Here is a 143,799-nt window from a genome sequence, read left to right on the forward strand (position 1 = left end):
CATATCCGAGGTAGAAGCCAAACTCGAACAGCTTAACGGGACTAAATCGGGCGGACCGGATGATCTTCATCTGAGAATATTAAAGGAACTGGCGCGAGAAATTGCAAGCCCGTTAGCGATAATTTTTAATGAATCTGTAAACTCGGGGGTTGTACCGTTGGACTGGAGAATAGCTAATGTGGTTCCTATTTTCAAGAAGGGGGAAAAAAGTGACCCGGGTAACTACAGGCCTGTTAGTTTAACATCTGTAATATGCAGGGTCTTGGAAAAAATTTTGAAGGAGAAAGTAGTTAAGGACCTTGAGGTCAATGGCAATTGGGACAAATTACAACATGGTTTTACGAAAGGCAGATCGTGCCAAACCAACCTGATCTCCTTCTTTGAGAAAGTAACAGATTTTTTAGATAAAGGAAATGCGGTGGATCTAATATACCTCGATTTCAGTAAACCGTTTGATACGGTACCGCATGAGGAATTATTGGTTAAATTGGAAAAGATGGGGATCGATATGAAAATCCAGAAGTGGATAAAGAACTGGTTAAAGGGGAGACTGCAGCGGGTCGTACTGAAAGGTGAACTGTCAGGTTGGAGGGAGGTTACCAGTGGAGTTCCTCAAGGTTCGGTTTTGGGTCCGATTTTATTTAATCTATTTATTACTGACCTCGGAACCGAATGTAGAAGTGGGCTGATAAAGTTTGCGGATGACACAAAGTTGGGAGGTATTGCCAATTCGGAGAAGGATCGGGATATCCTGCAGGGAGACTTGGATGACCTTGTAAACTGGAGTAATAGTAATAGGATGAAATTTAATAGTGAGAACTGTAAGGTGATGCATTTAGTTATAAGCTGGGGATGCATCGGTTGGAAGTAACGGAGGAGGAGAAGGACCTCGGAGTCCTGGTTGATCGCAGGATGACTATGAGTCGGCAATGTGACGTGGCCGTGAAAAAAGCTAATGCGGTCTTGGGATGCATTAGGCGAGGTATTTCTAGTAGGGATAAGGAGGTGCTGCTTCCGTTATACAAGGCACTGGTGAGACCTCATTTGGAGTACTGTGTGCAGTTCTGGTCTCCCATGTTTAAAAAGGATGAACTGGAACAGGTACAGAGAAGGGCCACTAAGATGATCCAAGGAATGGAAAACCTGTTGTATGAAAGGAGACTCGAGGAGCTCGGTTTGTTTACCCTTACCAAAAGAAGGCTGAGGGGGGATATGATTGCTCTCTTTAAATATATCAGAGGGATAAATACCAGGGAGGGAGAGGAATTATTTCAGCTCAGTACTAATGTGGACACGAGAACAAATGGATATAAACTGGCCGTCAGGAAGTTTAGGCTTGAAATTAGACAACGGTTTCTAACCGTCAGAGGGGTGAAATTCTGGAACAGCCTTCCGAGGGAAACAGTGGGGGCGAAAGACCTCTCTGGCTTTAAGATTAAGCTTGATAAGTTTATGGAGGGGATGGTTTGATGGGATAACGTGATTTTAGTCAATAGGTCAATAACGTGCCATCGCAGGTAATTAGTATCAATGGTCAATGCGGGTCTGGCTGGAGAATCTTGCTCGCATGCTCGGGGTTCTGCTGATCGGCATATTTGGGGTCGGGAAGGAATTTTCCTCCAGGGTAGATTGGCAGAGGCCCTGGAGGTTTTTCGTCTTCCTCCGCAGCATGGGGCAGGGGTCGCTTGCTGGAGGATTCTCTGCGACTTGAAGTCTTTAAATCACGATCTGTGGACTTCAACAGATGTGTCAAGGAAAAGAATTATTCCAGGAGTGGGTGGGTCAGCTTTTGTGGCCTGCATCATGCGGGAGGTCAGACTAGATGATCATAATGGTCCCTTCTGACCTTAAAGTCTATGAGTCTATGAGACTAATACAGTAACTCCTCGCTTAACGTTGTGGTTATGTTCCTGAAAAATGCTACTTTAAGCGAAATGATGTTAAGTGAATCCAATTTCCCCATAAGAATTAATGTAAATGGGGGGGTTAGGTTCCAGGGAAATTTTTTTCGCCAGACAAAAGACTATATATATATATATATATATATACACACACACACACATATACACACTGTATAAGTTTTAAACAATTTAATACTGTACAAAGCAATGATGATTGTGAAGCTTGATTGAAGTGATGAAGTCAGAGGGTGGGATATTTCCCAGGGAATGCCTTACTGCTAAATGATGAACTAGCACTTGGCTGAGCCCTCAAGGGTTAGCATATTGTTGTTAATGTAGCCTCATACTTTACAAGTGAGCAAGAATGGAGGGAGGGGAGACAGCATGGCAGAGAGAGACAGAGACACACACCATGTTTGTGAGAGAGACGCGCATTGCCCCTTTAAATATGCTGACCTTACTCTAAGTACACTGCCTTTTTAAGTAGATCAGCAAGTTGAGACAGCAGTTGCTGCCAGCAAACTCCCTCCGTCCTGAGCCCTGTCATGTCCCCATCCTGCTCTGTGAAGATAAGGTACAGGAGTGGTGGGAGGCGGACACCCTGACATTAGCACCCTTCTTCCTCCCCCTTCTGCACAGGAAGCAGGAGGCTCCCAGGAGCAGCTCCAAGGCAGAGGGCAGGAGCAGCACGTGGCAGTGGGGGGAGGGTCAGCTGAACTTCCTGGCAATTAATAGCCTGCTGGGCAGCTGCCGCACAGGGAACTTAGGGGAGCAGGGAGCTGATAGGGGGACTGCCGGTCCACCCTGGTTCTAAGCCCCCACCATCTAGCTCCAATGGGCTGCTCTTTCTGCAAACAGTAGACAAAGCAGGCAGCTGCCAAACAACATTATAAGGGAGCATTGCACAACTTTGAACGAGCATGTTCTCTAATTGATCAGCAAAGTAACAATGAAACAACCCTAACCAGGATGGACTTTAAGTTAAGAGTTACTGTACTTTCTTGATAATATCTGTTTATTGGTAATTTAGAAGTGAATACTAGAACAGCGTTTTTTTGCCTTGTTCATTTTGTTACTCTCTACTGTGAAAGATTCCCTGAGTTAACTTGTGCCCCAGATTGTATATGGTACATCAACAGTTTCTATTGTAGACAATTTTCCTTTCTTCAAATATAATTACATTATTCAGAAATAACAAAAAGGGTAGAGAGCAGTTTACTGTTCACCAGTATCTTTTACTCTGATCCTATAAGAAAGATTGAAAATCAAAGAAAATTGTTATAGCAGCAGGTTTTTTTGCACTTACTGCTATGTTCCTCCTTCAGGTCACAATTGTAATAAACTAACATTGGCAATATAAGGAAAACCTCTCTAGAGGAGCCTTTCTAGAAAATTCTGTTGAAGAATTGGCAGTCATTTTTCTTCAAGTTTGTGGACAATACCAAGCTGGGAGGGATCACAAATGTTTTGGAGGATAGGATTAAAATTCAAAATGATGTGGGCAAACTGGAGAAATGGACTGATGAAAACAGGATGAAATTCAATAAGGACAAATGCAAAGTACTCCACTTAGGAAGGAACAATCAGTTGCACACATATAAAATAGCACACATGACTACCTAGGAAGGAGTCCTGCAGAAAGGGATCTGGGGGTCATAGTGGATCACAAGTTAAATATGAGTCAACATGGAAAAAAAAAAAGCAAACATCATTCTGGGGTTATTAACTGCAGTGTTGTAAGCAAGACACGAGAAGTAATTCTTCCGCTCTACTCCGTGCTGATTAAGCCTCAACTGGAATATTGTGTCCAGTTCTGGGTGCCACATTTCAGGGAAGATGTGGACAAATTGGAGATAGTCCAGAGAAGAACAACAAGGATGATTAAAAGATGACCTGTGAGGGAAGACTGAAAAAACTGGGTTTGTTTAGTCTTGAGAAGAGAAGACTGAAAGGGGATATGATAGCAGTTTTCAAGTACATAAAAGATTGTTACAAGGAGGAAGGAGAAAAATTATTCTCCGTAACCTCTCAGGTTAGAACAAGATGCAGTGGGCTGAAATTGCAGCAAGGGTGGTTTGGTTGAACATTAGGAAAAAATTCCTAACTATCAGGGTGGTTAAGCACTGGAATAAATTGCCCAGAGAGGTTATGGAATCTCCATCATTGGAGATTTTTAAGAGCAGGTTAGACAAACACCTCTCAGGGGTCGTCTACATAATACTTAGTTCTGCCATGAGTGCAGGGGACTGGACTCGATGACCTCTCAAGGTCCCTTCCAGTCCTATGATATGATTCATGTTCCACCTTTTCTGTCTCATTTATATAAGATGTAACATGAGTAGCAGAGGACAGTATCCACTTTACAGAGTTGCTGAACATGAACTGAATCATAAAGTCTTCTGTATACATTTAACCTCTTAGAATCAAATTTCAAGTGAAGGGTGCTTTTTTTCCATTGAAAAACTGAAAAAATCAGGTTAAAAAGTTGTAACAGATAAGCCAAGGGAATGAAATTGCATTTTATAACATGATTTCAGAATAGGATATTTGATCTGAGTAATATAGGACAATTAGAGTCTTCAACATTTTTTGATCTGAGTAATATAGGACAATTAGAATCTTCAACATTTTAAAAAAATTATATAAACAGGCATTATTAAACGCAGGGCTGGCTCTAGGAGCACAACTGCCAAAGCGCCAAAAAAAAAAAAAAAAATTGTGCCGCCTCAAGCACGTGCTTGGTTTGCTGGTGCCTAGAGCCAGCCCTGATTAAATGACATCTAATAATCCTCCAGATATTGTTCAGAATGTGCTGTTCAACAATTATTTTCATGTAATTTTTATTATAGAACATTTAATACTGTTTTCCCCAAAAGCAGGTGGAGTTAACAACCAAAGTAGGCCACAAAGTCACAGCAGTGGAGAATTTAGTCTGCTTCATGAACATGAGGCTTGGTCTAGCAGCAGCAGCAGTCCCATCCAGTATTTGAAAAGTCACACCAAGTCGAGTCTCATGATCAAGGAAAAAATGCCTGAAACAGTGGATAATCAAGGAAAGCAGAAGATCAAAACTGGTTCTCCTGGAAGTGAGGTTGTTACTCTGCAGCAGTTTTTAGAAGAAAGCAACAAGATTACTTCTACAGAGGTTAGTTAAAAAAATTATTTTAATTTTAGGGCTATACAATACCCTATATTTATGCACAGATTTAATAGGGTACTTATAGTGTATGCCATTGCAGGACCCCCTTAAAATTCTTTTAAAGAGACACTGTCAAATAATAGTTTGGCTACACAAACAATTAGTTCATGGCAAGCTGGGTGTGTGACTATATCCTGCACTAGCCTGTGTCTGTCCATGTGAACCCTGCTGACATGCATTAATAGTTTGTTTATACACTTTGATATAGTCTTTTTTTAATCAGGACTATATCGAAGTGCATTAGTGAACTGATGATGAGTGTCAGGAGTGTCGATACAGATATTTAGTCTGTGGCAAGCTAGTGTGGGGGTAGATTTACACCACAGCTTGCTGCAAACTAAATGTTCCTATAGAAAAGCCCTTCATTTTCAGGTCCAAAATTTAGTTTTTGTTAAGGAAAATAGAAAAAGGAGGGTGATGGTTACAGAATGTAATATGAGATGGTATGCTAAGTAGGAGCGAAGTGGCATTCTAGTTCAGTGTGCAGTGGGGAAAAACAGCTGCTGCCCACCTGGGATTAGTAGAGCTGGTCAGATGGCAGGGAGTTAGGGTGACCAGATGTCCCATTTTTAAAGGGACAGTCCCATTTTTTATTACCCCCCACCCCCTGTCTCGTTTTTTCACTGTTATTATCTGGTAACCCTACAGGGAGTGTACTTAACTCTGGCTGTGCTTCCTCAGTAAAAGGAGACCGATCCACTCCGGATATAATTTTAAAAGAAATAAATACAAAGCGTAACAATTTGTAAGTGGTTGCTGCTTCCCTCATGACCACATTAGGAAAGAAAAGTTGAGAGCTCCTGTCCTAAGTGCTGCAGCTGAGCATACTCATCAGTAGTGGCTGAGTGGGCAGTCATTTGCCCCAAAGTGGTTTCCTTTCCTCTTACTGCCTGCTAATTGTCTTCAGTGAGAACTGCTGTCACAGCCCTCCTCATGAAGGTGGAGAAAGTGGTGGGATTGTCTTCAGAGGTTTCCCCCCTCTAACTCATCATCTAAGGAGGCTGTCTTGCCTGTTTCAACATCTCCAATTGATGCTAGGATCTTTCTAGTTTTGGTGGGATGAATGTCTGTAACTCCTGATATTGTTTCCCGGGGTTCTTTCAATCCAAAGTTCTAGGTAACTGTGCGAGGTGGTGTCAGGAAATAAATCAATGGAGATATGGCCGTCCGACCGATAGATGGTTGGTACAAACAGGACAATACAAGAGTGCTTTCACTTAAAGCTATACTTTACTTAGTCTCAAGCACTTACACATGTCCGCAACAGATTAGTAAAACACCCCAAGAAATTCATATTTACCCAGAGTCTTGGGGAAGTCTCAAGTGGATAACTGCAAGCGTCCAGTGGCCGGCTGCAAGGGAACTTGAGAGGTGTCCAAATGTTCAAGTGTCCATTGAGTTCAGATTTCTTCCTGATTTTATATCCAACTTGTTAGTATTACATAGCTTGTTCGTTAACAAAATTGCTGAGCAGAAGTTAAATTAAGGGTGGAGATTTCCAGCCTGTCAGGTGGGCAATTTTCCATCAATCAGGTAGGGGAACTTTCCATCAGTTAACCAGCTGTATAGCAATAGTTAACTATTGCCAGACTTTCCATCTTGCAAAACTGCATGCTGTGTAAATACAACTCATGTCAGGAGGACAGAGGGTCATGTTTTCTCCTTGAAGTCACTCACTGCACCCTCCCCTCCTGGTCTGTTAGCTGTGCTGAGGTGTCAGAAAGGCCTCCTTTTAGCTGCTTTCAGCAATAAGCATAGCAATTGGTACTCCAGCTGCTGGCAGTGGTTTAAACATGTTCTGGGTTATCAAAAATCTGCTCCTACAATATCCTTTTAGTACTTTTGGCCAGGAAGCCACCACTTAAACTTTTGGACTTCCTGGAAGTCGAAGAGAAAGGAAGAATAGCCCTCCCAGTCAATGGAGGTTTGTTGAAGCTAGCTAAAGAGGTGTCGAACCACTCCTGCCTATGGTATTTCTGTCTCAAGGAAACCTGAATCCTTCATACCAAATTCTCAAGGAGGGATTTGATTTATTTTACCAGCGTCCTATAATGTACTCACTTGTGATCTCTGTTGCAAGTGAGAAAACTAGAAATGGGAAGATGTCATTGAGTCCAAATGATTGGTCATATTTGGAATAAAAGTTTATTCTTCATCTTCCCTGACATTATGAATGGTGGCAGTTATAGCCAGATATAATTTTTTTTCTGGTCCAGAGCCACCTTTTGGGATCAGTACATTCCTGAGTTAAGAAACAGGAATCTCCGGAGTTGTTTAAAAAAGGCCAGACTGTTTCCAACAGTTTCTGTGATATCTCAGACAAAACTGGTGGGACTTTGGTTAGGACTCCCTTCCTTAGGAAACCCTACTGGCTCAGGAATTCTGGTCTCTAAGTTGAGGCCCAGGCAAAAGTTGTGGACTTCACTTTTGAAGACACAGATGACTTGAGCTTTGATTTAGCAAGGTATGTAAGCACATGCTTAGGTGCATCCCTGTTCCCCATGATTGTCTCATTTCACATGCTTAATGTTAAACCTTTTCTTAAGTGCTTTGCTGAATATGGATGGATTTATGTGTGTTTAAGTGCTTTTCTGAATATTGGAATTTTGGAAAAAAAGAAAAGCACAAAGTCAATGGCTAGGACTCTAGGTTTGAATTAGCCTGTTTTCCAGAGGAAATCTTCAGTTATATTGCATAACAGACATTTTCAGAAGTCCTCTTCAAGAGCTTGCTACCAGCAAAGATCCACACAACTGGAGAAGTCATTCTGTTCCTGCCACAGAAGACAACACTCTTCCTTCTAGACCTTTGTAGACTGACCTGCTGGTGGGGGCCATATTTAGTCAGTGAATTTGAGGATGCTCCAGAGAACACTGTCCTAGTCTTGGAGTATCCAAATCCTTGTCTTTCTTCCCCCTTTACTCCATCCTTTGAGGACTTTTTGTCCTTTTTGATTTCAAGAATGGCAAGCATTGCTTCAGACCACTGGGTCCTAGAGATCATTGAACTGGTGAATTCCCTGATGCTTAAGAGCTATTACCAAGCCACCTCTTTACTTTTTCATGAGAAAATGAGGTCATGATTTAATTTAAAATTCCTCCTGGTCAAGATTTTGAGTACTACTAGACATGGCCTGTGAATTCCAGCTGGATGGAGCTGGTTGAACAGAAAAGGAAACTTTCTTCCAACTTTGTATATTGGATTTCTTCCAGACGCTTGAACCTGGTTCGAAATCCAGAACTCCACACACTAGTCTTAGGTTCAAAACACTGGTACATATTGTTCAAATTGTTAAAGAAATTATCAATTAGTTAGTGAAAAGGAAGGCAGGAGAGAAGATGTGAGTGTGAAGTTCTAATTAGTTGATTGGTTGAGCTACTTGATATCAGAGGAGAAGTAATATCTCATGAACTCCAGATAGTTGCAGCCTTTCACAGACGTCTAGTTTCCAAGGTAGTAATGTTTCCTTATAGCCAATCTATAAGATAGCTCAAAGTTATATACAATTCAAATTTAAGAGGTAAAATATCACTTGCAGGTTTGCCACTAATGAGTAGTCTTAAGCAATTCAAATAAATGTAGTATTTAAATAAAATAATGTAATTGTTTTTCACTTTCATGCAATAAAGATGACTAAAATATCTTGTAAATTTAAAAATTAAATCAGAACTACACAATAAGCTGTTTGGGTATGTTTTGACAGATAAAGTGTGCAAGCCAAGAGAATCTTTTAGATGAAGTAATGAGAAGTTTGTCTGAGTCTGCTGAGTTGGCAGGAAAAGAAAAGCTAAGGAAACAGTCGTCTGTCAGCAGTGGTATCGTCAGGTCATTAAGTGTGAAAAACACAGTTGACTTCTCAGATGGAAGGTCAGCTAAACCTGAACAGCTTGTAAGGCCCAGCCCTCGTAAAACTGAAGATACCTACTTTACCAGCTCTCCAATAAAATTGATGTCAGGTTCTCAAGGAAAGGTCAAGTCAATCAAAGAAAAAGTACAAACAAATCCATCACAACGACAATCCAAAGATTGCAGCCCTTATGCTACCTTACCGCGTGCAAGCAGTGTGATTTCTACAGCAGAAGGAACTACTCGAAGGACAAGCATTCATGATTTTTTATCTAAGGACAGTAGGCAGCCTGTATCAATTGATCCAGCACCATCTACAGCTGATAGAAGCATTCCATCAGCATCTAGTGAGTACTGTGCACACCAGCAGTCCTCTAATTTTTTTCATTATACATCTTATAATGTAGATTCTGTTCCACAAAATGATTTAGATAATACAGTTAAACCAGATCACTTGGGGTATAAATCTGAGAAGCCTAGGAATTCAAGGATGGGAAAGTCAAACGTTGTTGACAAAACTTGGAGCACTAATGTGTTCAGTGATAAAGTTGGTATATCAACTATTGATAGCACAGGGACATTTACTGTGGCCCATGTGTCACAGCCATTTTTATCCCTTAACACTGAATTAGTTAGTAATATAAGTGGATTGCCTCAAAGGTCTACAGCAAAGGTAACTGATCAGTCTTCTGATGACCATAAGTCTGATAACAGTAACCCACAGTCAGTTCTAAATAGTGAATGTACTGCTTCTTCTGCATGTGTAAATACTAGCAAGATTGAATCCCCTTTACTGGTTTCTGAAGATAACCAAACTGTTTGGTATGAGTATGGTTGTGTATGATGAGAGATGTCATATTAAATACAAATGACAGATGTTCTTCTCAATGTCCACTGATTTAGGGAATGTTCCACTAAAAATAAAAAATAGTTTCTTGGCAGGCTTGTGGGGGTGGGGGTGTTTTCCTCTGAATGGTGATATAAAAATCAGCTGTGTATTACACCATGCATATAAATGTAAAATTGTAATCACACCAAAGCTTGCATGAAACATTAATTGCACTGTATATTTTCTGCATGCCTCTAAAAGCCTTAATAATACAAACTAATGTTCTGTATTTTTATTTGTCACATGTTAGAAATATTTTGTTTTTCTACATTATTGAATGCATGTTAAAGCAGTTGCATGCTGCATTGCCAAAAATGGCACAAAGAACCAGGTAATTTTTTACCAACAGGAAGGTACTTTTCTTACTTGTACTTTTGTTTTCAGATGCATCACCCATACAAAAATACCTATTTTTTCCTCTTGCACGTATACAATACTAGCAAAAACAAAAAACACAACCTGTTAGAGAGATTTCAGTATCTTTTGCTTTTTATTTATGCTATGTTTTGTGTGTCATTTTGCTCAAGGAACAAGTTGTAGCCCAAATAATTCAGTGCCTGTAGTTTGCTGCACAATAAATATGAACTGTAGTTCATATTTATTAAAATATTTGAAATTTAATAAATAAAACAATTGTTAATATTCATAAATGGTAATTTTTTAAAATGTAACAATCAAATTAAGTGTAGCAGTTGCATAGAAAAAATGATCCTCCTCTACCTCTTTTTCCCTTTCCTGTGGTTTGTCTTCCCATGTCTGACATACAGAGGTGGTCCAATGTGCTGTTTTATTTGGAGTCAAGTAACACTATAGTTTTATGAGAATTTTTACAATGTATAATAATAATAATAAAATCTTTACTAATTATGGTGGAAATTCTTTTATTTCCTATGCAGATAGAACATTGCTTAGTTAGAAAATGAGGCATATGAGATTTGACAATAAGACTATATTAAATATGAATGCAGCTGAAATATAATTTAAATATTTGGTTATAAATTGTCAATTTAGCAATGCTTTATGGAATAATTTAGCTAAACAGAAAATGTTGAAAAAAAGCTATTTAAAATTCTAGCATCTCTGCCACTGCTTGAAATCACACTTTAAGTCTGGTAACAATTTAAACTTAAAACGATTTAAACCAAACTTTAAAATTATACCATACTTCAGCTATAAATTGCATGTGCTTGTAGAGCTAGACCCTTAAGTAGACATCAGCATTTTTTTAACAAATTGAAACACAATTAAATATTTACGTTTGAGAAATCAAAAGTAGCTGTGCTATATAAAAACCTGCATGAGAGAAAATATATCTTGTTGAAAATAATGACTTTCATATTCTAACTTTTACAGTTGTGCTTCTTTGGCCAGAAATCGTGTGGCAGTGCACAGCGCTGCCACATGGGGACCCAAATTTGATACCTTTGGTCCCAGGTCAGCAAGGACTAGAAGTGCTGCAAGAATAGTTCACTTAACTCTTCATGAAGGAAGCAGTAATTCCATTGTGTCACACTCTAGAAATATCTTCAGCTGATACAGGAGCATCATTGATGAACTTTGGAGAATCCATTGCCAGGTCTCCTCTGCATGATGAACTGCTTTTGAAGGTGTGAGAAGGAAGCAAGTGGAGAACATAAAGTGTCTTAGAGAGACTCCATGAAGGAACAAATTATGCTTCTTCCAAAACATAAAATAGCCTTCCTTTACCATGTTTGCACACCTACACAGTTTATGGGCTGATAACCAAAGGATAAGTGAGAGATTTATGTCCAGTCTTGTGCTTCTTAGTTATGTCATTGCTGTATCTCCTTTAAAGATAGTTTCTACCCTAAATACAATAAAAAGAAATGCTCTCAACACAATTCTTCTTATTCTCACACACAGAGTACGTCAGTCTTGGGTCATTTCATTCTGCTTCACTTCTTGTTGTTCCATATTTGTTTAACTCATTTTTTAACATATATGGTGCTGCCAGTTGAACAGAAATATGCACAATAATTTTAAAAGTTATCTATGGAATTATATAGGAAATCTATAAAATCTTGAAGTATCCTACAGGAACTCAGAAAGCACTCTACAAGCATTGGTACTTTTTGGGGGGTTGGGTAACTGACAGCAAACCTATTTCTTGGAAAAACTGATGCTTATAATGAGGTACATTGAGTTTATTAAGAATAAACCAACAGCACCATTGCGACCTATGTTGGCGCTCAGCAGTGAGGCCAACGATTGAAGGGAAACAGAATTTCAACCTACCCTTTCAACCCTAGATGTGATCCTTCTAGACTGATATTGAGAAAGTAAAGGAAACTTTTCCAGCCAAAGTGTACTTCCATCTCTGAATCATTTTCACAAACAAATTCTCACACACCAATCTTCTTCTTCCATATGGCTCTGGTGTAGAGCAGCAACTACAATTTCACCTGAAGTTGATCAAGCCAAATGGCTACATCAGGAGTAGCAGTATTTATTGCAGTAATGCCTCCTTCATATTTATAAATTGGGCAGTAGGTAATGATATGTTTGATGGTCTGTCGTGAGGAGCCACACTCGCCAGTTAAATTTGATAACTAATAAAATGATAAATCTGGCAAAAGAAAGGGGCCTTAATGTGGATGCAATTTTTCTTTTATATTCATTTTCACTACCAGCACCTTACACTACCAGAGTGAAATTAAGAGGCTTTGTATAAATGGAAATCAGCCCTTTTAAATTTCATATCTTCACATTGGGGTTCTGGAATGACCTTTTTCAGCTTGGGCCACTATAACTATTTCCTCTTGTTTTTCAAATTTCTGATGTGCTATTGATCGTAGGAATTTTAAAAGTAACCCTGTGTTCCTGGTTTTCTGTTGGGCCTGATCCTGCCCCATCAATTTCAATGGGAGTGGGAGCAGACCCATTATTAGGGAATATTTTAATGGCCTTGAAAAATCAATCATGTTCAACTGCTGCTCAGCAGCTCTAATATTTGGGGAGGGAAACAGATGTGCTCATGCATAGAGAGTTTTTCTCCTCTGGACTGTACTCCCTTACAAATACTCACACATCATGGCTGAATCTTTTCATTCTTGTTTCAGCTGTGGAGGCTTTGTGGGATTCCCTTCAGATCCCATCAGTGTTGCTCCTAGATCAATTAGAGGGCTTCCTACAAAGCAATTCAGTGCACTCATTTCTTGATCCATGTCTCTGCAACTCCTGGTCCCTGCTGGCCTTAGAAATGGAAATCCAAGACTAAAAATCAAATTTAGCGTGATAATTCAGAGTATTTGGACATCAGCCAAAAATAGACATTAGACATTTAATTAATTGTTCTGCCATGAACAGGAATAATTTTTTGCTTGCAACGAAAAGTTTGCCTGAAGCTTTGCTTTTCTAAGTGAACACTTAGTTAAGATACTGTATTGTGCATGTTATATCTGTTGCATGCAAAGGTTATTTTCCACTTAACAGACTTGAATTTAGCCATTTTATTAAATAGTTATATATGTGTTACTGGCAGTTAGGTTTAAACAAACAAAAAAAGTTGAGCCAATTTCTCTGCTGGTGTAAGTGGGCACAGTTCCATTGATTTCAGTGGTGTTTTGCCCTTTCATACTGGCACAGATTTAAGGCCATTAAATTTAAAAGTTGAATTTATCCTCTTATGGATTTGAAAAGTAATATTTGATTATTTTAAAAATGCAAATATGAACTTTTATAACAGGTTTACCTTTAATATATGTCTGTAGATTATTCTAGTGAATTCCTTCCTTCCCTCTCCCTCAACAACCCTGTCCTTCAAAGAAGTATTTTTATACCTTTGAGCAGTTATATCCTACTATTAAGTAACTGCGTATTGTTAAGTGAGGGCTTTTTCTTGTCCTGCTAAACAAATTGAATAACATGAAATGCTTTTCTCCTGCAGATGTGGAAGCTATACCAGAAAGCAGAAATTCAAAAAGCAGGTCTAGGGAGCAACAAAGCTCCTAATGCTATTACCCACTACATGAGATGTGGGCCAAGTGGTGAGTTTCCTGCCCAAAATGTAAATGAGATTAATTTCATTTACAACAAACTAACAGCATTACGTGTAAGAATAAGTGCACATTGCATTAACAGATGTAAATATTGCTTGCTTAACTGGTTTTCTATCTTGCTTATTAGTAAAGCCAGAACAGACGGCTGTAGTTAGGGTTTTTTTGCCTGTCTGGGCAGGGAACGAGAAATCTTAACACTTTTTTCCCTTGTAAAATGACATAATTTTTATATATAAGATTCCTAGGATGTCTTTTAAAAACTTAAAACTTTATAAGAGGAAGCTTCAAGAAAATGAGCTTATGAAACAGTATTGAAGTCACTTATTTAAAAAGGGACAGATAAATTCAAAAGAATAGTTTTATAAAGCAAAAAATGTTAGTTTTATAAACTATTCTATATTGCAGGGAAACTGCCTTTATGTAAAGTTTATCTTTGGCATTCTGTCCCTTTCTTGTTCTCACTAAATCTCTGATGCATGCTGTTAAGTTCTTTTAGTAACTTTACTCTGAATTTTGTATCTCTTCTCCACTTTAAGCTTTTCTTATGTTCTCTTTCTTCTTTTTTCTACCTTTCAACTGAACACAGAGAGAAAAGTGTCCTTCAGTGTCTCAGTAAGAAGCCTTTATTTCTGAAGTAACAAGACAGTCGACTATAGGAATCAATAATAATAATTTAAAAAAACATTAAGGGAACGTTTTACAATTCTTCGTGAATAGAGCAGGCAAGAAATACAAACCTTCCTTCCTTGAATCAAGGAGTTCTACTGGAGTCTACTGATGAAACTTTTTAGACGGTTTTAGGAATTGTTGCACATTGCACTGTTAAGATCTACTGAATAAAGGACAGTTCTCATCTCCTTAAGGACCAACCATTTAAGATCTCAAGAATTACTCCAGGAATAAAATGCTACCTTTCATCTTTTGTTTATGAATTTAGCCACTGATTGCTTACAGCTTCTGCTAATAATTAGCAAAAATCTAGCAGTTTATATTTAGTTCTATAAATCTGAAATAAATGCAATAGTATTTTGTGGAAATTTACTGTATATACAGATACAAAAAACCCATAAGCTTACTGGCACTTCACTGGCTTATTTGATTAGCATCATCTGTGTGATGTTGCTCTTTAAAAGAAAAATACGTGCTGATTATTATTTTGGTGCATACTGCAAAAGAAAATTCTGTTTACGTACATGAAAACATTTGAACAACTCCATAATAAAGATGGAGTGATGGAATATTCATACTATATAGAAATTCTTGTGTTTTCCAGATGCACAAGTTATACTGCACAGATACGTTCAGAAGTTCTTGACAGGAGATTGACAAGAATAATTTTACTAGGACTTTTTTTTCCCTAATGTTTTTCAACAAATGGCATTCCCAGGATAAAACTGTCTTATAGTAAATGTTTGTGTTTTAACAATTTTTTTTTAAATTTGTGTTTTGATGTGTGCTGACTGTGGCTTAGGAGGTTTCCTTATGGCAAAAAACAATGTAAATAATGTCATCTGCATTTTACAATCAATTCACTCATTAAGATTCTCCTTTATTAATAAGACATTCTCTTTTGTTAATTATAATTCTACATTAAAATTGATAAATGTTATTAGTACTTTTAAAATATTTGTATGCCTTTGTTGTCTTGAAGACATTTGCAAGAGCACAGAAAACAGATTTAGTTAATCCAGGGAAACGTACATGGACTTATCACTCGATCCCAATTTATATTAAATATCAACATTTTATTTTCTTGTATATCAATAAGTGCATTAATATTTCTATGAAAAAATCAAATTAACAGTGTAACCTCATAGGGTTTAATCCAGCAAAGGCTTATGCACATGAGTAATTTTATATGATTAGTCCCACTGATATTAATGGAACTATTCCCATGAGTAAAGTTAAGCACGACCATAAGCGTTTGCAGAATCAGGACCATGGACTACATTTACACCAAGTTCACAACATTCCTTAACTTGTTTGGCAGGGCAGCTATATATAGTTTTAAGCAGTAATAATATATTTTTTAGGCTTTCACTACCATCTATATAGACTAGAGCTGGTTGGAAAAACTTTGACAGAAACATTTTCCATCGGACAATGCAGTTCCGTTGAAATTGAAACACTTTGTAAATCATATTGATTTTGCCAAAACTTGGGGGGGTTAGCAGGGGGGTGATTCTGACAATGTGGAAACATCCTGTTTCAATACAATCAGAATGAAACATTTTTATTTTTTTCTTTTCTAAACAACTTCATTTTGAAATATTTGGAGTATCATATACAATATAAAATTTAAAAAAATCTAAATCTAAACAAGTTTTAGTTTTGTCAAAATAAAACATTTTGATCTGAAACTTTTTTAATTTTCTTTTGCAGAGAATTTTGAAATTGTCGGATGTCATTCTAACTGGATTTAAAACAAATTTCTTAATCCTCCACTGAACAGAATTTCCATTCTCCAACAAAAAACATTCTGATAGCTTGTCAGAATGATAGATTATTTTATCACTGACTTAATGCTCTCATATAGAGAGCCCAATCCTGCTACCATTATTTTCAGTGTCAAACTCTCATTGATTTTAATGGAGGCAGGATTGGGCTCATAGGGCTTGAACAACAAAGGAGTTTAGGCACCTAAGACCAAAATCTAGATCCTCAAAATCCCTGTTCAGCTGTCCCATTACCTGTAAATGCCTAAAGTCCATAGGTACCTAAGTTTCCACCAGTAAAGTCCTCTAGGTGCCTACATTTCTGCTGGTGATGAAATGCTCAGCACCTAAACCCTGGGAGATCCTTATGCTAGCTGTTACCCAGTCTACCTCACCTGCGGGGCCTGATCCTGTAGGCATTTTCATAAGCCACCTAAAAGCATGCCTACCAGATCAGGTTCTGACCAAAACACAGTGGAGATGGTCATGGTGCTCTGCAGTAATGAATATTTAAGTAGATTATACAACGTGGAATAACTTTGACATTTGACACTGTGAGAGCCCCAGCCCAAAATACCCTATAGCTCAATAGTTCGAGAACTTCCTCTGAAGACCCAAGTTCAAATCCCCACTCTGCCTGATTCAGAGCAGGGACTTGAACTCAGGTTTCCCACCTCCCAAGTGAGTGCCCTAATGACCAGGCTGTAGGATATTCTGCAGTGGGTCTCTGTCTTTCCCTAGGTGTCCAACTCCAGAAGAGGATTCACAGTTGTGAATCACGACTAGCGGGAGGCACCTCCCTCCAGCCTCAACGTAGTTGTCGAATTTCCTTTGTGTAGTGGGATTTAAGGCACACCTCTCTCCCCAGCATTTCCTACTAGCTAGTTTAGCTACACAGCATGCTGGCTTCTCTGAATCCCATTCTTAGATGCCTAACTCTGGGCTGTGAATTTACTGGGCAGCAGGGTGCCTAGACATTAGGCATTGCAGTGCCTGAGCCTAAGTCCTCATTGTGGATCTAGCCCATAGAGACAAAAGTTCCCCTTACATTGTTTGTCAGTCAGAAAGTACAGTGCTGGTGTGCTAAATACATTCATAAGGACTTGAAGGTACCTACAGTGGGAGACACCGGAAACAAAATATTTTGAAAGCATCTCTTTGTTCAGTTCTGATCACACTTCTGAATTCTTGTTAAGGGTCTGCCCCTAGGAGTTGCTGCATGGCCTCAACGCACTCAGCACCTCATGCCATTAGGTTCTGAATTATTAGCAACATCAGTAATATAAGTAAGCATTCCCATCTTGATTTAACAAGCATACACGCTAATGGCTAAATCCTAGCTATATGCTACAAAGGCTAGGCAGCAATATGTACCTAGGGATACCAGAAAGTGTATCCACCCAGGAAAAATCCTGCCATTGTAGGTCAGGGTGGTATATTGGGATGACCAACATACTTCATAGTGCTTGTTTTATTGCTTTTCTATGAAGCATATTATGCACAGCTATTGTGGCCATCTTGTGCTTCTGATGTATAAGCTGCATATGTGCTTTCCAGGTTTCTGATTGGCCATGTCTTTTTTCTCAGATTTGCATCTTTCTTGGCTTTGCATTTATTTAGCTCTTTTATACACTCATGAGTTTGGCTAATATTACATTTTAGATCCTCCAACACATGCTGTCTTTTGCATCCCATTATGTCTTTCTTTACACCTTTGTGTCTTCTAATGCACTTTTATGGCACCAGGCAGGCTTTAGCCTGAAATGTACATTTATTATATATAATTTAAATTATAAAAATTAATGTGTTAAAGGTGAAATTCACTCTTCCCCTTCCCAATGCCTAGGCAGTCAGTCTTTGTATGGAAAAAATAAGGAGGGAGTTGGGAGCAATTCATCCTTCAAACTGCAGCAGGCCATGGGACTGCGCCACAGCTCCTACTCAGCTGCTGTTCCTGACTTGTGGGTTGAAATGCTAACTACTGCCCTACCCTACCATATCCCTCTAAGCAGATTTGGAGCCACTTGATCTACCTAAGCACAGATCCAAAAGCTGCTCCTTAGTCTGGCCTAGACATGCAGTAGATTATCAGCAGATAGTGCTCAATTCTCAGAGGTGCTGAGAGTCCTCAAGTACCATGGAGTTTACTGGGAGTTGAGAACACTAGTCAACTCATCACAGGCACTTGACAGCTCCCAAGATTGTCCCCTCCTCAGAGGGTCTCAACCTTTTTCTTTCTGAGTTCTTACCCATGCTATAAAAACTCCACAGCCCACCTGTGCCACAACAACTGTTTTTCTGCATATTGAGAAGATTAAAAGCCAGGGCTGGCATTAGGGAGTAGCAAGGAGGGCAATTGTCCAGGATCCCACACCACAGGGGGCCCCATGAAGCTAAGTTGCTTGGGCTTTGGCTTCAGCCCCAAGCAGTGGGGCTCAGGCTTCAGCTTTCTGTGGCACCTGGCATTGGCCACTGTCGGAAGATGGACCTTTGGTCTGACCCAGTATGGACGTTCTTGTATTCTTAATAGCACAGAAAGTGTGCAGAAGTTCCCCTTTGTCACTGCTTTCCCAGTACTTCCCTCTTGCAGATCGCATCTCAGGGCAGAGGGACATGAGCAGATCTTCTATTGCTCCTATGATTTTTACTCTCTGAATAAATAAAAATTATATAACCCCTTTCACTACAAACATCTTTTACAATCTCTATATCCTTTAAACCAGTGGTTCTCAACCAGGGGTATGCATAACCCTGGGGGTACGCAGAGATCTTCCGGGGTACATCAACTCATCTAGATATTCACCTAGTTTTGTAACAGGCTACATAAAAAGCACTAGCGAAGTGAGTACAAACTAAAATTTCATACAATGATTTGTTTATACTGCTCTATATACTATACACTGAAATGTAAGTACAATACTTATATTCCAATTGATTTATTTTATAATTATATGATAAAAATGAGAAAGTAAGCAATTTTTCAGTAATAGTGTGTTATGACACTTTTATATTTCTATGTCTGATTTTGTAAGCAAGTAGTTTTTTAGTGAGGTGAAACTTGGGGTACCCAAGACAAATCAGACTCCTGAAAGGGGTACAGTAGTCTGGAAAGGTTGAGAGCCACTGCTTTAAACAGTCTATGTATATGTAATATGAGAGCTTCTTCACCCCTATTGAAATTCAGGCACCTCTGGAGTGGAACACAACTGCTGTTCAACAGAATGCAACAACACTACATCAGTTTAGAACAGGAAGTGGAAAACTATTGCTCCTAATTTTAAGATTATAGTAGATGATAGAATATCACATGATGTATAATTTCCACTTAATTTTCTTCTGAGTTCTCATCCGCAGAGGCTACTATAACATTCCCTAAATGTATTATTTCTTTGAAGCTTTCTCTGTCTGAGACAGCATGCAATGCCAACAAAAGAACTCATGTATAATTTTTGGTATAGACTATGCTGCTATGTGTGTAATATTACATTGGTAATAATAGAATTGTCTTAAAGGAATGTGTCTGGATGTGACACAGAAGTTAAACACCATTTTACAAAAATGCGTATTTAAAACAGTGTTTTCCTTTACATACCTGTTAAGGACTTTTTTTTTTTAAATGTTTGCCATTGTATACACTTAAGAACATTATTAAAATGCCAAACCAAATAACTTTTATTCACATTGTATATTGTGACAAAGTTCCTCCTCTATCTTGGTGGGTCCTGCACTTATTGGCAGATTTTCTTGCCTCAGAGATTCACCATGTGGGTTGGGGAACAGCCCAGAGACTTCCCCTCTGGAAGAACCCACAGTCCAGGTCAATTGGGAGGTTTGGGGGAACCCAGGCCCGCCCTCTACTCCGGGTTCCAGCCTAGGGCCCTGTGGACTGCAGCTGTCTATAGTGCCTCCTGTAACAGCTGCATGACAGCTACAACTCTCTGGGCCACTTCCCCATGGCCTCCTCCAAACACCTTCCTTATTCTCACCACAGGACTTTCCTCTTGGTGTCTGATAACACTTGTACTCCTCGGTCCTCCAGCAGCTCATGCTCATCCTCATCCTCATCCTCATCCTCTCCCTCTCCCTCTCCCTCTCCCTCTCAGCTCCTTGCACCTCTTGCTCCCAACTCCTCACACTCACACCACAAACTGAAGTGAGCTCCTTTTAAAACCCAGGTGCCCTGATTAGCCTGCCTTAATTGATTCTAGCAGCTTCTTAATTGGCTCCAGGTGTCCTAATTAGCCTGCCTGCCTTAACTGGTTCTAGCAGGTTGCTGATTACTCTAGTGCAGCCCCTTCTCTGGTCACTCAGGGAACAGAAAACTACTCATCCAGTGACCAGTATATTTGCCCTCTACCAGACTCCTGTACCCCACTGGTCTGGGTCTGTCACAATATATACACACCTTTTTTTCTGTCAACTGGTGTTGGAGGGAACTGATGTTAAATAAGAGATGAATCTGTCATCACTTAATTTCAATAACCTCTTAATATGATCAGTGGATCTTTGTTCAGAAAGGGAGTCATACTAATGTAGCAGAGCTCCTCTGATTTGCTTTGTTTTATTATTTCACATTACTGTTTATTTGTGAAGAAATGGCTCTTAACTATATTTTGCTACAGTATTATAAAACACTACTGACACATTTTACTGAAATTCATAAGTAGAAAAATTGTCACAAACTTTCAAAAAGTAGTAGCTATGCAGTATTTGAAATTGATTAATCTTGGCTGTTACTGTTGTTGAGAACAAATGTCAGATGCTGGACTTTTTGAGGAGAAGGTGAAAATATGCTTAACTTGAAAATTTAGGCTGCTTTGTGAACATCAAGAGCTGTAGAATTACCAAATTAGTTTCACAAATGCAGCTCTGCACCTCAGAAACACCTAGATGGTAACTAGACCCTTATTCACAGTGATTTTAAGTAATTTCTGTTTATTAACTTCATTAATTTGTTCATTAGCTTCAAAACACTTAACAGATGTCAAATTAAAACACTGGCCTACATTTTCAAAAGTGATCAGTGATTTTGGGTGCCCAACTGAGAGTACTTTAAAGGGTAGTTTTCAGAGAAGGGTGCTTTCACTTTTGCAAATTTGTTATCCTGTATTTTAACATCTTACTGTATTTATTTGTGACTACAGAGTTCTCTAGGCAGTGCATTGAACCCATCCACCATTACTAAGTGTAAGATGTTGCATTTGGATCTTTTCTTTAACTGAAATGTGTAAACTCATGTATAGTTGGACAACTTCTTATTGACTCGTCCATGTAGTTTTTTGTTAATTCAATCTGGTCAAACTATATCCCTTTTGAGACATCTGCCAGTTTACATGTGGAAAACGAGGTGACTATGCACCTTTATGTGGTGGACAAAAAAACAGGAGTTGCCATATCAGGTCAGGTTACCAGTCCCACCTTGTCCAATATCCTGTCTCTGAAAGTAGCAAGTGCCAGATGCTTCAGTGGTAGGTGCAAAAAAATGTGTAAAGCACAAATATGAAAAACCTATCCCAGGGAAGTTTCGCTTATAGCCTAAAGAATGATGGTTTATATTCCTTATAAAAATATACAATGTTCCTGTGAATGTTTTCATTATCCATACAAATGTCTCCTTTTTGGAATCCTACTAACTTCTTGGCTTCATTGATGTACTGTAATAGTGAGTGCCACAGATTGATTCTGCATTGTGTTTTTAAAGTTTCTTTTTATAACTTTTAAACATTTTGTCTTTCAGTATAATGCAACATTCCATTGTCATATTATGTAAAAATAAATAGGGGTAAATAGAAATTCAAGATTTAGCATTCAATAATTTCTATACTTCTATCAGATCCTCTCTTTTTTGTCTTCTTTCTAAATTAAACAATCTGTCTTTTTGATTTCTATCCAGAAGTCTCTCCATTTCTTTGATCATTTTCAGTATCTTTTTCTGGACCTCTTCTTTCTCTTTTTCTGAGAAAGCATGACCAGAATAGAACACAGTACTCCCTGTGCAGATGTACCATTGATGTATGTAATGGCAGAAAACATTAATTATTATTTCTATTCCATTCTGTGTATATCATTTTTTTGCTTTTATTGTACATGGCTGTACACTGAGTAAAAGTTTCCACTGAGCTGTCTTCAGTGATGCTCAGGTCTTTTTTCTAACTGGTTATAGTTAATTTAAAACCCAGCCATAGGCATGAATAGTTTGGATTATTCTTTTCAGTGTGGATTACTTTGCATTTGTTAATAATTAATTTCATGTGTTTATCATTCTGCCCATTCACCTAACTTTATTTGGTTTCTCTAGCATTCCTCTTAGTTTTCTCTAATCTTGACTATATTGAGATTATCTGGAAATTGTATCACCTCACTATTCAATACTCAACTTCTATTTAGCTTAGGGTTTTATATTGTCTCTCATAGTAGCTGAGCCCCTTCCATGTAAAAGAGATTGGTGGACTTCCTGGAATCTCTGGCTCCTCTCTCTTTGGTGGTGTTGCCTGCCTAAAAAGGCCTCGAGATGGCAAACAGGGGTCCGTCGCCCGGTGTGCTTGGCACCAATAAAGACACCGAGGGGAGAAAGCAAGCCAAGTTTATTTCAGAGCTCTGAAATGGCACTAGGAGACCAGCATGTCTCAAATCCAGTGCAGCACATACAAACAACTTTTACCTTTTATACTCCAAGCTGTTTCTGTGTAAGCCTTTGTCTGTTACTCCCTCTTACCCCTCCCACCTCTCCCTTCTCTAGCAGTTACAATTAGAAAAATTCCCATTCGTCTGCTTATCTTTTGGCCTTGCAAGGCCTGTTTACAGCAGTCTGCCTGCTAGAAAAGCTGACCCTTACATTTCTGCTTCAGCATGTAAGCAGTTAGCATAGAAGTAGGTGAGAGTTCACAAGATGGAGTCTTGTGGCTTAGGTAGGCCCAGAGCAGAAGAGCTTCATCGGCTCTTTGGCCTTCCACTCCCCTGAGTTACCTGGTAGCTATGCCTAGTGACACCAACAGTGGGAACAGAAAATCTGATTGAAATAGGGGTGGGTTTTTTGAAAGGGAGGGAGGGAGGGGGAGCAATGGGTAGAGCAGGGGTTATTCATGTTGTGAATGCGTCATTCTTGTTGGTGGATAATACTAAAATAATAAATACTAAGGCCTAGATCAACTAGGGATGTAAATAGGGTTTAAAAATAGCAACTGTGTAACCTATTAAAATTCTGTTGGTCAAATGGTTAACCATTAAGGGGGAGAACTTGGGGTGCGGGGGTTGCTGCCGCCCGTGCCCGGGATCCCCACTGCTGGCCTGGACCCAGGATCCCCACTGCTGGCCCAGCACCCAGGATCCCGGCTGCCAACCCCGGGCCCGAGGCAGCAGCAGAGTCCTGGGTGGGGCCGGCAGAAGAGTTTAATCATTAACCAAAACTGATAAGGCTGATGCTTATCAGTTAACTGGTTAAACTTTTACATCCCTAAGGTCAACCCCCACCTCTTCCTCCAAGATCCACACATGTAAGGTTTCTCCACATGCAGCTTCCATCTTCTCAGTGGAGAAATGAGAGATTCAGGTGCCTCTGCTTCTGCACTGTTCTCCCCATACCTGCAGTGGGCCCTCCCAGGGTGGCTGGGTGGGAGTAGGGAATATGCACGTTGTCCCCACAGCTTAGTAGAAGTAAAAACAAAAGTTAATACAACCCCAGGCTACATTAGCCTTTCTGACTGGTGCTGCAGATGGGAGTCTCTAGTAGCACTGCTCCACTGGAGCCATGTTGCCAAAGAGTAGGATTCTTCCAGTTGTCAGAGCCTCCTTGCAGATGGGTCTGGCCTCAATGGATCCTTCAGGATCTGCCAAGTTTGGAGTGGTGTTTCTTTAGATGGATGGGACAAATACTGCTTCTCTGATGGGACCATCTGGAGTAATCTTAGCAAGGAATTACTTTCAGGAATTTCCTTGTAAAAAGGCCTCTCTGGCATTTCACAAGGGAGGAGATAATCTGACCCTGAAATTTGAATATAGTTTCTCTCTCTCTCTCTCATATTACCCAATTTATCATCTATCCAAAGAAGTTGTCATAAACATACAGCTAAGGGTAGCATAAAATCCCTCTTTACCCCGTAAAGGGTTAATTCCTCTTTTACCTGTAAAGGGTTAAGAAGCTCAGATAACCTGGGGGCACCCGACCAAAAGGACCAATAAGGGGAGAAGATACTTTCAAATTTGTGGGGGAAGGTTTTTTGTCTGTGTCTCTCGGAGCCAGCCAGGAAAGAGGGCAGGGGAAAATACATCTCCCTAGCTATATCTGAACTAAGCATCTAATCTTGCAGAAGTAATAGCAAAAAAGAAATGCATTAGATTACCTTTTGTTTTAGCTTGTGAATTTTCCCTGTGCTAAAAGGGAGGTTTATCCCTGTTTTTGTAACTTTAAAGTTTTGCCTAGAGGGGAAATCCTCTGTGTTTTTCAGTCTTTTGTTATTCTGTAAAGTACTTACCATCCTGATTTTACAGAGGTGATTCTTTTACCTTTTCTTTAATTAAAATTCTTCTTTTAAAAAAACGATTGATTTTTCATTGTTCTTAAGATCCAAGGGTTTGGGTCTGTGTTCACTTGTACCAATTGGTGAGGATATTATTCTCAAGCCTCCCCAGGAAAATGGGTGTAAGGGCTTGGGGGGGGATATTTGGGGAAGGTAGGGCTCCAAGTGGCCCTCCCTGAATGTGGTTAAATCACTTGGTGGTGGCAGCGATACTAAGGCAAGGAAGGAATTTGTGCCTTGGTGAAGTTTTAACCTAAGCTGGTAAAAATAAGCTTAGGGGGTCTTTCATGCGGGTCCCCACATCTGTACCCCAGAGTTCAGAATGGGAAAGGAACCCTGACAAGTTGTTACAAAAAACCTAGTGGCTTGAATACAGGACTGACGCCCAGCAAGGACCATGTTTCCACTGAGACTGTAAAATGATACTAATTGTGGGGGAGAGAGGAGAGAAAAAATATAGCAAAGATAATAGACAATCAAATATGTTTTCTTTTAATGTAGCCAAGTTGGTTTTCTAGGTAAAAACCACAAAAGTGGAAACAATGTGGTGGGGGGACGAACGGACACGGGGAGATGCACTATAGGAGAAATAGACAATTCTTCTCATGAAGTTAGTTACTCTATTATTTTAAAACACTGTCTCAAATGTACTGCAAATACTAGAACTTGGTTGATTCAGTTTTTCCCAACAGTGACAGTATTTCAAGTCTCAACATTCAAGCACAGTACGAATTATTAGAAATTTCCGTTTTAGCCAATTTTTTAAGAAAAAAGAGGCTGTAAAGTTATTTCAGAGAGAGATTATTCCTCTACACCAGTGATACTGAGACCTCAGTGGTTCAGGAGCCAAATTAGTGATCAGCATTACCCAAAAGAGCTACAGTAGTGTAAATTCATTGTTTCATTTACTATTTTTTATATTTTCTCACAGCAAAATGGCAGACCTTGTATTACCATTTTATCAACTACAATTGGTTAATAACATAGTAAAAACATCCTCATTGGTTAATAACTTAGATTGGTTAATAATTAAATCACACTGTTTTAATATCATGCTGCAAAGAGCAGTAAGAGACACACTAAGTAGCCACTTGCGGCTCGCGAACCCCAGTCTGAGTATCACAGCTCTACGCACTGTGTACATACAGGTAGGCTGCAAAAGAATCTTATCTTTATCATAAGCTGAAATTAATATTTTATTAAGCCTTGGGTAATTTAAAGACAATGTATTTTTCAACAAATAATAAAATACAAATTTAGGTAATGGGAAAAAATAGTTAAGTGTATGCCTGTAACTTCAAAAATTTGTATTTCTAATTAAACTTTCATCAGTTTTTCTTTATAACAAGTGATGCCCAATGTGAAATAATTAAATTTTTGTGAGATTCAACTCCTTAATATTTTCATCAAAATGCATGATAATGAGGGTCATGTCCTGTTGATTTCACGAACTTTAGAAAGTCTTCAGGATTTAAGTCCATGGTTGCTGAGTTTGTCATTGGACAATACAAATTTCACATCTCTGCAGTCACAGAACAGGGCCACTGGTGTTGCAAAGCCTCGGCCTACTTTTAGTTCTTCTTCGAGTAATTGCTCATGTGTATTCCATAGTAGGTGTGTGTGCTCGCCACGTGCACCGGTGCCAGAAGTTTTTCCCTTAGCAGTACCCATAGTGGGGGAGCCCCGCTGCGACCCCTGGAGTGGTGCCTCTATATTGCGCTATAAAGAAGGCTGCGCGCTCCCCCCCACCCTCAGTTCCTTCTTGCTGCCAGTGAAGGTAGTCGGAACTTGTGCTCCAGCATTGCTGCAGCATCTTCCTTAGTAGTACGATCTTCGACCATTACTAGTTTCTACAGTTAGTAGCCTGGCTCGGGGCATGCCCTAAGCCCCAGGCTTCAAGTCGTGTGACTCCTGTTGCAATTCCATGCCCAGAAGCGATCCACACTCCGAGTGTCTTCGCTGTCTGGGCGAGGCTCACATAAGTGAGCGCTGTAAAATCTGTAAGTCCTTCAAGCCCCGGACTAAGCGCGAACGTGAGATCCGACTCCGGGCCCTGCTTATGGAGTCGGCACTGGCACCGATGCGCCGACCCGGCGCCAGGCACCGTGTCCTTGGTGCGGAGTGAAGCCCCATCCACCAGCAGCACCGCTCCCCTGCCAAGAAACAAGGCAAGACCCAGTGGCACCGAGACAAGGACGGGTGAGGCTGGACCTGAGTTGGGCAGCCCACGATCCCCCTCGGGACCCAGACCTCTGACTCGTGTGGAGTGGAGTAGTCTGGCCCCGTCCGCGCACACCTCCCCGACGAGGATTCCGTCGACGTCGGAGGCAGCTCAGGCAGCGCGCGACATCCTCATCAGGCCGGTACCGAGCGGGCCGCCCGAGTTGGGGCCCCGGTCCCGAGGAAAGCTGCCGTTGGGCGCCCACCAGCCCTCACCGGCCAGGTCGGAGGTCGAGGTCCCTGCTCGATCCACGAGGCCTTCCCGTAGCCCGCGACAGACCTCCACTCCGTTGTCGGGGTCGCCTGGGAGCGAGTCGCCGGAGTCTTCCTCAGCCCACAGGGGCCGCAGGCGCCGGGACAGAAAGCGTCGACGCTCCTCATCCAGCCGCAGTGTTAGCAGGTCTAGACGCCATCGGTACCGCCGATCATACCACGGCGCGCGCCATGCTCGGAGTGCATCCCGACAGTCACCGGCACCGAGGCGTCGTAGCCGCGGTCACCGACGGGACTCCAGAGATAGCACCTCCGACGTATATGTCTCATCGTCGTCGAGGTCTAAATCCCGGGGCCAGACCCGACATGGATGGGACTGGTCGAGCCGCTCCTACGGCACTGTACGCTCCTCAGTCACTTCCGTTTCGGCTCCCAGCCGTCCGTCCCCGGGCCGCACCGTCCCCCAGGAACATGTAACCCTGGTAGGACCTCAGACGGCTCAGTGGCAAGGGGCACCATGGCAAGAACAGTGGTGCCAGTGGGCACCGTGGCCCCAGGCGCCCACACTGCCAAGGCCCCGCTCCGTGGCTGGGGCATCCCAAGCACCCTCGGTGTCCCCGCCTCCGCACCGAGAGCAGTCCTCGGGTGCCGAACCACCGCCGGACCCAGACGCGGAGTGCGGCCTACCGGCACCGCCCGATGCCCTAGGGTCCATACCACTCGGCTCGTCAGCACTGGATGAGTCCATAGTGGCACCGCCCCCTCCTTCTCAGGAGGATTTCAAGGCTCATCAGGAGCTCCTCCGGCATGTAGCCACCAACCTCTAGCTTCAGGCGGAGAAGATGGAGGAGCCGTTTAGTTTTTCCAACATGGCATTTTCATCTGCAAGTCTCAGATTTCCATTCCCAACACCCAATTTCTTAGCGAGGTCATTTAAATTAATTTGCCTGTCATACAGAACTGTTACCGGCCGGAACCCTTTCTTCTTTTTGTCTTTTAAAAAAAAGGTTTTTATTGTGACCGCCTTTCATATGTTGGACATGAAGCATCATTTCTTCAACAGTGAACACCTGGGAAATATAATTAATACAGTATGAATCAATATGCCCTGTTATTTTTTGGTTGCTTAGTGGCAGGTATCTTTTATTAGACTGTACTAAACTTTACACTCAGTCTAAAAAATGTTCCTTTTCATAAAGAAATTTTAAGAGGAGAAAAATAAAATCTGTCTATAGTTACATTAGGCTTACAGCCACTTTTGGAATTCTATTTGATGAGTACATCATTTTTTTCCAACAGTGGTGGCACCAATTTTTATTTTTACTGAAGGCTAAACACCAATAATTCTCAATATATGGAGCATTATTACACTTAAGAGGGTGGTCTGCACATTTTTAAGTTGGGTGGGGGGAAGAGGGCTGAGTAGGGGAAGAGTTTGGAAAGGGTCACAACAGTACTGCATCTTCCAGGCTCAGGTCTTGCACTGGGATAACTTGTCATCAGTGGTACTTGGATGTCAACAGTGCCCTCCCATAAAGAACTGTGCCAGTTCCCACGGTATCTCCTTGAAGCAACATGGGAACGGGACAAAGGCTTCCAGGGGAGTATGATGGGACATGCCCCATCCCACTGACAGGCTAACAGGCATTGCTGCATGCAAGCAGTGCCAGGTGTACCTGCAGAATATGCCCCACCTGGAGAAGGGGAGCTTAAAAAGGTGAATCTCATTACTGTGGGAGACATGGGGGTTTGCCTGGGAGGTGAGGCAGCTGGAGACTGCCAGTGAGCTCTAGTAGCAAAGGGAGCCCAGCCTGAGGTAGCAGTTGGGCTTTCCTCCCTTCCCTCCACCTTTGTTTGGGAGTAGACTGACACTGCTGCAAACCTAGTACAGGTAAAGAGCAGAGGCAGGGGGGACCTGAGGAACACTGCAAAGTCATAAAGGTAACTGGACTCAAAGCAGACCCTTGGGAGTGAACTGAACTCCTGCTGGGAACAGTGAGATTATCCAGGGGCAAGAAACTATGGCTGAGGGTTGGCGATCTACAGGGAGGTCAGGTTCTAAGTTATGGTATGTCAGAGGGAGAACCCAATAAACCCAACAGATGTTCTCAAAGCCTTTATACAAAACTTCCTGCTGAGCTTTGACTTCATATCCTGATTTAAAATAGAATGTTTAAAACCAAAATGATTAACCCTCTGAAAAGCACCATACTCAGTCATGTTATATCACAAGATTTGAAACTTCCTAGATTTTCCTTTTATAACATAGCTCCAAATATCAAACCATACATTCACTACCTAACTCCGGCCTGCACTCTCAATTTTACACTGTTCTTGAGGCAGAAGAATTTTGTTTCTATTTTTTTTATATATAAAAGCTAGGGCTGTCAAGAGTTTAAAAAAATTAATTGCGATTAATCGTGTTGTTAAACAATAATGGAATACCATAAATATTTTTGGATGTCTTCTACATTTTCAAATATATTTATTTCAATTACAACACAGAATACAAAGTATATAGTGCTCACTATTTTTTATTACAAATACTTGCACTTTAAAAAACAAAAGAAATAGTATTTTTCAATTCGCCTCATACAAGTACTGTAGTGCAATCTCTTTATCATGAAAGTTGAACTTACAAATGTAGAATTATGTACAAAAAATAACTGCATTGAAAAATAAAACAATGTAAAACTTTAGATCCTACAAGTCCACTCAGTCTTACTTCAGCCAGTCGCTCAGACAAACCAACTTGGTTACAATTTGCAGGCGAATCTGCCTGCTTCTTGTTTACAATGTCACCTGAAAGTGAGAACAGGCGTTTGCATGGCACTGTTGCAGCCAGCATCGCAAGATATTTATGTGCCAGATGCTCTAAAGATTCATATGTCCCTTCATCTTCAACCACCATTCCATAGGACGTGTCCATGCTGATGATGGGTTCTTCTGCTCGATAACGATCCAAAGCAGAGTGGACCGATGCATGTTCATTTTCATCATCTGAGTCAGATGCCATCAGCAGAAGGTTGATTTTCTTTTTTGGTGGTTCAGATTCTGTAGTTTTCGCATTTGAGTGTTGCTCTTTTAAGACTTCTGAAAGACACCTCGTCCCTCTCAGATTTTGGACAGCACTTCAGATTCTTAAACCTTGGGTCGAGTGCTGTAGCTGTTTTTAGAAATCTCACATTGGTATTTTCTTTGCATTTTGTCAAATCTGCTGTGAAAGTGTTCTTAAAACAAACGTGCTGGGTCATCATCCGAGACTGCTATAACATGAAATATATGGCAGAGTGCGGGTAAAACAGAGCCGAAGATATACAGTTCTCCCCCAAGGAGTTCAGTGACAAATTTAATTAACGCATTATTTTTTAACAAGCATCATCAGCATGGAAGCATATCTTCTGGAATGGTGGCTGAAGCATGAAGGGGCATACGAATGTTTAACATATCTGGCACATAATTACCTTGCAATGCCGGCTACAAAAGTGCCATGCAAATGCCTGTTCTCACTTACAGGTGACATAAATAAGAAGCAGGCAGCAGCATCTCCTGTAAATGTAAACAAACTTATTTGTCTGAACAAGAAGTAGGACTGAGTGGACTTGTGGGCTCTAAAGTTTTACATTGTTTCGTTTTGAGTGCAGTCATGTAACAAAAAAAAATCTACATTTGTAAATTGCACTTTTATGATAGAGATTGCACCACAGTACTTGTATGAGGTGAACTGAAAAATACTATTTCTTCTGTTTATCATTTTTACAGTGCAAATATTTGTAATAAAAATAGTAATATAAAGTGAGCACTGTACACTTTGTAAACTTGTGTTGTAATAGAAATCAATATATTTGAAAATGTAGAAAAACATCCAAAAATATTTAATAAATTTAAATTGGTATTCTATTGCTTAACAGTGCGATTAATCGCGATTAATTTTTTTTTAGTTAATTGCGTGAGTTAACTGTGATTAATCGACAGCCCTACTATAAACTCCAGAGTGTGATGGGGAATTTACCAAGAACAATACAGCGCAGATACCAACACTGTTTTCATTTTCAAAATTATGCTCCTACTCAGAAACAACTTCAGGCAGATCAACTAATTAAGCACAAACTATTTGTGTCAAACCCTTCACCCCCAAGAATTTTACAAACTATATACATTAATGGCACCTAATGACATCAGCATGTTTCCTCCATTCCCAACTCTGCTCACCCAGTATGGGGCAGAGCTAATAATAACAGACCTAGACTAAATCCTTGTCTGGACATAGTTGCCCTTACCCCACGCATGCTACAGGAAACAGAAGAGACCCATGAGTGTGGTTAGGATTCCCATAGGTGATGAGGGCAAAACAGATCATGTTATTGAGCAGGTACAATTAAAACAAATCACCAGTTTTACCTCTACAATCTACCGTTTTTGCCCCTGGCTTTTCACCTTACTCTTTTAGTACACTGAGGTAAAGGGATAACCTCAACCTGTACATATTTCTAGTAGTGAATTTTGGAAATGTTTTAGAAGTAAAACCAGTAGGATCATGACCATACCTGCTCAGTAAAAGCCACATAAGGTATGTCTACACTGCTAAACACCCCTCCACCCCCACCCCACCCCACCCCACCCCACACACACAAAGTGCCTTCTTAAATCTGGTTAGCTAATTTGGATTAAAATAGCAATGAAGATATGACAACTCTGCTTTTAACTCACATTAACAGCTCAAGTAAAGCCTATCAAGGGAGGCTGAGATTTAATTGGAGTTATTAACCTGAATTAAAATCTGGAATGTCCAGTTTCCATTGCTACTTTAACCTGAGTTAGTTAACATGGGTTAGCCAACCCAAGTTAAGAACAGAGCTTTTTTTTTTCCAGTGTAGACATAACCATAGTGAATTGGCAACACAAAAAGAAATAAAACCCATGAGTCCTAACTTCCAGGCCCCTCCTCCAATCACAAGATAGCCCAGCTTCCCTTGGTTATTGTATTTCTTGTTCTAAAAACCCATAATGAATCAATGTGCAGTGATATTCAACATGGAGCTGGCTGGGCAGATTATGGAGCAACTGGGATTCTCCTGTCCATATCTTACCTCATCAAAGGAGATGATGGAACAATATTGTGGTATCACCAGCACACAGGAATCTGCTGCCTAGCAACCCCATAAATATTTTGGTTTCAGAGAGCAGAGGCACCAGGTAAGCTGGGAAAAATTGGAGTAAATTCATACAAGCACTGGAAAGAGATCTGCATAGGAAGTGATGGAGTTGTCTCTTGTTCTTTGTTCCTCAGCCCTGGGAGTTACCTTGGAGTGGTAGCTGGTCTTCTCTGCTGTTTTGCAAAACAAGCAGCAATAAAGACTCCCACATGTATCACAATGCCATATGCAATTGACGATGCTTTTCACCTGAGCTGAGAATAAGCACTCCTATATGCTTTTCCACTAATTTGAATAATCTCACAGGTCATTTTCAAGATGAAATTGGACCATGGCATTGCTTCACCATGGCTGAGACAATATTGGTTCTCCAACCTCCTTGCTTTATTGGTTTGGCCTCCCATATCCCTTCCTCTTCATCCCAACCTCCTGACTCAGCAACATGGTCAGGTTTTGAATCCAGTGTTCAGCTGCCTACAGCTCACAAGGTGGATGCTGCGTGGTTAGACAAGGAGGAGGAATGATGTCCAGAAACAGTCCGGTAAGTCTTGTTCAATAATAGGAAGGCCTCCACCAGAGCATCCTATTTGGACAAGTGGAAGTGGTTCTTGTTGTGGTCATTAGTCCGAGGAGGTCAACAAAGCTGCTGGCTTGTTTCCAGTTACTGCTTGGCATGGGTCAGCCCTGAAGGACATATAGAGCTGTTTATTATAGAAGTTTATATTACCTTTTTAAATCTAAGATTGAAACTGATTTGTGTGTGAGTTTCCTGTTTTAAAATTTTAAATAACCTTGTTGCCGGCCCAGAGGGCCATGAGGGGGCAACAGGGTTCGTTGCCCGGTGTGCGTCGCACCAATAGACACACCAGGGTGGAGAAGCAAACCAAATTTATTCAAGAGCTCTGAATAGGCACTAGGAGACCAGCATGTCTCAAATCAAGCGCAGCAAATACAAGCAAGTTTCCTATTTTATATTCCAAGCTGTTTGTGTGCAAGCCTTTGTTCTGTTCCCCCCTGACCCCCCCCCTTCCCGACAGCAGTTACAGCAGGCAGTACATTGTGGCATGTTAGAAAAGTTCTCGTCCGCATGTTTATCTTTTGGCCTTGCAAGCTAAGACGTAGTCTTCTCCCTCCTCCTTTCTCCCTTCTTATCACTACTGCTTCTGCTAGTGTGAGCGAAACTGCAGCTGTCTGCTAAAAAAAAGCTGACCGTTACATATTCTGCTTCAGCATTTAGGCTGTTAGCATGGAGGCTGGTTAAAGTTCACAAGATGGAGTTACTGTGGCTCACTTAGGGTATGTCTACACTACGAGAGTAGTTTGTTTTACTTAAATCGAATATGTGGAATCGATATTACAAAGTCGAACGTGTGTATCCACACTGAGGACAGTAATTCGACTTTGTGAGTCCACACTAACGGGGAAAGCGTCGACATTGGAAGCGGTGCACTGTGGGCAGCTATCCCACTGTTCTCGCAGTCCCTGCTGCCCACTGGAATTCTGGGTCGAGCCCCCAATGCCTTCTGGGGGGAAAAATGTGTCGAGGGTGGTTTTGGGTAACTGTCGTCATCCAACCGTCACTCCCGCCCTCCCTCCCTGAAAGCGCCGGCGGGCAATCAGTTCGCGCACTTTTCTAGTGAGTGACAAGGCAGACGCCACAGCACTGCGAGCATGGAGCCCGCTGCGACCATTGCTGCAGTTATGGCCATTGTCAACACCTCGCACCTTATCATCCACCTTTTCCAGAGGCAGATGCTGAGAAATCAGGCGAGGAGGCTACGGCAGTGCGGTGAGGACATGAAGTCTGAGAGTGGCACAGAACTGTCACAAAGCACGGGACCCCGCGCCGTGGACATCATGGTGGCAATGGGTCATGTTGATGCTGTGGAACAGCGATTCTGGGCCCGGGAAACAAGCACGGACTGGTGGGACCGCATAGTGCTGCAGGTCTGGGATGAATCACAGTGGCTGCGGAACTTTCGCATGCGGAAGGGAACTTTCCTGGAACTTCCTGAAGCGCAAGGACACCCGGATGCGAGCAGCCCTGAGTGTCCAGAAGCGAGTGGCCATAGCCCTCTGGAAGCTTGCAACGCCAGACAGCTACCCGTCAGTCGCGAACCACTTTGGCGTGGGCAAATCTACCGTGGGGGTTGCTGTGATGCAAGTAGCCAACGCAATCGTTGAGGTACTGCTGTCAAAGGTAGTGACCCTGGGAAACGTGGAGGTCATCATAGATGGCTTCGCCGCGATGGGATTCCCAAACTGCGGTGGGGCTATAGATGGAACTCACATCCCTATCCTGGGACCGGACCACCAGGCCAGCCAGTACATTAACCGAAAGGGCTACTTTTCAATGGTGCTGCAAGCACTGGTGGACCATAGGGGACGTTTTACAAACATCAACGTCGGATGGCCGGGCAAGGTTCATGACGCTCGTGTTTTCAGGAACTCTGGTCTGTTTAGACGGCTGCAGGAAGGTATTTACTTCCCGGACCACAAAATAACTGTTGGGGATGTGGAGATGCCTATAGTCATCCTCGGGGACCCAGCCTACCCGCTAATGCCCTGGCTCATGAAGCCCTATACAGGCGCCCTGGACACTGAAAAAGAACTCTTCAACTACCGTCTGAGCAAGTGCAGAATGGTGGTGGAGTGTGCTTTTGGACGTCTCAAGGGGAGATGGAGAAGCTTACTGACTCGCTCTGATCTCAGCGAAACCAATATCCCCATTGTTATTGCAGCTTGCTGTGTGCTCCACAATCTCTGTGAGAGCAAGGGGGAGACCTTTATGGCGGGGTGGGAGGTTGAGGCAAATAGCCTGGCTGCTGATTACGCCCAGCCAGACAGCTGTGCGATTAGAAGAGCCCAGCGGGACGCGCTGTGCATCCGGGAGGCTTTGAAAGCTAGGTTCCACAGTGAGCAGGGTAACCTGTGACTATTAAGTTTGTTTACAGAGAAGCTGAACCTGCCCACATTTCCTTACCCAGTGAATGTTCACTATCCTCTCCAGTCACATACCCCGTTCACCCCCTTCCACACACGTTTAAAAATAAAATCACTGGAAATTTGTTAATGAACACATTTTTCTTTATTACTGTTTTCGTGGTAAAGTGTTGAAACTGGGACGCAGACTGTGGTGGGGAGCAGGTGTAGTGTAGTGATTCAAAGGATGCTTCTAAACTCGAGGAATGACAGGCTCCTGCTCCTAGAGTGGTCTGCACTGGTGGACTGGTTGTTTCAACGGAGCCTGCCACCCCTCCTGTTCGGGACTCTGTGTGTGGGGGCTATGTGACTTTGTGGCGGGGGAGGATGGTTACAGATCCCCTGCTGCGTGGCTCTGTGATCCAGGTTAAGGACCGCTGCATAAGATCTCTAACCGCCCTCCCCCGCCACAAAGTCACATAGCCCCCCCACACACAGAACATGAAAACCACCTCCCAGACTGACCAGGGTGCCTAGTGACTGCAATGTGTGTGTGACCTGCTGCTGAACCTGCCCCCACGTCTGTATCCTGGTAAAGGTGACTGTCCTGTCCAATTACCAACCCCCTTCCCTCCCTTCAAACAGACTCTCCTCTAAAAGAACATGATGGAAACAGTAATTAACAGAAACGTATTTTTTATTAGCAACTACACACTTAGGGGATGAAACTGGGACGGGGGCTTGGGTGAGGCGGGAAGGAAAGGACTTATCAAATTTTGGGGAATGATAGCCTTCTGGTACTTGAGCGGTCTGCAGGGGTGGAGTGAGAGTTTTCACGGACTCTGCCGCCCCTCCTTCTTGGGACTTTGGGTGAGGGGGGTATGGGACTTTGTGGCGGGGGAGGGTGGTTAGAGATAGACTGCAGCGGGGCTCTGTCCTCCTGCCTCCGGTCCTGCAGAACATCCACAAGGCGCCGGAGCGTGCCTGCTGGTCTTCCTGCCGCCACCTCTCCTCCCGTTCAATGTGTGATCGATGGATTTGGGACATGTTCTCCCTCCACTGGGTCTGCTGGGCTGCCTCAGCTCGGGAGCAGCCCATAAGTTCCGAGAACATGTCGTCCCGTGTCCTTTTCTTTCTACGCCTAATCTGCGCTAGCCTCTGGGAGTGTGATGCCAGGGTAGGTCGGGAGACAGTCGCAGCTGTGGGATGGGAAAAAGGGAGTGAATTCCTCGGAAAGATAAATTTTGTTGTGAACAAAGAACATAGTCTTTCTCTGTGAACAAAACCATGCACAGCACCTATCACATGCGCACTCATGACAAGGTCGAATTTTCGGCCTTCGCATTCAGTGCCTGGGGTCTTGCAGTGCAGATCTGACAAGCGGGGCAGGACAGCGGAATTTGGGTAGCAGTCTGACATGGTAAGCCGTAGACTTGTGGCTGCTTAAAACTTTAATAATAGCACTGGCCTCCTTTCACGTTCAAAGCAATGCTCCTAGCGTTGGCCAGTTCCTGCTGCCAGCAATCCGGCAAGCATGAACTCTGCCCCTGTCCCACCCCCTCGCGGCTGTCCCAGGGAAAGATCCCTGTATGCTGCCCCTCTCCCGCCTCCACCGCGTGGCTGTAAACCGCCGGTTACAGTTCTGTAAAGGAACAGGCAAGCAGTCCCAATACTAACATTCCCCTACCTAATTCAAAGCAGGTCACCATGAGCGACATCACTCTGATGAGGATTTCAGAGACCGAGAAAGAACGGATGCTTCGTGAAAGCCTGCAAAGACCAGGGCCGTATGCTGCCATGCTCTGCAAGGCAATGATCCCGGAGTACTTGCTGATAGTCTGGCGCAGAAACGTTTCCTACTACGGAGGACACAAGAAGGCCGCTCTCCCAAGGAACCTCATGCAAAGGCTTTCCAATTACCTCCAGGAGAGCTTCATGGAGATGTCCCATGAGGATTTCAGCTCTATCCCCGGACATATAGACCGAATTTTACTGTAGCTGCACTGGCAAGGACTAAACAGTAGAGCGCCTAGGGCAAACCAATCATGATAAACCGGACATTGTTAGATTTTTTTGCAGTAGTTGCACTGCCAAGGACTGAAACGTTAAGCGCCTAGGGCAAACAAATCATGAAAAACACACTGTTAATATTAATGTTCTGTTCAAAATAAATGTTTACATGTTTAAAACACTTACCGACTGATCCTTCCCCTGATTCTGGGTCCGGGTTAATGCCTGGGGACGGTTGGTAGGGGATCTCTGTGAGGGTGATGAAGAGTTCCTGGCTGTCGGGGAAATCAGCGTTGTAAGCGCTGTCGACTGCCTCGTCCTCATCTCCTTCCTCATCTTCCCCGTCCGCTAACATCTCCGAGGAACCGGTCATCGACAATATCCCATCCTCAGAGTCCACGGTCACTTGTGGGATAGTGGTGGCAGCCGCACCTAGGATGGAATGCAGTGCCTCGTAGAAACGGCATGTCTGGGGCTGGAATCTGGAGCATCCATTTGCCTCTTTGATCTTCTGGTAGCCTTGTCTCAGCTCCTTGATTTTCACGCGGCACTGCGTTGCATCCCGGCTGTATCCTCTCTCTGTCATGGCTTTTGAGATCTTCTCGTAGATCTTTGCATTCCGTCTTTTCGATCGCAGCTCCGAAAGCACGGACTCATTGCCCCACACAGTGATCAGATCCAAGACTTCCCGATCAGTCCATGCTGGGGCCCTCTTTCTATTCTGAGATTGCATGGCCATCTCTGCTGGAGAGCTCTGCATCGTTGCCAGTGCTGCTCAGCTCGCCACGATGTCCAAACAGGAAATGAGATTCAAACTGCCCAGACAGGAAAAGGAATTCAAATTTTCCCGGGGCTTTTCCTGTGTGGCTGGTGAGAGCATCCGAGCTCGGACTGCTGTCCAGAGCGTCAACAGAGTGGTGCACTGTGGGATAGCTCCCGGAGCTATTACTGTCGATTTCCATCCACACCTAGCCTAATTCGACATGGCCATGTCAAATTTAGCGCTACTCCCCTCGTTGGGGAGGAGTACAGAAGTCGAATTTAAGAGACCTCTATGTCGAACTAAATAGCTTTGTTGTGTGGACGGGTGCAGAGTTAATTCGATTTAACGCTGCTAAATTCGACATAACCTCCTAGTGTAGACCAGGCCTTAGACCCAGAGCAGGGGGGTTTCATCGGTACTTACGGCCTTCCACCCCCTCGAGTTACCTGGTAGCTATGCCTAGTGACGCCAACAATTCCCTCCTTTGAGAATACGCAACAAACCTTTGGCAGAGTTTTCTCATACTCTAAAGACAAAATGCGATTAAGCTCCATGCAATTGGGATCATCAATGAGAGCGTATAAAGGAACTTCTGGGGAATGGGAGGTACAAATCTTATGTATGAGCACTTTACAGCAAGCAAGCAAGCAAAAGAAAAAGAACAAAACATATCACAACACCTGTGAGCAAGAGGCGAACAATGCCTCCCCCTTGTCCCCCTAGACCAGGTAACCAACCCCAAAGGGAATCAAAAATAGTGGGTTCTCCTTCCTGGGCCTTCCACTGGTTCAAGGCCTGTTCGGCTGACAAGATGTGCTTGTTAATATCCTGTGAAAACTCTGGGTCATAGGTACAACATTCTTCTCCAATAAGGGCACAGACCCCGCCCCGTGAGGCTAACACATAATCTAGGGCCTGGCGGTTTTGCAGAGCCAGCAGTCGAAGCTGGTACAGCTCAGAGCTTATGCCTTTTTCTATGGCCAGGGTATCATGAGCAAACTGGGTGAGAAATTTAGACAGTCTCCTGTAGAGTTGGGCTAGCCGTCCCACCCCATAAGTAGGGAGGAATATCATCCCAAACCTGTCTCCCTCCCCGATGGGTTCAATGGTAGCTCTCAAGGACCAATAGTACCTAGGGCGACCTGAGGGAGCCTGGGTCAGAACACAGAGGGGAGGAGCGAGATAGCCTTTGTAACAGCTACCATGCCAACCATGAGGAAGCCATTTATAGGCACTATTACCACAGACCCAGAATGCTTCACCATAACTAACCTTTCCATTGTTACCTTGTAGGTCCCGTAGGGTGGCTTATGGGGAAAGGGCAAAGAATGCAGTGCCGGTTTGCCAACCGGTGGCATTCAGTACAGGGATAGTGAGACGTATACCAGGACCAATATAAAATCTACATGTACTACTGCCAGCAAACCAGGTATGATTACTTGTACTGGCTTGCTGAAAACATATGAGACCAGTGGGTGGAGAGCGTAAACGAATGGGCTGGGGCTTAAGAGCGCTACTATAGTGGGAATTCCAAGAGCCATTGTGTAGGCCATAAGGAGCTTCCGCAGTACAGTTGGATCGCAAACTTAAATTGTCAGAGGTGCTGCTGCTGGTAACCATCCACCTTTGACAAAAGTCTGACCAATTTTGGGGAACTACTCTCCAGGGCAATCCAGCCGAATGGTGGGGAGTCTGGGCACATATCCAACAGTGGGAGAGATTGAACTCACGGGCAAAGGCAATTTTCAGGGCCTCATAGGTATTGGTAGCCATATCTGCAGGGATGGCTCCCCATCCTGCATGCAATGTGGGTGAAACAGTAGGTAACAGAAGGATTGCTTCTGTGACAAAAAGGAATGTTGTGAGAGATCCTAAACCTGAACCCATGTTGTAATTACAACAACCCAAATGCCCAGAAGATAAAAATTATTGACACCAAACAAATCAAAAAAATAAAAGGACCAGGACCATAGGTTAGGTCGGCCTTCTGTGAATAGATAGAACCAATGCTCAGGGTTTTCGTGGGGAGTGCGCTGTGGCTGTTCAAAGAGATCACCAGGCATTCCCAGATATCCTTACTGTCTTTTGAATAACAGTTTAAGTCCCAAATCGTCGCTGGCAGTCTTTTCTGCAGGCTGGACAGTCCACTGTTCAGGAGTGGGTACTGCTTTCAGTCGAGAGTGATGAATCCAGTTCTTGTGTCCTTCGACCTTTGCTGCCGTGTGGGAGACCAGCAGGACGGTGTGGGGTCCCTTCCACTTCTCTTGGAGAGGCTCGTCCTTCCAGGTCCGAACGAGAACGGAGTCACCAGGCTGTAAGGAGTGGACAGGGGCATGCAGCAGAAGAGGCTGTGAATCTTTGGTGTATCTGTGAAGAGAAGAAAGAACAGCAGACAGAGAGCACATGTACTGAGACAAGAAACCACACCCCATTTCCCACTCTCCTGTCAGAACCGGTGTACCGTTCAGAGGCCATGCCCTTCCAAACATAATTTCGAAGGGACTAAGCCCTAACCTGCCCTTGGAGAGAGCACGAATGCGGAGTAATACAAGGGGCAAAGCATCAGGCCACCTAAGAAAGGCCTCCTGACAGACCTTTGAGAGGTGTCACTTGAGTGTCTGATTTGTGCGTTCCACTACTCCACTGGCTTGTGGTCGCCATGGTGTGTGGAGCTTCCAGGGGATTTGCAAAGCACTTGATATCTTTTGAACAACTTGAGATGTGAAGTGTGTTCCGTTATCAGATTCCATCCACTGGGGGAGTCCGAAGCGAGGAATGATCTCCTTGACAAACTTAAGAGCCACCGTTTTGGCAGTGTTGTTACGACATGGGAAGGCTTCGAGCCATCCGCTGAATCGATCCACCAAGACGAGGAGGTACCTGTACCCTTGGGTCCGGGGAAACTCAGTAAAGTCTATTTGCCACACCAATCCTGGGCCTGGGGTAGGTTCCAGAGTGGCTGGCAACACTGCTACTCCTGGTCGAGGGTTGTTCTTTTGGCAGATTAAACATTCAGCCTCTACCTGTGATGCTAGGGGTTTAAGTCTAGAGGTTAGAAAATATTTATTCATAAGCTGGGTAAGAGCCTCTCTGCCTGCGTGGGTGGTTTGATGCAGTTTCTGCAACACTGGTCGGATCAGGCCCTTGGGCAGGAGGATTTTTCCCTCTGTGGAATAAAGCCATCCCTCCTTTTCCTGGAGACCGAGCCTGTCAGCCAGGTTTTTGTCATCATGGGAGTACTGAGGAGCTGCAAGCTCACCTACTGATGGGATGAGGGCATGCATTTGGGCATTCTCCTCTGTTGGTGATTTCAGGGTAGCAGCGCGCTTGGCTTCCCTGTCTGCTCTGGCATTGCCCTTGGTTACATCTTGATCTTCCTTTTGATGGGCTCTGCAATGCACCACTGCTATTGCTGAGGGGAGTTGTACTGCTTCTAACAGCTGGAGAATTTGAGACCCATGCTTAACCGGGGAGCCTTGGGCTGTTAGCATCCCTCTTTGCTTCCACAGACCAGCGTGAGCATGCAATACCCCAAAAGCATACTTTGAATCAGTAAAGATATTAACCCGTTCGTCTTTTGCCAGCTCGAGTGCACGAGTCAGGGCCACTAGTTCAGCAAGTTGGGCAGATGTCCCAGCAGGTAAACTCACGGTATCATGAAGGATCACAACAGCATAACCCGCCCTCCTTTGCCCATCTACAACGGCACTACTGCCATCGGTATACCATTCCAAGTCAGCATTTGGGAGTGGTTGATCTTTTAAATCTGGGCGGCTGGAGTATTGGGCATCTATGATTTCCAGACAGTCATGTTCCTGCTTTTCTGTTTCTGGTAGCAGGGTAGCTGGATTAAGGGAGGGACAGGTTTGCAGGGTAACTTCAGGGTTCTCTAACAGTTTTGCCTGGTACCGAGCAACCCGAGCCTGTGTGAGCCAGAGACCACCCTTAGTGTCCAGCAGGGTTTGGACCATATGGGGAATATACACTTGCACAGTTCCTCCCAGTGTCAGTTTTTCAGCTTCCCCAAGCACTAGGGCAGTGGCTGCGACCACCCTCAAGCATGCTGGCGACCCCTTTGCAACTTGATCCAGTTGTTTAGAGAAATATGCCACGGGACGTTTCCAGGTGCCTAATAACTGAGTAAGCACTCCCAGGGCTACCCCTTTTCTTTCATGCACATACAGTTGGAACGGCTTAGAGAGATCCGGCAGGCCCAGGGCTGGGGCTTCCATCAGCTTCCTTTTCAAGATTTTAAATGCCCTGTCCGCTTCTGGGGACCAGTGAAAGGGGTCATGATCCGCTCCCTTAACACATTCATACAGAGGTTTAGCCCACAGTCCAAACTCTGGGATCCATATTCTGCAAAAGTCTGCCATGCCCAAAAATGTCCTGAGCCGTTTATGGTTGCTTGGGATAGGAACTTGGCAGATAGCCTCCTTTCTTTCATTTGAAAGCTGCCTCTCCCCCTGCCTTATGTGAAATCCCAGATACTGTACTTCTGAGAGAGCAATTTGAGCCTTGCTCCGAGCTACCCGGTAACCTCGGAGTCCAACAAAGTTCAGGAGGCTCCCAGTGGCTTTGAGACAAGGGATCAGACCCACAGCAGCAATTAGCAAGTCATCTACATATTGCAGGAGGAGGACTCTGTTCGAATTATTCCACTTCTCCAAGTCTCTGGCCAGAGCCTGGCCGAACAGAGTGGGGGAATTTTTAAATCCCTGGGCCAATACCGTCCAGCAAAGCTGCTTTTTAACCCTTCTGTTGTCCTCCCACTCGAAGGAGAATATCTCCTGAGATTGGGTGTCAACTGGAATCGTGAAAAAAGCATCTTTTAAATCTAGGACCGAGAAATGGGTATACTGCCCCCCTATAGAGGCCAACAGTGTATACGGATTTGGAACCAGGGGGTGCAGAGTCTTAACCCGCTCATTGACTGCCCTGAGGTCCTGTACCAGCCGATACATACCATTGGGCTTTTGTACGGGCAGAATGGGGGTGTTCCAAGCTGACTGGCATTCTCGTAGTACACCGTACTCTAGGAACCGATCTATAGTCTCTTGCAGTCCCTCTCTGGCTTTCCTCTTAATTGGATACTGTTTGATTCGCACTGGGCTTTTTCCTGGGAGGAGCTGAATATGAACAGGGGTTTGATGGGTTGCCTTCCCTGGGATCCCTGATGCCCAGACAAGGGGATACACCTGGTCCTCCCACTGGTTCCACTCTGGGGCTTGCATGGCTGAGGGTTCAACTGCAAGGGTCATTATCCAAGCATTCTCAGAGGGTAAGGTGAGAGTTATATCATCTTGAGTGAAATGCAGGGTGGCACCTAAGCGACAAAGCAGGTCCCGTCCTAGTAGGGGTGTTGGACAATCAGGGAGGTAAACCAGCTTGTGAGATACAGTTTTGTTTCCCAAAGCACATTCCGCTGGGGCATACACTGGGCACTTAGTTCCTTTCCCTGTGGCACCCACCACTGTGAGGGAGTCTGCTACTGGCAGCTGAAGGGGTTGATTTACAGCGGTCCGTGCTGCTCCAGAGTCAACTAAAAAGTCTATTTCTGAATTTCCCACCCTCATTTTTACTCGGGGTTCCAGGGGCAGGATGGTCCGTCTCCCCTGACACCCCTAGTCTTGATCCTCCGCTGCCATCATAGGGGTACCTTCCCTTTCAGGGCACTCATTTTTCCAATGTCCCTCCTTTCGGCATATGGCACACTGGTTGTGACCCAGGCACCTTTCCTGGGAACTGGGGTGCCCACGTCCACGACCTCTCATTCCCTGGCCCCTTTCACCTTTCTGTGATCTTCCTTTGCCGCCGGCCTGCACCGCTGCTACCATCATTTTCACTTGCCTTTTTTCCTTCTCTCCCTCTCTAAGGGTATAAGCCCTATTTGCAGTCTCCAAAATCTGAGCCATAGACATTCCCATTAAATCCTCCTTTTTCTGCAGTTTCCTTTTAATATCAGGGGCCGCATGGCTGGTAAAGATACCCTTTATAATTGCCTCAGTGGCCTGATCGTCTGGGTCTGCGCAAGTACTCTGCCGGATGTTGTCCCGAATGCGCTGTAGGAAAGCCACCAGATTCTCTTTTGATTCCTGGATTAGCTCATAAGGCTTTGCCCAATTGTTATGTTGGACAGCTGAGTGCCGGAGGCCATACATAAGCAGTTCCTTATAGGAGTTAAGCATCCTCAAATCCCCCTCCTCATTCGGATTCCACCGGGGGTCCGCTGTAGGGACAGCGACCTCAGGCAGGGGCTTGCCTTCTCTATCCTCATTATGCCTTCTCTGTGCCTCCTCCTTGGCCTTAGCTATAACCTGATTCCGCTCCACCTCAGACAACAAGGTTCTCATAAGCATATTGCAATCATCCCAGTCAGGCTTATGGCTTGCTAGACAGCCTTCAAAGATTGAAATAAACTTGCTTGGATTTGTGGAGAATTCCCCTGCTTCTGCCTTAAAGGCAGCTAGGTGCACTGGGTTAAAAGGAACATGAGAATACACTGGCACAATCTGGGCTGCACGATCCTGTGTTCCTGGACGGGCTACCACATTCTCAGTAATCAACGGATATAATCCCACCGAGGGGGTACTCTCTGGAGCCTGTGGGGGTGCTGGAGCTGAAGGGGATACCGATTCTGCCATTACAACTGTGGGAGGGTTCTGGGGTTTAACAGCAGTTACTACCGAGCTTGTCGGAGTCAAATGGCACTTGTACAAAATATCAGGCCTATTTCTTAACATCATAAATGTATACGCATAGAGATGTTCATTCCATTTACCTGTTCGCTGACAAAACAAAAGTAACTGGAGGACTGTGTTGTAATTAAGTGATCCTTCTGGTGGCCACCTTTCCTGGCACTCTAGCTGATATTGAGGCCAGTCAACTGTACAGAACCTTTTCAATTTACTTCTAAGCATCGAATCTGACCCAAACACGTCCCAATTTGCTAGAATGCATTCTAAGGGCGTACACTGTGCCCCACTGGCTGTACTCTGTCCCTGCCCCATACTCTAGCAGGCAAAAAGTCCCCACTGGACTGTTCCTACCTTATCCAAGAGTCCGGTTCCTCACCGTCACCCACAACTGCTTCTCCACTATCTGTGCGTTGCACCGTTGTGCCCTCCGGGGTCAATCACACCACGTCTCCGCTGAGGCCCCCGATGAAGTCACCGGTGCGCGCTGGGCATCGGTCGTCGCCGTAATCCGTCGGCCGCCAGGAGAGATCCGGGCAAGGCTAAATTTCAGCCTCGAGCCCCACGTTGGGCGCCAAAACTGTTGCCGGCCCAGAGGGCCCCGAGGGGGCAACAGGGTTCGTTGCCCGGTGTGCATAGCACCAATAGACACACCAGGGTGGAGAAGCAAACCAAATTTATTCAAGAGCTCTGAATAGGCACTAGGAGACCAGCATGTCTCAAATCAAGCGCAGCAAATACAAGCAAGTTTCCTATTTTATATTCCAAGCTGTTTGTGTGCAAGCCTTTGTTCTGTTCCCCCCTTACCCCTCCCTTCCCGACAGCAGTTACAGCAGGCAGTACATTGTGGCGTGTTAGAAAAGTTCTCGTCCACATGTTTATCTTTTGGCCTTGCAAGCTAAGACGTAGTCTTCTCCCTCCTCCTTTCTCCCTTCTTATCACTACTGCTTCTGCTAGTGTGAGCAAAACTGCAGCTGTCTGCTAAAAAAAGCTGACCGTTACATATTCTGCTTCAGCATTTAGGCTGTTAGCATGGAGGCTGGTTAATGTTCACAAGATGGAGTTACTGTGGCTCACTTAGAGCCAGAGCAGGGGGGTTTCATCGGCACTTATGGCCTTCCACCCCCTCGAGTTACCTGGTAGCTATGCCTAGTGACGCCAACAACCTTTTATTTTTCCTAGTTAATAAACCTTTAGTTAGTTTATTACAGGATTGGCTATAAGTGTTGTCTTTGGTTTGAAATCCGAATACAACTCCCCTGAAATAAGTGACTGGTCCTTCAGGACTGGGAGTAACCTGAATACTGTTGTGCGTTTTGGTGTAAGGGACCATCTATCACTAAGTCCAGCTTGCCTGAATGGCAAGATAGACTCAAATGCCCAAGGGGACTGTCTGACACCATGGTGAGACTGTTATAGTGCTTTAAGAGTCCACACTTGTTACTGGGTTGGTGAAGTATGATTATAGATCATACAATCGGTTTGGGGTTTCTGTCCTGCTTTTTGACAGTCTGCCCTGAGGTTGGCACTCTCAATCATGAACCACTCCAGACAGCGTGACGTGGCCACCCAATTAACAAAGTCATATTTGGAAAGAAACGCTTTCTGGTTCACGATGTGCATCTGCAGGGAAGAAATATAAATCTTTTCCCGCATAAAGTCCAACCTCTTGGACGCTTTGTCCTTAGGAGTGGACATATACCTGCCTTGCTGCATTTGCTGCGGTTACCAGCCGAGAGTTAGGGGACAAGTGGGTGCAGAAACCCTCAAAACCCTGAACGAAGTGCCCCTATTCTAAATGCTTTACCATAAGAGACAATGAAGCTGGAGTATTCCAGAGGTCCTTTGCAGGCTCCAAGAGAGGCTCATTTATTGGGAGGGTTCTTCTCCCCAGAGCTGATGATTGGAGAATATCTAGCAGTTTGTGTGTATTCTCCTGCAGGAATTCTGCCTGGATGCTCAAGGTAGTGGCCATACATCTTAGGAAGTCCTGATACTCTTTAAAGTCCTCAGGCATGGAGAAGAAGATTCCAGCACAGTAGAGTCATCCAGAGAGGACCAAGAGGTGGTTTGGTTGGCTGTGCCAACAATAGTCCTGTTCTTGCACCACAGGATCTGCTCAGAATAACCCCAGCAGTCGAGAGGGACCAGACGCAGCAGTCACTACCAGATGGGGTGGTTTGGGAGCAGGAGCCACCATCAGGACTTTCCTCCTGGAGCAGGTCAAAGAGTGTGACCCCGGGGACTGAAGAGTGTCTCAAGGAGGCCACTGGGCACCAGGGTAAAAGACACTGGTGGCCAGCATGCCCTGGCCAAGAGTCCCCATCCCGACTGCAGGACAGACGGTGATCTCGGTACCGATGGTGATCCGAGAAAGATCTCAAGGGCCTATTGGGTGACGATGAAAGGGAGATTACTCTGAACTGGATATTCAGGAGTCCCTGGGGTTCTCTGGTGATAACAGGGGAACCAGCCCCAATGGGGCAAAGAGTCAGAGTTGTCTGAAGCCCAACATGCGGGCACCATTGGTCCCAAAGAGGAATGGGGGATCAGCACAGGCAATAGCAAATGTGATACACTCTTATCCAGTACCAGGAGAGGCACTATTATCAAGGCTAAGGGTACCAAAAGCTATGAAGGGATCTGCCACACCATGCCATCACAAATTAATTTTTCTAGTAAGATTTTGAGACATAATATTGAAAGATTTATTAAAATCCATTGTCCATCTTTTTAAACAAAATTCTCCAGGGGACAGAATGCCGCTTAAAAAACAGTGGCACAATATGTGTCCAAATATATTACATCTACTGCCCTCCTGCCATCCACAATTTTTTTAATTCTATCAAATGTAGGAATTGCCAACAGGAATTCAAAAAGGTACACCCTTCCTGCTCCCTAACATACACGTGGCACCTCCCTCCCTGCTGCACTGACCCAGCATCGTAGGTGGCTGCATAGCTACTACTGACACTCACTTCGGGGTGCTCCATGCTGACCACTGGGATGTTCAAGGCTCGCAGATGCTCCTCCAGTGCCTCCCAAAGCCCACAAGACGACAGTGGCTGTTGCTGCTGGACGGCCATGGCTGACAGCTCAGTCTCAGACTTGTCAGCTGACTAGCCGGTGCTGGGAGGTGCCCTCTGCAGAGGACACACGAGCCGGGGGTTCCGCAGCAGCCGGCATCACACAAATCACAACTGCAAAGACAGGCGGGTTTACAGGAGAGAAGCCAGGCAAAGGAATGCAAAGCAATTTGTGGGTGGGGTGGGTGCTGCAAGACCACACTGTTTTTTAAAATCAAAATATTTTGTAAATAATATTTGCAGCACCCACCCCACCCACAAATTGCTTTGCATTCCTTTGCCTGGCTTTTACCCGAATTAAAAGAAGAAGGAATACTGACATCCTTTTTTTAATATAATCAAGGATCTCTATGTTTTTGACACACTGAGCCTAAATACCATGCTGCAGCTCCTTCATTTCTGGGAATTTAGCCTTTGTCTCCCTTGGGGTGTGATGCAGGGTTATTACCACTAGGCCACTTGAGAGAACTGATTTTACATGTTAAAAAGTCTCAATTTTTATATCTTTTATGATAAGTAACTTGTGCAGGGCTTTTCTTATAAGCAGGTTAGAACCAAATCTGTGTGACATATTTCCCTTTGTGTCTTACCATTTCAGAATGATTTGTCAGTCTGGATTAAGTATTTACAAGCTATTTTGGAATTCTGTGATATGTTCTTTATCAGTATGTAGGCTGTATTTGCTTATATAAAAGGCTTGTGAACAATTTACGAGCAGGAAGCTAGCTGCAAATGGAATAAATTTGCATTAATTCTAATAAAAATGGACACTTCAGACATTAAGTCAATAGTAACCCTGGGTTCATTCTGATTTGGGAGTAGCTGTTTTGAAAAAAAAAAAATTGATTTGAATAAATGTGTTAACATACTGTATGAAATATGTCACATTTTAACTGTAAGGTAAGAGTTGTTGCCATTAATGGACAAAACATTTTATTCCACATAATAAATCTTCCTTTAAGAAGAATTAAAAAGAGACATAACACTAATCCCACTAACCATTAAACATGTCTGTATGTGCATTCATATAGGTGTGGGGGGATGTCTTAATTAGGTTGTAGTTATATAATCTGACACATTACTTCAGAATTTTGCTCTGTAACTAAACTTTAAACAAATACTTAATGAAACTCAGTTTTGGTATTTATTTTTTTTCACAAAAATCAATTTGAGATTATATATGTTAATACAATTCAAACACTAGATTGGCAATTGTGATGATTATGTCTTACGGTAGCACTCAGAGGCCGTAATGAGGATTGGACCACTATTATGCTGGTTTCTGTAAAAACATATAGTAAAAGACAAACCCCTGTTCAAGGAGTTTATAATCTACATAGAGCCAAAGTATAACAGATGGGTGCAGCACACATAGAAAGGACTAGAGAAAAGGCAGAAGATGAGGATAACAGTAATAACAGCACCAATGGAAACTTTTTTCACTTAACTATTTAGGTCAAGATTTTAAAATTTAAGTGCCTAATATTAGGCTCCTAAAACCATATATAGATGTCTAAATAAGTGGCCTGCTATTTAAAAGTGTTGAGTACTGAGAAGTTCCAGCAAAGAAGCCCCTTTGTGAACCTCTAGATATGTGGCTTGCATCATGATGTCCCTTTAACAATAAATTGGAAAGGCTTTAAAATGGCTTGTAGGATATTATGCTAACTGATGCTCCAAACATCTTTAAACTAATAGAATAAAAGAGGCAAATCCCAGAAGTGGTTAACATCAGCATGAACTGTCTTTTCTTATTTAAACACAGAGACAAGCATGAAAAGAAAAACAGTTTTACCTGTTCAGGATGTGCTCGGTAATGCAAACAGTTTTGTTAGTAAAACTGGATGCACAGATGTAATTAGCAGATTTGACCAGAAGAATGTAGGAGATCTGGGTTGGTTTAAATGTTTAGGCCACATCAGAGAAGCCAGGACATCATTTACAAGATACACATGAGGATGGGTGGGTCACTAGGCACTGCTGTAGGTGGGGAAGCTAATAAGGATGGGATTGTGCCACCCACTCAGAGAGAGCAAGATTGGGGGGCAGGAGGGAGATGTTGGAAGCCTATTCCTGCTACCTGTAAAGCAGTTCCCTACTTCACTTGGAGACATCAAAGCTTCCTTGTTTGAGACTTGTAGCACTCCTCCTGCCCACTTTCAAATACCATGGCCCATGCCAGCACTAAGAGCAGCTGGCCCTTACCTGTGCCCCACACCTCCATTACTCATCCACCTCCCTCCTATCCTAATTTAGGTGGTAAAGAACCAAGGAGCTCTCCTTGGGATCTTCCTCTGTAAGACAGACTTTTCCCCCTCTCTACTAGAAGGTGGAGCCTTCTTTGGAAATGAAATAATTTGTTTAAGAAAAAATATATATAGTGTTATTAAGAAAAAGATTTTGCCTCAGTTTCCTGATTACAACACTTAGGCAAAAATAGGGTAATGCAGTACCTTGGCATGTATTAATTTTTTTTAAAGACAGACTACTTTTCTTGAGCAGACACCACATTTGAAAGAACTATGCAGATTCATAATATATAAATAGCTGTTACCAAAAGCATAAAGACTGCTGCGCTCCTTCTATCGCAGCACACAGCTAGTAATTACAGACTACTTTCTAGCTAAAGCAGGGATGTTGTGCAATGTCCTGCAAAATGGACTCACAAATGCAGCAAAGGTAGTGTCATTGTGCACTGTATTCTGCCTAAAATCAGTTCAATGCACAGCCCTTCATGCATTCTTTTTCTCAAATAGCAGGGAGCTTAATGCTTAAGCACCATTGTTTGGTCAGAGAGGACATGTATGTAAAAGCATAAAAATGAGACTACACACATTTTCCCTATGGCCACACCCTTTTACAATTCTTTGCTGTGACAGTTGTGGGAAAACTCTGGAGCAATCTCTCTTGAGTCTTCGTGGAGGATACAGAAATAGGCCAGCCAACTTTTGTTGTATGCAGCTTCCCCTAGGTTTCCTATCACGAATGTGTGAGCAATGCCAGATAGAATTAGACAAAACTCAATGAAAGCTTAATTTAAAAAATATTATTTTACATATATTCTTGATTGAATATGAATTTGTATACAATTAACAAAATCAGATTTTTAAAAAGAAACCTAATTATATGACCAATTACCACAACTGTGTATATACTGTAAATGGATAGTTAGACATTTATATGTCCAACATTTATAGGTGCAGCTACTGTAATTTCACATGCTAATGTGGGCACACAATTGTACACACAGTTCTATTCATGCAAGTGGGCTTCGACACACTAAAAATGTGGTCACTAGCTAATGAAGAATTAAGAGAAATTCAAAGCAAAGAATAATTAGAACAAGTAAAATAGCATGCAATTAGACTGTGTACCTGCCTAATAATAATAAGAAATATATAAATGTATTACTAAAGATGCAACCAATAATAATTAAAACTTTTGATGAAAGAGCAAAACAAAGAATTAACTAGCATGTAATTCAAGGGAAAGTGTTTATAAATGTCAATCCATTATACAGACTTACAACATCTGAAATAATTCACCAGCTTTTCTCACTTTGTTCTAGAATAGGGAAACTATAATAAAGCCTTAATTTGAAACACTATGTATCTGTGGTTACAAGACATGGACAAAATATGATCCAATGCTAATTAGAAGAACATTATGACAGTACATGGAACAGTTTCCAGAAATCATCAAAAGGAAGTTTAGTCAAAAAGCAGATTTGTAGGAAACTCTAGTGACTGATATTTTAATTTTAAAAGTCCTTCAAAAAGAACATTATTCTGGTCAATCCAAAATTCACTGAATTAATTATATCACAGACACCATCTCCACATCCTGTGCATCTAACATGGCAGTCAAGTGATCTGATTTGGTATCCTGCAGTTGTAACATACATTGTAATTGTACATGTCCCTTTCTATTATAGGAACACAACTTGAGTGTCACTTTCATGTATCTTCTTGTAATACTTTGCATTTATAGAGTGCCTTTTTATAAGGTTTTGTCCACAAGTGCTTAAGTGTCACAACAATTATGTGAGATAGGTAAGTATTATTATTTCCCCATTTTACAGATGGAGAAACTAGGGATGTAAAAGTTTAACTGGTTAACCGATAAGCATCAGTCTTATTAGTTTTGGTTAATGATTAAACTCTGCTGCCGCCCCCACCCAGGGTCCCAGCTGCCGGACCGCGCCAAGGGTCCCGGCTACCAGTCCTGCGCCCTGGCTCCTGGCTGCCAGCCCGGGGTCCTGGCTGCTGGCCTGCACCCAGGGATCCACTGCCGGCCCAGGTGCAGGGCAGGCAGCAGAGTCCTGGGTGCGAGGCTAGCAGCCAGGACCCCGGGTGCTGGGCCAGCAGCAGGGATCCCGGTGCTGGCAGCAGCTGGGATGTTGGGCATGGGCGGAAGTGGCAATCCCGGCGTGGGTGGCAGCCGGGATGCTGGGAACAGGTGGCAATGGAGTCCCGTGTAACACGTGAGGGTGCTGCAGCACCCCCCGCAGCCCTAGTTCACTGCCTTAATGGTTAACTGTTTAACCAATAGAATTTTAATAGGTTACATGGTTACTATTTTTAAACCCTATTTACATCCCTAGGAGAAACTGGGGCACAAAGAAGTTAAATACTTGATGCACAGCAGTTCCAGTATTACAAACTATTTTCAACTGGACTAAGAGGGGCAGACTCTCAGATGGCATAAATTGTCATAGCTCTATTGACTTCAATTCAGTGCTTAATTTGTAATAAAAGAGGTGCGGGGGCTCAAGCAATTATTTTACATTCATAACTGATGCAGCAAGCCTAGAGGTGCCAGGGTAAGCCCTGGCATAAATTAAACACTACTTCAATTAAACCATTGACTTCAATGGCGCTATGACAATTTAAGCCATCTGAGGATCTACCTGAGTGTAGAGAATTATGATCTGACTTATTTTAAATTCCCTTTGAGAGTCTTCATAGACACATGTGCCAAAAAGGGTATTATGCATTATAAATGTTCAAAAGGCACCTAGGAAATTCATCAGCAGATGGTGACTGCTAACATGTGAATGTGTTTCTAGTCATTACATAATGCAATGAAGGATGGCTGTACCATGTAATCAAAACAGGCAGTTGCTTAGAGCACAAAGGTATTAGGGACAGCAAAATATGTAGTACAGCTATTTTACTTTCCACATCACACCTACAATTGCAAATTGCAATAACCTGCTGCAGGTCACTGAGTTATTCTCCCAAGAACACCCCAAGGCTAAAGGATGCATTACATTATGTCATTTGGGATTATCTGTGGGTTTTTAGTCAGTATTAATGGAAAGCAAGATTAAGGATTTTTCAAAGGCTATTAAAAGGTGGTAGCTTCCTCCTACAATTTCTTCTAATCTATTATACTGATGTCATGTGTGTGCCAAATTTAGAAAGCATTTGATTTTAAAAAATCTGTCCAACCATTTTAAGGCTTTGGTTTATGGCTTAAGTATTTTGGCTTAAAAATATACTAAAACCAAAAATAGAATAAACTATTTCCTGGTATGCAAGAGAGACCAACATTTAAGTACTTAAATTACAGACATGAAGTTAAGGCTGCTGAGAAATTAAGCAACTTGTACTTTTGACAAATATCCTGATACTTATGCATTTTAAGCAAAAAGCTCTCTACAAGTATATCATATGTAGTTTAGGACTGATTTGGATCTCTTCTTGAAAAAAGGAAGGTGGCTGTGTTGAAATTTCCTATCCCTCTTCAAATGGAAGAGACTGCACTTATGTGGCAGATAACTGAGGAGCGTATTGAAATGATCTTCCCTTTGAGACAACTGATCCATCAGTATTGGCTCAATTTTGGCAGTATGGACATATTATTAGAATGGAAGACCAACAAATTCCCAAGTGTATTTACCAAGAAATGCTGCTACATGGATAGTGATCACCAGGGCCGCCGAGAGCAGGTTCGGGCCCCGGTGAAAAAAAATTTTCGGGCCCCCCAGCAAGGGCGGACTGGCTAAACAGGGCTGACGAGAGGGAGGGGAAGCAGGGCCCCGGCCCCCTTCCGGACCGCCGGGCCCCGGTAATTTGTACCGGCTTTCCCCCCACTCCCCCGGTCGGCCTTGGTGATCACATGGACACCAAAAGCTTCTGTGGCAGGGGGGGATCTTCATTGGAAGCAAGATTTGGTACTTTGTGTATTCCCCAGGGATCAGAATGGTTATACATCCATAGGCGTGCGCACAGGGTGTGCCGGATGTGCCCAGGCACATCCTAATGCCCGCGGGCCGGCCCCCGCCCCTCAGGGCTTTGGATTTGGCTCGCAGGATTTGCCCCCCATGGTACGGCAGGCCCCGTGCCACTCTCAGAAGCGGCTGGCACGGCACCACGTCCCTGGGGCCCTTGCGGGGGGGGGGGGGGGGGGGCAGAGGGCTCTGTGTGTTGCTACAGGCACCGCCCCCCGCAGCTCCCATTGGCCGGGAAGGGGGAACAGTGGCCAATGGGAGCTTCAGGGGAGGTACTTGGAGGTGCAGCAATGGCAGTGCACAGAGCCCTGTGGCCCTCTTCTCCCCCAAGGGCTGCACAGGGACGTGGTAAGCAGCATGGCATGGGGCCAGGGCAGGCAGGGAGCGCACTGCTGCAGGTAAACAGCGCCGGGCCGGAGCCCAAACCCCTCCTGCACCCCGCCCCCCAACTCCCTGCCCTGAGCCCCCTGCCTGCACCTCACGCCCTTCCTGCACCCCAACCCCCTGCCCTGAGCCCCCTGCTGCACCCTGCACTCCAACTCCCTGCCCTGAGCCCCCTGTTGAACCTTGCACTCCTCCTGTACCCCAACCCCCTGCCCTAAGCCCCCTGCCTGCACCCAGTATCCCTCCTGCACCCCAACCCCCTTTCCTGAGCCCCCTGCTACACCCTGCACCCCTCCTGCACCCCAACTCCCTGCCCTGAGCCCCCTCCTGCACTCCACATCCCTCTTGCACCCCAACCCCCTTCCCTGAGCCTCCTGCTGCACCCTAACTCCCTGCCCTGAGCCCCCTGCTGCCCCCTGCACCCCAACTCCCTGCCCTGAGCCCCCTCATACACTCCGCACCCCTCCTCTGCCCCAATCCCTTGCCCCGAGCCCCTTCCTGCACACCGCACTCCCTCCCACACTCCGCACTCCCTCCCACACCCCAACCTTTATGATGTTCGCCTTTAAAAAAATAAATAAATAAAATTCCCTGGGTGCACATCCTAATGAAATGTGCTGTGCATGCCTATGTATACATCACTGCTGATACTTGCAGAGCTGCCAGCCCTAAGTGTTAAAATTAATGAGTCAGATCCCTGACATGAGATTTCCTTAAAAATACTGAGATTTAAAAATAAGTGCAGGGTTCTTTGTATTTGACTTCCGGTTTTATCGCTTCTCTTAGGGTCTCTCTGCGAGCAGGAGTCCAGATATTTACTGATTGTAAAAGCCCAGCGGAGAGTCTCACCAGTCGCTGGGCTCCAGGAACTAAGAACAATACCAAACCCCAGGAGACTCTCAATAAAACAACCAGTGCTAGCACCAGAGCGGTTAGCTCAGGCCCTGCGTGCAGGGCCGGCTCCAGGCACCAGCTTGTCAAGCAGGTGCTTGGGGCGGCCGCTCCTGAGAGGGGCCGCACGTCCAGGTATTCGGCGGCAATTCGGCGGACGGTCCCTCACTCCGCCTGGAAGTGAAGGACCTCCGGCCGAATTGCCATCGCGATCGCCGCGTTTTTGTTTTTGTTTTTTTTTTGTTTTGGCTGCTTCGGGGGGCCAAAACCCTGGAGCCGGCCCTGCCTGCGGGGTGCCCGGCCTGCCGCGGTATTTCCACTGACAGCTCAGCCACGCTAGTCCCCTTTGTTACACATACCAGCCCCGCCTCCCTCCAGCCCCCACTTCCAGTGCTCCGGGCGCGAACCCGACGGCCTGCAGCCTGGGCCCCGCCCTGCACGAGTCCCAGAACCCCGCCCGCTCCGCTGTCAACGCCCTCTTCCCGGTTGCGTCCTCTGCCCCGCCTCTCAATGGGTCACGTGTCCTAGCGCGCTCCGCTGCGTTTCAGGCTCGTTTGCGGTTTGTGGCAGGTAAAGCGGCGCTGACAGGCCGAGTTTACCTGGGGCGCGCGGTGTTTGGGGGGCGCGGAGCCGGCCGTAGGGCTGGGCCCCTCTGGGGGTACGGCCCCCTGGGGCTGACCAGTTCCCCTCTCGCACCCGTCCCTCCCAGACAGCCCCGGCGCCGCTCGTTCTCAGTGACTGCGGCACTAGGGTGTTGAGAAAGGCCTCGGTGTGCGCGCCCCGCCTGATTCCCCCCCCCCAGCTCCCCGGCTGCTGTCCCCCACCCCACCAATCTCCTGTGCCTGCTGCCTGGCACCTCTTCGAGTGTCTGGGCAAGGCGGGGCCGGTGGCACTAAGGTGCCCCCCTGCGGGGCCTGGGGTAGGCCAAGGCTGAGGGCCCCTTGAGGAACACGCCCTGCTCGGGGATTGCTCCCTGTTCAACCGAAAGAGCCTGACTCTGAGCAGCGCCGCTGGCTGAGCGGAGCCGATGTCGCTCGAGGAGACCCCACTTCTCAGCCGGCTCCCTAGCCGTCTCGAGCTCTGGCTGAAAGCCGTCAGCTTGAATGCTAGGTGGGAACTAAGCGGCAGCCAACGTGGCTGGCGGAGCACAGGTCTGACGTGCTGAGGGCAAGAAGCACCACCTCACAAGTGGGCTGCCACATTCAGTACTAGCCTTCGTTTCCCTTCCTGTTTCTGCAATCACTGATAGGCTCGGGGGGAGTGTGCCTTGTGGTGGCCTAGTTTCAGGGTGACACAGATGTGATAAGAATAACAAGACTGGCATTCAGAAAATCAGTTTGTGGTCTGATGATAGGCTCAAGATGAAAAAGTACTCTTGGCTACAGCTGTTATCTGGGCATCTAGAACCAGCCTGTGATATAATAAACTCCCAGATTGAGGACCTGTGTTACAAAAGACAACTGCACTCAGTCATCAATGGTGCCAGTGTAATGTTCACATGCTTTCATCCAGACTGCGTAGATACTACAGTGTTATGGGCCATATAAGTACTTATGGTCTGTGTTAGGCAGGATATCAGATTAGATTACTATAATGGTCCCTGCCAGCTTTAAAATCTATGAACCTAGCTATAGATACCACTGTTTCTGTCATTGAGTTTTAGTGAAGTTAGCCCCTCTTCCAAACCATAGTGTCATGGATGTGAGCGGCTGCTGTAGAAATGGGTATTGTCATCATAACAAAGACACTACGCCCATGTCCCCTCTTACTAACATAATAGGCGGGATGATGATGTAGAACCCCATGTAAGGGCACCTTTGGGGTTGAAAGATAAAGGTGAGCCATTCTAAAAGCTACAAGTTTGTCAACAGTTGCACATGATAAAGAATTACAAAGGCAGACTATGTAAAATTAGAATGGATGTTTAACCCTCATCTATCGGCAGGGGGAGATGATTGACCAATGCAGCCAGTGCAGTTTCTGTCCAAAACTCAGACACGAAACTTAATTGCCAAGGGAAAAGAAAATCACAGGTTTCTTCATATCTATGTGTCATTAGTTTTCAATAGATGTGCCATATATCAACGGGGCTGAGGCACATGACTTATGAGGAGAGGCTGAGGGAACTGGGATTGTTTAGTCTCCAGAAGAGAAGAGTGAGGGGGGATTTGATAGCAGCCTTCAGCTACCTGAAGGGGGGTTCCAAAGAGGATGAAGCTTGGTTGTTCTCAATGGTGGCAGATGACAAAACAAGGAGCAATGGTCTCAAGTTGCAAGTGGGGGCAGTCTAGGTTGGATATTAGGAAACACTATTTCACTAGGAGGGTGGTGAAGTACTGGAATGGGTTACCTAGGGAGATGGTGGAATCTCCATCCTTAGAAGTTTTTAAGGTCAGGCTTGACAAAGCCCTGGCTTGGATGATTTAGTTGGTGTTGGTCCTGCTTTGAGCATGGGGGCGGACTAGATGACCTCCTGAGGTCTCTTCCAACACTAATCTATGATTTTATGATTTGTTCAATAGGAAAAATATTTTGCTGAACAATCACACAGATTAGAATTAAGATTTTTGTTATATTTGGCAGGGTGGATTTGATTTAAATCAGTAGTCAGGAAGGCTTGATTTAATCATGGATTTCTACATAAAAGTACATTCTTGTTGGTTGTAATGACCTTAATACATATTCTTCACAACTCAGAGATAGATATAGGTTTCATTTTTAGAAGGTTCACACTATACATTTTTTAAGTGATTTATTTTGAAAACTTTTCAGATTAGTTTTACAGCTATATCAGAAAATGAATGATTGGTTATTTCATTTACCAAAAGGTAATTGAAGCAGATATTTATGAAGTCATTGGGAGGTGAACTATCTCCAATTCAACAGGTTAATCATTAATATTTGGAGGATTTTCTTGCCATGTTGCATTAGGAGGAGAACATCACCAGACAGACATTTAAATTGTTTTATTTAACTAAAACAGCAACATTATATATTCTGGATTTTTTTTCTTCAACAGCAAACATAATATTTTAACAAAACAAGCATATTATTTTTTGAATTTAGTTAGACATTCAAGTTTTCTAGAACATAAGAACACAAGAATGGCCGTACTGGGTTAGACCAAAGGTCCATGCAGCCCAGTATCCTGTCTACCAACAGTGGCCAATGCCAGGTGCCCCAGAGAGAGTGAACCTAACAGGTAATGATCAAGTGAACTCTCTCCTGCCATCCATCACCGCCGTCTGACAAACAGAGGCTAGGGACACCATTCCTTACCCATCCTGGCTAATAGCCATTAATGGACTTAACCTCCATGAATTTATCCAGTTCTCTTTTAAACCCTGTTATAGTCCTAGCCTTCACAACCTCCTCAGGCAAGGAATTCCACAGGTTGACTGTGCACTATGTGAAGAAGAACCTCCTTTTATTTGTTTCAAACCTGCTGCCTATTAATTTCATTTGGTGGCCCCTCGTTCTTATGGAAACAAGTAAATAACTTTTCCTTATTCACTTTCTCCACATCATTCATGATTTTATATACCTCTATCATATCCCCCCTTAGTCTCCTCTTTTCGAAGCTGAAAAGTCCTAGCCTCTTTAATCTCTCCTCGTATGGGACCCATTCCAAACCCCTAATCATTTTAGTTGCCCTTCTCTGAACCTTTTCTAATGCCAGTATATCTTTTTTGAGATGAGGAGACCACATCTGTACGCAGTATTCTAAAATCAGGTTTGTTTTTGTTAAAATTGTTTTTAACTAAAATAGTTATATGAAATATTTTTTTAAAAAAACAAAAATTAAATTGACTATGTCAGCCAGGTCAACACGAGAAACTTAAAATATTGGGTCCTGTGGCACTTTAAAGACTAACAGATGTATTGAAGCATAAGCTTTCCTGGGTGAATACCCACTTCATCAGACGCATGTAATGGAAATTTCCAGAGGCAGGTATAAATATGCAGGCAAGAATCAGTCTGGAGATAACGAGGTTAGTTCAATCAGGGAGGATGAGGCCCTCTTCTAGCAATTGAGGTGTGAACACCAAGGGAGGAGTTTGGCCGATGTAAAACTGGACAGTCCCTACGTAAAAGGATAAATGGACACAAGTCAGATATTAGGAATGGCAATATACAAAAACCTGTAGGAGAACACTTCAACCTCCCTGGCCACACAATAGCAGATGTAAAAGTAGCCATCTTACAGCAAAAAAACTTCAGGACCAGACTTCAAAGAGAAACTGCTGAGCTTCAGTTTATTTGCAAATTTGACACCATCAGATCAGGATTAAACAAAGACTGTGAATGGCTAGCCAACTACAAAAGCAGTTTCTCCTCCCTTGCTGTTCACACCTCAACTGCTAGAAGAGGGCCTCATCCTCCCTGATTGAACTAACCTCGTTATCTCCAGACTGATTCTTGCCTGCATATTTATTCCTGCCTCTGGAAATTTCCATTACATGCGTCTGACGAAGTGGGTATTCACCCACGAAAGCTTATGCTCCAATACATCTGTTCGTCTTTAAGGCGCCACAGGACTCTTTGTTGCTTTTTACAGATCCAGACTAACATGGCTACCCCTCTGATACTTAAAATATTGGCTTCTGCAGCTAACTCATTCGTCCTCACTTTCATGTTCCTGTTTGTTCATAATCTGGAAAAGAAAAACAAGCTTTCCTGCTTTTTCAGGTCCCAAACATTTCTCAATTTGGAATGAATTAGTCCAAAGGAAGAAAATATTCTATCTACACTGGCAGAAGAAGCTACTGCTGTTAAAAGTGAGATTATCACTTCAACAGTCTCTGAATCCAGGTGCTTAAGTGACTTCCACCAATTCACTGGTGTGACTTTCTTTAAAACATCAGCAAACATATATTTCTTGAACGGTTCACCCTTAGCTTTGAGGTTTATTATAGTTGGCATTATGGAGGGATGATTGCTTGATGTCCATGTCATAGCCAACTCCTCTTCTTCAGCAGTTAAGGTCTGACCCTGGTACCATCCCTCCATAATCAAAGTATTGAGAATATTTGCAAGAAAATGAGCTGGAGATAATGCTTGTCCCATTCGTTTTTTTAATGCTTGTAATTTAACTCTGTCATTGCATGTTTCTCTTTTTAAGATCTCACTCAGATCCTTCCAAATTTCAACAGCGTGTGTTCAACACTTCTCTTAAGCCCAATGTTGAGAACTTTGGCTGTGACAGTGCCATCTATTTTTTCACGATTTTGTTCACAAACTGTCATCAGATTAGGCCAGTTCTTGATATAGTGCTCAAAACAGTCCACTACTGAGTTCCATCACACGTCTTCTGGGAGAGTTAGCTTGGTTCCTCCCACTTTTTTCAGAGCAGCTGCTGCAAAGTGGTTATTATGGAAGTATTTTGCAATTTCTGGAACACTGAAGTCTTTGGCTAGGAGGTGCATCAAATGAGCACTGCAACCGTATGTTATTAGCTTGGGACTCTCTTCTAAATAATTTTTTCTCATCTTGGATACATTTGCAGCATTGTCTGTGACCAAGCTGCGTACTAGACATTTGAATTTTTTCTTCAGTTTCACAGTTTGTTATAGATTTTACTGCTACTTCTTGTAAGTATTCTGCTGTGTGTGCATTTCCTGATGTATCCATTGTTTCTGTAAGGAAGACATTCCCTTCTGTTGTCATATAAGCACATATAACAGGATCACTGTGGACATTGCTCCACCCATCAAAGCTCAGGTTAACAATTTTACCCTCTAGATTTTTTGCACACTGCTCAATTTCTCTTTCATACACTTTATCCAGCAATTTGCCTGCGACATCTGCTCTATTAGGTGGACTGTATCCTGGTTTTAATGACTGAACCATGTTAATGAAGTGTGGGTTCTCAATCATATGGCAAGGAGAGTTTGTTGCATAAACAAACCAGGCAATTTTTTCATCAATTACCTCTTTTTGTAATTTGCTGGTTCTTATCACAAACTTATCTATGATTGTTTCTGGATGATGATTTTTTTTTTTTCTTTTTGCTACAGGTGATGTACTGTGGCTATGTGACATACATGATGTGACTGAAACACTATCATTGGCAGATAACTCTGAAACTATAGAAAATGATGGTGATCTTGAAGGTGGATAGTCTTCAGAATCGTGTATGTTGAGGATGGATTCTCCTAAACAAAATAAGTCAATGCAGTTATTTAATTATTATTACCATACTGCTAATTTAGTATTACTCATTGCATTCACTGACACTCAGTATATTTTAAAGTGAAATTGTAAAAGGACGATCTGCCTTTTTCAGCTATTTATTTTTTATCACAACTGCATCTAAAATGATAGTTACTCTCTGGTACTAACAACTGTATTTTTTGCTCAAACCTGAGAATTCAAGAATAGTCCAGAAGGAAGACAGGCAGTCCTTAAGAACGAAGTATGAAATAAAAAAGTTTACCAACGGTTGGTAAACTTTTTTATTTCATACTTCGTTCTTAAGGACCAACCTGAAGATCCTGCATGTTCAGACATGTTCCTTTCATCTTCAACGCAGCTTCCTCCTGAGAAGGAACACTTCTCATGATGTGGTTTCATTCAGGCAACCAGGGCTTGCATTTCTTTATTGCACTGTTTGCATTTTGCACGCATGCCTGTCTTACCCACAGGTAGAGGAACTTCATTAAAATATTCCCAAACTGGGTCTCTTTTATGGCCTGCTGCCATTATAGGTTTTCCCTTCTAGTGAGAGAATGGTATGGTAGATCTCAAATCAATGAAGGCTACACTCAGAAAGACCTCAAGACCTAGAATCATAGAATATTAGGGTTGGAAGAGACCTCAGGAGGTCATATAGTCCAATATCCGCTCAAAGCAGGACCAACACCAACTTCTGGAATATGCTGCTCAAACAGTTTCACTTTTGTTTCTACTGTCTGTTTCTCCCTTCTCACATTTATCTCCAGACTCCTTCTCCTTGTCCAGATCTATTCCGCCCCCAACAATCTTCTATTCATTTAACTTTTTGAAACTTTGCATTTTTAGAGAGAGGTAAGGGATTGACTCTGTGTAAACAAATTTGCAGAGGGACGATAGGGTTGAGATCTGTTATTTCTCACCTCTCTATATTATTTATTTATTTAAAAACATTTTTGCTGTTAACAAGCATGTTATCTCTGGAGACACAAATCCAAAGTTTGAGAACTGCAAAACTAAGCATCTCTGATGGTATCATCTAGACTGAGCACTGAGTCCCATTGGGTAGATAGAAAGATTAACCTAAATAATCTATACAGAAGCCCCTGGAACCCCATAAAATTGGGTCCCTAATCCATGAACTATTGGAACTAATTTACAAAACTTTTCTTAAACATTACATGAATATATTGTCTCATACTATAGAATTAGAATTTATAATCCCTATTCCATGATGAGATAGTTTTAATTAAGATACATTATAGCTCAAAACTATCTTCAGATACGTTTTTTCCTCAAATGTATTTTATCCAAAAAATCCGATTTAAATAAAAAAAATCAATTTTTTTTTGTTTTGTTTTGTTAAATCATTGATTTTTACCCACCCTGTTATTTGGGGACTTGCTGTAGATTTTTTTTTTTTATCTTCAGTCTATATAACTGACATTTTTCAAACTAGTAAATTCATTGTATAGTTCTCTAGAAGTGTAATTGGATGATAATTGATTCAATTTGGAATGACCTAAGACAAGTATTATGAATTGTCAAAAAGCAGGCTTATTTTCATTTAAATCAGATTTTTTAAATCAATTTGATTTAAATCAAAACCACCCTGATTTCATTGTATCTTTTCTATTCACAGTGAAGAAATGAACCGAGGGATGATGCTGAAATTGGAAAACCTGGTCCAGTTACATTGTGCTTGCAGACAGCTGCATAGTCTTTCTTACAGGAAAATTCACAGAACACAGTGGAAGCCTCTGCGGTCATCCACATACCCTATGTGGCCAGTTCAGCTGCACCCACAGCTCTGGCAAACAGACACATTCACCGGTGTTGCACTCTCACAATATAGGCTTTTAGCTACAAAGGAGGTGATGAACAAGTTCCAACAACTACTTTATCCCATCTGAAAGTACAAAGTGCAAAAAAATCAATTTTTGAGCATTTTCATTATATAAATAGAAACTCTGTTAGTAATGAATTTACTGTGTATAAGATTATTACTCCACTGTATAGAGAATTTACTTTAGATTTACAAGACATATTAATATATTTGTAGATGTATTGGCGCTCTCTCCCAAACATTCATTTGAAGTTTTTTAAATCCAAATGTTGCAGCACCAAAAATCTGAAAGAAAAACTGACTATAAACAAGTGGAAATGATTTTCATTGCTCAAAATGAGAGATATGCAAAAAACAGTAAAAATGCCGCTAAGTGATTTTTAAAATATTCACTATTTTAACATTTTTCAGTAATTTGTTTGTAATGTAGGCAAAGATATTTCTTTACAACTTACAATTTTTGTTTTCATTGGCCCTTTAAATATTGTTTATTAGTCATTCCTTAATTTATGCCACCCATATAGCCTAACGCACGTCTTACTCCTTTGTAGGGGAAAAGACCAGGGAAACAGAAATTACCACCAATAAAACCTAAAATAGAAAGGCAGGAGGTAAAGATACAGCAGAGGATGACAGTTCAAGATCTTGCAAGAGCTATGGATAAAGACATAGGTGAGCCAATTTATTCTTTTGAAAAAAGATCCAGCAGTGTTATATTTAAGACAATAATGGAGTTTTGAAGAATGCTATAGGAAATGTCATGCAAATCAATTATAATTTGATTACCACACCTTTTCTCTTCAGGATCCACAATAAATCCCCTGTCCACTGCCAGACAAACTTCTTATATCAGAGTTCTAACCAAATGAAAAGAAAACGTTAGTAGTCATATAATCCTGATTATGAACATTTATGAACACCACCGTTACATAAGAAATATTTTTGCCTTATTTGAGTGACCTTTTCTTTGTATGTTTGTCTCTGTGAGCCTACATCTTCTGTTTCTGATTTTTTTTCCCTCTATGTTCTTCACTTTTCCTGCCAACAGGTAGAGAATTAGAATAGCACCATCTTCCTATGGTGAAATACTTTACATACTGTATTAGATAAATTGTGAATGAAATTGACTAGGATTATGCAACTGTTTTTATCAAATGTTTCAGTGCAGAAGAATAGCACCACTCTAACGCTACATCTTTAGCACAGCTTTCCAGCAGACATCAGTCAGGAAAGGCTTGGTGCGCTGAGGTCCTCAAGCTGAAAACTGATGGTAAAAGACCAAACAAATCATGGTGGTGTTGCCATATTAGTGCACGTTTTGAGCAGCGTATTTAATACTTGACTTTCCACTAGCAAACAAGCAATTATAATTCCACTCTTTTAACATATTTTGTCAGCTAGAACAACGTGGGCCTTGAGGCTAATTTCCAATGCAGACAATTTCAACAATTGCTATAGCTGTACTAGTGCAAAACCCAAATGTAGGCAGAGAAAGCTGGGATTTACACCAGTAGAGCTTACATCTGTTTGAAACAGGAGTAACCTCCATCCATGCAAATTGTAATTTCCCTTATTTACATTAGAGGTTGCAGTGGTGCAGCTGCAGTGATGGCTGAAATTGGGCTATTTCCCAGTGCAGACAAAGCTTTACTTACTAATATACACTAATAAAGTTTTAGGGTCATAGTGCTATATTTTTACACTTTCAGCAAATATATTATACCATTGATGCCTGAAATCAATTGTTTATCAGAATTAAACTAATTTTCAGTTTTTTTTACCTAATTCTGTACTCACGTACATGCCCATCTTAACAGCCTTTCTCAGCACTGTGCTGAGAATAAAGAAAATCTGCCATGGCTCTTTGGGCAGGTCTACACTTCGGGGGGGGGGAATGTCGATCTAAGATACGCAACTTCAGCTACGAGAATAGCGTAGCTGAAGTCGACGTATCTTAGATCGATTTACCTCGCATCCTCACAGCGCGGGATCGACGGCCGCGGCTCCCCCGTTGACTCCGCTTTCGCCTCTCGCTCTGGTGGAGTTCCGGAGTTGACGGGGAGCGCGTTCGGGGATCGATTTATCGCGTCTAGATGAGATGCGATAAATCGATCCCCGATAGATCGATTAGTACCCGCCGATCCGGCAGGTAGTGAAGACGTACCCTTTGTGTATGTCTGAGATGTCTGCTGACTCATTAAATTTTCCAGTAGTGCTCATGTCACTCATTAGCAACTCTTAATTGTTGCATTGTTTCCTGCATTTCCAGTACTACAAAAGAGGGGGAATGAACAGATTTGTCTGAGATTTTGTCATCTTCTGTGGCACTTCTCTACCATCTAATTCCGATGAGTTGAGTTCCTTTGATCTGGTAAACGTTTGGACTGAAATAAGTAAATAAAACAATTGGACCAACCTAGACATTTAAAAAAAATGTCCCACAGGTGATAGGAGAAAGTGTTCTTTTATTTGTTGATGCTCTAGCACACTCAGTATGAATTTTAATGGGATAGGCTGGGATAATAGAGGAGGTAAGTCTACAAAATAAACCCATTTGCTCACTTTCTCAGAAACCTGATGGGGGAGGGGAGTCTTAACCTTGGTTGTGTGTGTGTTAGAGGGCAGAATTTGGCTGTTAACTTTGGCCGGTTCCTATTTGCAATTGTACGCCCTCCCCCTGCTTTCACTATTGCATAATATACCTCTGGCAACTGCTGCTATAGAACTAAATGGGAAAGTGATAAAGAAAAGTGTTTTCAGCAATCCCTAATGCAGTTTAACACCTGGAAATAAAAGGAACCAGTGCCATGTGACCAGCCTATTCTCATGGACCACGAGTAAATACTTTTTTTTGCATCACCAGATGTACTTGAAACTTCAGTTCTCTTGCTAGTCATTTACTCTGTGCATAGGATGAAAATATATCAAAAACTTGAAAGTTATGCATATTAATAAAATCATTACATCATTTAATTAGATGGTTTTGTTTCAGAACAGCTAATTGAAGATGATTGGTCCATATAAATATACAATATTATAGGAATGTTTTATATTAATCTGGGACAAGTAAAAATACTTTCAAGATGGAGTATTTTGGGAAGATGTACATTAACTACTGTAAAAAGCAACAAAGAGTCCTGTGGCACCTTATAGACTAACAGACGTATTGGAGCATAAGCTTTCGTGGGTGAATACCCACTTCGTCAGACGTGCTTTTTACAGATCCAGACTAATACAGCTACCCCTCTGATAATTAAGTACTGTGTGTATAAATCATTTATTTGCACTACTAATTCACATCCAACATACCGAGAAAAGGAAGGAAAACTGCTACTTTTCCTTCACTGCCCTGCACTTCCTTGAGTGGAGCTGGAATATTGGATGAAAGCATTTATTGTATTAATGGGTATCTCTATCGCAGGTACCTTCTGGAGGATAAAGTGTTGTTAAATGTTTTTACTATTTCTTTAATCAGATCATGTGTATGAAGCCCTACTACTCACAGGTGTTGACCTAGACTCACTAGAACCAGATTCAGTTTTGGAAGAAGTCTGGATTAAGGAAGTTGTTAATAAATCAGGGATGAAATGCAAATGGGCAAAATTAAAACAAGAAAAAGTCAGAGAAAATAAAGATGCTGTGAGAAGGTAAAATTGTGGTGGTTCTTTTGATTGTTTCCTACTACTATTAAAATAGCACATTTGGGATATACAGCTGATAATATTTAAAAAATAAATTTTAACTTCTGGTTTGATTCCTTTGCCCATGTAATTTGCTACATCAGTGTTAAGACGTCTTCTGTTTTAGTTGATGTTGATTTTTGTGAAACTTTCTAAAAAATGTTGCTTCTTGCTTCATCTAATTGGGGTTGCTGTATTAATTGATACTGACATAAATAAGATTGTTTGCTATAAAGAGGGAAAAATACTTTAATTAGTGATTTTTTTATTACATTTTGTTCTTTGTGAAGGCTAGGGGGAGAACTCGACTGTTCTATTAAACACTGAGCTATAATACATGGCTACTAATTATACATAGAGATCATTATTGCCCATAGATATTACACAGAGTGTTTGACAAAACTAATGTTTTGCTATTAATTGTAGGCCTCCTGCTGATCCAGCTTTATTAACCCCAAGGCCTCCAGTTGTTACTATATTGGGCCATGTTGATCATGGGAAAACAACTTTACTTGACAGTCTGCGAAAAACTCAAGTGGCAGCAATGGAAGCAGGAGGCATCACCCAGCATATTGGTGCCTTTCTTGGTATGATTTACCCATATATATATATATATAAACAGTTTGTTATACACTATATATAGTAGTCAGCTTTGCTTACAGTTTACTTGAACAGAATACAATTATATGCAAGGTTTTTTGCTATATAGCAGAAAAAAACATGAACATATTGCTTGGATGGAACTTAAAAGCATTATGCATACTATTTGCAATGTTGAAATAATACTGTCATAAACATACAGCTAAGGGTAGCATGAAATCCCTCTTTTACCTGTAAAGGGTTAAGAAGCTCAAATAACTTGGTTGGCACCTGACCAAAAGGACCAATAAGGGGAGAAGATACTTTCAAATCTGTGGGGGAAGGTTTTTGTTTGTTCTCTTTATGTGTTCTCTCCGGGTCAGCGAGGAACCAGGGCAGGGAAAATACATCTCCTAAAGCCATACCTGAACTAAGCATCTAAGATTACAAATTGTAAGTAATAGGAAGGAAATGTTAGATTATCTTTTGTTTTAGCTTGTGAATTTTCACTAGGCTAAGAGGGAGGTTTATTCCTGTTTTTTTTGTAACTTTAAAGTTTTGCCTAGAGGGGAATCCTCTGTGTTTTGAATCTGATTACACTGTAAAATTAACTTCCATCCTGATTTTACAAATGTGCTTCTTTTACTTTTTTTCTTTATAATAGGGTCTGGTCTGTGCTCACCGTGGTTACCTATTTGGTTGGCATATTATTCTCAAGCCTCCCCAGGAAAGGGGGTGAAGGGGGTTGGGGGAATATTTGGGGGAAACAGGAACTCCAAGTGATCCTTTTCCTGAATCTTTTGTCTAACTCACTTGGTGGTGGCAGCGATACCATCCCAGGGCAAGGAATTTGTGCCTTGGGGAAGTTTTTAACCTAAGCTGGTGGAATATAAGCTTAGGGGTTCTTTCATGCAGGTCCCCACATCTGTACCCCAGAGTTGAGAGTGGGGAGGGAACCCGGACAAATACTATAAGGACTTGATCACTTGGGGACATTAAAGATCCCATGGCACTTTTTGCAAGTGTAAGGATAAAAAAAAACCCCCTGCATCCTGGCCCAATTCCAATTTTCATAATTGTAGTGTGCCTATCTGCCATTCCTCTTGTAGTTACAATTTCATATGTTGTTCTTCCTTCCTGTCCTAGAGAGAGGTAACATGGTCTAGTGCAGAGTACGTTGGATTTGGATTCAGCATCCTTTTGTTTTGTTCACAGCTCTGCCACTGACCTTGCTGTGGGCAAGTCATTTCATATTTGTGCTTCAATTTCCCTGCCTGTAAAATAACCCTTCTTTTATAAAACTCTTAGAAATTCATAGATTAAAAGTGTTATATATAGTTTTATGTATATATTAAACTGTTGGATAGTGTTGCTTTTTAAAACTGAAGACTTGCTGTGCTTCACCTCAAGACTCGTTCTGCATTTCAGTTGTGGGTGAGGTGATATACGTACGTTAGGATGTTTCTGGATAAAAGGCACTATGACAGATTTTCAAAGGGGACTCAGGCAGTCAGGCACCCAACTCCCTTTTGATAGGCATCCAGTTCCGATTGCAGATCTGCCTTAGACCCCCTTGGAAGTCCCAGTCTTTATAAATTAAACTCGTCATTATCCTTTAACCACTGAGTTTGTCTCCAGTGGTATGCTCATTAGTAGCACTGCTTTTTTCACGTTTTTGATATCTGCTATGACAGAAACAGTGTGTTAACTTTCATAGATGATATACAAATTGTTCATGGAGGAAGGTGTATTAGTTCAAAGAAAACTATGGGAAAGATTATGCTTAAAGTATATTGTGTTTTAAATTATGTTTTCACAGTACATTTGCCTTCTGGGGAAAAGATAACTTTTCTTGATACTCCAGGACATGCTGCCTTTTCAGCAATGAGGGCAAGGGGTACACAGGTCACTGATATTGTCATATTGGTTGTAGCAGCAGAAGATGGAGTAATGAAACAAACTATAGAATCCATTCAACATGCTAAAAATGCCAAAGGTACTGTATATTTGACCTTTTAACATTTCATTTTTTTAAATTTGTGGTGTGTTAATACCCAGCACTATATACCAAGACATGCTCTAGTAACAATTCAAAGAATAAACACTGGTACAAAACAAATAGCAGCCTGTCCTCTCCCACAAAAGATAATCCTCCTACCAAATCCAAGTCCATTCAGGTTGGGGATGTTTTTCTCCTTAAAGAATCCTATGAAATAACTGAGTCCATTTTGTAGCAATATAAATGTGTCTAATAGATTCTGAGGCCCAAAGGGACCATTGTGATCATGTAATCTGACCTGTATAGCACAGCCCATAAAACTTCCCCAAAATAATTTCATAGAAAACATCTTGTAGAAAAACATCCAATCTTGATTTTAAAATTGTCAGTGACGGAGAATCCACCACGACGCTTGGTAAGTTGTTCCAGTGGTTGGTTACTCTCAACTTCCGGCCATTGGATAAAGTTATACCTTTCTCTGGTAGACCTGAAGAGCCCATTATTAAATACTTGTTCGCTAGCTAGATTCTTACATTCTGTAATCAAGTCACCCTTAACTTTCTCCTTGTTAAGCTAAATAGACTCAAAGAGCTCAATCTATCACTATAAGGCATGTTTTCTAATCTTTTAATCATTCCCATGGCTCTTCTCTGAACTCTCTCCAATTTATCAACATCCTTCTTGAATTGTGGGCACCAGAACTGGACACAGTATTACAGCAGCAGTTGTACCAGTGCCAAATACTGAGGTAAAATAAACCTCTCTACTCCTACTTGTGATTGCCCTGTTTATGCATCCCAGGATCACATTAGTTTTCTTGGCCACAGCATCTCATTGGGAGCTCTTGTTCCGCTGATTATCAACCACAACCCCCAAATCGTTTTCAAAATCACTGCTTCCCAAAATAGAGCCCCCGATCCTGTAAGTATGGCCTAAAATATACACATTTACATCTGACTGTATTTAAAATGCATATTCTTTGGTTGAGCCCAGTTTACCAACCGATCCAGATCTTTCTGAATCAGTGGTCTGTCCTCTTCGTTGTTTACCACTTCCCCAACTTTTGTGTCATTTGTAAACTTTATCAGTGATGATTTCATGTTTTCTTCCAGATTATTGATAGAAATATTAAGTAGCATATGGCCAAGAACCAACTCCTAAAGGACCCTACTGGGAATTGTACCTGTTCACTGCTTTCCAGATCATGTGTAGTCTTGGAGGAATGTACTACCTACGCCTGATCCCACTGATTGCTTTTAACCCCAATCTACAGAGTGGAGGGATTTTAATAGCATATCTTTCTAGAATCATAAGGCTAGTTCCCTCTACTCATTTTACAGAGAAATCAGAATAATTGAGGTCTAGCAGTTTCATAATTCCATTTTTAAAATGTCTTTGCAATTTCAGAAGTCTTTGGCAGCTTGATATTCAATGGTCTAAATTTGTTTCCAAATCACTTTCAACTTTTCAGGGTTTTATAATCCTTAGTTTTCTCACATAGAACAGTAACATGGCCAGCACTGGAATTTTTCAGTATCTTCAGTATTTTTTGTCTTGATTTCTATAGCCTTAATCTTAAAATTTTTATTGTAGCCTAGATAGTAACACATTAATTATAAATATATTAGCGGGTAATTCTTTAAACAGCTTTCTATAACTCAAGGCAACTGATTTTTCTTGACATGTGAGGAAGATTTTTTTTTTTTCTTTATCATTATCACCATAGTTAAGGTGGAACTAGTCAACGTTTATGCATAGGAAGGTAAATTTCAATGATGATTTTGCAAAGTATTTTAAAAATAGATCTAAGTTGTTTTGTGGGTTAGATCTCTGCCAGTGAATGACAGTAAAGTCTTTGATATTAAAATATGGGTTCCTTGCTAAAGAGACATTTTTGAAATATGCTGCTGGTTCTTTTGCTATCTCAGGGCTTTCTTCCTGAGCATCTTGTAAAGTTTTAGCTCTTCTTCTACCACCAAAAGAAAAGCGGATCAAAGCAATGCTATGAAAAGACATTTACAATCTTGAGCCACTCACATGATTTTAGCAGCCTTAGCGAGGTTGCATTGTGATTAACTCTTTTACATCAAATTGACCCGGGCTTAAATTCCAGATTTTTCACAGTGTATGTGTTAGGCAGCAGTTTGCAGAATCACTTTGAGTGGAGAGGAGATGAAAAGTTCTAGAGTAGTTTTGGCAAATGCACCACCACAAAACCTGTTCTGACTTTTGATGAAATTGAGAACAATATGATGATGCACAGAGAAGAGAAAAAGGTGCTTTTTTCCTCTACAGTTCTCAGAGGGTGGACCCCCAGCTCCCGAAGGGTCTCTGTTATAATAAATTTCTTTGACTGAGGGCGTGGGAGGGCTAGGTGGCAACCCCTTTGACACCATTAATGCTGCATTTAGCTTGGCTATATGGATCACTGCAGAGGGGGGCATGAAGAGTTTCCCTTCCTGCTGCTTCTGCACCCACCAGGCGTGAGAATCCTTCCAGATTTCCAGTTCACATCCTAAAACATATGTTTTAAAGCCCAGAATGGGACATCTAAAAACTTTATTTGTGGTGAACAGAGAGAAGCTAAGTTTGCACTTGGAGAATTCTACCATAGTTACACCTACATAACTACACCTCTAGCTTTTGTAAACAGAATTTATTCCTTACTTCTTTAATTTTGCTAGTGAATACAAATGAACAGTAGTGTTGATTCTCTTTGTTGACTGATGCATATAGATATTGGTAACAGGCATCTTAGAAATAGCTAGGATAGATAGTACTGAGTATTATAGGTTCATAGATTGTAAGTAGGGCCCTACCAAATTCAAGGCCATGAAAAACATGTCACGGACTATGAAATCTGGTCTCCCCCCCCCCCCCCCGAAATCTGGTCTTTTGTGTGCTTTTACCCTATAATATGCAGATTTCATGGAGGAGACCAGCGTTTCTCAAATTGGGGGTCCTCACCCAAAAGGGAGTTGTAGTTTCCAGCTGCCCAGCTCTGAAGGCAAAGCCACCACCAGCAGCAGTGCAGAAGTAGTGACAGCCTGGTATGGTATTGCCACCCTTATTTCTAGGCTGCTGCCTGCAAAGCTGGGCCCTCAGTCAGCACCCGCCTCTCTCTGGCCGCCCAGCTCTGAAGGCAGCAGCACAGAAGTAAGGGTGGCAATACTGCGACCTGCCCCCTCCCTAAAATAACCAGGTGACCCCCCCCCCCTGCAACTCTGTTGAGTCAGGAACCCCAAATTGAGAAACATTAGTCTCCCCTGTGAAATCTGTATAGTGTAGGGTAAAAGCACACAAAAGACCAGATTTCACGGTCTGTGACGCATTTTTCATTGGTGTGAATTTGATAGGACCCTAATTGTAATAATCTACTCTGACCTCCTGCATAACACACATTAGTAACATTCTATTGGGTAAGATACTTTAGCACTACTATCCATTATTTACAAAATGTCACTCTGGAGCTAGTTTTCATGGCTTTATTGCATTGTTACTAGCACCAGTTTTAATAAAAACAATAAAAAATACTTCTTGTGTTTTCCCACAATTTTGCAACCCAAAACAGCAGTGATATTTTATTAATGTCATGTTCAATGTTTGGACAGTTTATGAGCATAGTTTTAAGCCTAGTGCAAACAAATGTGCTTGTTGAATGTGTAAACAGGAGTCACTTGTGTTTCATATAGCAAACAGTAATAACTGAAGAAAAGGCACATTACCTTAATTTAGAGCTTAGGTAAATGTTGTGATACCGGTGTAAGAGAGATATATACTCATTTCTTTCTCAGTTCCTATCATCCTTGCCATAAACAAATGTGACAAACCTGAAGCTGATCCTGAAAGAGTGAAGAAAGAATTGCTGGCTCATGATGTGGTTTGCGAAGAGTATGGGGGTGATGTTCAGGCTGTACATATGTCTGCACTTAAGGTAAAATTTTGGTGGATGAATGGTCATGTTCGGGGAATTCTGCCAGGTGGAATACAGACCATGCTTTGATTTGGCACTTGGAAAATGAAAGATTTGAGTTGGGGCCTACTCCTTGAGTATGCTGAGTGCCCTGAGCTCCCAATGGAGTCAGTTGGAACCAAGAGCTCTCAGTTTCTTGCAGGTTCAGGCCTTTAGTGAGCAAGAGACTAGCAGTAGAATTACAGACTTCCAGTTGCCTCTGATTTTTGTTAGTGGGTATTTGTTCCAGACTTCTGTCACTTACTCATATTAGCACTTTAAGTAAAAGGCATCCAGAGGAGTTAGTGCTGAAGTTAGGCAGAAAGGAATATTTCAAAACCAAGTATAAACCTTCATAATACAAGTTTGGACATTGGGGAACAGTTGGCAGAAGAGAGCAAGTCTCATAAATCTGTTTCCTCTAGACAACTGGTAGTTAATTACTATAATCTGAAATCCTAGTTCTTCGGGTGATTGCTCCTGTGTATTCCACAGTAGGTGTGCGTGCTCGCCACGTGCACCGGTGCCGGCAGTTTTTCCCTTAACAGTACCCGTAGTGGGGAGCACCGCTGCGACCCCTAGAGTGGTGCCACTATAGCGCACTATAAGGGGAGCTGCGCTCTCCCCCCACCCTCAGTTCCTTCTTGCCACCAGTGAAGGTAGTCAGAACTTGTGCTCCAGCTTTGCTGCAGCCTTCTCTTCTCTAGCGGTACCATTCGTCGGATCGTTTTCTCAGCATTGGCTCGGACCCGGGGCATGCCCCGCGCTCCAGGCTTCAAGTCGTGCGACTCCTGTCGCCGCTCTATGCCCAGGAGCGACCCCCATGCTAAGTGTGTTTGCTGCCTGGGTGAGACTCATGTTAGTGACCGTTGCAAAATCTGTAGGTCGTTCAAACCAAGGACTAAAAAGGAGAGGGACTTCAGACTCAGAGCTCTCCTGATGGAGTTGACGTTGGCTCCGACCCCGGTGCGCAGATCGGACTCGGATGCCGGCCACCGTGTCGTCGGTATGCAGCGAGGCCCCTTCAACCAGCAGGCACCGCTGTCCTGCCAAAAAGCAGGGGAAGAGCTCGGCCTCGCAACGATGCCGCGACAAGGATAAGGGGGAGGCTGGTCCTGCGCTGGGCAGCCCTCGGTTCCCCCCGGGCTTAAGACCGCCAACTCGAGTGGAGCAGAGCAGCCCGGTGCAGTCGACCCAGACATCCCCGGTACGGATGCCGTCGACGCCGGAGGCAGTGCAGGCGGCAAAGAACATTATGTCTTTGCCCGTTCCGAGCTCGCAGCTGAGTACGACCCCCAGGTCTCGGGGTAAGCCCCCCTTAGGGGACCGTTCGGCTTCTTCAGTGAGCAGTGGCTCTTGCTCCGAAGACAGCTCGACGCACCGCTCGACGCACAGCGGCCGCTCGTCAAGCGACACCCGGCCGCCGTCGACGCTTCCCAGACCCTCTGTCCCGCCGCCGAGACGGGAACCACGGGCCCCTCCTGCAGGCACCAGGAGAGGTACCGGGAACGCTCCCTGGCCCGACGTGAGTACCGGAGGAGATCTCGACGTGACAGGCGGCGGCGTTCGCGCTCCAGCTCCCGCTCGACCAGACGCCGCAGCAGAGGCTCCCCGCATGGTACCTCGGCGTCGAGGCACCGCGCTTCGTACCGTCGTCACGGCTACCGAAGCAGCTCGTCGAGAGAGTACCATTCCTCGTCTTCAAGGTCCAGATCACGAGGGAGACACCGCCACAGGCACCGCTCCCGCGGCACCGAGCGCTCTTCAGCCACCTCGGCCTCGGTCCCCTTCCCGTCCTCGGGCCGTGTGGCCCCGCCGGGACTCATTGTACCTCCCGGTACCCAGCAAACCCAAGGCTACGGAACCCCGTGGCAGGGGCAATGGTGCCAGTGGGCGCCGTGGCAGCAGGTACCGAACCAGCCCGGGGCCCGTTCTGTCGCCGGAACGTCCCAAGCCCCATCGGCCTCGTCGGGCCGTCGACGGGCCAAGGCTTGGCAGACCCGCCTCTGGACTCCGACCTGGGTCTCGATGCCCTGGCACCGATTGTGGTGCGCGACTCCGCGCGTGCTGCGTCTCCGGAACTGGACGACGCGATTGTGGCACCGCCGCCCTTGGTCCCGCAGGAGGACTTCAAGGCGCACCAGGACTTGCTGAAGCGGGTGGCTTCCAGCCTTCAGCTACAAGCCGAGGAGATGGAAGGACCGTTGGACTCCCTCTTCAACGTGCTATCCCCCTTGGCACTGGGCCGTGTGGCCCTACCATTACACCAAGGTGTCGTCAACATCACCATTGCCATGTGGCAAACTCCCGCCTCCTTGGCACCGATTTCCAAGAAGGCCAAGAGAAAATACTTTGTGCCTGCGAAAGGTCACGAGTACCTTTACTCCCACCCGGCGCCTAACTCACTTGTGGTGGAATCGGTGAACCACAGGGAGCGCCAGGGCCAACCCGTGCCAACCCCTAAGAATAATGACACCAGGAGGCTCGACTCCTTTGGCAGAAAAATTTATTCATCAGCCAGTTTTCAGCTGAGGGTAGCCAACCACCAAGCCTTACTCAGCAGATATGACTTTAACTTGTGGGAGTCCTTGCCTAAGTTCGAGCCCCTTCTCACGGACAAGGATAGGAAGGACTTCAAGGCGCTGGTGGAAGAAGGGTCGGCGGCGGCTAAGGCGGCCCTGCAGGCGGCATCGGATGCGGCTGATATGGCGGCTCACTCCATGGCTTCCGCAATCTCCATGCGCTGGGCGTCATGGCTCCTGTTGTCAGGTCTGTCAACAGAGGCCCAATCTCTGATGCAGGACCTTCCGTTCGATGGCAAGGTGCTCTTTGCGGACCAGACGGACGTCAGGCTGCATGGGATGAAAGACTCCCGCACCACCCTGTAGACCTTGGACCTCTACATCCCCCCGGCGAAGGACAAGGCCAAACCCAGTCCGGCGGCTCTGCCTGCTAGGAGCCCCCATACAAAAGGCCCAGAGACCAGAAACACCGGTCTCAGAGGCAGTCCCGCTCTACCCAGCAGCCTGGTCCCCCTAAGGGCAAGAGGCAGGGAAAGCGGCGGTTTTGACTATCAACAGGGGGGCACCGGGCCTGTTGCCAGGGAGACCCCCTGACCAATAAAGTTTGTGTTCTGCAACCGATTGTCTGCCTTCCTCAGAGCATGGTCCCGCATAACGTTGGACCAATGGGTCCTCAGTACCATTTCCAAGGGATACGTGTTGCAGTTCACTTCTCCCCCTCCACGCCACCTGCCCATCACCTGGGGCTTGGGGGATCCCGAGCACGCCCGTCTCCTGGGCCAGGAGGTGGATTGGCTACTCAGCCTCGGGGCGGTGGAACGTGTCCCGACACAGTTCCAGGGCAAGGGGTTTTACTCCCGTTACTTTCTCATCCCCAAGGCGAAAGGGGGTCTCAGACCCATCCTGGACCTGTGCAACCTGAACAGGTTTCTAACCCGTTCCAAGTTCCTCATGGTGTCCCTGTCTTCCATCATCCCCTCTGTAGACCCGGGGGATTGGTATGCTGCCCTGGACCTCCAGGACGCTTACTTCCACGTCCACATTTTCGAGGGGCACAGACGCTTCCTCAGATTCGTGGTGGGGACGGGACACTACCAGTTTGTGGTCCTCCCCTTTGGCCTGTCCACAGCCCCCAAGGTATTCATGAAGTGCATGGCAGTGGTGGCAGCCTACTTCAGAAAACGGGGTGCAAATCTTTCCTTACCTGGACGACTGGCTCCTCAAGGGCGACTCTTGTCCAGAGGTGGAGTTCCACGTACGGCTACTCCTGGCCACCTGCAAAAGCCTAGGTCTAGTCGTGAATGAGACCAAATCTACCCTAGTACCGGTCCAGCGCATAGAGTTCATTGGGGCTCTCCTAGACTCCTCCAAGGCTACGGCCTCTCTTCCCCTGGTCAGGTTCGAGACCCTGAAGGCTCTCATCACCTCGGTCTCCCAGTTCCCGGTAACCATGGCCAGGGCATGCCTCCGATTCCTGGGTCACATGGCGGCCTGCACGTATGTGGTCTGCCATGCCAGACTCCGGATGAGGCCCCTCCAAATCTGGCTAGCCTCCCAATTCTCACAAGCCCGAGACGGCCTGGACAAGGTCCTCACAATCCCGTCCCCGGTGCTGGCTTCCCCTCAGTGATGGACCCTCCCGAGCAATATACTACAAGGGGTTCCCTTCAGAGAGGCCAGCCCATCAGTAGATCTGATGTCCGATGCTTCGGACCTAGGCTGGGGAGCCCACATAGGAAACGTGCAGACCCAAGGGATGTGGTCGACCCCGGACTTGTTCCTACACATAAATGTCAAGGAACTCAGGGCGATACACCTGGCGTGTACAGCGTTTCTCACGCACTTCCACGGCAGGGTAGTCAGAGTACTCACGGACAACACCGCCGCCATGTACTATATCAACAAGCAGGGCGGGACTCATTCCCTAGCCCTCTGCTGGGAAGCCCTAGCCTTATGGGAGTTTTGTATAGCCCATGATATCTCCCTACGGGCGGCTCACCTTCCAGGCGTCCGCAATATGCAAGCAGACCGCCTCAGCAGGGTCTTCTCCCCCCAGTACGAGTGGTCGCTCCTCTCGGAGGTCACTCATCGGCTCTTCCAAGAGTGGGGAACTCCCCAGATCGACCTATTTGCAACCCGATGGAACCAGCGTTGCCCCCAGTTCTGCTCCAGGGGAGGGGTGGGGAAGGACACGATCTTGGACGCGTTCCTCATGAGCTGGTCGGGCCAGCTCCTATATGCCTTCCCCCCGCTTCCCCTCATCCCCAAGGTCCTGGAAAAGGTGAAAGTGGACAAGGCAAGGGTCATTCTCATAGCCCCAGCGTGGCCCCGCCAGCATTGGTACGGGCCCCTCTTACGCCTCCTGGTGGCCCCCCCCGAGGGCACTACCGCTCCGTCCAGACCTCCTCTCCCAGGAAGGAGGGCGCCTCCTCCATCCCAATCTGGCCGCGCTCCACCTGACAGCATGGCTGCTCCGTGGCTGAATGAGGAGGAGAGCAGGTACTCAGAGCAGGTGAGGCGAGTCCTCCTGGAAAGCAGGAAGCCATCCACGCGTCGAACGTATGTAGCAAAGTGTTCCAGGTTTGCCAAGTGGTCGAGCGAGCGGGGAGTTTCCCCCTCCGCAGCTCCTCTCCAGTTCGTCCTGGATTACCTTTTGTCCCTTAGGACCCAAGATCTGGCACCTCGCAGCCATATCGGCCTTTCACTCGCCGGTGCGGGGGCACTCGGTCTTCTCCCACCCTATGACCTCCCGTTTCCTGAAGGGCCTAGTTCATTCGTTCCCATATGCTAGACCCCCGGTGCCACAATGGGACCTCAACCTGGTCTTGTCACATCTCACGGGGCCCTGCTTTGAGCCGCTAGTCACATGCTCTTGGTCACACCTCTCGTGGAAGGTGGCCTTCCTCGTGGCGATCACGTCTGCCTGACGTGTCTCCGAGCTCAGGGCCCTAACCTCGGAACCCCCCTATACGGTTTTCCATAGGGACAAGGTCCAGCTTCATCCACACCCGGCATTCCTCCCGAAGGTGGTCTCCCCTTTCCATATGGAGCAGAGTATCTTTCTTCCCGTGCTCTGCCCTAAAAGCCCCACTTCTCTAATGAGAAGCGTCGCCTCCACGTGTTAGATGTGCGTAGAGCGTTGGCTTTTTATCTGGATCGGACCAAGCCGTTCCGGAAATCCTCTCAACTCTTTGTTGCCTCGGCCGAGCGGGCAAGAGGGCAACCTATCTCGACCCAGCGGCTTTCCCGCTGGATTACCTCATGCATACGCACGTGCTATGACCTGGCAGGGATTCCCCCGCCACCTATCGTTAAGGCTCACTCGATGAGGGCTCAGGCCTCATCAACTGCCTATGCCGCCCATGTCCCTATTCAAGACATCTGTAGGGCGGCCACGTGGGCCTCTGTTCACATGTTTACTTCGCATTACGCGATCGTCTCCCAGTCTAGGGACGATGCAGGGTTCGGCAGGGCGGTACTTCGTCCCGAACCATCGTGAACTCCTACCCACCTCCAACAGATACTGCTTGGAATCACCTCCTGTGGAATACACAGGAGCAATCACTCGAAGAAGAAAGGACGGTTTCTGGCGTTCTTCGAGATGTGTTGCTCCTGTCTATTCCACATCCCGCCCTCCTTCCCCTCTGTCGGAGTTGTCTGGCAAGAAGGAACCGAGGATGGGGGGGACAGCGCAGCTCCCCTTATAGTGTGCTATAGTGGCGCCACTCTAGCGGTCGCAGCGGTGCTCCCCACTATGGGTACTGCTAAGGGAAAAACTTCCGGCACTGGTGCATGTGGTGAGCACGCACACCTACTGTGGAATAGACAGGAGCAACATATCTCAAAGAACGCCAGTTACAGAACAGGTAATTGTCCTTTTTACTACTTGTACTTGATTCTGTGGTGACCAGTGTTATCTTGTCAGGAATTAAATCTGCAGCATGCTAATGATTTTATTGCTGTCTTTCTGCATTGATCCTATTCTCCCGCCGCCCTCCCCCCATGAATTGCCAGCAAATTCAAGCACTTCTGAAATTATGCACTCAGTCATCCACAATGTGGGTACATAAAAATGGTGTCTTTACTCATTTTTGTGGTAGCCTCATTGTTACATTATTTTTCACTGACCTGTGGTTACTGATAATCTCTTTGTGGCATGTCCATTTGTGACGTTCTGTACCTCATGGGAACACCCTACACCCCCATGTTCATCCTTGTAAAATGATTGTGTGGTATCCAATGCAAAGTTTGTTATGTCCGATGTCTTCGGAAGGCTCATGTTGCACTGAGCATTGTTGTTACAGTAATATTATAGGTTATAATTTCATGTATATAGTTAGGAGGCTGAAAATGTCTTCATGGCTTAAAATAAGCCCACGTAGAAACTCTCCAAGAGCAGAGAGGCAGTTCGTACCTCATCAGGGCATGTATGGGACAAACCCAGCCCAGCCTCACAGGAGCAAAGGATGCTGTCCTAGGCAGGAACAAAAGGATCTGTTGGACTCTCGAGTTGGACTCCCCTTCCTTTGGACAGTTTGGGACAGCGATGAGGTAATGCTCACCTGACTCTGAAGGGGGGGGGCAAAGCCAAGAGGGAAGAAAGAACATGATAAAAGGGAGAGACGTTTGCCATGCTCTTCCTCTCTCTTCCACCTCCATCTACAGACATCACCCCTAAGCGACTGAAGCGCTGATCAAAGGAGAGAGCCTGGCTGAAGGGCAACCAGCCAGCCTGTGGTGAGACGTGTCTAAATTTGTAAGGGCATTGAAAGTGTTAAGATCAGCTTAGAATGCATTTTGCTTTTATTTCATTTGACCAAATCTGACTTGTTGTGCTTTGACTTATAATCACTTAAAATCTATCTTTATAGTTAATAAATCTGTTTGTTTATTCTACCTGAAGAAGTACGTTCGATTTGAAGCATGTCAGAGACTCCCCTTGGGATAACAAGCCTGGTACATATCAATTTCTTTGTTAAATTGACAAACTCATATAAGCTTGCAGCGTCCAGCGGGCATAACTGGACACTGCAGGACAGAGGTTCTTAGGGCTGTGTCTGGGACCGGAGATATTGGCTAGTGTTATTCGGTTGCACAATCCGAGGAGCAGCTTACATGCTAGAGGCTGTGCGTGAACGGCCCAGGAGTGGGGGTTCTCACAGCAGTGCAGAGTAAGGCTGGCTCCCAGAGTCAAGGATTGGAGTGACCTAGCGGATCACCGATCCAGATAACACCAGGGGAATGTCACACCACTCTCTTTCCTATCCTGAAAAGAAAATTGTAGGTCTCTAGAATGATGAAGAGAGAAGAGGAAGGACTGAGATGAACAATTACCACAATGTCTCTTTTCTATCCCTAAACCATTAGTTGATCACTTTCAGTTGCTCTCCTTTTATACCCTACTTGCTGACTTGCTTCTCTGAACTTTATTTGGGAATTACATTGTAAATATCGTGTTAATGTTTCATTTTTGCCTGCCTGTGTATGAACAGATTGATACAAGCTCACTACTGGCATCACAGTCCTAATTCACATTCTGCTTAGACTGCTATGCGACCAGCCCTGAGTGCTGCTAACTGGTTGATCAGGAACAAAAAAAAGGTCCTTTCCATTGTACCTTTACTTCAGCCCTGACAAAGCAGTAGAGTTAATGGGAGCTATGAGGAAGCTGGGGGCAGCTGCTCAGAGTCCGGAGAGAGAGGGGCAAAATTGGTTCTGAAATGGGGAAAGGGTACACCCTAACTACCACACCAGGTTTCTCCTCCTACCCAATTTGCTCCATGTCCCCACATCCACCTCTCTCCACTCCTCAATAAATAAATAAATAAATGTCAAGGGTGGAAAATATTTTTAAAAGAATAGTTTTACTAATATAAAGATTAAACTCCCTTCCTATTTCCAGCACTAACCATGGATGCCAGGCTGCTATTGCTCGTGATATGCAAGGCCCCCTCTCTCCCCTTCATGATTTCTGATCTTTGTTACTTGCATTCAGGACTGCTAACACTGCAGTCTTAGGCCATAATCATGTATTACTTCAGTGACCCTCTGCACGCGTGCAGAGGCCTGGTCTATTGGATCGCATTGTGGAATTGGGAACTATGGATCATGTGTAGATGTTGGTACTGAAAATTCATCATCTGATCCTATTGTAATTATCTGCCTCCTTAATTCTTAACTGTTATTTGGTACAGGGTGAGAACCTGATGGCTTTAGCAGAGGCAACTGTTGCTCTAGCAGAGGTGTTGGAACTGAAGGCAGACTCCACAGGCCTAGTAGAGGGAACCATAATAGAATCTCGCACAGATCAAGGAAGAGGGTAGGTCAGCTAATCATCTGTCTTCCTTTCAACTTTAATTAATGTTTCTGTAAAGTTTATTCCAGTTGACTTGGTTAAAGAGTCACTGTCTAGGTGGTTTCCAAAATGTAGGTTTTAATTGGGGGGGGAGGGGAGAATAAATTATAAAACTCTAATATTTTTAAATGAAAAAAAGATCGTTGTTTGGGTTTAACAGTTCCTCAGCAATGTTTGCAATCCAAATGTTGCAGTATTTATTGCCTTACTGCATGGGAACCAGAAAATGAATAGTTAGAAACTGACTGGGCTGTTTTATTTTTCAGTGGAACAAAGTGTTGTATAAGCAGACACCATAAATGGTAAAATATAAACTAAACTTATTTAAATAAAATATTAAAACACAGATTTTTTTTTAAAAAATCCATGAATATCAATCTGACAATTTTTTAACCTATGTAGTTTACTTACTATAAAATAGAAAACTTTTTATGAACCATCCACTAAAAAGTGTCTCTTTGTTCTTTAAAATGGTGATATTTAAAGGGTACCTGCAAAAGAAAGAAATCAATTTTTTTTATATATATATATAATATAAAGGGAGCCTGGAAGGTTTCTTTTCAACAAATTCTGTTTGATGTTTATTACCTTAGAAATATAAGAAATGTGTCTATTACTTCCTGGATTTTTTGGAGGACTGTTTGGTGTCACGTATTTTGTGAGTTTTCTCAGTGCCTAAAGGAAGAGGAGGAGATTGCTGAATTTTTAACATCTTTAGATGTATAAAGATACTAAAAAGGATACAGCCCATTTTTTCCCCTTTGCAAATCTCCTTTAAAACTTCCTCTGCATGGTGGTGAAATGTTTAACAGATGTGTTCTGAGATCATAGCACATACTGTTCTATATTTGCTTTTTTCATCTTTACCTAAAGGCATGTAACTGTAAATATGATAGCAAACTTAATTTTGTCTGTCTTTCCCTTTCTCCTCCTCCTAGTCCAGTCACTACGGCCATAATCCAGAGAGGAACTCTGAGAAAAGGATGTATTCTGGTTGCAGGTAAAAGCTGGGCAAAAGTGCGCCTGATGTTTGATGAGAATGGCAAAACAGTAGATGAAGCCACTCCCAGCATGCCGGTAGAAATTGTGGGCTGGAAGGAAGTCCCTTCAGCAGGAGCTGAAATCCTTGAAGTAGAATCTGAGGTATAGCAAGAATAACTTAATGCATAGCTAATACGCTTGTATTGCGATATGTAACATAGATAGAATTAAGTACAAAAATGGTAACGTTCATTGAAAATGAGCCATAGTAACTAAGGCTTGAAGACAAAACCTGGGTACTAAATGTGGCCTGGAATAGGTTTTCCACAAAAGGATTGAAGAACCCAATGAAACACATAACCCTTATTCCCTCCCCTCCTCCAGCACTTCCACATTGATCTGCTCCACATTTAGCCAAAGAAAGTGATCTCTCTGTGAGATGGAAGTGTAACCTGTGGTCTCCTATTTCCCTATGCCTCTGCTTGACTGTAGCTGGTGTCTGGGTGGCTTCTCTTTCAGTATTGCCTTGGCTGAGTGTCCAGGAATAATTACTAATTTCTTCCCAAATACCTCTTCAAGGACTTAGGTTGTCTCCTCTTCAGTAGCATATAATAATAATTACTTTAAAACATGACATAAAATAAACCAAAACTTAATAGGCTCATTATTCTTAATCTTAGAATTAATGAGACTCAAAATAAAACAAAGAAATTAGTGTGCATAACTTGTTTTAACTTAAACTCTGCCAAAGCTAATGCAGATAGGTACTGTTTGTGTCATTAGAGGGAACAAGCAGTATCATTTAAGACTCCAGCCTCTCCAAAGCTTCGTGTATTTTCCCCCTGACCCTTTTGTAAGACCAAATGTCAGAAGCCCACCCCTGATATCAGGTTTCTTACGTCAGCATTCTCCTTGTGTCCTTGGAGTCCCTCAGATATACCTTTCCAGTGACTTTGATATCAAATAATCTGCAGAGAGGCTACAACAATCTTTTATGAATTGGCCATTGTATGTTTCCTAAATCCATTTAGGATTCTGTTTGTTGCTTTGGATAAATGGTTCTGGTGTCAGTTTTTTGGTGCCATGGAGTGAGGTGAGAGATTCCTAGGAGCAAAATAATGCAGTTTATTCCCCAGTAGTTTATGGAATGGTTATCATGCCCTTGTATATTGGCTTGAGAACTTGTCTATGTTGGGCACCTCTCCTGTTGTCTTCTGTGACATGAGATGGTTTGTTTAGCTAGACTGTAAAATAATACTTAAAATTAAAAGCAAAACAAAGTTAAAATCAAGAAAGCGCTTGAATGGTGTTCATCAGATAATCATCTAGAAAAGCGTTTTAAGACCGAGCTGCCCCGTACTATATATTGATAAGTAACAGTGCTGTCTCTTCTGCCAAGCAAAGGGCACGTGAAGTTGTTGACTGGAGAAACTATGCTGAACAACAGGAGAAAATCAAACAGGATATGGAAGTTATTAAAGCAAAGCAAAAGGAACACAAAGATGCATACAAGAAAGAACGAGAGAGCCTATCCAATCTGACCTGGAGACAGAGAAAAGCAGCATTGTTTAAAACCAACAAACATCTAATAGCTATGAGGTCTAAAGAGAGAGCGGAGAGTGACAGAAACGTGCTACCTGTAATTGTTAAAGGTGCTGTCATGTTCAGTTGACTTTGCAGTTGTTTTAGTGCATATTTCCCAAGTCTAAATTTAAACCTATTGTAATTGTAGGTTTTTCTTTGAGTGAATATCCACGCAGATTCCACTCCTGGTGCGTGAGATCTGATTCTTGTGAATAACACTGTTGGGGTTTCACCTGTGCCCTTCTTTCTTCTTGTAGCTGAGGGTATAAAGGATGGGGTGGCCACAATGCATATTTTGTTCCTTACTGCCTGTGGCTGTGAGATGGCACCCTATAGTGTTCACATCCCTTGCCCTGAGCAAGTTAGCTGACATAGTTCTATTAGTTTATTTTTTGCTTAGATAAGTTTTCTTTGCCCATTGACTTCTAAAAAACAAAAACTCCTTAGATTTAGAGTAGTGATAGGTTTTCTCTTCCTTTGTACAAGAGTCTTACTCCCTGTACACACCCCTCTCGTATAATGGCCCTTCCACTCTAACCCCCCCCAAATAAAAACTTAAAATGACTGACTGCAGGTCACTAGGTTTTAAGGTCTGTCCCTCCTGTGACACAGGGATGCCAGTCACAGATGCTTCTGATGCTGCTGTGCCCGGGAGAGGACCTTGCTCCAGAGTGCTGCTCGATTGCTGAGTCCTTCTCCAAAAGGACTCAAATAGTGAGGGAGGCAAAACAGAAACACGTCCTCTAGGAAAGGTCCATGCAAGCCTTATCAGATTTTGACAGACTTTTTAAGACACTCCAGATACAGGACCTATCCCAGGGGTAGGCAACCTATGGCACGTGTGCCGAAGGCGGCATGCGAGCTGATTTTCAGTGGCACTCACACTGCCTGGGTCCAGTCCACCGTCCGGGGGGCTCTGCATTTTAATTTAATTTTAAATGAAGCTTCTTAATCATTTTAAAAACCTTATTTACTTTACATACAACAATAGTTTAGTTATATAATATAGACTTATAGAAAGAGACCTTCTAAAAACGTTAAAATGTCTTACTGGCACGCAAAACCTTAAATTAGAGTGAATAAATGAAGACTCGGCACACCACTTCTGAAAGGTTGCCGACCCCTGGCCTATCCCATGCTTTGAGTGCCACCCCAAGCTCCAGGGCAACTTGTCACTCGTAAGCCCTACTTGCCAACCATATTGGCAATATTTTTGGAAAAGGCTTTTAAGGAGTTCTCCCAGATACTTATTCCCCTTTCCAAACAGGATGGAAAGTCTCCTGTAAGGCTCACTAGTATAAAAGCCTAAAGGTGGAGTTCCGTTTCAGCGGACCTACACCGAAACCCAAGCCAACACCAACAGTCTATTCTGTTCCTATGTAGGTTCTTACACCGCACTCATCACCATAGTATCTGAGTGCCTTCAGTAGTGCATTAAGCAGTGTGACTAAAGTCTATCCGCTGTTGTCTGTTAGAGCAGTGTTTTTCAAACTGTGGGTCGCGACCCAGTACTGGGTCGTGGCATTTAAGGCACTGGGTCGCCTTGCTCTGGTCAGCACCACCAACCGGGACTTTTAAGAGTCCTGTCGGTAGTGCTGCCCAGCTAAGGCAGGCTAGTGCCTACCTTCCAGCACCCCAAACCCCTCATCTCCAGCCCCACCCCAGAGCTTGCACCCCCAGCCCAGAGCCCTGACACCCTCCTGCATCCCAACCCTCTGCCCCAGCCCTGAGCCCCCCCCAACCCAGAGCCCCTCCCACATCCTGAACCCCTCATTCCCAGCTCCATTGGGTCGTGGGCATCAACAGTTTTCTTCAACTGGGTCACCAGAAAAAAAGTTTGAAAACTACTATGTTAGAGATCCTCTTCCCAGGGGGAGGCGTATGTCTTGTACTGGTAGACTTTTTTTTTTTTTTTTTAAAGAAAAAAAATATATAGATGTTGCTATGTATTTGTATTTAATGCAGGTTAAAGAAATGCGCCTTGCACTTGGAGCAAAAAGTGGTGAGGTTTGTGATGGTCCTTAATTTTGGGGGGGGGGAGTTCATTCCAGTCTGGGACTGACCTCAGAAAAAGTTCTGTCTCCTGTACAGATGAGTTTTACCCTTATTGTAGAGAGTTCTATTGTGCCAGACAAGCGAAGTTGTCAACCACACACTTTATCCTGGAGGTTTAGGCCATGTTTTTGATATCCTGGGCCCAGGCCATGCAGCACCTTGAAGATAAGGACCAAAACCTTGAACTTGATGCTGTGTTCTATGGGAAGGCAGTGTAGAGAGCGGAGGACAGATCTGATGTGCTCTCAGTGGCCTGTGTTGCTGAGGAGACATGCTGCAGCATTCTGTTCTAGTTGCAGTTCCTAAGTGCTGAAGGCTTCAGGTATGTTAGAATCATAGAATAGAATCATAGAATATTAGGGTTGGAAGAGACCTCAGGAGGTCATCTAGTCCAATCCCCTGCTCAAAGCAAGACCAACACCAACTAAATCATCCCAGCCAGGGCTTTGTCAAGCGGGCCTTAAAAACCTCTAAGGATGGAGATTCCACCACCTCCCTAGGTAACCCATTCCAGTGCTTCACCACCCTCCTAGTGAAATAGTGTTTCCTAATACAGTAACTCCTCGCTGAACGTTGTAGTTATGTTCCCGAAATGCAACTTTAAGCGAAACGATGTTAAGCAAATCCAATTTCCCCATAAGAATTAATATAAATGGTGGGGGGTTAGGTTCCAGGGAACTTTCTTTGGCCAGACAAAAGACCTCTGTGTGTGTGTGTGTGTGTGTGTGTGTGTGTGTGTGTGTGTGTGTGTGTATATACACACACACAGTATAAGTTTTAAACAAACAATACTGTACACAGCAATGATGATTTTGAAGCTTGGTTGAGGTGGTGAAGTCAGAGGGTGGGATATTTCCCAGGGAATGCTTTATGGCTAAATGATGAGCTAGCATTCGGCTGAGCCCTCAAGGGTTAACACGTTGTTGTTAATGTAGCCTCACACTCTACAAGGCAGCACGAATGGAGGGAGGGGAGACAGCATGGCAGAGAGAGACGCACCCTGTATGTGAGAGAGAGACGCATATTGCTCCTTTACGTATGCTGACCCCACTCAAAGTACATTGCCTTTTTAAGTAGATCAGCAAGTTAAGATAGCAACTGCTGCTAGTAAGCGCCCTCCGTCCTGAGCCCTGTCGTGTCTCTCTTCCCCCCCCCCCTTCTCTGTGGAGATAAGGTACAGGAGCTGGGGGAGGGGGACACCCTGACAGTACCCCTCTCCTCCGCCCTCTGCACAGCAAGCAGGAGGTTCCCAGGAGCAGCTCCAAGGCAGAGGGCAGGAGCTGCACACGGCAGTGGGGGAGGGACAGCTGCACTGCCCAGCAATTGCTAGCCTGCTGGGCGGCTGCCACAGAGGGAACTTAGGAGAGCAGGGAGCTGATAGGGGGGCTGCCGGTCCACCCTGGTTCTAAGCCCCCACCATCTAGCTCCAACGGGCTGCTCTTTCTGCAAGCAGTGGACAAAGCAGGCAGCTGCCAAACAATATTATAAGTGAGCATTGCACAACTTTGAACAAGCATGTTCTCTAATTGATCAGCAACGTAACAACGAACCAACCCTAACCGGGACGACTTTAAGTGAGGAGTTACTGTATCCAACCTAGACCTCCCGCACTGCAACTTGAGACCGTTGCTTCTTGTTTTGTCATCTGCCATCCCTGAGAACAGCCTAGGTCCATCCTCTTTGGAACCCCCCTTCAGGTAGTTGAAGGTTGCTATCAAATCTCCCCTCACTCTTCTCTTCTGCAGACTAAATAATCCCAGTTCCCTCAGCCTCTCCTCGTAAATCATGTGCCCCAGCCCCCTAATCATTTTCGTTGCCCTCCGCTGGACTCTCTCCATTTCGTCCACATCCCTTCTGCAGTGGGAGGACCAAAACTGGACGGAGTACTCCAGGTATGGCCTCACCAGTGCCAAATAGAGGGGAATAATTACTTCCCTTGATCTGCTGGCAATGCTCCTACTAATACAGCCCAATATGCCATTGGCCTTCTTGGCAACAAGGGCACACTGCTGACTCATATCCAGCTTCTCGTCCACTGTAACCCCTAGGTCCTTTTCTGCAGAACTGCTACTTAGCCAGTCGTTCCCCAGTCTGTAGCGGTGCATGGGTTTCTTCCATCCTAAGTGCAGGACTCTGCACTTGTCCTTGTTGAACCTCATCAGATTTCTTTTGGCCCAATACTCTAATTTGTCTAGGTCACTCTGGGCCCTATCCCTACCCTCCAGTGTATCTACCTCTCCCCCCCATCTTAGTGTCATCTGCAAACTTGCTGAGGGTGCAATTCATCCCATCATCCAGATCATGAATAAAGATGTTGAACAAAACCGGCCCCAGGACCGACCCCGGTGCACTCCACTGCCAACTAGACGTGGAGCTGTTGATCACTACCTGTTGAGCCCGATGATCTAGCCAGCTTTCTATCCACCTTATAGTCCATTCATCCCGCCCATACTTCTTTAACTTGCTGGCAAGAGTACTGTGGTAGACCATATCAAAAGTTTTGCTAAAGTCAAAGAATAACACGTCCACTACTTTCCCCTCATCCACAGAGCCAGTTATCTCATCATAGAAGGCAACAACTGTACTGCCTCTGCTACCTACAGCAAGGCACCAACCACAGCACTGAAGCCCGTGGCACAAAGTATTTGGTATGGTCGATTTTGGCACAGGGTATTCCCATATTGAGACCTATCCCTGTGGTATGTACTACCCACCTCCTTGGCACTGACTGAGGTATTGACTATAGTAGATGTAGGACTCTGTATCAGCTCTGATGCATGGCACGGAGACACCTTTCAGTGGGGCAGATGTCAGACTCTCCTTACAGAGAGGCTATGGGATGTCATTGCTAAATCAACCTCAGTGGTGATCCCAAGACAAGGCACAGCTGACAGAACTTCCCCTCTGCTGGAAAAGATGTATTTCTTTTCCTCTCAGAGCTCACCCAAAGTTTCTCTCTAAGGGAGTTTCCAACTTTCATATCAATCAGTTGATTCATCTCCCTGTGTTCTTCCCTTGTCTATTCCAGGTGAAATAAACCTCCATATATTTGAAGTCATCAGAGCATTGCCCTTTTATTTGGATAGGACCAATCCATTCCTGTGCACACCTGTTCTGGACTCTTTTTGGCATTCACTGAAAGGATTATATCATTGAGTGGGTCTCGGACTATTTCAGGACTTCTTATGATTTGGCTAAGAAAGATCCCCCTGGACGTATTAACACTGAAGCAGCCTCTGCAGCATATTTGATTAACATTTGCATAGGAAGCAACATGGAACTCAATCCATACATCTACCACTTGCTATTCCCTGGCACAAGCGCCCAGATTGGATGCTAGCTTTGGTATGGCAGTCCTGCAATCTGTATTAAAGTAGAACTCCTGCTGCCTAGCTACCGGTAAATAGGCAACTGTTTGTTAGTCACCAAGAGTGGAATCTGTGGACAATCACCTACAGTACCTGTGGTTCTTTGAGATGTGTTATCCACAGATTCCACACATACACACACACACCCTTTCATCCCTGCTAATTGGAGACCTGCTCCTAAGAGATCCTTATTGGTGAAGGAACTGAGAAGCAGAAGCACCCTGCTTTTAATACACTTGGCTGCAGGGAGTAAGCGAGTGTTCAAGGCACAGGGGCAGCCGCAACAGACATTGCTATTCAAAAGAATCCAGTCTTGTGCATGTGGGCTGCATGCACCCCTAGAGTGGAATCTGTATTAAAATGTCTTAAATAACCACAGTTCTTACCAGAGTAAGAAAACACTCTGTTCCAGTCCTAAAATTAAGCACTGGCTTGTAATCTTTTGAGGAAGAACTTCCTGAAGGAAATGGTTGTTTTCTTTATGAAAATTAATGTAAGCATAACTTAATGACTACAATAAATTTAAAGTATGGTGTTACTCTGAAAAGTTACTATGTAAGTATGGCATATTCTTACTCAGAAGAACTGCTTCCTGGGTCTACTCAGAGACATATTTGCTTACTTTGTTAAGAAATGTATTTTTACTACTGTCAGCCCTGGCGAACCAGCAACTATGGGCTTGTCTTCTGGTTCATACCTTAGCAACAGAATTGCTAACTAAAGCACTGATCCTGCAAAGACTTAAGCAGGTGAGTAACTTTGAGGAATCCTACTGAAACTGTGTGTGTAAACACATAACTCACATGCTCAAGTATTTGCAGGATTGAGCCCTAAATTCCAGTGGCAGGACTATCTGTGTAGACTCAGTCTGCAAGAATGCCATCAGTTATATCAACTCAACTCCATTGGCAATAGTGTTCCATTGGTAGAACTGAGGCCATGCAGAATCTTTATTGATGATGATGCAAGAGCCAGGAAGAACCCAGCTTGACTTTAATATCCCAGGCTGAATATGCAGGGCTGACGGTATTTGTAAAACTAAGCAAACTTGATCTGAAAATCATTGAGACGTAACAAACATTGACCCCCTCCTTTCCCCAATGATGTTGCGTTCCGTCACTTTTCAGAATAGAACACCACACTTTCAAGTTTGTGCAGTATGTTCAGCAGTCTCTTCTGTATGCTAAAAAGAATAATGCACCAGATATTAAATTTTTGTTGATGATATTGTACAATCTAGAATTCCCATGTAGCAGCATTTGTCTTTTGTTTGTTATAATTTTGATACTTGTTTATTCTGATTTTACAGTGCCTAGTAATAGAACATTTGATCTATTTAGGTGATGTAGACGGTTCCACTGAGGCCATTCTAAACATTCTGGACAGCTATAATGCTGACGATGAATGCGAATTGGATGTGATCCATTTTGGAGTAGGGGATGTCAGTGAAAATGACATAAATCTTGCTGAAACATTTAAGGGTAAAGTATAAATTTAGACAGTGATCTTACATTCAGTATGAAATCCTTCATTTTTTATTAAATGAACAGGGTAACTGTGCTTTCAGTTTTTGTTTCCCCTGTGTAATAATTAATTAGCAATACAATCAATGTAAATGTGTATGAAACATAAAAATAGTTTACTTTCACAGAAAATAAATAAATACTAGTATCTATGCAAAGAGGTATCCTGATAGAAATCTAGTGAAAATGCAAGTAATGTAGAGAAAGGTATACACAATACTGTATTGTCTATAATGTGGCAGACAATACCTGCAAACTTGTGTGTTGGAGACAGTGCTCTAGATTTGAGCCCTTATTCTGGTTGCCTTACGCTGCTTCAGCAGTGCAAAGCAGCCAGAAAAATGGCTTAACCAGATCCCAGAGGATTTTTTTGTGCAGGGGAGTCCTGGTGGGGGAGGGGTTGGCCAGCATAGTGGTTCCTGTTGTAATCTCCCCCTAGCCCAGGGGGCATGGCTGCAGTGCCCCTATGCCTGTTAGATCCCCAGTTGCTGGAACTGCCCTGGGCCATAGCTGGGAGTAAATTAGAACCTCCTTCAGACTGCTCTGATTTATGCTGGAGACCAAGATAAGGAGCTGGCCTTTTCTGGACCCAAGATAAGTAGCTCCCTTTCAATCCTGCTCCTTCATATAGCATATTGCTCAGCCAGATCACAGGATCTGACTAGCTATTTATCTGCTTTGTTACATCTAATTGTATCATCTAGGAGTTTAGAGAGACAAAGTGGGTGAGGTAATATCTTTAACTGGACCATCTTCTGTTGGGGAGAGAGACAAGCTTTTGAGTCACTTAGAGCTCTTTTTCGAAGATGGTCCAATTTAAGATATTACCTCATCCATCTTGTCTCTCTAATATCCTGGGCAGGGCCGGCTCCAGGCACCAGCCCACCAAGCATGTGCTTGGGGCGGCGTCTGGAGGGGGGTGGCACGGCGGGGTGCTCCGGCCCAAGAGCGGGGCCGCGACTGGGCTCGCCGCCCTTCCCGCGGCGCTCCAGCCGCCAGGGAGAGCGGAGCCGCAGCGGGCTCGCCGCCCTCCACCAGTGTTCCGGCCGGTCGGGGAGAGCGGGGCCCCGGCCGGGCTCTCCGCCCTCCTCCCGGCGCTCTGGCCGCCGTGGGGAGAGCAGAGAGCCTCGGCCGGGCTTGCCGCCCTCCTCCCGGCGCTCTGGCCGCCGTGGGGAGAGCGGAGAGCCTCGGCCGGGCTTGCCGCCCTCCTCCCGGTGCTCTGGCTGCCGGGGAGAGCGGAGAGCCCCAGCCGGGCTCTCTGCCCTGCTCCCGGTGCTCTGGCCGCAGGGGAGAGCAGAGAGCCCCGGCCGGGCTTGCCGCCCTCCTCCCGGCGCTCTGGCCGCTGGGGGCTCTCTGGCCGCCGGGGAGAGCGGAGAGCCCCAGCCGGGCTCTCCGCCCTCCTCCCGGCGCTCTGGCCACCGGGGGGAGAACGGGGAGAGCCCCGGCCGGGCTTGCCGCCCTCCCTCCGGCGCTCTGGCTGCCGGGGGGAGAGCGGAGAGCCCCGGCCGGGCTTGCCGCCCTCCCCTGCCGCAATGGGGGGGAGGGGGGGTGGCCGCTGGCTTTTTTGCCTAGGGCGGCAAAAAAGCCAGAGCCGGCCCTGATCCTGGGACTGACATGGCTACAACTACACTGATCTAGGGACAGTATTTTGTGGGGGTTTCCATTGAAGCAACTCTTCTTAAAGTAAGAGCATTGTTGGAGGTGCTTAGTGTACATGCAGTGATCTCTGATTTTAAAAACGGATGGAAAAGTTAAAATGGAGAAACTATAAAATTTCATTTTGCTATCAGTAATGTTGCTTTTACTAGCGCTCAATTTCAGGATATCTTGACTCCTGATTCCAAAAGGTGTTTTTTAAAAAAGGAAGAGAAAAGAGGATTATAATTTACATTAGTAAATGTGAAAATCTCAACCCAAATAAAGCAAACACTTTTCAGTTGTTAAGTACAGACTGTGCTAAGAATAAAATATTACATGAAAATTCCAGGATAGCCTTTGCAAGCTCATCTCCAAACTTTTTCACTTACTGCTTGAAAAACAAAGAAGTTCCTGTACCTGGAGTGTTTATATTTAATAATCAGCTATGGTGGTTTTATCTGTCAGGTGTCATATATGGATTCAGTGTGAATGCAAACAAATCTATTCAGCAGCTGGCTGCTAAAAAGGGAATAAAGATTAAATTTCACAATATTATCTACCATCTTATTGAAGACTTGAAAGATGAGTTGAGCAGCAAATTGCCCCCATCTGTAGTAGAACATAAAATAGGTAAGTTTTCACTGGATGGTAAATATTGCCTTGAAAAACTAGACCTTTCTTGTGGGGTAGGGAAAATATTTTGCTGCTCTGGGGTGGGCCTTGATTTAAAATGGTATGTTGAGGAAATACACAAATCTCATTCTCCAGGATAGCTTTCCCACTGTACTGGATTGCATAGAATTCCTCTGCAGTTATTCTCCTCAATACACAGCAGCAGAATGTTCAGAAGACTAAAGTTTTGATAGCAATGACGAGCACAGCAAAGCATAGCATTCATTACTGGTGGAGTTTGTATTACATTCCCTTGCACTTAGTCCTTCCATTTCTTTCCTTAGGGGAGGCCTCTGTTCTCGCTACCTTTTGTGTCACAGTAGGAAAAAGCAAGGTTCCAGTGGCTGGCTGCCGAGTACAGAAGGGGCAGTTTGACAGAAAGTTGAAGTTTAAACTAATTCGTAACAGAGATGTTATTTGGAAAGGTAAAACTGCTATCAAAACATTTATCCACACTGATATTCTACTACACATACATGCTCACCATTGGAGTTAGATTGTTAGGCCCAGGCTATAGCCTCTGATCTATACAGGCAGTGGAAGTCAATGAAAATGTTGATGTACCTGAAGGTGGAATTTTCTTCTTAAAACGTTGTTCAATCAACTTAATACACTAGTTACAGTAGACTTCACCTAAAAAGGACATCTAGTTCCTGCAAAGCTTGTTTTCTTGCTTAAGCAATACATGCAGAATTGGTTTTGGACAGACATTTTCTTGACCAATCATCCTGGTGTTCATAGGTGCCAACTCCGTGGGTGTTTCGGGGCTGGAGCACCCATGGGGAAAAATTTAGTGGGTGCTCTGCACTCACCAGCAGCCAAGCTCCGTGCCCTCCCCGCCTCTTCCCGAGCGCGCCGCGTCCCAGCTCCTCCGCCTACCTCCCAGCGCTTGCCGCCACCAAACAGCTGTAGCACGCTCTGGGAGGGAGGGGAGAGGAGCGGGTTCAGGGGAGGAGGCAGAGAAAAGGCCGGGGTGGGGATTTGGGGAAGGAGTTGAATAGCGGCAGGGAGGAGGCGGGGACTTTGGGGAAGGGGTTGGAATGGGGACGGAGCAGGTGTGGAGTCGGGGCGGGGGTGGGGGGGGTCGAGCACTCACCGGCGCCATTAGAAGTTGGCGCCTATGCTGGTGTTCCCTCCCCATAAGAAACTTCCACATGCTCTGAACCCCTGACAGCAGTCTGTGTAGGAAGGAGATAGATCAATTAAACTTTGAAAGGAGTAGCACCTGATTTTCAGAACATGTGTAAATTATGGAGGTTCAGCATCACTAAAAATCAGAACCTTCTTGTATTGGCCTTGCCATGTAGTTTTTTTGCGGGGAGGGGGTTGTTTGTTTCAAGTCCACGTTAGTCTTTATATTGGATCTATTTTTTCCATTCTCTCTCTAGGATTTTTAACTTCACTGAAGCACCATAAAGATGATGTCCAGGTAATAAAAACTGGCATGGATTGTGGCCTCAGTTTGGATAAGAACATAGAGTTCAATATTGGAGATGAAATTATCTGCTATGAAGAAAAGGAAGTTGAACGGACAATTTCATGGGATCCAGGATTTTAATAATTTTACTTCACTTGAATGTGATGGAGAAAAGGCCTTGCATTATTCCTGATCATCTTTACAGAATGTTCTTATATTAAAGACACTTACAAAGTGGCTTGTAGTGTAAGAATTCTTTGGGTTCTTAACAGGAGTGCCAACAGCTGATATTTCAAAAGTAAAAGGATTTGTTTCAGGGGCTATGAATGACAGGGGTTGGTTCCTCAGTTCTGCAGGATTGTGCCAGCTTTGTAGACCCGTAAGATCACAGGAAAGCATGGGAGCCAGCATGGCAGTGTTAATTCCTTGGATGTTTCAGATATGAGTAAAAAGTACCTTTTTAGGAAGGAAAAGAGTATTTCAGGTCACTGTAATACTGTTTGTATTGGTAACAGTTTGGTTGATAGAAATAATTCAACTGTTAAAATATTATCTGAAAAGAATAAAATGGCTAGACAAACAGAAGGAACTATTGATGTACTGTCACTACAGCCTTTGAGAAAACAAGTGACTTTATGTGAAAGGTTTGGCCTTCATTTCAAGAGGTTTCCAGCGCATCATCAAGGATCTACAACCTATCCTGAAGGATGATCCCTCACTCTCACAGATCTTGGGAGACAGGCCAGTCCTCACTTACAGACAGCCCCCCAACCTGAAGCAAATACTCACTAGCAACCACACAACAAAAACACTAACCCAGGAGCCTATCCTTGTAACAAAGCCCGTTGCCAACTCTGTCCACATATCTATTCAGGGGACACCATCATCGGACCTAATCACATCGGCCACACTATCAGAGGCTCGTTCACCTGCTTATCTACCAATGTGATATGCCATCATGTGCCAGCAATGCTCCTCTGCCATGTACATTGGCTAAACCGGACAGTCTCTACGCAAAAGAATAAATGGACACAAATCAGACGTCAAGAATTATAACATGGAAAAACCAGTCAGAGAACACTTCAACTTCTCTGGTCACTTGATTACAGACCTCAAAGTCACAATAATCCAACAAAAAAACTTCAAAAACAGACTCCAATGAGAAACTGCAGAATTGGAATTAATTTGCAAACTGGACACCATTAAATTAGGCTTGAATAAAGACTGGGAGTGGATGGGTCATTACACAAAGTAAAACCTATTTCCCCATGCTAATTTTTCACCCCTGCTGTTACTCACACCTTCTTATCAACTGTTGGAAATGGGCCATCCTGATTATCACTATAAAAGTTTTTTTTCTCCTGCTGATAATAGCCCACCTTACCTGATTATTCTCATTATAGGTAGTATGGCAACACCCATTTTTTCATGTCCTTTGTGTATATATAGCTTCCTACTGTATTTTCCACTGCATGCATCTGATGAAGTGGGTTTTAGCCCATGAAAGCTTATGCTCAAATAAATTTGTTAGTTTTGTGAAAAGAACGAGGAGTACTTGTGGCACCTTAGAGACTAAGTGATTGGGCAACAAAATGGCAAATGAAATTTAATGTGAATAAATGTAAAGTAGTGCACATTGGGAAAAATAACCCCAACTATACATACAATATGATGGGGGCTAATTTAGCCACAACTAAGCAGGAAAAAGATCTTGGAGTCGTCATGGATAGTTCTCTGAAGACGTCCACGCGGTGTGCAGCGGCAGTCAAAAAAGCAAACAGGATGTTAGGAACCATTAAAAAGGGGATGGAGAATATCTTATTGTTTTTATATAAATTCATGATACGCCCACATCTTGAATACTGCGTACAGATGTGGTCTCCTCATCTCAAAAAAGTTATACTGGCATTAGAAAAGGTTCAGAGAAGGGCAGCTAAAATGATTAGGGGTTTGGAACAGGTCCCATATGAGGAGAGATTAAAGAGGATAGGACTTTTCAGCTTGGAAAAGAGGATACATGATAGAGGTAGTGCTTGTCCCATTTGTTTTTTTTAATGCTTGTAATTTAACTCTGTCATTGCATGTTTCTCTTTTTAAGATTTCACTCAGTTCCTTCCAAATTTCAACACCATCAGCAATAAAACGAACAAAATGCAGGGAAATAGCCAAGGCTACAGAAATAGGCTTCAGGGTACACAGCATGTGTTCAACATTTCTCTTAAGTCCAATGTTGAGAACTTTGGCTGTGACAGTGCCATCTATTTTTTCACAATTTTGTTCACAAACTGTCATCAGATTAGGCCAGTTCTCGATATAGTGCTCAAAACAGTCCACTACTGAGTTCCATCACACGTCTTCTAGGAGAGTTAGCTTGGTTCCTCCCACTTTTTTCAGAGCAGCTGCAGCAAAGTGGTTGTTATGGAAGTATTTTGCAATTTCTGGAACACTGAAGACTTTGGCTAGGAGGTGCATCAAATGAGCACTGCAACCGTATGTTATTAGCTTGGGACTCTCTTCTAAATAATTTCTTCTCATCTTGGATACATTTGCAGCATTGTCTGTGACCAAGCTGCGTACTAGACATTTGAATTTTTTCTTCAGTTTTCACAGTTTGTTATAGATTTTACTGCTACTTCTTGTAAGTATTCTGCTGTGTGTGCATTTCCTGATGTATCCATTGTTTCTGTAAGGAAGACATTCCCTTCTGTTGTCATATAAACACATATAACAGGATCACTGTGGACGGACATTGCTCCACCCATCAAAACTCAGGTTAACAATTTTTTCCTCTAGATTTTTTGCACACTGCTCAATTTCTCTTTCATACACTTTATCCAGCAATTTGCCTGAAACATCTGCTCTGTTAGGTGGACTGTATCCTGGTTTTAATGACTGAACCATGTTAATGAAGTGTGGGTTCTCAATCATATGGCAAGGAGAGTTTGTTGCATAAACAAACCAGGCAATTTTTTCATCAATTACCTCTTTTTGTAATCTGCTGGTTCTTATCACAAACTTATCTATGATTGTTTCTGGATGATGATTTTTTTCTTTTTCTTTTTGCTACAGGTGATGTACTGTGGCTATGTGACATACATGATGTGACTGAAACACTATCATTGGCAGATAATTCTGAAACTATAGAAAATGATGGTGATCTTGAAGGTGGGTAGTCTTCAGAATCGTGTATGTTGAGGATGGATTCTCCTAAACAAAATAAGTCAATGCAGTTATTTAATTATTACTACCATACTGCTAATTTAGTATTACTCATTGCATTCACTGCTGACACTCAGTATACTTTAAAGGTGAAATTGTAAAAGGATGATCTGCCTATTTCAGCTATTTATTTTTTATCACAACTGCATCTAAAATGATAGTTACTCTCTGGTACTAACAACTATATTTTTTGCTCAAACCTGAGAATTCAAGAATAGTCCAGAAGGAAGACAGGCAGTCCTTAAGAACGAAGTATGAAATAAAAAAGTTTACCAACCTGAAGATCCTGCATGTTCAGACATGTTCCTTTCATCATCTTCAACGCAGCTTCCTCCTGAGAAGGAACACTTCTCATGATGTTGTTTCATTCAGACACCCAGGGCTTGCATTTCTTTGTTGCACTGTTTGCACGCATGCCTGTCTTACCCACAGGTAGAGGAACTTCATTAAAATATTCCCAAACTGGGTCTCTTTTACGGCCTACTGCCATTATAGGTTTTCCCTTCTAGTGAGAGAATGGTATGGTAGATCTCAAATCAATGAAGGCTACACTCAGACCTCAAGACTTCTGGAATATGCTGCTCAAACAGTTTCACTTTTGTTTCTACTGCATGTTCCTCCCTTCTCATATTTATCCCCAGACTTCTTCTCCTTGTCCAGATCTATTCCGCCCCCCCCAATCTTCTATTCCTTGAACTTTTTGAAACTTTGCACTTTTAGAGAGAGATAAGGGATTGACTCTGTGTACACAAATTTGCACAGGGACAATAGGGTTGAGGTCTGTTATTTCTCACCTCTATATATTAATTTAAAAACATTTTGCTGTTAACAAGCATGTTATCTCTGGAGACACAAATCCAGTTTGAGAACTGCAAAACTAAGCATCTCTGATGATATCATCTACACTGATCACTGAGTCCCAGTGGGTAGATAGAAAGATTAACCTAAATAAGCTATACAGAAGCCCCTGGAACTCCATAAGATTGGGTCCCTAATCCATGAATGATTGGAACTCATTTACAAAATTTTCTTAAACATTACTGAATATATTGTCTCATACTATAGAATTATAATTTATAATCCCTATTCCATGATGAGATATTTTTGAGCTATAATGTATCTTAATTAAAACTATCTTTAGGTAGGTTTTTTCCTCAAAAAGCATTTTATCAAAGAAAGCCAGTTGAAATAAAAAAAAGTCTGATTTTTTATCCACCCTGTTAATAAGTGAGAGACCTAAACATCTAAGTCTGTATGCTGCACTGCCTACCGCTTTATCTACGTGCATGGAAAAAGGAAAAATAACTTTCCCTTTTCTGTATAGAAGGCTAGATAAAATGTTTCAATGAGGTAATGTTGTAAAAGTAGAGTTGCAGTATTGGTAACTACGTAGGGGGGTAAATCAATTCTGAACTCTATATGGGAGGCTTCTCATTTCAGAGGAGACTAAAAATTTAGTTTTGTTCTCTAGAAATGGCAGTTTCCTCTGAATCACACTTACTCAATTAACATGTAAAATCCACTTGGGGTCCTTGCAACTGGCTTATCACCACCAGCAAGAGTCTGCAAGCTGAACTCTCCTCTGTCACAACATGTAACCTCATTCATTGTCTACCATGGGGACAGAATTTAGCTCTGAAATGCAAAGCTGAATCCACCTTAAACGTTGACACTTACACACATCTGCCCTCCCCCTGCCATCCTGCAAGGATAGTAGTGATGGTAATGTGCATAATTAGGGGAAACCCAAACTTATGTAAAGTAGCATTAACACAAATGAAAGTCAACACTGCAGAGCTCTACCCATCCCAGTTGTACAGCACCATGTGCACCTCAGTTTTGCATGGTGTGAACTGAACCTAATCAGGACAAGTAACTCATTCTTAAAGCTGCAGCTCATAACTACAAAGAAGAAAGATATACTTTACATGGAAGATGGGTTGTTTTAAAAGTTCTTTACTGATGCTTTTACACAATGAATAGGGCTTCTCTTCCCTGTATCCAGGAGACAGCATGAGCCAGAAGCTGAAGCTTCAGTTAAATTGAAGGTAATATGCTTATTACTAAAGGGGAAGGGAACACATGGTGGCAATTATCATGCAGTTACACCTAATGCAGTACAACTTGATTCCAAATAACTTTTTTGTAGAAAACCACTAGATCATATCTCCTTAAGCTTATCCCCTCCCTGACAAAAAAGCAAGCCTCAGATGGTACCATCCTTAACTTCCACTTTTAACTATTAGTTCCTTTTTTAATCTTATCCTCAACTCCCTTAGTGGCCCTCCTTCCCCATGTGTGACTATCTCACAGGGGCCTGGGAGGCCATTCAGGGCTTCCTCATTGTTGCTAGCAAAAGAGGAATTCTGGCAATCAAGCCTTTTCCATTAGATAAGTACAATCCCTGCTGAGTATTTTGTAGAAACACTCCCCTTTATATCACTTGTTCAGTGCTAGGACTGAACTAAATATTCAATTCAAAAGGACATCAAACTCTAAAATGGCCTTAAAGGGAGGTTTTGGAATAAAGCTGTTATGATCGATAGTAATTCTATGTAGTCTCACACAGTTTATTTTTAGAAGTAACCATTCCTCTGCAACACTGAGAACTGCAGTGAGTTATATTGACTTCATTAAGTTGAGAAGCAGCAGAAAGTAATCATTAAAATAGGATGTTAATTTATAGATGGCCTATGAAAAGCTGAAGTCATTTTACACTCACACAAGGTAACATCCCAGAAATAGGGCCCCAGTAAGAAGGCAACTTAAATTCAGTTATAGTACTTTCCTTTTTAAACACTATACAAATTAATCCTGTTCCCCAAACTTAGTTCCAGCAAAGTAGGTAGTATCCCCATTTTAGAGGTGGGAAATAGAAGGGGCAGTTCAGGGGATGCCCAAGATGACAGCCTCAATACAGCTGAGATTAAAACTGAGTTCCTGGCTCTTCTCTCTAATCCTTACACCTATTTTACCCCTCCTCCACCTCACCAGAGTCAGAGACCTCCTGGACTACAACCAGAGAGACTGGGTGGAACCCCTGATGCTCGCTCAGCACATGGGGCTCTCCACCCTTCATGGAGGTGAGGGCAGCCCCGACTGTCCCACCTGTACACTGTGAGCCGGCTGAACGATTTGCAGCCGGTTCGCTTCTGGACTGCGCCAAGGAAACACCTGTACATGCTCATGCTTCACATCCTCCATTTCCTCACCCGTGTCTCCCACCCCGATACGAGTATTGCTCAGGAATGCAAGAGTGAAATCAGGAAGGCCAAATCCCACTTGGAATTGCAGCTAGCAAGGGGTGTTAAGAGTAACAAGAAGGGTTTCTTCAGGTATGTTGGCAACAAAAAGGTTAAGGAAAATGTGGGCCCCTTACTGAATGAGGGAGGCAACCTAGTGGGAGAAGATGTGGAAAAAGCTAATGTACGCAATGCTTTTTTGACTCTGTTCTCATGAACAAGGTCAGCTCCCAGACTACTGCACTGGGCAGCACAGTATGGGGAGGAGGTGACCAGCCCTCTGTTGAGAAAGAAGTGGTTAAGGACTATTTAGAAAAGCTGCACAAGCACAAGTCCATGGGGCCGGATGCGCTGCATCCAAGGGTGCTAAAGGAGTTGAGGGATGTGATTGCAGAGCCATTGGCCATTATCTTTGAAAACTCATGGCCATTGGAGGAGGTCCCGGATGACTGGAAAAAGGCTAATGTCGTGCCCATCTTTAAAAAAGGGAAGGAGGATCTGGGGAACTACAGGCCAGTCAGCCTCACCTCAGTCCCTGGTCTGGGGGCCAGTTTTGTTCAATATCTTCATTAATGATCTGGAGGATGGCATGGATTGCACCCTCAGCAAGTTTGCAGATGACACTAAACTGGGAGGAGTGGGAGATACACTGGAGGGTAGGGATAGGATGCAGAGGGACCTAGACAAATTAGAGGATTGGGCCAAAAGAAATCTGATGAGGCTCAACAACGATAAGTGCAGAGTCCTGCACTTAGAATGGAATACTCCCATGCTCTGCTACAGACTAGGGACTGAGTGGCTAGGCAGCAGTTCTGCAGAAAAGGACCTAGGGGTTGCAGTGGACGAGAAGCTGGATCTGAGTCAACAGTGTGCCCTTGTTGCCAAGAAGGCTAAAGGCATTTTGGGCTGTATAAGTAGAAGCATTGCCAACAAATCAAGAGATGTAATCATTCCCCGCTATTCAGCATTGGTGAGGCCTCATCTGGAGTACTGTGTCGTTTTGGGCCCCACACTACGAGGAGGATGTGGAAAAATTGGAAAGAGTCCAGCGGAGGGCAACAAAAATGATTAGGGGGCTGGAGCACATGATTTATGAGGAGAGGCTGAGGGAACTGGGATTATTTAGTCTGCAGAAGAGAAGAATGAGGGGGATTTGATAGCTGCTTTCAATTACCTGAAAGGGGGTTCCAAAGAGGATGGATCTAGACTGTTCTCAGTAGTACCAGATGACAGAACAAGGAGTAATGGTCTCAAGCTGCAGTGGGGGAAGTTTAGGTTGGATATTAGGAAAAACTTTTTCACTAGGAGGGTGGTGAAGCACTGGAATGGGTTTCCTAGGCAGGTGGTGGAATCTCCTTCCTTAGGTTTTTAAAGCCAGGTTTGACAAAGCCTTGGCTGAGATGATTTAGTTGGGGATTTGCCCATGACCTCCTGAGGTCTCTTCCAACCCTGATATTCTAGGATTTTATCATCTATTGCCACCTGTTGAAGGTGAGTAACCCCGGTGGGCCAGCCTATATTCCACGCTAGTCCCAAGGCCCGCCGGGGATATTAGTTGGGGGCTTGTCCACAGAGCCGTGAGTATGGGCATGAACTTGGTGCAGTTCATCATCTCTGATGCCTGCCCCTTTTGCGACGTGAGAGAGCCCCTGGCGCATGTATACCTTGAGTGCACCAGGTTGCAGCCTGTGTTCCCACTCCTGAACATCCTTATACGTTTTTGGCTGCACTTTTCCGCTCACCTTTTCCTACACTCACACCCTATCCATGACCCCAAACAAAGTCGTGGGACGTCCTCGTCAACCTCTTCCTGGTGAGGGCCAAAGTGGCCATCTACAATACCAGGGAGAGGATGTTGGCTGAGGGGGTTCTTTGCGACTGTGGGGCCTGTTACCAGTCCTCCCTCCGTTCACAGTTCCTTCGGGTTCCCTTTGTTTGACCCTTTGACCTTCACACCTGCCCGTTTTGGTTGTCCCCCGTAATTATTTGAGTTCCTGGACCTTGTGGATCCTCCCCTAAGGCTGAGGGAGAGTCCTTTAGTAAGGGGCAGGCTTGCACCCACTTCCCCAGAACCCTATAGGACCTCAGTACACTGATTTGAGGGAATATATCTGCTGAAATAGTGCTCCTGAAGAAGGAGACATGAGGTAGGTCACCAGAAGGAAAATAAATGTACAGCACTGCAAAATCTGAGGGTTTTTTTATTAACACAGATACATTTACTTGTCTTCTGGTTTGTTGAAGCAGTATGTCAGGCAGCACTTGCCACAGTAATGTCTGTCAAAGTGACTGGCCATAAAAACTCCAGCCCCACATTCCTCAGAGGGGCACTCTCGGCGCAGGCGACTGATTTTACCATTCTCATCCACCTGTAAAAAGAAAGGCTCCATAAGTAAAGTTATATCTTTTTAGAGACACCTTGCCTCAAAGTGCCACTAATTCCTCAATGGGAAACGACAGAAGAATGGCTTATCAATTAGAAAGATCACAACTCAATCTCTTGTAGACACATGATTTACCATTCTAGGCATCAGTTTTCACCAGTGCAACCAGCTTCCAGGTGAGGCTGCCATAAGTTTACAAACTCAAACTTTTCTGACCAAAATTAGAAGCATTTGATTACACTGGCCACTTTCTCTTCATATTTACAAAATTTATGTTTGTGAATATGAACAGGTTCATAAAGCAGCCCCAAAAAAGCTTTGAAGAAGTTTATTGCTTTTACAAGTTCTGTGCCTTCTCCAATTACTCACCTATGCAGATGTAAAGAAAGTCACCTGGAAACTACAGCTTACAGATTCAGTAAACAAACATCAAGGGATGTACTAAATACCTACATGCTTATTACTGGTAATGCTACAGCTCAAACTCCCCCTTCTATCAAGGAGTCAAATTTACTCAATTCTTTTAGTTACTCTTACCTTGTAATATTTAAGGACAGCAAGCTTAACCTTCTTTCTCTTATGCTTGTTCTTCTTGGGGGTAGTATAAGACTTCTTCTTTCTCTTCTTAGCACCACCACGAAGTCTCAGCACAAGGTGAAGAGTCGATTCCTGTTAGTAAAACAAAGATAATACAGTAGAATGAGACAACTTGGTTCCAAAATATGCAGGCTAGTAAATAGTAGCAGCCTTCAAGCAGAGGGTTTGTTTTTTTTTTTTTTTTTAAACACTACACATACAGTGATCTGTATCACCAGCACATCTGAAGTCCAACCACCAAGTACTAGTGCTTAGTATAGAGAAATTCTGAGCAGTGTCAAGTGAGCAACGAGTTTGCAATTGAACAAGCTGTAGAAGTCCTCTTGCGCATGCTCTCATAAGAGACTAGATGATTGCAGTGTTTTGTTTCACTTGTTCAGTGATTTAATTCCCAAAAAAACAATTGTCAATACACTCAGCTGGAAATGCTGTCATAGATCTAGTTAGAATATGCCCATACTTCTGTTTAGATCAAGTTACTAAGCTTAACTAATGTGTTCCAGCCCCTCTGGGACAGTACTATGCTCATCATTGCACTCGTAAGCTTCCCCTTCCTATAGCAGGAGAGCTGGCTCATGCCATGATTCACCACATCATTGCAGTCTAGCATGCTCTAAGGAGACAGATGTGATGTTGCACTCCATATGCTTTATGTAAAGGGTCTCTTGCAAGGTATAATTACAAAGCTTATAATCTACTGATGTGTTCATCCTATTTGTATGTATGTATCATTCTTGTATCTAAAACTAGAAATATGAAGTTAACTCTGAGGTCCTATGGTAATTATGCAAAGTGTGGGCCATTAATAGTGGTTTAGAATCTTGATGGCTCCCATTGACCAGGACAATTGGTTGTAAATGGCTGTTTACTTGTAAGCCTTCCTGAGAGTCAGGCCAGAAAGAATGGAGGCTTGGGGTCTCACAGGAAATGTGACCATGTCACCTGGTACTGGAATCCATCTTAAACCTGGTGCTTTTCCATTTAGAAGGAGGGTGTGACATTGTGCAGTCTATATGGTTTTATAAAAACATGATAAGAAGTGAATATAAGGTAACTGGGATAGTTTTATAAAGATTTGATTATAAATGAATATGCTTTGTGCAAAAGGTCTCTTGTAAGGTATCATTACAAAGTTCATAATCTACTGAGTGTGATCATCCTATTTGTAGAAATGTACCACTCTAGTATCTAAAACTAGAAATATAAAACATAACTGAGGGCCTATTGTAATTATGTAAAGTGTGGGCCATTAATGATGGTTTGGAATCTTGATGACTCCCATTAACAAGGACCATTGTCTGCAGATGGCTGTGTTTACCTGTTAGTCTTCCTGTATATGTGTGTGCTGGCAAGTGGGCAATGAAGTCTTGCAGTGACATGTGATCATGTCACCTGAACTGGAATCCATCTTTAACCTGGTGCTTTTCCAGTGAGGGGGGTGGAAACCCAGAGGGACAAAGGGTTCCCGCCTTATGCAAAAGATATATAAAGGGGTGGAAGAGAACAAAGGGGAGAGGAGCCATCATGAAGAATCCCCTAGCTATCACCTGAGCTGCAACAAGAGCTGTACCAGGGGAAAGAATTGTGCCAAGGCCTGGAAGGTGTCCAGTCTGAGGGTGAGATTATCTGTATTCAGTTTGATTAGACATAGATTTGCGCATTTTATTTTATTTTGCTTGGTGACTTACTTTGTTCTGTCTGTTACTACTTGGAACCACCTAAATCCTATTTTCTGTATTTAATAAAATCACCTTTTTCCTTATTAATTAACAGAGTATGTATTAATACCTGGGGGAGCAAACAACTGTGCATATCTCTCTATCAGTGTTATAGAGGGTGAACAATTTATGAGTTTGCCCTGCATAAGCTTTATACAGGGTAAAACGGATTTATTTGGGTTTAGACCCCATTGGGAGTTGGGCATCTGAGTGCTAAAGACAAGCACACTTCTGTGAGCTGTTTTCAGGTAAACTTGCAGCTTTGGGACAAGTGATTCAGACCCTGGGTCTGTGTTGGAGCAGACTGAGTGTCTGGCTCAGCAAGACAGGGTGCTGGAGTCCTGAGCTGGCAGGGAAAACAGGAGCAGAGGTAGTCTTTGCACATCAGGTGGCAGCTCCCAAGGGGGTTTCTGTGATCCATCCCGTCACAGAGGGGTGGGGACCCAGAGAGACTAAAGATTCCCACCTTGGGCCAAAGCCATAAAAGGGAGTGGAACAGAACAAAGGGGGCTGCAGTCATGAGAAATCCCTTAGTTACCACCTGAGCTGGAAATAACAAGAACTGTACCTGGAGAAAGGATCGTACTCAGGCTAAGGAGTCTAGTCTGTGAAAAAGCTTATTGGAACATCTGAGGATGAGATTTACCTGTATTCACTTTCTTAATGTATTAGGCTTAGACATGTGTGTTTTGTTTTATTTTACTTTACTTGGTAACTTACTTTGTTCTGTCTATTATTACATGAAACCACTTAAATCCTACTTTTTATACTTAATGAAATCACTTTTGTTTATTAGTAAACCCAGAGTAAGTGATTAATACCTGGGGGAAGCAAACAGCTGTACATATCATTCTATAGTGTTATAGAGGGCGGACAATTAATGAGTTTACCCTATATAAGCTTTATACAGAGTAAAACGGATTTGGGAGCTAGGTGTCTGGAGACAGGAATACCTACTGAGTGGTTTTCAGTTAAAGTCTGCAGCTTTGGGGGTGTTTTTCAGATCTGGGTCTGTGTTATAGCAGACTACCATTGTCTGGCTCAAGGCAGGGTTCTGGAGTGCCAGGCCAGAGGTAGTTTCAGCACATCAGGTGGCAGTCCCAAGGGGGTCTCTATGACCAAACCCGTCACAATAGGGTTGCACACACTTGGGAGCTTCTGCAATTCTGCATTATACTTAGGGCCCTACCAAATTCATGGCCGTGAAAAATGTGTCATGGAACAAGAAATCTGGTCTTCTGTGCCCTTTTACACCCCCTACCCCCCCCCCCCCCCCGTGAAAACTGGTCTTTTGTGCGCTTTTACACCCATACTATACCAATTTCATGAGGGAAACCAGTATTTCTCAAATTGAGGGTCCTGGCCCAAAAGGGAGGAGGAAAAGCACAAGGTTATATGGAGGGGAGTGGGGGGAGGGGACGAGGAGATGTTTCACGACACTGACTCCCTCACTTCTGCGCTGCCTTCAGAGCTGGGCGTCTGGGAAGTGTTGGCTGGGCACCCAGTTTTGAAGGCAGCAAGGACGAAGTAATACTATACCATGTCACACACTCCTCCCCCCCACCCCCCCGCAGTAGGGCAGAAGTAATACTATACCATGCCACCCTTACTTCTGCACTGCTGCCTTCAGAGCTGGGCAGCCGGAGAGTGGCGGAGGCTGACTGAGGACCCAGCTCTGCAGGTAGCCGCTCTGACTTCAGAGCTCGGCTCCTGGCCAGGAGCTGCCGCTCTCCAGCTGCTCAGCTCTTAAGGCAGCGCTGCTGCCAGCAGCACAGAAGTACGGGGTGGCAGTACAGCAACCACCCCCTCCCCCATATAGCCTTGTGATTCCCCACCCCCACAACTCCTTTTTGGGTCAGGACCCCTACAATTACAACACCGTGAAATTTCAGATTCAAATGGCTGAAATCATGAAATTTACGATTTAAAAAATTCTGACTGTGAAATTGACCAAAATGGACCATGAATTTGGTAGGGCTCTAATTATATCATATCCCATCTCTGGAAGATACACACCTTTTGAATATTGTAGTCAGACAGCGTGCGTCCATCTTCCAACTGCTTGCCAGCAAAAATAAGTCGTTGTTGATCAGGAGGAATTCCTAATGAGAAGTGAATCAAGATTAAATAGAAAAATCTACTCAAATTTCCTATAAGAGTAGAGTCAAAAGGAATGCTGACTACAGAAATAAAATTTACAAAACATAGATGGCAGGATATGAAGATACACTTACAAAACTTTTCTGTAAGTGACATTTAATTTTGATACTAGTGACCATAGAAAATACTATCAGATTTCTAGGGAATGATATTTGAGGTAAGCTGCTCTTTATCTAAAGGAGAATGATCAGAGTAGGGAACACAGGAGTCCAAAAAGCACTGAACTTACCTTCCTTATCCTGGATCTTGGCCTTCACATTTTCTATAGTATCAGAAGGCTCAACCTATTATTAAAAAAAAGTGGAAAACCAGTCAAAACTCTGAAGTAGAATTATATCAGCTATATACATCTATGAAATTTTGTCAGTGAAAGCTACAGGCCAGATTTTCTAAGGGGCATCAAGCCAATATTATTTATCTGCAGTGACACTCATTTGCACACAATGATGTACAAAAACAGAAGCCATGCTTTCAAACTGTGGACCCAAATTTTAAGTCTTTCAAAGCAACTGATAAAAATAGCTTATTTAGCTGAAACATAAGAAACCTAATTTGTATATTCTATTTCAACTGACAGTAAAAGTTTTCTACATGCATTTATCAACCCCATTTACAAGACTCTTAAGGACAAAATTATATTTTCAAGATTCCTCATGAGTCTGAAATTCTCCTTCCTACATTCATGAAACCACCTGGAGGGAGAGTTCTGCATGTTGGGGAAGAAGATTACAATGATTCCTTACAAGTTTGTAAATTAATGGGGCTTTATTATATTCTCAGTGCATTTAGTTTATACATTTGATAGCACTGTGCCTAATCAATGTCTCCTATTTGTGTAGGTCTTTCAGACAGCAACAGGAGGGAAGCATTTGGCAGAACATGAAAGTGGGATTATAGAACCACAAAAACAGGTAATCAAGGGCAGGTTTAGTATTTTAAACAGTGAACTCATTTTTATGCATTGGCTGGATCTTGAATGTTTCAATTTCAACCATAACCTTTAGACACCGCCTAGAGAGGAGGCGGATTAAAACGCCCCCTCCCTCCGGGAGATATTTAGGGTGTTCCTGGTGGGCTTTCCCGTTCTGTGCCTCCTTAGGCAGCCTGCTCCGAACTGTCCCAAAAAGAGGCCGCTCACACGAAGTTTCAAAAAACAAAGCCACCCTTGCCCGAGGGCTGAGCCGAGCACTGGCTGGCAGCGGCGAGAAGGGCCCGGGCCGCGCGTGGGAGCGTTCCGTGGGGAACTGCAGCCGTAAGCAGGGGCCCTTCGCGTCTCCAGAAGAGCTCGGCCCCTTGCCCCCCACCCAGCGTCCGCGTCCCCTACGGACAGACACGGGCCATGTGCGCCTAGGGGGCCACCATTTCCTCCCAGGACGCCTTCAGATGGGGGAGGTCGCATGTTCCCTCCGACCCCCACACAGGACACCTATACATGTGGGGGAAGGGTGCATATCCCCCCGCCCCACGCACAGGGGGCCTGCTACTAGGGGAGGGTGCACCCCCACTCACGGCCGGGCGGCCCCTGGCGCACTCACCTCGAGGGTGATGGTTTTCCCGGTCAGGGTCTTCACGAAGATCTGCATGGCGCGGCTGGCACCTGCGGGCAAAGAGAGCGCGGTCAGATGAGCACACGGTGAGGGGAGCAGAGGGGGGTGGGGGAGAAGCGAACACTCACCACCAACCTGCTCGCGGAATGGCGGATGCCGGAAAGAGAGCCCAGCTCGGTCCGCACGGGGTTTCCAGCCTAGGGAAAGGAGGGACCTCCAGGCCGGCGCGCCACTGCGTGCGTGCGTGCGTGACTACAACTCCCAGCATGCACCGCCGGTACAAGGCACACCAGGGCTTCCTGGGGATTGTGGTTTCCATGTTGGCATGAAGGGGGACGTCTGAAAGGGCTGATGGGAGTTGTAGTCGGAAGTTGGGCGCGCAAGAGGGGAAGAAACTACATTTTCCACAATGCCCCTGACTGAACTCCTCCCTCCCTCCGCTCCTATAGAGCGTAGTTACCAGCAACGGCCGCTGCGGCCGACCGGGATGTGAATGGGCTGAAGTACCGCCGCGGCCTGAGTGGGGTCCGCGAGCTCAGTCTGCAGTTCCGCGGTAGCGAACAGCCGGAGAGCGGACTGGCCGGGGAGCTCGCCGGGTTCGCGGGTGCCGCGCTGCGGCCAGGGCCCGGCGCTGCGATTCGGGTTCGGCTCTGCGCTGTGATCCAAAACCCTGGCGCGGGCCCGACTCCTCCCCAGTGCCCCCAGCGTTGTTTGTGGGCTCCCCCTTGGTTTCTACGGCGGCGGGCCCGTGCGGGGAAGCCCTTAGCCGCGCCCCGCTGAGCTCAGTTCCTGAGCTGGCGCTGGGGATAAAGCAGAAAGGAGCAGCGAGGTCGGGTTGTGGGGTGATGCGGGAACTGTCTGTCCCAGCAGAACAGAAGGGGTTGCTACGCTCGGGCAAACCTGGGGCACTCAACGGGGGTAGCAGGAAAACATGGCTAGCCTAGGGCACATTCAGTTCTGCTAATGCCGGACTTCTGGGAAACGCCATAGAGGCATTCAGTAATAAATGCAGGGATTGGACTGGTTGACCTAGGAGCTTTAGGGCTTGTCTACACTACCCGCTGGATCAGCGGGCAGCGATCGATCCAGTGGGGGTCGATTTATCACGTCTAGTCTAGACGCAATAAATCAACCGCTAAGCACTCTCCCGTCAGCTGCGGTACTCCACCAGGGCGAGAGGTGCAGGCAGAGTCGACGGGAGAGCATCAGCCATCGACTTACCGCAGTGAAGTAGATCTAAGTACATCGACTTCAGCTATCTTATTCACATAGCTGAAACTGTGTAACTTACTGTAGATTGATTCCCCCCAGTGTAGACCAGGCCGCAGAGCCACCAGTGTGGAGCAACTTGCAGACTCGGGGTCTTTTGTAGCAAAATAGAGATGACTTCCACAACCGCCCTCTGATTAGTATCACCCCTGAGTGCCAGATGCAGTGAAAAATGGCTAGATTTGGAAGTGATGGTAGGGAAATGGTACAAAGTACATAGGAAAGAAACCTAGAACGGATGTTCATGAGATGTAATAGTTTATGTGGAAATAGTAAGAAAATCTTGTCTTTTTTAATAATGAAATATTTGATGGTAAGCATTAATAAAGAGCCAGAATAGATGAAGAATGGCACCACTTGACACATGAATATGAGTTGGTGTCTCATTTATACTACATTATTTTAACAGTCTCATCTTTTTGTTTAGGTTTTGACTGAAGCATTTACTTCTGTTGAAGAAAAGAGGGAACTGGGCTTAAATTTTCTATAAGAAATGAAAGTGTTGCTTTTCAACCATGTACACCCATAATATTGGAGTGAGCAGACATTCCGTTCTCCCTCCCATTGTTCCTGACAGTGATAAGAAATTTTTAGACAATATACAAGGATACATCATTACAGAAATTGAAAAAGTGGGTTGTACAGAACAAGGACCAGCTGAGGAGTATTACATTATATACAGTAATGTTTTTGACAAGGTAACAAAGCACTATAGGAAAATATTTTCTTTGTAAACAAGCAGTGGAAAGGGCTGCCAATCTTAGATGCACTGACAAACCGGAAGTGTTGTGTCATTTTTTTTTTTTAAATTAGACTTTAGATCAGGGGTCGGCAACCTTTCAGAAGTGGTGTGCCAAGTCTTCATTTATTCACTCTAATTTAAGGTTTCGCATGCCAGTAATGCATTTTAACATTTTTAGAAGGTCTCTTTCTATAAGTCTATAATATATAACTAAACTATTGTTGTATGTAAAGTAAATAAGGTTTTTAAAATGTTTAAGAAGCTTCATTTAAAATTAAATTAAAATGCAGAGCTCCCCCCCGGACCGGTGGCTGAGACCCGGGCAGTGTGAGTGCCACTGAAAATCAGCTCACGTGCCGCCTTTGGCACGCGTGCCATAGGTTGCCTACCCCTGCTTTAGATCAAAAACCTCAAAGGTATTTGGCCTCGTCAATGAAATCAATGGAAGTTAGGATTCTAAATACCTTTGAGAAGCTGGGTCTTAGTGCACACAAGAGTTTGGCTTGACAGCCCTGAAGACTGAATACCTGTTTTCATCCCCAAGACAGGTACAGCACTGGAAGCAGCAGTTTAAGCTTCCTCACCAATGTACTTCATCTCTGACCTGGAAATAGCGGGTTTAGGGGTGAAAGGGTATGCCTATGGAGACAGTGCTACAAGGCCAGATTCTCCCCCATATTAGGGCAGTTTTGTGCTGCTCTGGTATTTCAGAGCTGCACTAAAACCAGCATAGACTGCAATTATGCATGGATTACATTGTATGATCTCGCTACGCTATAGAGCCTTTATAGTGGCTTCTATACCACATCCTTCCTTGCCGTTGGCCCAAGGGGTATCATTGAGGGAAGAGGGTGGGAGCAGGGTGGATAAAAATCAATGATTTAAAAAAAAAAATCAAAAACTATTTAAAGGGCCAATGAAAACAAAAATTGTAAGTTGCAAACAAATTTCTTTGCCTACATTACAAACAAATTACTGAAAGAACTGTTAAAATAGTGAATATTTAAAAAATCACTTAGTGGCATTTTTACTGTTTTTTTGCATCTCTCTCATTTTGAACAATGAAAATCATTTTCACTTTTGTTTATAGTCAGTTTTTCTTTCAGATTTTTGGTGTTGCAACATTTGGATTTAAAAAACTTCAAATGAATGTTTGGGAGAGAGCTCCACTACATCTACGTATATATTAATATGTCTTGTAAATCTAAAGTAAATTCTCTATACATGGAGTAACAATCTTATACACAGTAAATTCATCACTAACAAAGTTTCTATTTATATAATGAAAATGCTCAAAAATTGCTTTTTTTGCTCTTTGTACTTTCAGTTGTTGGAACTGGTTCATTACCTCCTTTGTAGCTAAAAGCCTATATTGTGAAAGCTCAACACTGATGAATGTGTCTGTTTGCCAGAGCTGTGGGTGCAGCTGAACTGGCCGCATAGGGTATGTGGATGACCGCAGAGGCTTCCACTGTGGTCTGTGAATTTTCCTGTAAGAAAGACTATGCAGCTGTTTGCAAGCACAATGTAACTGGACCAGGTTTTCCAATTTCAGCATCATCCCTCGGTTCATTTTTTCACTGTGAATAGAAAATATACAATGAAATCAGGGTGGATTTGATTTAAATCAAATTGATTTAAAAAATCCAATGTAAATAAAAACTATGATTTTTTTATTTAAAAAAAAATCATTGACATTTATGCACCCTGCTTTTTGACAATTCATAAAACTTGTCTTATGTCATTCCAAATTGAATCAATTATCATCCAATCACACTTCTAGAGACCTATACAATGAATTTACTAGTTTGAAAAATGTCAGTTAGTTATATAGACTGAAGATTTAAAAAAAAAAAAAAAATCTACAGCAAGTTCCCAAATACCAGGGTGAATAAAAACCAATGATTTAAAAAAAAAAAAAATTTTAAAAATGGGCATTTTTTTATTTAAATAGTTTTTTTTCCTCAAAAAGCTTCTGTATAGATTATTTAGGTTAATCTTTCTATCTACCCATTTGTGCTTTGCTTTTTTCAGCTGCCAAGAGAGATGTAATGTACAGGAATCAAAACTGGGACTTCTTCATAGCTACTTTTTACATGCATGTAAAATCAGTTTTTGCATCCTTTGCATGCATGAGTAAGGGTTGCAGGATCAGCCCCCCAAATTGTGAGTTTGATCTAATGCTTTATGCTATTTAAAAAAACGTTGCCCTGGCCTGGTCCCTTCCTCCTTAGCCTTTCCAGAGCCGTAAGTGCTCTGAAGGCATCAGGCTTAGTACCTATTGGAGAAAGTGTCTCATGTTGCTGAAAAGTGGTTCTTCTAGCTGCATAAAGAATGTCCTGAAAATTATCCCTTAACTTTAATAATATCAGAGATTATTTAAACTGAAAGAAGTATGGAGTTCATTTGTCACCATTTATAGTTTGTGCACTTTCATCAGCTTGGGCAATGAAAACAGGCTGTCAGTTTTATGTTCTGCTTCTCATGCATTAGCACAGTGCTGCTGTTTGAAGTGTATACAGACACTCCCCGGGTCATGCAAACTCAATTTACGCAAATCCGTAAGCTTTTTTTTTTTTGGCGTAATTGTTGGGTATACGTTCCCAACTTATGCAAAATTGGACTTACACAAGGCATTCCGGAACAGAACGCTTGCATAAGTCGGGGAGCATCTATATTGTGTCCAATTGTTTCTATTTACTCTGACTGTTGTGCTGTTTGGAGGTTTGCGGGGAGTCTGGAGGGGTATTCCATTAACCACATCAATATATCGCATTTCAAATGGCAAAACATGTCTTCACAGATAATAGAGCATGTTACTGTGTACAAGAACATTCTGACTTCAGTCAAACAGGAGTATGATGCATTTATTGAAGCAATAAAAAAGGGCCAAAGGAATGCATTTTATCTTCATGGAAAATTGAAAGTTCTGGCATCTGAGCCTACAACTCTAATATATTATAGAAAAAGAACAATCCAACTTGAAGACAAGTAAGGCCACTTCTAATATATTGTGTAAAGCAACATGTGTGATACTAACTCTGATGTGTAAATCATTTTAAATGTAGCTCGTTTATCACAGTTGTGATTTTTAAAAACTAGTTTTATTATTTTATTATCCATTAGGTGGAAGTCCCAATTTAGATTTTTGTATTTCCAGGCCTGATTCTGCAATTCTTCTGCAGTTAAAACTCCCACTGAAATCAATGGAGATTTGGCCTGCATAAGTACTGCAGGATCAGGCACTTGAGTTAAACATATGCTGTTTCGCCACTTGTAAAATAAAGACAGCATAACTTCAAAGTGAAAGTTCATTGTCAAAATGTATTGTATTAGGATACTTTGTTTTATACTTCTCAAATTAAACTGAGGAAGAATTACTCACTTTCCCTCAGTCTACTATGTGGCTTTCTTTACTGTCCTATACTTTACTGGTGTCGTGTAGTTGCATGTATGTGATAAGATTATCAGAAGGTGCATGCCTCTACCCCAGGGGTTCTCAGGACACATTTTTTGGTGGTGTTAGAGTACGGCCACCAACTCTTGCTAGCGGCCGCTCTCACACTTTTCCCTAAAATACTTAATTAGCTTTAGGAAAAACAAATAAATATGCAGATAGATATGTCCAAAACATTGTTATTTATTTATTGCTAGCTAGAAATCACTTTTCACAACAGACTATTAACAAAAAAGCCAGTATCACTTTTTCACAGCAGACTTATTCGGCCCTGCCAAGCCTGGGGACAAATTAAGCCCTGGATGGGGGGCTGGGAGAGGCAGCGAGGGGCTGGAGCCTGGGGTCTACGGCCTCATAGTCAGAGCCCAGGGCTGGAGCCCAAAGTCCCTCTGCCAGAACCTGCTGCCCTGCCACCCCAGGGCTGAAGCCCAAAGACTGAGCCCCACTGCCCCCAGAAGTTGGGGAATTCACTGGCTGCCTGATCCTCCAGCGTTGTGCCCCAGGTGTTTCCAGAGGGGGCAGAGCCCAATCCCTGCTGGCAGCCCCAGCAATCAACACCAAGGTGGGGCATCCAGGAGCAACAGGGAAGGGGAGAGGCTGCTATTTTGCCACTCACCCCCACCATCACACCCCAGGAGGGTGTAGCCACAAGAAAAGCCCCTGGTGGCCACATTTGAGAAATGCTTTCTAGCCACAAACAGAATCAAATAGAATTAATATGGCATGTTAGGGAACACAAATAACTGAGAATGACAGAATAGTATTGTGACAAGCTTAGTATAGCTCGCCCTGATGATCTAGGATTCTAAAATGTAGAAAAGAAAATGGAGACTTCTTTTCTTTGTTGCAGGATAAAAGTTATCGAGAGAAATTCTGCTCGAATTCAAAATCTGATATTGAAAATAAGAAATATTAAGAAAGTGCCCTCTACAGAAGCTTTGACTCCAAGAAAAAAGATAAACCCTGCTAAGCCTATACCAGGTAAAGACCAATATTTTGTTAGGTAATCTGAGTATTTCTTTTGGATTAAAGCTTTGCCCTTAACTAAAGAGAAGCCACATACACAGAGGGCTGCAATGATCCTGTAAGGCACTAGCCCATGTTTGGGTGGTATGGAGCCTTGCTGACCCAGCGGAAGCTCTGGAAGGATGCATGCTTCAGGGAGGCATAATGCCTTCCAGAGCTCTTTGGTAGTCATGGGGAGCATGCTGACTGTTACAGAACTTGTGCCTCCTTGATTCTGGAGCCCATTTGTGCAACCTGGGGCATCCCTGACGTCTGATGTAACTTGTCACTGCTGCAATAGACCCTATTGGCAATTGCAGGAGTGCAGAATCACTAGAGCACAGGAAAACCTCAAAACCACTCCTTCCCCCGCTTCTATTCCTGTGTCTGTCCCTAGCCTACATTAGGATGTTCATTGTGGCAGGGCCTTCTGCAAGGGGTTGCAGAGCCAACTCGGGCTGCTGCACAGACCCTCTTGCACTGGGGGTGTTTCTTAGGATGGGGAGCTTACATCTGTTCCGTGTCCCATTTGGAGTCAGTGCAGCCAGGCCAGCATGAAGGGGTTGTAGAGCAGAGATGAATTCTCCCACTGAGCACAAGGGTTGATTGTGACCAACTCGTGTGTGGAAGTGCCAGAGGAGAAGGCTCCTCCCATCTTTCTCTCACATTGCTTAGAAGATGGTCACAATCTGGCCAGTAATGTTTGGTCAATACTTAACAAATGGAATCTAAATAGCTAGGTGTACATGTATAGTACATAACAAAGGCATTTGTACATTTGTTTCTAAGTCCTCACTGCTGGAACATTACACCAAAAACTAACAGATTCAATTACAGCTCTGGAATATTATTGAACTCTAAACTTTTATCACCTTCTATACATTTCCCCCCCCCACTTATTAATAGAGAAGGGCTCTAAAGTAAAGGGAAACTTGGATTATGTCTGAGCTGCAAAGTTCAGATCTTGTCTCTAAGACTGTCGTCTTCCTTTTATTCAGTGTTGATTTTCAGACTAGAGAACCCTAGCAAATTACATGTCTCACAGTTTCTGTATACACCTTGTGTGTTTATCACAATTAAGAGCTCATTAAAGACATTTCCTTCTTCAACAGGTCTGACTGTAAAAGAATCTCTCAGCTTAGATGCTCTTTCTAGACACCTTGCTCAGCTAGAAGGGAGAGTGCAGGAACTGAAAGCAGACATGATATCAAAATACATTCCTCTGGAGAACAAGGCTGGCCTAGAGCAGGAACTCAAGCACTCATTGGAACTACGAGATAAGGCAGAGGCAGTGAATGAGAAACTGAGACTTAGGTACAAGTGTTCATCCTACAGCATATCTTGTTTTTATGTTGGGGATATTCTCTACAGTGTTCTGTCACATAGATTTAGCTTTGGTACGTTATTGATTGTTATAGAGGTATTAACAATATCAGTATTAATTGTGCTCAGTACTTTGGAAAATTCATGGGAAGACATTCCTTGCCCCTAAGAGCTTATAGTCAACAGACAAAGAATGCAGTGTGGTAATGTAGGGTCAGGTCCTGGCCCCCTGCTCTGTTCATTGCTCCAGCAGCACAAAGGAGATAAAGAGCTGCCTCAAGTGGGCAGCCAGGGATTTCCCTGATGTAGGGGGAATACTTGGATGGCGGGTGACAGGTGATGAAGATCCTCTGCTGGCAAAGTGGCACTGAGGGGACCGCTCTAACTGCTATAAACTAGAGTAGCCCTTAGACTGCTTTAAATTACACTAGGGGCAGTTTTGTCCCGCACTCCCCCCATCACTTCCTAGATTGTGGGAGATGAAAGATGTCTTCAATAAATTGAGTGCAGCTTGCTGGGATCTGAACATCTGGCTCATAGTATGATGGTGATTTGAAGATGCATTCAATACAAATCAGTATAAGGCTTTTAATGACATAAATATGGCAGCGTTCCTTTGTTTGGTGGATTAATGATGCTTGGAAGAAGTGCATTTTGAAATCCTTTGAAAGGAGACAGTACCTTTTACATTAGGACAGACAAGGACTCCCATGTGTAATGGGCAGCAAAGAGGAAAGCACAAAGATGAAAGTAGGAGAAGGATACAAGGGAAGCAGTTGGGTGGAAGGGAGGGAGGGAGGGATTAGAATGAGAAGAGATGTGGGCAGAGGTCGAGCTTTATAGAACCTTGAAGTTAAGCGTTAGCTTGAACTTGATCCTTCATAGGGAACTTCGTAGGGAACTACTGAGGAGTTACACTGATCCTGACGAAATGTTCGATTCCCTCTTTGACTGTTTATAGTTATAATAGAATTACATTGGTTGCAAATGCTGTGTCTGCCTGGGCAAAATCTGACAAGAGCACCTCCTTGCAAGAACTACTCTCTCAAGTCATGGAAAAGAAGGAAGTTGTAAAAGGTAAAACCAATACAAATAAAAGGACAATATTATGAAGCATGGAAAATATGGGACCAGATACTCAGCTGATGTAAATTAGTCTATTTCCATTGATATCAATGGGGCCATGCAATCTTATACTAGCTGAGAATCTGGCCTATAAATTTGTATTTTGCTTTTTTAAATGTGTACTGAGATTTTCAAAGGGGCATGAAAGAATTAAGTGTCCAAATCCCATTTAGAGTCAGTGGAAGTTGGGCCCCTAATTCCTTTAGGTCCCTTTGAAAGTCCTATCCCTAATGATCTTGGGTCATCCATTTCCCCCATGCATGGTGATGCATGTGTCCAGCATTTAGGAAAATAAGATTTTTGCCCAGAAATCTGATAAAGGTATAGAAAAATATTCACCAGAGTTATACAGGGATGACTTTGGTCTATGATGTTTTACTACAGTTAAGATGAAGGTGAGGTGTCCAGAGGTGGTTTATACAATCTCCACCTCTCATGTGCTACCCAAATCCCTCACCTTTTTTTCCAGAGTCACAGAGGTCTCCTGCTGCTAGTACTTCAAATCATCCAGGTTATTTAGGCAAGTAAAGTAGAGATGGCGAAGGATCTTTAAAATGTTTTCCAGCCGATCGCCTTAGGCCTTCTGACATGTTCAACCTTTTTATGAGCATTAAGCACACTCCCAAAACTGTCAAGATCATCTCAGGTGCTGCATGAGTAGAGTGCAGTGGCACGCTTGGCATCAAATTGAATCTTACTTGTTGCTCTCAACTTGTATTGTTAGACAGATCGGGGAACATACCTCTTATGTTCCTCCACTCTGCCCCTTCTAATGGGCTTTTAGATTGTGGGTCAAATTCTGCTCCCATTTACAGCCCTGTAAATCTATGCACTGAATTCAGTGGAATTACATGGGTGTAACTGAAATCAGAATCTGTCCCTATGTCTGTTGTTCGCTGCTAGTTGGAGTTTAAAGTGTGGTCTCCACCCTTGTCCCAGAGCTAAGAGCCAAATTCTGCCCTGACTGACATTCTGTGCAGCTGCATTGGTTTCAGGTGGAACTGTAGAATGTTTCAGTGAGTAGAATTTGGTCCTTAGGGTGTCACCTCTCATTCCTAATCTCTGACAGCCTTAGAGTATGTGTCTGGGGACACAGACAGGGAAACTTTGTTCTAGAATTTACCTGGCCTGATTGAAATTGTTTCCTAATTACATTTCCAATTATGGGAGACTTCTTCAGTCTTGTCAACGCATGAAAAATGCATTAGTTTATATAAGGTCCCTTTCCTGCTTGCTAATGCAAAAGAGCCTGGCTAAAACTTTAAACCCATCTTTCTTGAAAGACACATTTCTATGGATCAAAATCTATTCTCTTTTTGTACTCTTGCAGTGTTAATGCTGGTTTTCTCTATTGAAATAATAACACATTTACCTCCCATTGATGTGTCTAACTTTCAGCTGCTGCTGCCTTTAGCATCTCTCATATATTTGAACATGACCCCAGCAAGAGTAAAGAGGCTGAAGATTTGCTTGAATATATTGAAAGGTAAATAGAATGCAACTCTTATATTCTACTCTGTGTAAGCAGTTTACAGCATTACAAAGTTTGGATAATATATCATGTTTAATGCAGTCCTCCAGGGCAAATTAGGATTTTGTAAAAAGAGCACTCTTTTCTTCTTTTTGTGAATTTCTGGTGTTTGTAAAATGTGCTTGCTAGCCTGACAGCCCTGCTGACCTACATCAGTTGGTTATCCACAGACCAGATGCAGCAAAAGCAGCTTTTCCACACTGCTCTACTCATATGCTTCAACCCTGTCCTGGAAGATCACTTTTGGGGCAGAAAGGGTAGTTTGAACTTTATGGCCCATTCCATCCTTGGCCTCTTTGCTGAAACTGCCAGCAAAGGTACTAGCAGTGGAGGTGGGTTTTTTTTGGTGATATGAACACCTCTGAGGCGATTACCTTGGTCTAGAGTTTTTCCTAAAGATGCCGATAAGTACCTAGTACGATTTTCAAAAGCACTAGGTGCCTGTTGAGAGCTAGGTGCTTTTAAAAATCCCACTGAGTGCCTGTCTTCATCTTTAGGTGCCTAAATATCTTTAAAACTCTTGCAACTAAGAAGTGGAATGAGATCATAAATTCATTTCACACAGTCCACTGAACAGCCATTACATGGTAACAGCTTCCAGGTACTACCAACCTAGATTGGATTTGGCCTTAGTTTGATCCGTGAGCTGAAAGGCCATATTCCATTATACCAGTCCCTCCCAAATCAGCATCTTAAACATAACATTCATTGAAATCTAACTGCAACAGTTTCTTTCTGGAGATCAATATTTGTTAATCCAACAGCAGTGCGGCAAGTTAGGCTTTCAGGAGAAAACCTAATTGACACAATCAGGAGGTGAATGGTAATAGAGGCATAGCCAGTTTTAGTAGGGACATTTCAGGGGGTTAATCATAGGCTATCATTATTATAGTCTAGATGTGGTTTCCCTTAACGGAGTAATCTGGGACAAGATTGCACCCCTACTGCCCTCAGATACACTGGGAGGGGATGCAGAGAGACCATGTGGTTGATGGAGCCCTGAGGAGGAATTCTGGCTGGGAGCAAATGCCATAGTAGCAACTTGGCCACCCTTTGAACAAGTGCACTGTACTCTGTCCTCCGTGCCCAGCTGGCGATAAAAGCCAGTGTGGAAACCACGGCACCAGCTTTCCCTGTCCTCCCTGCCTGCTAGCAGCACTGAGGGGGATCAGGGATGACACTATCCAACAGCCATTCTTAGCACAAAGGGGAAACTTCTTGCACCCTCCCTCCCCCAGGAGCCCATGCAGAGGCTGAGCAGAATACAGGCAGAATCTCACCATTGAATAGTTAATGCAGATGTAGACAACTTTCTGGGGCACCCTCTTGCGCAACTGGTGTTGTGTGCTGTGCAACCTGATTTCCTCATTTAAATGCCTTGTCAAGCCTCCTTTCTTTTGGTGAGCTTTCCATTGATGATCCACTTCCTGAACACCATTGTGGACACTGTGTAAGTTGCTAGGCAGTGGTCAGCATTCTACGATCCAGTGTGTAGTGCCTATACTGATGATGTGTACCAAAATTAATACTAAAAGATGAAGGTGAGGGGAAAAAGTAATTTGGGGAACTGAGAACCACTCAGGACTGCCACTTGTTGTCACCAGATTTTTTTTCATACAGAAGGACTAGATATTTTAAAATATTCTTTGTATTAAAGCTGTGGTATTGCCCATGTCTTTGACATTTGATTCTAGGCTTTCTGGAATTCCTTCCTTGGCTAGTTCACCACATCATCAACTGATCATTTCTTTTTCTTTTTTTTGTGTCAGTGCTATATTACATTGTCTTTTCCTTCATCTGTCCTAGATTCAATGAATTATTTTCATATGGTCAGTATGAGGCTGCAGCAGTTTATGCTGCAAACTGTCCTAGAGGAATTCTCCGCAATGAAGAAACCATGATGAAATTTAAGGGTATGGAATTTAGATGGAAATACTGTTGGTCAGATTCTCAGCTGGTGTAAATTGACATCACTATTGATTCAAATAGTGCGATACTGACTTACGCCTGCTGAGAATCTACCTCTATTACTCATGTTGAAAGAAGCCTTGAAGGGACAAATGTGAATTACTTATGTGTGTTTGGAATTTACATTTAACACTTCAAAGTAAAAATAAAAACAACCTAAGGGTGTGCTGCGATAAAAAATGCATGGCACAAGGTCTCCGAGCCCAGGTCATAGAATATCAGGGTTGGAAGGGACCTCAGGAGGTCATCTAGTCCAACTCCCTGCTCAAGCAGGACCAAATCCCAACTAAATCATCCCAGCCAGGGCTTTGTCAAGCCTGACCTTAAAAACCTCTAAGGAAGGAGATTCCACCACCTCCCTAGGTAACCCATTCTAGTGCTTCACCACCCTCCTAGTGAAAAAGTTTTTCCTAATATCCAACATATATCTCCCCCCCTGCAACTTGAGACCATTACTCCTTGTTCTGTCATCTGGTACCACTGAGAACAGTCTAGATCTATCCTCTTTGGAACCCCCTTTCAGGTAGTTGAAAGCAGCTATCAAATCCCCCCTCATTCTTCTCTTCTGCAGACTAAACAATCCCAGTTCCCTCAGCCTCTCCTCATAAGTCATGCGCTCCAGACCCCTAATCATTTTTGTTGCCCTCCGCTGGACTCTTTCCAATTTTTCCACATCCTTCTTGTAGTGTGGGGCCCAAAACTGGACACAGTACTCCAGATGAGGCCTCACCAATGTCGAATAGAGGGGAATGATCACATCTCTCCATCTGCTGGCAATGCCCCTACTTATACAGCCCAAAATGCCGTTAGCCTTCTTGGCAACAAGAGCACACTGTTGACTCACATCCAGCTTCTCGTCCACTGTAACCCCTAGGTCCTTTTCTGCAGAACTGCTTCCTAGCCATTCGGTCCCTAGTCTGTAACAGTGAATGGGATTCTTCTGTCCTAAGTGCAGGACTCTGCACTTGTCCTTGTTGAACCTCATCAGGTTTCTTTTGGCCCAATCCTCTAATTTGTCTAGATCCCTCTCTATCCTATCCCTACCCTCCAGCGTATCTACCACTCCTCCCAGTTTAGTGTCATCTGCAAATTTGCTGAGAGTGCAGTCCACACCATCCTCCAGATCATTAATGAAGATATTGAACAAAACCAGCCTCAGGACCTACCCTTGGGGCACTCCGCTTGAAATGGGCTGCCAAGTATACATGGAGCCGTTGATCAATACCCGTTGAGTCCGACGATCTAGCCAGCTTTCTATCCACCTTATAGTCCATTCATCCAGCCCATACTTCTTTAACTTGCTGGCAAGAATACTGTGGGAGACCATATCAAAAGCTTTGCTAAAGTCAAGGAATAACACATACACGGCTTTCCCCTCATCCACAGACCCAGTTATCTCCTCATAGAAGGCAATTAGGTTAGTCAGGCATGACTTGCCCTTGGTGAATCCATGCTGACTATTCCTGATCACTTTCCTTTCCTCTAAGTGCTTCAGAATTGATTCCTTGAGGACCTGCTCCATGATTTTTCCAGGGACCTAGGTGAGGCTGACTGGCCTGTAGTTCCCCGGATCCTCCTTCTTCCCTTTTTTAAAGATGGGCACTACATTAGCCTTTTTCCAGTCATCTGGGACCTCCCCCAATTGCCATGAGTTTTCAAAGATAATGGCCAATGGCTCTGCAATCACATCCGCCAACTCCTTTAGCACCCTCGGATGCAGCGCAGCTGGTCCCATGGACTTGTGCTCATCCAGTTTTTCTAAATAGTCCCCAACCACTTCTTTCTCCACAGAGGGCTGGTCACCTTCTCCCCATACTGTGCTGCCCAGTGCAGCAGTCTGGGAGCTGACCTTGTTCGTGAAGACAGAGGCAAAAAAATCATTGAGTACATTAGCTTTTTCCACATCCTTTGTGACTAGGTTGCCTACCTCATTCAGTAAGGGGCCCACACTTTCCTTGACTTTCTTCTTGCTGCTAACATACCTGAAGAAACCCTTCTTGTTACTCTTAACATCTCTTGCTAGCTGCAACTCCAAGTGTGATTTGGCCTTCCTGATTTCACTCCTGCATGCCTGAGCAATATTTTTATACTCCTCCCTGGTCATTTGTCCAATCTTCCACTTCTTGTAAGCTTCTTTTTTGCATTTAAGATCAGCAAGGATTACATTAAGCCAACCTGGTCGCCTGCCATATTTACTATTCTTTCTACACATCGGGATGGTTTTTCCTGCAACCTCAATAAGGATTCTTTAAAATATAGCCAGCTTTCCTGGACTCCTTTCCCGCTCATGTTATTCTCCCAGGGGATCCTGCCCATCAGTTCCCTGAGGGAGTCAAAGTCTGCTTTTCTGAAGTCCAGGGTCCGTATTCTGCTGCTCTCCTTTCTTCCCTGTGTCAGGATCCTGAACTCGACCATCTCATGCTCACTGCCTCCCAGGTTCCCATCCACTTTTGCTTCCCCTACTAATTCTTCCCGGTTTGTGAGCAGCAGGTCTAGAAGAGCTCTGCCCCTAGTTGGTTCCTCCAGCACTTGCACCAGGAAATTGTCCCCTACACTTTCCAAAAACTTCCTGGATTGTCTGTGCACCGCTGTATTGCTCTCCCAGCAGATATCAGGGTGATTAAAGTCTCCCATGAGAACCAGGGCCTCTGATCTAGTAACTTCTGCTAGTTGCTGGAAGAAAGCCTCGTCCACCTCATCCCCCTGGTCTGGTAGACCACCAGACTCCCACCACGACATCACCCTTGTTGCTCACGCTTCTAAACTTAATCCAGAGACTCTCAGGTTTTTCTGCAGTTTCAAACTGGAGCTCTGAGCAGTCATACTGCTCTCTTACATACAATGCAACTCCCCCACCTTTTCTGCCCTGTCTGTCCTTCCTGAACAGTTTATATCCATCCATGACAGTACTCTAATCATGTGAGTTATCCCACCAAGTCTCTGTAATTCCAATCACATCATAATTCTTTGACTGTGCCAGGACTTCCAGTTCTCCCTGCTTGTTTCCCAGGCTTCTTGCATTTGTGAATAGACACTTAAGATAACTCGCTGATCGTCCCACTTTCTCAGTATGAGACAGGAATCCTTCCCTCTTGCGCTCTCCTGCTCGTGCTTCCTCCCGGTAACCCATTTCCCCACTTACCTCAGGGCTTTGGTCTCCTTCCCCCGGTGAACCTAGTTTAAAGCCCTCCGCACTAGGTTAGCCAGCCTGCTTGCGAAGATGCTCTTCCTTCTCTTCATTAGGTGGAGCCCATCTCTGCCTAGCAATCCTTCTTCTTGGAACACCATCCCATGGTCAAGGAATCCACAGCCTTCTCTCTGACACCACCTGCATAGCCATTTGTTGACTTCCACGATTCAATGGTCTCTACCAGGGCCTTTTCCTTCCACAGGGAGGATGGACGAGAACACCATTTGTGCCTCAAACTCCTTTTTCCTTCTTCCCAGAGCCACGCAGTCTACAGTGATCTACTCAAGGTCATTCTTGGCAGTATCATTGGTGCCCACATGGAGAAGCAGGAAGGGCTAGCGATCCGAGGGCTTGATGAGTCTCAGCAGTCTCTCCATCACATCATGAATCCTAGCTCCTGGCAAACAGCACACTTCTCGGTTTTCCCAGTTGGGACGGCAGATAGATGACTCAGTCCCCATTAGGAGGGAGTCCCCGACCATCACTACCTGTCTCCTTCTCTTGAGAGTGGTGGTCAGGTGCTATTGCAATGCAAATAATAAATAATAATATATCAATAATAAAAGAAGGATCAAAGCAAGGAAACTGGGTTAAAGTTGCCTTTACTGTTAACTACAAAACCGACATCCTCTGCAGAAAGTTCTATAGGTGTATTTTCAAAGTGATATGCAGGCATTTCACTAGGCAACTCCATGTAGACTCAGTGGTTTAAATCCACACATTTTGCTATGAAAATTTGCCTTTAGGTGTCCACAGATAATGCCCAATCATGTGATGTGCCACCATCTTCTGTACTGAGGAGCCTCAACTTTCATTGACTAGCATGGCAGCAGAGGGGGCTCAGCATCTTGCAGGATTGAGCCTTTAGTTGGAATTTGTCCAGGGGATTCTGAGGACATCAGCAAAGCAAAACAACAAAACCAACAACAAACAAACAAACAAACAAAAAACCTATTGGAAAACTTAAAATGCTATTTTTCACAATTTTTGCTCAGTGACTTTCCTTTCCCTCCTTCTAGCTCTTGGTGCTGTTAAAGGGAGGATTCTACCTTTGCTGAGATATTTTGAGGCCCTCATAAGCTCAAGTGCTGCAGTTAAACACCCTCTGTGTGCAGCCATGACTCTGGAAGCAATCAAATGTGCATTGTTTGAAAAACAGTTAAATCTCGTTATGCACTGGGTCACACAGCAAAGGTAAGCAGGCCTGTAGTGTACTTGGATTCATATGAGTATGTGCCCTTCCCCTGTGAAAGTTGCATTCATGCTTTTCCTAAGTGATCAGGCCTTTCCTGTTTTTAAAAAAAAAAAAAATCACTCTCCTTTTCTTGTGAATTAGAATCATGCAAACACAATATCACAAAATGGCAATCTCACAGATACATTACTTTGATGCCATTTATTAAATTCACCGTGGTATACATCAAGACAAATGAACAGCATGAAAAGCTATTTTTGCAGAATGCAATATTTAATTTAAGATATCAGCCATGTTAGATCTCTGTAGATCAAAATTTTGTTTCAGGCCCTTTTTACTGTAGTAAAAAGTTATGTGAAAATCAGATTGAGAGACCGTTTTTTGTTCTGGTACCATTTTTTAAACATTAGACATCTGCAGTTATTGGAAAAGCTAGAAGTTTTGGTTTTACTCTTATATGTGTCTGTTTCTATAATAACAGTAGTATCCAGGGCCGGCTTTAGGCCAATTCCCCCAATTCCCTGGAATCGGGTCCCACGCCTAAGAGGGCCCTGCGCCTTAGGCGCCTTTTTAATTTTTTTTACTCATCCGGCGGCGGTCCTGGTCTTCGGCAGCACTTCGGCGGTGGCGGGGTTCTTCACTCGCTCCGGGTCTTCGGCGGCATTTCGACGGCGGGGGGTCCTTCAGTGCCGCGGGAGACCCGGAGCGAGTGAAGGACCCTCCGCCACCAAAGTGCCGCCGAAGACCCGGACCGCCGCCGGTATTCGAATCGGGCCCCGCAGTTTCTAAAGCCAGCCCTGGCAGTATCTATACAGTATTTAGTAGAGTTACTTCAAGAGACATCTGAACTGGAAACTCAAAGCTATCCTCCACTCCCTGGATTTCATTTGTGGGGGTTGAAGTATTCAAATTTGAATCTCCAGAACTAAAAGTGCCTCTGCAATTTTGCTCTTGGATCAAATCCTAAACTGGAAGGAACCTATTTTTCCAGATCCAGTTCAGATGCATCTTAAAATAGTGGAAATCCCACAAGAACAGTTTGGGAGATTTCCACTGTTCAGCATGGCATTAATCTAATTAGAATTCTGACATATGGGGCATTTCTCTTTATGGCTTATCCTACCACATGCAGTAATCTTTCCAAAAGAGCCATTATTGCATATTTTATCACTAGAATTATAGTCATTGCTAAATCAATAGGACACTGGAAATTATGTTGTCATGTTGAAATGTCAAGCCAGGCTTTGTATATGCAGGAGGACAGGAAACCTACATCCTTTTGCCAAAACTATAAAGTTAGTAAAGATGTCTTAGCGTAATGCACACTCTGAAGTGCTTTATTATGACTTTAGAATGGGACTGTACAAATATTAAAAAATTCTAAAATTACTTGAATTGTAGGCAGAGCTGGTAGTGACACCAAAGTTAAGGGTGCCTAACACTTTCCATCATAAGAGCCCATTTTCAATTGCTTCTACTTTGCAAAGCTTTACCTATTCAGGCTGAAGTTTTCCATGCCAGATGTCTGCCTCAGTCTGAATTTCTTTGCAAAGTTTAAACAAAACCATTTCTGAGAATGATATTAGAGAAAAGTAGGTTGTTTTGCCAATGTTAAAAAAAAATTCTTCTCAACATTTCTTTGAAGAGTTCTGGAGCCTGAACTCCAAGTTGGAGTATGAACTTGAAATTTGTCAGAGTAGCATTGGAGTCAGGGAGGTGTTTTTTCCTGCCCCTGAGGCAGTCCGTCCAAATTTGGCCAAGTTATAAGCATCTGAAATCTCCAGACATTTTGTCTGCACTGAACTTGCTCTAGCCCCACACAGTTCCTTCATGCCAGCTGCACTGAGTATCCTCTGAGGTTCTTATGTGTCTACCCGACAGAATGCACTGAGTAGGTTCCCAACTCAACAGCAGCAGACTCTTTGCCTGACTTGCCAGGTGTCACAAAGTAGGCATAACACACATTTCCCTTCCCCATACACATCCCTGCACCCCAACTGGAATTGTAGAACAAACTTGGCCTATTTAGTTAATGAATATTGTGAAAGTATGTTTATATATTTCTTTGTATTGAATAGTGCATTCACGTCCCAGTTTTTCTTTTGTTCATCTTTATGCTTCAGTCTCTTTGCTTTTTTGCGTGGAGGGAGGGAATCATCACATGAGTCCCATTGCCAATGAAATTAATAAAATTTTGGGACCTCTAGAAGAAAGGAAGACAGTTGCTTCCCTGGGGCCACATTCTGCCTTCAGAGATCATAGAATCATAGAATATCAGGGTTGGAAGGGACCTCAGGAGGTCATCTAGTCCAACCCCTTGCTCAAAGCAGGACCAATTCCCAACTAAATCATCCCAGCCAGGGCTTTGTCAAGCTGGGCCTTAAAAACCTCCAAGGAAGGAGACTCCACCACCTCCCTAGGTAACGCATTCCAGTGCTTCACCACCCTCCTAGTGAAATAGTGTTTCCTAATATCCAACCCAGACCTCCCCCACTGCAACTTGAGACCATTGCTCCTTGTTCTGTCATCTGCCACCATTGAGAACAGCCGAGCTCCATCCTCTTTGGAACCCCCCTTCAGGTAGTTGAAGGCTGCTATCAAATCCCCCCTCATTCTTCTCTTCTGGAGACTAAACAATCCCAGTTCCTTCAGCCTCTCCTCATAAGTCATGCGCTCCAGACTGTGGGTGTTGCACATGCACATCTGACAATTGAATTACACCATCAGAGACAATCATGAGAGTCTTACTTGGTTCATGTTTCTGGCTAAGAGACGGGCATTACAGCCTTGGGAAAAGGAAGATATTCAAATACGGCCTTTGCCAACAAATAAACTGGGTTTGCATTAGCAGAGCTTTTCAAAGGGGTGGGCATGAGAGCTGGAAACATCAAATACCAATATAAACGGGAAGAATGCAGATCCGTTTTTATTTATCCTTCCATTTAGTTTAAACTGAATTAGCTCATGATCACTCAAACCACGGTTGTCCTTTACAACCCATTCTTCTATGAGGTCCTCACTACTCATCAATACCAAATCTAAAATGGCATCACCTCTTGTTGGTTCAGCAACTATTTGGTGAAGAAATCTGTCAGCTATCACATCCCGGAAAATCAGGGCCCTACTATTATTAGTAGCACTTGTCCTTCAATCTGTATCTGGGAAGTTAAAGTCTCCCATAATCACACAATTACCAGTAGAATTTATTTCATTAAAAATATTAAAGAGGTCTCTATCCATTTCCCTTCCCCATACACATCCCTGCACCCCAACTGGAATCACACAAATACAGGAGAGCTGCAAGGGCTGCAGTTGCCCGTTCCAACCACCAATGGCTAACATGGCACCAGGCATTGGTGAAGAGGCAGTCTGTTCTGTGCTCTTAGATCTCTGCCTGCTGTGGCCCAAGCATGTGGAAGGGGAAGGAGGAAACAACCTAATTCAAAAGCAGAGTGGGGCACAATGACAGAGGGGCACAAGAGCTGAAGGGGAGCAGTCAGTCTGGTATTTTCACACACAATCCAGTTCTACTGTACCTGATTCTGAAGTGCTCCAGAGTTATGAAAACACACTAATAACTATCTGGTTTGTTTTCTTCAGGCTGACGTTTTGTGAGGCAGCAGGGGATGTGATTTATGACTATGGGGAAGTGGAACCATTCAACAAGTCCAAGTGCTTGGCTTTGGCTCAGATTGCCTACAGTCAGTGTGGCGTGCACAAGAAAGCTGCTCTGTGCTTGTGTAAACAGGGCCAAATTTGTGGAGCAATGGATTATATACAGCAATTCAAACAGCTCACTTTAGGTAATCACAGAGCATTTATTATATTGTCTTTCATCATTTTTCTACCAAATGTTTATTTCAGGTTTAAAAATTAAATCTTATCATGGTGACATTTTGTACTAAATTTTTAAATGATACATTTTAAATTCACACGAAAAATCCAATTCTGTTCTCATTGAGTCTAATGGAAGCAGTATTTGGCTCTTAACATGCCACTGCATATGTAAATAATATAAATAACTAGAAATGTTACCCTAAAAGCAACTAAAGTGACTAATTCAGTTGGAAATAAGGAATTTCTTCAGAGAATCGAGCTTCAGTAGCTCCCGATTGATCTGCCATAGAGACTAATGTGAGATTGGCAGAGGACTCCATAGCCTAAAGTTTCAAAATCTAAGAGGCTAGTTTGGCCTATCTGTAGTTTTAGCATAGATTCATTAATCTGATAACTAGAGGCTGCAAAGAAATTCTTTAAATATGATAATGGAAACTGAGATGACTGCCTAATGAGTTCTTAGGGTCATTTGACCCTGGCAAATCATAATGGCACCATTTTACACTCTGTACACAAGCTGCACTGCAGTGTAGAATCAGGCCCTCTGAGAAGATGTCTATAAAGCTGATTCTGACCGTTAAGCATGCCCAGCCTCTGTCTTGGCAAAGCCCTTCTCGCCAAACTTGACATAGAATGTCGTGAGTGAGTTCCTCTGTCTAGTTTGACATGAAAATGTCCTGAGGTTTTTATCTGATGGGCTAAAATCCTTAAAATATCCATCGTTTGTTTCTTTTGACACCAGTGTATTAGATTCTGTTGTCTCCAAAAGAATCATGTTTAAAAGCTGTCTGACTGCATCTGGCATTGTCATTGCATAGCAGACCTGCAACTTCAAGGTCTTTTAAAGCCTAAGGAATATTGGCCAAACTAGGAGTGTTTTAATTCACTAACCCCTTTAATTTATTTTTGGATTTCTCTACTAGTTATTATTCACATTTCTCATTAAGTATTTTATTTCTTGCTTTCTCTTGCTATTCTTCCCAACTTTTTATGTATGTGTGTATATATGTGTCTATACATTTATAGACACACATTATGTAGCATTTCATTATCTTTTATAAATAGATAATGGTGTATATTTTTATAGCAACATCCCTGAGGTCAGAGTCCCTGTGAGTAGGGGTGTCTGTTGCAGCTTGTAACTTTGGAGAAGAAAAAATAATTTAGCTGTAATAATTATTCTTTTAAGATTTAGTTAGATGTAATAGATCAACCCACAACCACTACCCATCTCAGGTGGGACTTCTAGAATCTTTTTTTTAATGTTTCCAAATTATGCACATTTCCAATTTGGAAGCTCTGCTCTGGAGCCAATATTGAGCAGTTAAACTATAGAAAACCTCCTCACCGCTCTCATGCTAGGAACATGGGTATAAGATTGAAGAACTACTACAGCTCTGTATTTTAGATAATATATTTTAGAAGTAAATACTTTTCTCTTTTGTCAAACTATAATCAGATTAATTCTGCATCCAAATACATTGACTGAAGTCCTGATTCTTCAAGCACTTAGACACACAGAACAAGTAAAACAAAGCATATGCCTAAATTTTAGCAGGATTAGGCCTACATTTGGAAGTGAAGACACTTGATCAGTTATGATGGAAAACACGGTTGAACACACAACTAGACAATCATGTCCTATACCCACAGGGGTGAAATCCTGGCCCCAGTGAAGTCAACAAGGGTTTTGCCAGTGGAGCCAGGATTTCACTCCATATGTTTCTGCTCTCATTTAATCACATTTCCTTATAGCTTTGTATTGAAAGCGCATGCAGTTGCATGCCTTTTTAGATGTACACTTGCTGTTTTTTACCTTTACAAAAGAGATGCCCCCCAGGTATTAATACATACTCTAGGTTAAATAATAAGTAAAAAGTGATTTTATTAAATACAGAAAGTAGGATTTAAGTGGTTCCAAGTAGTAACGGACAGAACAAAGTGAATTACCAAGCAAAATGAAATAAAACACGCAAGTCTACGCCTAATACTGTAAGAAAACTGAATACAGATAAAACCTCACCCTCAGAGGTGTTCCAGTAAGCTTCCTTTTACAGACTAGTCTCCTTTTAGTCTGGGTCCAGCAATCACTCACACCCCCTGTAGTTACTGTCCTTTGTTCCAGTTTCTTTCAGGTATCCTTGGGTGTGAGCCAGCTGAAGACAGAATGGAGGGGTCTCCCAGGGGTTTAAATAGACTTTCTCTTGTGGGTGGATACCCCTCTCTCCCCCTGTGTAGAATTCCAGCTACAAGATGGAGTCTTGGAGTGACATGGGGAAGTCACATGTCCGTGCATGACTCAGAACTTACAGGTAGCAGCCATGGTTCACATGCTGCCTTGACCATCCTCAGTCTTCTCATGTGGATTGGAGCCTTCCAAGATCCATTGTCCGTTAAGTGCTTCTTGATTGGGCACTTAACTTGCATATTCTTTTCTCAAGAAGCTGACCAAATGCCTTACTGAGGCTATTTAAAAATCAAGCAAGTATATAGCCAATATTCATAACTTTGAATACAAAAATGATTACATGCATACAAATAGGATGAATAGATTCAGTAGATCATAACCTTTGCAGAGATATGTTACATGGCATGCGTAGCGTAAAACATATTCCAGTTATGTCATATATACATCCGTAAGCATATTTCCATAAAGCCTTAGGGGTGCACCGTCACAGGTGGGAAAAACAAAGGTGATGAAAGAAGTGAAGATATGTTCTGAAAGATCAAAGAATGCTGTTTTGTGAATGCAAACTAATGAAAATGTTGATAGATTTTAAAATGTTGGTTACACAAGTTCAGATTGCCAGTTGCCAAAAACTCAAGATGACACTAATCTTGTCAAAAATTTTGCCAGTGTATTTTAAATTAAAATGGGATTTCCTTCAACATCAGGCATGCATGTATATTTGCTCCACCTCTTTTTTGTCTTGAGCGAACCCATTTATTGTGGCAAATATAGATAAAATTCTGTTCACTATTTATTTTTGAGTTGAGTATCATTCATGGATCATAGAATCATAGAATATCAGGGTTGGAAGGGACCTCAAGAGGTCATCTAGTCCAACCCCCTGCTCAAAGCAGGACCAATTCCCAACTAAATCATCCCAGCCAGGGCTTTGTCAAGCCGGGCCTTAAAAACCTCCAAGGAAGGAGACTCCACCACCTCCCTAGGTAACGCATTCCAGTGCTTCACCACCCTCCTAGTGAAATAGTGTTTCCTAATATCCAACCTGGACCTCCCCCACTGCAACTTGAGACCATTGCTCCTTGTTCTGTCATCTGCCACCACTGAGAACAGCCGAGCTCCATCCTCTTTGGAACCCCCCTTCAGGTAGTTGAAAGCTGCTATCAAATCCCCCCTCATTCTTCTCTTCTGGAGACTAAAGAATCCCAGTTCCCTCAGCCTCTCCTCATAAGTCATGCGCTCCAGACCCCTAATCATTTTTGTTGCCCTCCGCTGGACTCTTTCCAATTTTTCCACATCCTTCTTGTAGTGTGGGGCCCAAAACTGGACACAGTATTCCAGATGAGGCCTCACCAATGTCGAATAAAGGGGAACGATCACGTCCCTCGATCTGCTGGCAATGCCCCTACTTATACAGCCCAAAATGCCGTTAGCCTTCTTGGCAACAAGAGCACACTGTTGACTCATATCCAGCTTCTCATCCACTGTGACCCCTAGGTCCTTTTCTGCAGAACTGCTACCTAGCCATTCGGTCCCTAGTCTGTAGCAGTGCATGGGATTCTTCCGTCCTAAGTGCAGGACTCTGCACTTATCCTTGTTGAACCTCATCAGGTTTTTTTTGGCCCAATCCTCTAATTTGTCGAGGTCCCTCTGTATCCGATCCCTACCCTCTAGTGTATCTACCACGCCTCCTAGTTTAGTGTCATCTGCAAACTTGCTGAGAGTGCAGTCCACACCATCCTCCAGATCATTAATAAAGATATTGAACAAAACCGGCCCCAGGACCGACCCTTGGGGCACTCTGCTTGAAACCGGCTGCCAACTAGTCATGGAGCCATTGATCACTACCCGTTGAGCCCGACGATCTAGCCAGCTTTCTATCCACTTTACAGTCCATTCATCCAGCCCATACTTCTTTAACTTGGCGGCAAGAATACTGTGGGAGACTGTATCAAAAGCTTCGCTAAAGTCAAGGAATAACACATCCACTGCTTTCCCCTCATCCACAGAGCCAGTTATCTCATCATAGAAGGCAATTAGGTTAGTCAGGCACGACTTCCCCTGGGTGAATCCATGCTGACTGTTCCTGATCACTTTCCTCTCCTCTAAGTGTTTCATAATTGATTCCTTGAGGACCTGTTCCATGATTTTTCCAGGGACTGAGGTGAGGCTGACTGGCCTGTAGTTCCCCGGATCCTCCTTCTTCCCTTTTTTTAAAGATGGGCACTACATTAGCCTTTTTCCAGTCATCTGGGACCTCCCCCGATCGCCATGAGTTTTCAAAAATAATGGCTAATGGCTCTGCAATCTCATCCGCCAACTCCTTTAGCACCCTCGGATGCAGCGCATCCGGCCCCATGGACTTGTGCACGTCCAGTTTTTCTAAATAGTCCCGAACCACTTCTTTCTCCACATAGGGCTGGTCACCTTCTCCCCATATTGTGCTGCCCAGTGCAGCAGTCTGGGAGCTGACCTTGTTCGTGAAGACAGAGGCAAAAAAAGCATTGAGTACATTAGCTTTTTCCACATCCTCGGTCACTAGGTTGCCTCCCTCATTCAGTAAGGGGCCCACACTTTCCTTGACTTTCTTCTTGTTGCTAACATACCTGAAGAAACCCTTCTTGTTACTCTTAACATCTCTTGCTAGCTGCAACTCCAAATGTGATTTGGCCTTCCTGATTTCATTCCTGCATGCCTGAGCAATAGTTTTATACTCCTCCCTGGTCATTTGTCCAATCTTCCACTTCTTGTAAGCTTCTTTTTTGCGTTTAAGATCAGCAAGGATTTCACTGTTTAGCCAAGCTGGTCGCCTGCCATATTTACTATTCTTTCTACACATCGGGATGGTTTGTTCCTGCAACCGCAATAAGGATTCTTTAAAATACAGCCAGCTCTCCTGGACCCCTTTGCCCTTCATGTTATTCTCCCAGGGGATCCTGCCCATCTGTTCCCTGAGGGAGTCAAAGTCTGGTTTTCTGAAGTCCAGGGTCCGTATTCTGCTGCTCTCCTTTCTTCCTTGTGTCAGGATCCTGAACTCGACCATCTCATGGTCACTGCCTCCCAGGTTCCCATCCACTTTTGCTTCCCCTACTAATTCTTCCCTGTTTGTGAGCAGCAGGTCAAGAAAAGCTCTGCCCCTAGTTGGTTCCTCCAGCACTTGCACCAGGAAATTGTCCCCTACACTTTCCAAAAACTTCCTGGATTGTCTGTGCACCGCTGTATTGCTCTCCCAGCAGATATCAGGGTGATTAAAGTCTCCCATGAGAACCAGGGCCTGCGATCTAGCAACTTCTGCTAGTTGCTGGAAGAAAGCCTCGTCCACCTCATCCCCCTGGTCTGGTGGTCTATAGCAGACTCCGACCACGACATCACCCTTGTTGCTCACACTTCTCAACTTTATCCAGAGACACTCAGGTTTTTCTGCAGTTTCATACCGGAGCTCTGAGAAGTCGTACTCCTCTCTTACATACAACGCAACTCCCCCACCTTTTCTGCCCTGCCTGTCCTTCCTGAACAGTTTATATCCATCCATGATAGTACCATTATGTCAACAGTCATCTGCTGCTGTGGTGCCTATAACTGTTGCAGCATTCTAATGTAGGAGCTGTCTCACCAGTGCCATATAGAGAGAGGGGCTATCACTTCACTGTTCTGGGATGTGACGCCTCTGTGTAAGCAAACTAAAATCACATTAGCTTCTCTTTGTGGCCATATAGCAATGCAAGTTCATATCACTTTTGCACTCTGCAATTCCCTAGGCCCCTTTTCAACATTGCTGCTTTCCAAGTATCTCTCTCCCATTTAATATCTTTCTTCAGATTATTATTCCTCTATTCTGTTAGGTTGCATTTTCCAGTCTGATTTTATTTCTTGCCGATATTTCTAACAACTTCAAGGTATCTCTTATTATTTCTGTCTTCTTTGATATTTGCAACACTTCCCTAGTTAGTATCATCTGTGAATTTAATTATTGTGCTGTTTATCTTTTCTTCCAGATAAATGAGACCAGGTTCTGATCTCACGTATACTAGTTTTACACAAACTTAATTGAAGTTTCACCTGATTTACAATGGTCAGTGAGATCAGAATTGGAGTTATGCTTGTGTGTTTGTGTGAACACCCACAAATGTATAGTGACCTGGATGTTTGTTTTCAGATGATTACTTATTCCTACTGAAAAACTGTCCTAGTATTGAGCTAATTCATTGTCTAACTCAAGAGTGGAATGAGAAACCAGCATTATTATCCATTGGGGCTACGATCCTCTCACTCATTGATACTGATCACAAAGAGCATGGTTTACAACTGTTAGAGGAAATAAACACGGGTGAGAAGAGTAAGTACAGTAAGATGTAATTAACAAACATTTATAGTGAAGTTATGTAAATGTCACATTTCTCTATTTTCATTGCAGTATCTGGGCAGTTCCAAAGCAATTCAATTGTAAATGACAATAAAATGAATACAAAGTTATTGAGGTCACAATCATTTAATTGTGTTAACAAATTTTAATTCAGCTAATTTAAAAACACATAGTTAATCTTTTCCCTTTGTACCATGTGTCCATTGACACTTTCCAAAAAACAAACTCCAAATCCATAAATTATTGTGTCATTGATGCTCCTATTATCCCTAATCTATACTGGAAAGTGATTAAAATCTTACTACTCATGGTACTCCCTTTGATATCAAAAAAGTTACTTTTGCCATCTGCTACAGCCTGCCTTGCTCAGTCCTGTGTTCAGATTAGCACTTTTGGTAGGGTCTACTGCAAGTTCCTGTACTTTCTTCCAGAGTTAAGGACCTTTCTTGGCCATGTAATTTGGCAACTTGGCACATTTGGTTTTTCCCCTTGCAGTGATGATTACTCCCAACTGATGGCCTTATCCTACTCCCGCTGAAGTCAAGAGCAAAACATCCATTAACTTTAAAAATAAATAAATAAATAAATAAAAGGCAGAATTGGGCCACACATTCTCCAGTCTTTCTGCTGGTCGTGGGGTTTCAGACATGATTTTCAGTGCTGTGGTAGGAGGTGCCTTTTAATCTTTATAAATAAAGTAAACACTACTTTTCTGATGGATTTTTGATCAGTTATCTCTTTATTTGGTCCTTGGCCTTAGAATTTATCCAACTGGAAAAAGAATTATTGTTCTGTAGTCATATTATCCCCTAAGATCATGCCTCTTTCTGTTCTTTGTTTAATATGAGCAAAGCAGAAACTGATTGAGGGCAAATACTGTGCCACTACATGATATTTTTTTCTTCATCAGACGCACTGGAACAAGTTATTTTAAATGATACGGTCTGTACCTTGGAAGGTTGGAAGAAGATCGCAGATACATGTGCAGAAAATAAGCATGAAAAATTATCTCAAGAAATTCTCTCGATCCTTACCTCACAGGAAGGAGTGGTTCAGATTTCTCCATTTGATGATGATGATGATGTAAAGATAATGGAACACGTTTTCTTGTAGTTCTTCTGTAAAGCAATTGGTGGAGCTCTAACAACATTCAACCTAAGCATCGTTTTAGTTGCTTCTATGAATTATAGTAAACATTTATCACTCAGAAATAGAGCTGAGACTTCTTTTTGCCATCAAACGTAAATTAGTAGCCCCTTTTAATACGTGTGTGTTAACTGGGAAGGTATTTTCATTGTAGAACAAACTTGGCCTATTTAGTTAATGAATATTGTGAAAGTATGTTTATATATTTCTTTGTATTGAATAGTGCATTCACTTCCCAGTTTTTCTTTTGTTCATCTTTATGCTTCAGTCTCTTTGCTTTTTTGCAGGGAGGGAGGGAATCATCACATGAGTCCCATTGCCAATGAAATTAATAAAATTTTGGGACCTCTGGAAGAAAGGAAGACAGTTGCTTCCTTGGGGCCACATTCTTCTTCAGAGATATGTGTACAGTTCCTATTAACTCCAGTGGGTGTTGCACATGCACATCTGACAATTGAATTACACCATCAGAGACAATCATTAGAGTCTTACTCAGTTCATATTTCTGGCTAAGAGACGGGCATTTCAGCCTTGGGAAAAGGAAGATATTCAAATACGGCCTTTGCCAACAAATAAACTGGGTTTGCATTAGCAGAGCTTTTCAAAGGTGTGGGCATGAGAGCTGGAAACATCAAATACTAATTTAAACGGGAAGAATGCAGATCCGTTTTTATTTATCCTTCCATTTAGTTTAAACTGAATTAGTTCATGATCACTCAAACCACGGTTGTCCTTTACAACCAATTCTTCTATGTGGTCCTCACTACTCATCAATACCAAATCTAAAATGGCATCACCTCTTGTTGGTTCAGCAACTATTTGGTGAAGAAATCTGTCAGCTATCACATCCCGGAAAATCTGGGCCCTACTATTATTAGTAGCACTTGTCCTTCAATCTGTATCTGGGAAGTTAAAGTCTCCCATAATCACACAATTCCCAGTAGAATTTATTTCATTAAAAATATTAAAGAGGTCTCTATCCATACCCAGATTGGACGCTGGGGGTCTATAGCATACTCCAAGCACTATCCACGGGAGCCTTTCTTTTCCAAAGTGATTTTGACCCAAACAGACTGTCTTATCCAGTCCACCCCTTATAATTTCTTTGCAGTCTACCTCATAATTAATATACAATGCCACTCCACCATCTTTGCCTTTATTTCTGTCTTTCCTGAACATCAAATACCCTTCAATATCTGTACTCCAGCCATGACTATTATTCTACTATTTCTGTTATCTCTATTATAACTGGTTTCACTTCCTGCATCAGTACTATTAGTTCATCCTTTTTGTTACCCAGGCTCCTTGCATTCTTGTACATACATCTTAATTGTTGCTCCTTGGCCTTGCCCACATTCCTTGCCAAATTGGGTACAGTCATTCTGCCAGTATCGCCTACCTGATTGTTAGCTTCATTGGTATCGGCACGATCTTTCCCCTTAATGTCCATTCTCCTACCCACTGCTGTTCCTTTCTCCATTGCTGTATCCTTTCTTACTTGATTTACCTCCTTCTCAATGTTAAAATCAGGCATGGATTACATGAGCATTTCCCATCTCCCCTGAGTTCCTAGTTTAAAGCTCTTTTAATGAGTTGTGCTAACCTCCATCCCAGAAGTCTGTTTTCTTTGAGTGCTGTCCCTGTAGGTGTTCTACTCTAGGTGTCGGAGCATCCCGGTGCCGTTGATCGGAGATTTTCGGTATCAGTGCCTGGTTGGGACACAGGTGCTCAGTTGGTATCTCCCATCTCGTTGGAATCTTCCTGAGCGTCCACGTCCCGCACCCCCCTCAGTTCCTTCTAAACTGTCCCTGGCTGAAGACGGAACTCGGGGCAGTGCTGATCCTCTTCCCTGGTCTCTGTAGGAAAAATTAACAAAGAATACAGAAATACTTATTAGTTACATCCCAGTTGTTTCCCTTCTTTTAGTATAGTTACATAGTTAGTTACTTAGTTTAAAAAAAAATACTTTTTCGCTTCAGGCTTGCATCCCGCTGAGACACTCTCCCCAGTAGCGTAGCTAGTGGGGTGCAGGGGAAGCAGCTGCTTCCCCTCAGCACATTTTCAAAAAGTGGCATGCCTGCCAGCCGGTGCTAATCTCCTGCAGGCAAGGGGGGGCAGCACGGCCGGAGGAGCCATGGGGAGGGGGCGGCACGACCGGAGGAGCGAGGGGGGGCGCAGCAGGGCGGCCCACAGCGTGCCCCACAGCCAATGGGGGGGCAGCGGGCGTGGCCAGAGGAGGCAGAGCAGGGGGGGGGCGCAGCATGGCGGCCCGCACAGCGTGGCCGGCAGCTGCGGCCGGAGGAGCGAGGGGGGGGGGCGCAGCAAGTTGGCCCGCAGCCACAGCCGGAGGAGTCATGGGGAGGGGGTGGCGCGGCCGGAAGAGCGAGGGGGGGTGTAGCAGGGTGGCCCACAGCGTGGCCGGCAGCCAATGAGGGGGGCGGTGGGCGCAGCCGGAGGAGGCAGAGCGAGGGGAGGGCGCAGCAAGGCGGCCCGCAGCGCGGCCGGCAGCCGTGGCCGGAGGAGCAAGGGGGGGGCGCAGCATGGCGGCCGGCAGCCAATGGGGGGGCGGCACAGCCGGTGGAGCCAGCCAAGGGGGGGAGGCGCGGAGCCAGAGGAGGAGCCAAAGGGGGGGGGGCGCCTTTTTTATGTTTGCTCCCCCTGCTCTTAGATCCTGGCTATGCCACTGTCTCTCCCCTGCCATTTCTAATTCACAATGCCAGGGGCTTCAGGATTCAAAAAGTGTGTTTCCTGTCAGGACTCCATGCCACGGTTGGATGGGCACTCACATTATGTGAAGTGCCTCGGCTAAACCCACATCCCCGCAAAGTGCCTCCACTGTACAAGCCTCAAGTCAAGGGCTTGGCGCGACAGGGACCTGCAGCTTAAAATGCTTCTCATGGAAAAATCCCTGCAGCCACTTTTGGAGACAGGGAAAGTAAAACCCACTCCCACACGCGCCCCAGCCAGATCTGAACCAGTTGGGAGCGTTGCTTTACCATCTCTGGAGCAGTAAGAAGCACGGCAGTTTCACAGGAGTGACTCTGACAAGGGTAAAAGGTCTCCCGCGAGATCCTTACCCTCTGTGCCGACAGAGCCACAGGCAGGCGCCTCAGCTCTTTCTACAGCCTCAACCACGGCTCCTGCAGAACGCAGAGGCAGGAACCCAACCTCCCGTACTGGGAAGGTTTCCGTGGCACCGAGCACCTCAGCGCTAAAAATAGCTGCGGTGCTGGCTGCGCACTCTGCCCCGATGCCAACAAGGATGTGGGCACCAACCCCCTCCGCGGGAGAAATAGCCGCAGTGCTGGCTGTGTGCTCTGCCCCGGTGCCAGGAAAAACATTGGCACCGAGCCTGCCTCCTGCCCCAGCACCAGTAGTGGACACCCTGCAGGGCATCTCCAACAGACCCGTGGCACCGCTGACACTTTCACTTTCACCTGCTAACGTGCTAGAGCACAGTTCAGGCTCAGCACAGCCCAGGGAGCAGGAGCAACAGTTCCTCACTCAATGTGACCTCTCAGTGCCACCTGAGCCTAACTCTCTGCTTCTGGAAACACAGGGCTCACTCTTAGAACAGCCGTTCTCACCACCTGAACTGGCTACCTTCTCTAATAGTGAACCCGATGTACAGTAACAGGCAGAGTTCTCCCCACCTGCCTCTCCTCCTCCACTGGAACCTCTTCCACCTCAGGCTACGGTCCACAGCCACCAGCCTCAGTTTCCCTACTTCGCCCCCCCATGGGCGGCATCTGGGTTCTCCTACCCTATGCCTTGGCCTCAGTGGTACCCTTGGCCACATCCTCCTACCACTCATCCTCAGACCTCTGTGCCTCGATCTCCAGCTCTGTCCACTTCTAAAGTACCTGAACCCCCTCCTGAGAATGTGAGCTACAAACCATATCCTGACTCACCGAACCCTATTTCTCCCTCTGCTCCGGATGGAGCCCTCTCCCCCCCGCCTCCACAGACCCTGGACAACTGTAAACAATTTCAAGAGCTTTTCAAGAGGGTGGCACTCAGTCAAGACATCCCCCTAGAAGAGGTTCAGGAGACACAATACAAACTCCTCAGAATCCTTCAACCCTCTGCGCCCGCAAAGATCGCGCTCCCTATAAATGAAGCACTCCTGGAACCAGCTGACACTCTCTGGCAAACTCCAGCTTCTTTATTACCAACCTGCAGAAAGGCTGAACGTAAATAATATGTTCCTGCTAAGGACGCTGACTTCCTATTTTCTCACCCACAACCAAACTCTCTTGTCATCAATGCAGTCGCACAAAGGACGAAACAGCCACAATCTCAGCCCACCCTGCAAGACAAGGACCTTAAACGCCTTGACGTCTTGAGTCGCAAGGTTTACACGTCCTCCACTCTACAATTCAGGATTGCAAACTACTCTGCACTCCTTGCCAGCTACGACTTTGATAACTACAATAAACTTTTTGAATTCGCCTCCTACATTCCAAGGGACAGGAGAGCAGACTTTAAATCAATTCTGAGCGAGGGCCAATTGATTTCCAGAACGGCCCTACAAGCCTCTTTAGATACAGCTGACACAGCAGCCCGTACTACTGCAACTGCTGTGGTTATGGGCAGATCTTCATGGCTTTCTGCATCTGGCATCCCTAAAGATCTGCAGACCAAAGTGGAGGACCTCCCCTTTGATAAAGACAAACTGTTTTCCAAAAAAAACGATGAACTACTTCACACCATGAAAGATTCTAGAGCGACACTGCGCACCCTGGGCATTCACCCATCTCTTCCCAGGAGACAATGATACCAACCCTACCAAAGACCGCGCACACAACAATATTATCGGCCTCAATCCAAACCATACGACGTAAATAGGAATCACGCTAGACCCCCCCTAA

At 43.9% G+C, this 143,799-nt stretch overlaps 5 protein-coding genes across 13 annotated transcripts in view; 4 read left to right on the forward strand and 1 right to left on the reverse strand.

The window, feature by feature from the left end:
• The window catches only part of CCDC88A (coiled-coil domain containing 88A), a 367,236-nt gene extending 351,105 nt beyond the window's left edge, over positions 1 to 16,131 (forward strand). For 3 of the 7 annotated variants that reach the window (XM_024215501.3, XM_024215519.3, XM_024215528.3), the window contains 2 exons: positions 4,778 to 5,046; positions 8,804 to 10,702. In XM_024215501.3, the coding sequence (XP_024071269.2) occupies positions 4,778 to 5,046; positions 8,804 to 9,790 (1,256 nt within the window). In that variant the 3' untranslated portion in view covers positions 9,791 to 10,702. Of the gene's footprint in view, positions 1 to 4,777; positions 5,047 to 8,803; positions 10,703 to 13,742; positions 13,863 to 14,440 lie in introns of those variants that run through there. The other 4 variants (XR_002908971.3, XM_024215537.3, XM_024215545.3 and 1 more) reach the window with 4 other exon arrangements.
• A 39,803-nt stretch (positions 16,132 to 55,934) lies between these two features.
• Positions 55,935 to 95,959, forward strand: MTIF2 (mitochondrial translational initiation factor 2). Of its 2 annotated transcripts, none has more exons than XM_024215570.1 (14): positions 55,935 to 55,950; positions 63,194 to 63,425; positions 63,949 to 64,069; positions 66,873 to 67,044; positions 67,504 to 67,664; positions 69,476 to 69,652; positions 73,450 to 73,589; positions 82,324 to 82,448; positions 83,423 to 83,627; positions 84,865 to 85,117; positions 91,813 to 91,953; positions 94,099 to 94,263; positions 94,590 to 94,730; positions 95,694 to 95,959. In XM_024215570.1, exons 2-14 carry the CDS (start codon positions 63,201 to 63,203, stop codon positions 95,861 to 95,863), a joined length of 2,196 nt encoding a protein of 731 aa, XP_024071338.1. In that variant the 5' UTR covers positions 55,935 to 55,950; positions 63,194 to 63,200; the 3' UTR covers positions 95,864 to 95,959. The 2 variants fall into 2 exon arrangements, with proteins under 2 accessions (XP_024071338.1, XP_024071328.1); XM_024215560.1 differs by lacking the exon at positions 55,935 to 55,950 and adding an exon at positions 61,475 to 61,514.
• LOC112117576 lies at positions 75,421 to 79,676 on the forward strand. Its single transcript, XM_024215582.3, has 2 exons — positions 75,421 to 75,496; positions 76,688 to 79,676. The coding sequence occupies exon 2, from the start codon at positions 77,826 to 77,828 to the stop codon at positions 78,918 to 78,920; it is 1,095 nt and encodes a 364-aa protein (XP_024071350.2). The 5' UTR covers positions 75,421 to 75,496; positions 76,688 to 77,825; the 3' UTR covers positions 78,921 to 79,676.
• An 8,410-nt stretch (positions 95,960 to 104,369) lies between the features above and the next one.
• On the reverse strand, positions 104,370 to 110,793 carry RPS27A (ribosomal protein S27a). 2 transcript variants are annotated; one of them, XM_024215590.2, is made up of 6 exons: positions 110,718 to 110,793; positions 110,578 to 110,639; positions 109,272 to 109,326; positions 108,899 to 108,984; positions 105,105 to 105,236; positions 104,370 to 104,552 (listed from the first exon to the last, which is right to left on the reverse strand). In XM_024215590.2, the coding sequence occupies exons 2-6, from the start codon at positions 110,623 to 110,625 to the stop codon at positions 104,403 to 104,405; spliced, it is 471 nt and encodes a 156-aa protein (XP_024071358.1). In that variant the 5' UTR covers positions 110,626 to 110,639; positions 110,718 to 110,793; the 3' UTR covers positions 104,370 to 104,402. The 2 variants fall into 2 exon arrangements, with proteins under 2 accessions (XP_024071358.1, XP_024071368.1); XM_024215600.1 differs by having other exon boundaries at positions 110,725 to 110,757.
• Positions 110,794 to 111,055: 262 nt separating this feature from the next.
• On the forward strand, positions 111,056 to 138,970 carry CLHC1 (clathrin heavy chain linker domain containing 1). The gene is made up of 12 exons (XM_026653231.1): positions 111,056 to 111,231; positions 112,286 to 112,556; positions 115,404 to 115,591; positions 116,908 to 117,038; positions 118,175 to 118,376; positions 119,347 to 119,462; positions 120,909 to 120,996; positions 122,848 to 122,954; positions 127,219 to 127,393; positions 130,995 to 131,197; positions 137,576 to 137,755; positions 138,693 to 138,970. The coding sequence occupies exons 2-12, from the start codon at positions 112,374 to 112,376 to the stop codon at positions 138,893 to 138,895; spliced, it is 1,776 nt and encodes a 591-aa protein (XP_026509016.1). The 5' UTR covers positions 111,056 to 111,231; positions 112,286 to 112,373; the 3' UTR covers positions 138,896 to 138,970.
• Positions 138,971 to 143,799: the final 4,829 nt, after the last annotated feature.

Source organism: Terrapene carolina, unplaced genomic scaffold, assembly GCF_002925995.2.
Source record: "Terrapene carolina triunguis isolate 2854851 unplaced genomic scaffold, T_m_triunguis-2.0 Scaffold132, whole genome shotgun sequence".
NCBI classification, from domain to species: Eukaryota; Metazoa; Chordata; order Testudines; family Emydidae; genus Terrapene; species Terrapene triunguis.

Coding starts and splice junctions, on each gene's coding strand:
- MTIF2 (XM_024215570.1), top strand. CDS start 63,201: ATGAACCGAGGGATGATGCTGAAATTGGAAAACCTGGTCCAGTTACAT. Junction 67,665..69,475: donor GCATATTGGTGCCTTTCTTG/GTATGATTTACC, acceptor ATGTTTTCACAG/TACATTTGCCTTCTGGGGAA. Junction 91,954..94,098: donor TCTTGCTGAAACATTTAAGG/GTAAAGTATAAA, acceptor TTTATCTGTCAG/GTGTCATATATGGATTCAGT.
- LOC112117576 (XM_024215582.3), top strand. CDS start 77,826: ATGTCCGATGCTTCGGACCTAGGCTGGGGAGCCCACATAGGAAACGTG.
- RPS27A (XM_024215590.2), bottom strand. CDS start 110,625: ATGCAGATCTTCGTGAAGACCCTGACCGGGAAAACCATCACCCTCGAG. Junction 108,985..109,271: donor CAAGATCCAGGATAAGGAAG/GTAAGTTCAGTG, acceptor ACTTCTCATTAG/GAATTCCTCCTGATCAACAA. Junction 104,553..105,104: donor CTGTCCTTAAATATTACAAG/GTAAGAGTAACT, acceptor TTCTTTTTACAG/GTGGATGAGAATGGTAAAAT.
- CLHC1 (XM_026653231.1), top strand. CDS start 112,374: ATGTACACCCATAATATTGGAGTGAGCAGACATTCCGTTCTCCCTCCC. Junction 112,557..115,403: donor ACAGTAATGTTTTTGACAAG/GTAACAAAGCAC, acceptor ATGTCTTCACAG/ATAATAGAGCATGTTACTGT. Junction 122,955..127,218: donor AACCATGATGAAATTTAAGG/GTATGGAATTTA, acceptor CCCTCCTTCTAG/CTCTTGGTGCTGTTAAAGGG.